This window comes from Diabrotica undecimpunctata, chromosome 2, assembly GCF_040954645.1.
Source record: "Diabrotica undecimpunctata isolate CICGRU chromosome 2, icDiaUnde3, whole genome shotgun sequence".
In the NCBI taxonomy this organism is placed as follows: Eukaryota; Metazoa; Arthropoda; class Insecta; order Coleoptera; family Chrysomelidae; genus Diabrotica; species Diabrotica undecimpunctata.
Window position 1 is genome coordinate 9,331,034 of NC_092804.1, and position 121,896 is coordinate 9,452,929.

At 32.9% G+C, this 121,896-nt stretch overlaps 4 protein-coding genes across 4 annotated transcripts in view; all 4 read right to left on the reverse strand.

Moving 5' to 3' along the window:
• LOC140433174 (uncharacterized) overlaps positions 1-43,757 on the reverse strand; it is a 458,258-nt gene extending 414,501 nt beyond the window's left edge. The window contains exon 1 of the mRNA XM_072521217.1: positions 43,509-43,757. Within this exon, the coding sequence (XP_072377318.1) occupies positions 43,509-43,688 (180 nt within the window). The 5' untranslated portion in view covers positions 43,689-43,757. The remainder of the gene's footprint in view (positions 1-43,508) is intronic.
• An 18,101-nt stretch (positions 43,758-61,858) lies between these two features.
• LOC140434149 (transcription elongation factor 1 homolog) lies at positions 61,859-62,556 on the reverse strand. The gene is made up of 2 exons (XM_072522202.1): positions 62,337-62,556; positions 61,859-62,018 (listed from the first exon to the last, which is right to left on the reverse strand). Exons 1-2 carry the CDS (start codon positions 62,450-62,452, stop codon positions 61,886-61,888), a joined length of 249 nt encoding a protein of 82 aa, XP_072378303.1. The 5' UTR covers positions 62,453-62,556; the 3' UTR covers positions 61,859-61,885.
• Positions 62,557-62,809: 253 nt separating this feature from the next.
• LOC140434148 (uncharacterized) lies at positions 62,810-71,900 on the reverse strand. The gene is made up of 4 exons (XM_072522201.1): positions 71,497-71,900; positions 68,041-68,229; positions 63,389-63,704; positions 62,810-63,042 (listed from the first exon to the last, which is right to left on the reverse strand). Exons 1-4 carry the CDS (start codon positions 71,717-71,719, stop codon positions 62,904-62,906), a joined length of 867 nt encoding a protein of 288 aa, XP_072378302.1. The 5' UTR covers positions 71,720-71,900; the 3' UTR covers positions 62,810-62,903.
• Positions 71,901-79,124: 7,224 nt separating this feature from the next.
• On the reverse strand, positions 79,125-120,212 carry LOC140434150 (rifampicin phosphotransferase-like). Its single transcript, XM_072522203.1, has 20 exons — positions 119,949-120,212; positions 114,277-114,404; positions 113,487-113,622; positions 112,164-112,323; positions 109,819-109,938; positions 105,841-106,059; positions 104,746-105,038; positions 104,188-104,351; positions 100,361-100,500; positions 99,547-99,807; positions 99,223-99,370; positions 92,962-93,219; positions 89,207-89,491; positions 88,759-89,140; positions 88,376-88,620; positions 85,843-85,994; positions 81,481-81,708; positions 81,054-81,265; positions 80,684-80,782; positions 79,125-79,345 (listed from the first exon to the last, which is right to left on the reverse strand). The coding sequence occupies exons 1-20, from the start codon at positions 120,055-120,057 to the stop codon at positions 79,221-79,223; spliced, it is 3,864 nt and encodes a 1,287-aa protein (XP_072378304.1). The 5' UTR covers positions 120,058-120,212; the 3' UTR covers positions 79,125-79,220.
• Between the last annotated feature and the right edge of the window lie 1,684 nt (positions 120,213-121,896).

Consider the following 121,896-nt stretch of genomic DNA (forward strand, 5'->3'; position numbering starts at 1 on the left):
GGGCAGGTCACGTGGCTCGAATGACAGATAATAGATGGACAAAGCGGATACTGGAATGAGGACCAAGAGATGATGCCTACCGAAGCAGAGGTCGTCCACCAACACATTGGACTGACGATCTAAAACGTTGTCATAGGAATTGGATGCAAGAGGCACAAGATCGAAATAGATGGAAAATTATGAGGGAGATCTATGTCCAGCAGTGGACAAGCGAAGATTGAATGATGATGATGATGATGATCACAAAAAGAGCCATTTCGTGCCTATTTGCTCCGCTGCATTGATGATTATAAAAAGAGCAATTTCGTATCTATTTGCTTCGCTGTATCGATGCACTCTATGGTAACATTTTCCATATTGGACTGATCATCACCTTCCTCATTGTTGGGAAATTTCTCATTATGGGAAAAGAGCTCTAGTTTCTGTTAACTACTCACTCATTGTGCTTATTACTTTAAAATAATATTTTTATTGTTATTTACGTTAATCCTGCTCGAGATACGATTAATTCATTTCTTTTCTGAAAACGGTACGGATCTGACATTTTTAAAACAATGACACAACTCCAAAATTCTCACTGATACAGTTTGAAAATATCTAAAATTCACTGCTATAGTGGTAGAACTCAAAACTGTCGGTATTGCATGGAAACAATATTGCAAGAAACAATTTATCTCAACCGACAATGTCATATCGACACCAGTGACGTGTAGCGGACATTTATTCTACTATTATTGTGACAGTGTTGCAGGTCATAAATAAGTCTTTTTCAAACCGTCTGATGATTAACTCAATTTTGTCAATTTTTGAGTTAAGCAACTATTGCATAACATATAGCCGACGATATGTACGTAAATAAGTGCTATATGTCAACTAGCGCTTATGTTAGTGTAAACAAAACTCTTTTTTGTCTCATAAATTCACTCGTTGTTGTCCATAGACTGTTTGAATTACTTACCATTTTATTGGTAATTTGGTAATATAAAAATTAAAGTTAATTTTATCTGTGTCCCAACAATTTTGGAATATATTATGCATTTTAAAGTAGATGACATTAAAATTATATTGTCAATATATTTTAGTGAAGAGTTCCAGGGAAGATTTTATTGGAAGATAGTTTATTCAATTACATGAAATCAACTTTTATTTAATTACGATTACAAAAAGATTCTATAGAGCTTGAAATAGTAATGGAAGCGCTAAAACAAAGCCGAATAGATTACAGATACATGTAACTAATCAAAAACGTTTATAAGAATGTTTCATTAAATAAACAACTACATAAAAATACAGAAAATTAAATTTATGTCGAAAAGTAAGTCTAGAGTCAACATTTAAGAACACTCAATGGCAAGCTATGGGCATCAATATAGATGGAAAAAAAATAAATCGTATTGAGGTTTGCGAACGACATTGTATTAATTGCAGACAATCTAAGAAAACCAATACCCGACATATAAAGGAGTGACCCAAGCAATTAAAAAACTTAAAAATAATAAGACATTAGGTAGCGAGGGTATATCCGCAGAGTATCTAAAACATGGAGGAGAAACAATGTATACACTTCATCATTCAATCTTCGCTTATTCACTGCTGGACATAGATCTCCCTCATAATTTTCCATCTATTTCGATCTTGTGCCTCTTGCATCAAATTCCTATGACAACGTTTTAGATCGTCAGTCCAACGTGTTGGTGGACGACCTCTACTTCGGTAGGCATCATCTCTTGGTCTCCATTCCAGTATCCGCTTTGTCCATCTATTGTCTGTCATTCGAGCCACGTGACCTGCCCAGTTCCATTTTAGTGTTGCTACTCTCTCTACTGCATCAGCCACTCCTGTTCTTTGTCGTAGCTGGCGATTTGGGATCTTGTCTCGTAGTGAAACGCCCAACATAGCACGCTCCATCGCCCTTTGACACACACGGATCTTTTGAACTGTTCTTCTTGTCATGGTCAACGTTTCGGCACCGTAAGTTAACACTGGCAAAACACACTGATTAAACGTTTTTCTTTTAAGGCATATTGATATATCAGACGATTTGAAAATATGGTTCAGCTTCCCGAAGGCTGCCCAAGTCAGTCTTATACGACGGAGAAGCTCAACGGTTTGGTTATATTTTCCTATGCGAATCTCATGACCTACATAGGTATTTATAGGCCATTACCTGGTCTATGGATCTTGTTCCTACGCATATATCTTCGCTGACTACAAGATTTGTCATCATTTGGGTTTTAGATATATTTATTTTCAATCCCCCTTCTAGCGAGGAAAGGTAGAGCTGATTTAAAAGTTCTTTGGCCTCATCTATCCTATCAGCTATTAGTACAATATCATCTGCAAACCTTAGATGGCTAAGCTTTTCTCCGTTTATGTTTATGCCCTTGTCGGTCAGTATGTTTATGCCCTTTTACATATATATTCCAAAAGCGTAGTGAACAGTTTCGGCGATATGGTGTCCCCCTGGCGTACTCCACGTTGTATCGGGAATTTCTGGGTTTGACGATCACCCACTCTAACACTGGCTGTTGCGTTTTGGTATATATGTTTAATTATATTTATATACCGATAGTCAATTCGGCATTCTGTCAAGGCTTCCAACATTTTTTGTTGGTTTACGGTGTCGAATGACTTTTCATAGTCGACAAATATTAAAGCTAGTGGTTTATTATATTCAGTGCATTTTTCTATAAGATTTTTTATTACCAGTAGGTGATCGTTTGTTCCATAGCCTTTTCTAAAACCCGCCTGTTCTATGGGCTGATAAAATTCCAATTTATTTTCTAGTCGTTTCGTAATTATTTTTGTAAATAGTTTATAAATATGTGAAAGTAGACTTATGGGCCTGTAATTCCTGAGGTCGGTAGCATCCCCTTTTTTATGAAGTATGATAATTTCTGCGTTATACCACTGGGTTGGTGTTATTGCTTCCTGCAAACATCTAGTGAATAGTTTGGCAAGGACCTGCCATAATCTTTTTCCAGCCACTTTCAAGGCATCTGCCACTATTTCATCGCCTCCGGGGGACTTATTGTTTTTCATTTCTTGCACTGACCTTCGAACTTCATTGGGTGTTACGTCCGGTAAAATTTCATATCCCTGATTGATTATCTTTGGTAATGATCCACTCCGGTTACATTGCTGTTCTTTGTATAGTTGTCTATAAAAACTCTCTATCGTATTCATAATTTGAATTCTATCCTCAATGATTTGCCCCTGTTTATTTCTTAATTTGTGGACGTTTTTTCTTCCAATGGACATGCTCTGTCTGAGTACTTTCAAGCTTTTGTTTTCTTCTATTACTCTAGTTATTTCCATCGTATTGTATCGTCTCAGATCTTTTCTAACTTCCTTTTTAATTTTCTTATTCAAAATTCTTAGTTCATTTTGGTTATGATCCTGATTTTCCCTAAGTTTTCTTCTTTCCTCTAGAAGATGTTTTGTGTTGTGGCTTAATTTTTTGTTATTATTTTCAGGACCAGCACAGTATTTCTTTTCAGCTTCTTTCAATATTTGGGTAATATTATTGTTCATTTCATTGATGCTGATATTCTCTATGTTGTGTGTATCCAAACTAGTCTTAATATTTTCTTCGTAAAGTGTTATATCTTCTGGGAACAGCCACCTTCCACTTTTCTTTTTGAGGATCATTTTTGTTCTTTCAACTTCAGTGTTAAAAGTGGTTTTTGCTCTAACTAGTCTATGGTCGCTCCCTGTTGAAAATTTATTCAATACTATTACATCCTGAACAATATCTTTCCGATTTGATATAATGAAATCAATCTCATTTTTTGTTCTGTGGTTCGGACTCTTCCATGTCCACTTACGTTGGGGTTTCTTTCCGAAGAATAAGTTCATCACAAAGAGATTTTCCTGATATAAGAAGTCAAGAAGCCTGTTACCTCTCTCATTTCTCTCACCAAATCCAAAGTTTCCCATAGCAGATTCTGCATCATCTTGTTTGAATCCCAATTTGGCGTTAAAATCTCCAATTATCAATGTGTTATGTGTTTTTGAAGTTTGTATAGCTGCTCTGATATCTTCATAAAATTGATCAACTTCCTCATCCGGGTGACTCGTAGTTGGTGCGTAAGCCTGTATAATTTTAAGTTTGTATCTTGGGTTTAATTTAAAAATAAGATAAATGACTCTGGTACAAATACTTTTTATTGTGATTATGTTTGGTTCCCATTTTTTATGGATTAAAAAACCCACTCCTCCAACAGATGAATCTTCGTTTCCTCTGAAATGGAACATATTTCCAGACTTAAGTATTATTTGATCTTCTTTTCGACGCCTAACTTCACTTATACCGATTATATCCCATTTTATGTGTTGTAGTATACACTTATCTATAGACTAATTAAAACCATTTGGAAAGAAGAAGCAAAGACCAATCCACTAAAAAAGGAAACAACAAACAATTTAATACCTACTTATGAATAATGCTGCCAAGTACTGCAAAGTCCTTGCAAACATGGATTGTTTCTAAAAAGTACAGTTTTATTAAAGCATCTGTGGTTTAACATTATTTAAAAAATTAAATAAAAAAGGAAAAATGTATTACAAATATAGTTTACTCAAAAACAAAAAATTTTCAAACTCAACAGACTAAAAACTGCTAGTTATGACAAATGTTTTACAAATGAAATAACTCATAAATCAGAGCTAACGTCACGGCAATGTATGTTGTTCCCATTAGCAATATTTTTAACTTCATGAACTACATGAGAACCATGCTATATACTCTGTATTGTAATGCCTGTACGTTTATTTTTTTAGTTGTTTTCGTATTCGCGTATTTTATCGTTTTGTAAATGAATAATGGAGAACGAGCGAACTAATTCTACTCTTCAAAAAAAGGAGATAAAAAACAGCCAGAAAACTACAGAGGTATAAACTTGTTAAATACTACCCTAAAAGTTACAACTAAAATTTTACAAGTACTAATAAATTAGAGGATAAGTTTAGCCGATGAACAACAGAGTTTTCGTAGTGGAAGATCGTGTACAGATGCAATATTCTTTATGAAATCACTAGAGTATAATAGACTAGCATTTCTGTGTCCGATTGACCTAAAGAAAGCGTTTGAAAGAGTAAGACTCAAAGATGTAATCCATCTTCTGTATAATAAAGAAGTTTCCCTAAATATTATAAAAACTATTCATTGAGCCCCATGCTCTTCAATTTAATCATGGATGAAATCATCAAAAGCGTTAACTGAGGAAGAGGAACCAGAATGGGAAACAAAGAAATAAAAATACTCTGTTAAGCACACAATGCAATATTGATAGCCCAAGATGAAGATAGTCTACAAAGACTGGTCCTCAGATTTAACATAAGATCAAAAAAAAATATTATGACAATCTCATCTCAGAAACAGACACACTGAGATAAAGTCAAGAATTTATAAGGCCAGTATAAGACCATAATCACATATGCTTCAGAAACAAGACCCGACATACCCACAACGCAAAGGCCACTGGAAACGACAGAGATGAGAGTACTGAGAAGAATTACAGGAAATACGCTGAGAGATCGATAGAGAAGTGAAGACGTTAGAAGAAAATGTACCGTACAGTGTATAACTGAATGGACACAAAATAGAAAAAAAAAAGAATGGAATAACCACATAAGCAGAATGGAGGAGACCTGTGTCGTCAAAATAGCAAGAGATAAGTCACCAATTGGCAGAAGTATTGGACGACCGCGCAAAAGATGGAGTGACAACCATCCATAGAGGTATTAATCCGCCAATAAACAAGCAGAATTGCTTATAAAGAGGAAGAAGAAGGAGAAGTAAATGAATAATACGTTAGCGGAATAAAATTTAAAAGTGTTCAAAGATTTTCCTGTTTTTCGCTTTAAATAGAACAGCGATAGAAGACACTGTTGCAAGAAAGAGAAAAAGTTCTTCATTGTAGAAATGTTTTCAGTAAATTTTTTAGTGTAACTGTTCAAAGATTTTATATAAAATGAAGTTAACCTTATTCATCTGTTTAGGCGGAATAAAAATTTGGATTTATCCATTTCATTTTTCATGTATTCATCTACAGTCCATCTAATTTATAAACCGTTGCACGTCATCGGCGTCATAGCCCGTGACGTCACATGACATCAACACGAAATATTTAGGCGGTAGGTGTGTTCTTTTTTAGAATCACTTTGCCGAGTACACTGACATTACAGCCACTAGACATATTTTATTATATACGCGTAGAAATATTATTTAAAGATTTCTATTATTGTTAACTTACAGAAATACACAATAATATGTTTCATTTAATTTGTATAAATGCATTATAAAGCGTTTTTATGAAGAACATTTGTTCGGAACCCACTGTAACTGTAATCGAACGAAGGTGATATTTTGGCATAAATTGGTAACGCTTATTTGACAGTTGCGGTGTTGACACTTTAGTTTTGTTTTTATTATTTAGTATTAGTTAAACTATGTTGTTTTTTAAACAAGCGGCTCAAATTGTTTTAACCAAGATTATTTTTTAACTCTTGTTTTGTTTCTATTTATTTACATTAAATATTAATTTATTTTGTTGTATACTGTTGTTGTACACTTTTGCAATAATTATGTGACCTATTTGATTTAAAATGGATTTAGGAATTTTTTATACTTTGGCAACTATGTCAACTTCGATCTCTGACGTAGATAATGACGTGCAACGGTTTGTAAATTAGATGGACTGTATTGTATGTATTGGGAAATGCAAATCGATTTTCTCATTCTGGATGGTGTCTAAATTATCTGCAAACGCTGGTACTGCTTTTTGTAATGTTACTAAGTATCTGCGTAACTGAGTATCTAAGATATAACTATAAGAAGACGGCGAAAAATAAAATTGGTTGCGATCTGACAAGTTGCATCACCTAACGCATCCCAGAAGTGCTGAGCCGTGCCGTTGTATTGCAACCAAGCTAAGAGATGTGATGTTTTTTGACGCACTGAAACGACCCGGCGAATTTGCTTCACGTTTTTGTTATTTTATAAATTAGAATAAGACTCCAAAAGGCTTCACTAAAAATAAACTTTTAAAGAAAAAATTCTGTCGAATTTTGAGTATCTTCTACTTGGTTTTGAAATAGTCTTTACTGTGGCTATATATTGCCTCTTTAGTTGTTTACATGTTTTTGTCATTTTTCTAAGTCTTCCATGTTTTCACTTTAAGTCCTTTGTAACTCATAATAATTCCTAGGTTATGGAGTAAGGAAGAGCATGTAAAAGATAACTTTTATGAGAAGCTAGAGGAACTAATAAATAATCTACCCAAACAGGACATGCATATTATCTAAGGGATTTGAATGAACAGATTGAGAAGGAAGCAGCGTACAAACCAACAATAGGTAACCATAGTCTTCACGATGTCAGCAACGATAATGGAACAAGTTTAATAGACTTTGCAGCGTCGCACAACCTACTAATAAAATCGACAATGTTCGAACACAAGACAATACACAAACAAAGATGGGTCTCCAACGACGGCGTCACAAGAAATTAGATCGATCATGTTCTAGTAGATGCCAGGAGGGGTAGTAACTGTCTAGACGTAAGAAGCCTAAGAGGATCTGATGGAGACACGGATCATTTTTTGGTTAAAGCGAAGATAAGGACAAGAATAGCGTCCAAAAAAATACAAGAATACACCAACACAATTATGGAATACCGAAGTTCTACGTAATAAGAAGACAGAGCAGAAATTTCAAAAGGCTATAAAAATCGCTCTTACACAGACAAAAGACTATAACAACACAGACTCAGCTTGGAAAAATATCAAATTAGCTCTGACAAGCGTATCAGATGAAATACTAGGATACAAAAAGAAAACAACAAAAAAATGGTTCGATGATGAATGCCTGAACTCCATAACAGCAAGAAATATGGCTAGAAAAAACATGCTACAAAACCCCTCGCACAACAACAATAAAATGTATAGACAAAGAAGAACAGAGACAAAAAAACTAATGAAAATGAAGAAGAGGGAGTAACAGGAACAAATAATCAGAGATATAGAAGAAAAAAGAAAGAACAAGCGATACAGTTCTACAAATGAGTTTCAGATATCAAGACCGGGTACCAAGCAAGAACAGGAATAAAATGACAGTGGGTAGCTTATCACTGATGACAAGAAAGTCCTAAAAACCTGGAAGGAATACTTTTATCAACTATTGAACCACCAATCTAGAAGAAATACATCAAACATAGAGGTACATACAGCTGAAATAGAAGACCAAAGCCGACATACGAAGAAGTAATACAGGCAATTAAAAAATGTAAAGATAATAAGACACCAGGTAGCGATGGTATACCCGCAGAGTGCTTAAAACATGGAGGAGAAGCGTTGTACAGTTCTATATACAAGCTAATTCAAGACATTTGGCGGGAAGAAACAATGCCAGATGAATGAAAAGAAGGGGTTATTGTACCAATACACAAAAAAGGAAACAAAAAGCAATGTCTTAACTACCGGGAAATAACACTCCTAAACACCACCTACAAAATCCTTGCAAACATCCTGCTGGAAAGAACCAAAACATACACAGAAGGAATCGTCGGAGATTATCAATGCGGATTTAGACCGGGCCGCTCTACCATTGACCAGGTATTCCCAATAAAACAGATAATGGAAAAATGCTGGGACTTTGATCGTGAGCTTCATCAGATGTTCATAGATTTTAAACAAGCATTTGATAGAGTATGCAGGGCCAGACTGTGGACAGCGATGCAGGAACTTGGCTTTCCAAAAAAACTAGTCAGGTTGATACGGATGTATATGGAACGGTTACGATGTAAGGTGAGAGGTGGACAACAATACTCGGAGACATTTGAAATAAACAATGGACTAAAATAGGGACATGCACTTTCACCGCAACTCTTCAACTTAGCTCTGGAACACATGATCAGAAGTGCAAGAATCGAAAAACCGAATACAGTATTTCATCGAGAAGGACTAAACTTGCTACTGGCATTTGCACACGATATCGATCTAATAGGAAACACACGATTAAGGATGAAGGAGACTTTCGTGAGGTTCGAGAAGGAAGCAGAGAAGATGGGGCTCCAAATCAACGAAACCAAGACGAAATATATGTATATGAGCGGCAATAACCAAAGCAGAGACAGAATCGGTCAGAACATCAACATCGATGACTTTAACTTTGAGCGCGTTAGAGAATTCAAGTATCTTGGAACAACAATAACTGAAGACAATAACGGATCACAGGAAATAAACAACAGGATCCAGGCCGGCAACAGATGTCTTTTTGCCCTCCAAAACCTTATAAAATCAAAACAACTAACAAGACGTACGAAGATACAGGTCTATAAAACAATCATTATGACCTGTTGTGATGTGTGGAACTGAAACGTGGACGATAACAAAGGCAAACGAAGAGAGACTATGTGTTTGGGAAAGAAAAATCCTAAGGAAAATCCTTGGCCCTGTGCTGGATGAAGCATCACGACAATATAGGATAAGAACTAACAAAGAGCTCGAAGAACTTTACCCGGACGCCAACATCATTAAAGAAATAAAGTCCAGAAGACTCCAATGGGCAGGACACCTCAGAAGACATTCTGACGAACTAACAGTAAGATTGGTGTGGAAGGAAGTCCCAACTGGAAGGAGACTACGCAGACGTCCTCGTCTCCGGTGGTGAGAAAATATAGCAGGAGACCTAAGCACTATGAGCGTGGAGAATTGGATGGAGGTTGCTCAAGACAGGAAACAGTGGAGGCATGTTGTCGAGTCGGCTAAAACCCACGAAGGGTTGTAACGCCACGGAGTAAGTAAGTAATATGGAGTATTGCACAAAACATTAGCATTAATAATAATTTCTTTATTTTTTACACATATTTATTTTTCTGGTCATTGCCAAACTACACGTACTTTTTATTTGTTTTCCAAGAAAGAAAACAGAATCATTCTCTTCGTGTGCATAATTTGAAAACTACTTGATATTTAAATTAACTTGGCGTTTCATGCATCTTTTCCTGTCAAAAGTTTTAATACCATCTATTATTTAAAGTTCTTGCCTAACTTTAAATCCTAATTCACCGTTATAAATAGCCAAAGCTTTGGTAGTTGACGTCGTATTAGCAATATAGTTGATGCAAGAATGAAACGATCCTGACAGTGGACTATTTTTGTTTATATAGGTACATAATTTCAAAGGAAGACTTCATGAATATTAAATGGCTTATTTCTTGACCTCCGCTTCATTTTTCATTTTCATTTAATAATATAGGTTACACAGTGTAGCTACTATACAAACAAATGCAGTTACGCAGAATATGTTAAAAATTGAAAAAGAATCGAGCAAAAATGGTTTAACCCTGGGTTAGGTGCGTGAAGTATGACATGGTTGGGAGTCTGGGGGACAGGTGTCACCCATTGTTAAATTGTTATATTTTTGAAAAAAAGTTGTTATTGAATAAAATAGAATGAATAGTAAGTCCATACTGGTTACATTAACTAATTTTTATTCATATATTTAAAAATAATATACTATTTCTAAAAAAAATCTACGAAAAACGGAAATAAGAAATATTATCAGTCATCCAGGCATTGATTACAAATGTCTTAAATGATAAACGCATGTCCCCTTGCGGCACTTTATATTCATTCCTGGGTTGTACGGTCACGTCACATTCATAATATTTCCCACGTGACGATACCATAGGTGCCTCTTGGTGCTTAGGTTCTTAATAATTTTCCATGTCTATGAATTTCTCTTGAAAGAGCCTGAATTGTAGAATGGTTTCAAATTTATGCTTTTATTAGTAGCCAACTTAACTCTTAAAAAAAACAACCCTCCTTACCTTTTTATTTAACACTGCAGCATGGTACGTATAAATGCTTGAAGAATTAATGGCGGCTATATTCAAAATCCATTGCGTGTTTCACGGGCTTTGTCTTTTGGTCCAGGTAGATGCATAGCGAAATTGCACGCTCTCGATCTAATATTGGATGGTTTCAGCCGATGTTTTTTCCATCTTGTTATACCGTATTTAGCAATAAAGCAAAGTTTATCTACATGGCTCACTTTTATCTCTAGACTGCAAATTGTCAACTTCGTGTCCAGAATTTTTCATACTAATATTTTCTCCGTAGTGGTCGCAACATTGAAATACAAAAATAAAAATATTGTACAACAAAACCTTAAATAAAAAGTATGAATAATATATAAATATTCAACAAAATTAAAAATTATAAAATACGTCTTCTTCTTCTTAACATGCCATACACCAAAGTGCGTAGGCGACTATCTCATTACTAGAATTCTGTTCTTAGCGGCGTGACACAGCTCGCCTGTATTGTGTATTCCTGTCCATTCTTTAATATTCCTTAACCAGGATAATTGTTTGCGGCCGGCTCCTCTCCTACCTTCGATCTTCCCTTGTAGGATTAACTGTGGTATTTCATATTTTGCTCCTCTCAATATGTGCCCAAGGTAACCAATCTTGCGTTTTTTAATGAATTCAAAGAGTTCTCTTTCCACGCCGGCTCTCTTAAGGACGTCATCGTTTCGAACTCTATCCACCCAAGGTATGCGCATCATTCTTCTCAATGACCACATTTCAAATGCTTCAAGTTTGTTGATAGATGTTTTTTTTCAAAGACCACGTTTCCATGCCATAAAGCAAGATGGACCATATGTAGCACTTGACCATTCTGTAGCGTATTTCGAAATTTAGGTTTTGATTACATAGGAGCGGTCTGAATTTCACAAAAGCTTGTCTTGCCATTTGTATTCGGTTTTTTATCTCTTGTTGTGGATCCGATTGGTCATTGATTGTGGTGCCAAGGTATTTAAAAGTTTTCACGCGTTTTATGCGATCGTCACCTATGCATATTATCGGGTTTTCTGGAGGGTTTCTGCTAATGACCATATATTTCGTTTTCAAAATGTTGATTTTGAGGCCATATTTTTTACCTATGCTATTCACCCTATCAAGTAATAACTGCTGATCTTCCAAATTATCAGTTATAATCACTGTGTCGTCCGCATAGCGTAGGTTGCTAATTGGTATGCCGTTCACCTTAATGCCTAATTCCGTGTCTTCTAATGCTTCCGCAAATATATTTTTAACATATAAATTAAAAAGCATCGGAGAGAGTATGCAGCCTTGGCGGACACCTTTCTGGATTTCAAATTCATCCGTATATTGGTCTTGATCAATCCTAACCTTTGCCATTTGGTTCCAGTATAATTCTGATCTCCTTCTGGTCAATGTTGGCCCTATGTAGTAGTTCCATCATGATATCATGTTTAACATTGTCAAATGCCTTCTCGTAGTCGATGAAGGTGAGGTAGACATCCTTTCGTTGATCTAAACAGTTTTGTATTAAGGGGTTCAAACATAAAATTGCCTCTCTTGTTCCTAGTCCTCCCTTAAAACCGAATTGTGTTGACCCGCTGAGTTCTTCTAGTATCTTGTACATTCTTGAGTGTAATATCCTAAGGAAGAGTTTCAGCAAGTGACTTTTGTGTATATTTGATATTTCTTTGATCTTCTTATGTAGTCCAAAACTATCTCCTTTTTCCTGCAATTGTTCTATTTCGTTGCACCTTTCCACCATCCAACGTTCTTTTGCTTTTTTAACCTTCTGGCGAATTTCTTTGTGTATCTGTTTGTATTTGTCTTGATTACGTTGTTGTTTATGTTGTCTTCGCTTTTCCATTAGATCCATAATTTCGTCCGTCATCCATTCGTTATGCTTTCTCTTTCTGATATGTGTTTTAACTTCCTGTTTACTGCCAGAATCGTTCCTTTAATATCATTGACCATCTCTTCGATATCATCATTTTGTTCTTTTATTCGCACTCTTTCATTAATTTGGTTTGCATAACTCTTCTTCAGATTTTCGTCTCTCATCAGTTCTCTTGTATTTATAGGCGTGCTGGTGTTTGTATTTGTTCTCTTAATTTTTGCTAGTTTTAACCTCACATCTGCTATTAGCGGATTATGATCGGATGCAATATCAGCACCTGGATATTCTGCGATTCTTTTGATAGTGTTACGAAATCTTCTGTTTATTAAAACGTAGTCAATTTGGTTTCTAATTATTCGATTTGAACGGTCTCCTGGTGATTTCCAAGTATATAACTTACGAGGTGGGAGCTGAAACCATATGTTCATGACGACAAATCCGTTCTCCTGGCAAAATTCACACAGCATGTAAAATATGTACCTGATCTCAAATAGTAACGTAGTTAGGCGCACGGGTGACGAGCGTCAACCAATAACGTTTACCAGCAACAACAACTAACTTACGGCTAATCTTAAACAACTTAAGCGATGAGTTTACTTATTCAACCTTAATATTAAGGTACTTGCGCAGTGACAAGGCCCAACCATGCCAGTTGAGTACAATGAGCGTAAATATAGGCGTGGTTGACCCCTGTCATTCACGCGACTAATGGAGGTAAAGCGCCTTCGAGCATCCTTTGAGAAAATTGATTTCGACGTTTATGGCTATTTAAAAAGTTATAATAAAAGTAAAATAATTATTTTTTGAAATTATATAGGTATAGGTTATCCAATAGGAAAATTGTTTCATCAAAAGGGATTTTCCCGATCGGACAAATATTGCGGTCTTATTGTGGTGATGTTGCAAAGAAAACATATTCTTGAAGGTTCTTTTGCAGTAAATGTTCGTATGTTATTATAGTGTGTCGTATCCTTAGACGATGTATTATTACCTGGTTGCTACGTCTTAGATAGTTCGTTGAATTCATATGTAATGCTTGACTAATGTTTCTGCTATATTTTTTGTGCGAAGTCATTTGTTAAGTTTATGGTGTCAGATTTTAAACTTTGATAACCCTCAGGTATTTATAATCTGCAAACTTCTTTAACTATGATCGAGTTTTTCGTTAGCAGATATGCCAGTATTGATGGTATCCAGATAATATCCACTGATTTATTTATGTTTTGTATCACCATATCTTAAGATCTTTTATAATCTTTAAATATTAATTTGATAATGTTGATAGATTCTTTGTATGCTGGTAACTGAACTCAAAAAGTCAGTGCAGATTACTGACGTTATCATAATCTTGATTAATGATTTGTTGTTTTAGAAATTGCACAAAGTTTGCCAAACTATATTAATTATTCATTAGGTAATGGAAATTTCTGTGTACTTATCTCTATAATAATCGCGTTAATAGGAAATTAAAAGCAGCTAATTCTTTTACTAAATGATATACGTGGATGATGATTATGATTAAATTCAATATAGAAACGTATAGTAGAGGAATAACAATAGAAAGAACTAGTGGAAATAGCTAAATATTTGTATGCATACTATAGCCTTAAATATAATCAAGAGTGGGAGAATATTAGTTTCGGCATATAAACCTTTAATAGGGTTAGTTCTATAGACTCCCAGAGCTAATCTTAGTGCAGCATTTTACACCATATCCAATTTTTGCCAATTGTTTACTAAATTATAAACAATTAAGCTATAGTCTAGTTTACTTTGAATTAAGAAGTTGTAAATATTTATAGATGTGTCGTGTGTATTAGTATTATCCATGTATGGTTGGATAATACTTCGTTTCTTATTTTCTGTTAACTGTCGTACGAGTATTTAAAGCGTTTTATTTAAAGGAAAGTGAAAAATGTTAATTAAATTAGATGTATACGACTTAAATGAATAGAATACTAGATTAGGACAAGTTTGTCACAAAGCAATGGAAAAAGTAGGTACTTTTATAGATTATTAACTAATGAATTTGACAGAACCAGCTGAGTTAACGCAGACGATAACAGCAATGGTTACCAAAATAATAAACGAGGAAGTTGTTTAAGCACTTTGAAAAATGAAGGAGAGAAAAGCAATTGGACCAGATGATATTCTTGGGGAAGTAGAACCGCTTTGAGAGAAACAGGAACAAATTGGCTAACAAGTTTATTTAATAGAACTATAAAAGTGGGATAGATGTCAGATGAATGGAGAAGCAGTATATTAGTAATTGTTTACAAAACAATGTAGATATACAACAATATACAAACTAGTGGGACATAAAAGTACTTAGTCAAACCATGAATATATAAGAGAGAGAGGGAGAGAAAGAGAGCACGAGAGGAAAAGCAACTGTTAGGTAGATACGCAAAAAAAACCGAAATATCCAATAATCAGATTGGTTTTATGCAAGGCAGATCAAGAAAATATACATTTTTTGTTATAAGGCAGTGAAAACTGTGAGAGACATGTATGAAAGAGTAACAACTATTTTTAAAACGTGTAGGAGAAACTAATAAATTTCATGTGAAAGTAAGATCGCACCAAGGCTCGATACTTAGGACTTATGTATTGTCATTAGTATTGCATTAGATAACAGCGAAACTAAGCGTGCGTTCATAACGAGGCGACGACCCTCGCTCGGGCCATGGGATAGTATCATTTAATCGATTTTCGGTAAAATAAATGCATTACTTTAAATGCGAGCGTTCGCCGTCAGTGCTAAGCTCTAGTCGAGGAGACGGTGCGATGGTCTCCGTTATGAACGCACCTTAAGGAGTAACATTCCTTGGTTCTTAGTGTATGCTGACGATGTAGTGTTATTAGGAAATAGGTACTGAAAGGAATTTGGAATAAAAACTGAAACAGAGTAGCCAAGCTCTTTAGGAAAAAGATTTACAATTTAGTACGACAAAGAGTATTTGGAATATTCATTTAAAGATGAGCACTACAAATAAAATGATAACTTTGAAAGATGAAATTATTGTCAAAAGTAACAGTTTGAAGTACCTAGGATCGGTGTTACAAAGTAATGGAGAATGAATGAAGTGAAAGGAAGTGAGTAATGTGCTGTGTGACAGAAAAATCTCAAGACTGTATAATAAAGATATAGGCTGTAGCAATTTTGTTCTGAGACCTTTTTTATTGACGTGACAACGTCTTAAATTAGGTTGTGGCTCGGAGTCACTCATGAAAAAGTGTAACGCCCGCTCACGTCTGTTACGATGAGTCACCGAACGAGAGAGAGGCCCGCCGGACCGGCGAATGCCTTGCGTCTCTCTCCCACTCAAACATGATCGGTCCGCTGCGCGCGCAGCACTAGAGAATTAGGCGCGTCGAATCGGTGCGTGCTTGTGTCTCTGTCTTTCTCGAGCGTTCTTGGCGTTGGAAAACCGAGAAAGCGTCATAATACAAGTTCACACGTGTGGTTAAAGTATCGTCAGCTGTGTCTGTAGTGAAAATGTGGAGTGCTTAGATTCATCATTTACAACAACTACAACAATAAAGGTAAATAATTGTACACTAATATTTCATTATCGTAAACTATGATTGATTGATTAATTGTTAGATTGACACAAAAGTTGAGAAACTGAGTTTATAGGTTCTGTCATACTATTGACAAATGTTGATAGTGTTAAGTAAATTATTAGTTTAAATCAATCGTAATTCAGTCGATTGAGAAGAAACAGCGCGTATTGCTAGTCAAACATTTAAAATAACAAATTATAACCTCTAACCTGTCAAAACAGGGCGACCAAACAAACGAACTAAACCGACCAATCACCACGCGCGGAGTTAGAATTTAACTGTGTTTAGCAAGAATTTCAAATTCCAATTTTAGTAAATGTTTTAATTTTCAACTTTACCATTTACAATTACAAATTTTAATTAATTTCAAATTTATTTAGCAAAAATTTGAACCTTCGATCTGAATAAGTGTTTTGATTTTCAAATTGATTCTTTAAAATTAAAAATATTAAAATATATATAATCAAAAGTGAACGTTTCTAAGTCAACTACGTTAAAAGGAACAACCATCGACTTGACTTTCGCAAGACACATTACAGCAGAAACACTTCCTTTCATTTCATATTTCTCCTATCATCGTCCTATCCTCAACAAAATCACTCAAATAGAAATTAGTTAAGTTTGTATGTTAACATGTACAATGTTTTAGTAAACAAAATATATTTCTATAGTTAAAATTTGTGCAATTCTTATTTTCATTCAATTCCTTGTTCCTATTGTGCAATTTAATAATATTCATATCAATAAATATTCTGCCGAGAAAAAGACGTTGTCACGTAAAATCTTCGCCCGTAAAACCGACTTTACAGGCAACCGATTTTTTTCAGAAATATTTTGCTTATTTTAACAAAATTGTGTGCTTAGAGTTTGACCTTTAAGTCATGTTTCTAATCCGGTTTTTAGTTATATATTTCGTGTTTAAATATCAAAAGCTGTACTTATTCATAAAAACCAATACCGGGGCATAAATTTAATATGGCATTATTAAGTGCTTTCCGGCTTAAATTTAATTAAATGCTACCATTTATAAAAACGCAGCAGTTTGACGGTTTGTTAATTTTAAATGCAAAAATTTATGGAGTGAGGTGAAGGCCGCTAAATCGGATGCTTTCGTGATTGGATGTTGGCAAAGCTTCCAAAACTACAAAATTATTGCCGCATTTAATTTATAATTTTCGTCATACATGGGAAATATCTTCCGGCCTAGGGAAGTGCTATCGATTTTTACAGCTAAATTTCCAATGACGGAGTCCAAGAGGGTATCGTTTATTTTGTAACGATGTTACGTGAATACTTCTTCGCGTGTTTAAAATCCCTGGAGAGTCTACATTAGCAATGAAGATGATTTTATATTGGTCACTAAAGTAAATATATTTTACTTCGGATATATATTTAAATATTTCCTTTTATTGTTTTATATATTCAGATATTCTGACTGTTTTTTAATGTGTCCCCAGTATATTATAGATTTCGTGCTCGAGATAATAGATCGTCTTTCCAATGAGGAAGTATTTTTCACTTTTTTTATTACTCTGTTCTTATTGCTTATATCTATATGGTGCTTTCAATTCAGTGTTCTTTTTTTTTTTACTCATTTCCTTACAATAGAAAGTTTCTCCGAACACCTTCAAAGTAAAAGTTTTTATGAATGCCTTCAAAATACAATAAAGGAGTTCCCACACAATAAATATGTAATTAGTATGGATCAGCGTTTCCCAAATGGTGGGTCGCGACCCGGTACCGGGCCACGAAAGTAGCATACTGGGTTGCCTCGACCCGCCGTTTTACGTCTTGCTTTTTAGGCCGCATTCTGACTAATGCCACCGCTTTTATTTTACCCTTCCACTACCACATCCACAAAATCACAAAGTTCCGTTCTCTGCACCGCTGCTTCTTTTATTCCATTTAGTCTAAGCTTAGTGTCAAGCCAGAGAGCGCGTATTTTTTCGTGCATATCGAGATATATTACGTTGAATATGACGATGGATAAATTTGTAGTACAAGTTCTAAGACTTGCACAAACAGATCGTCGAGTAATCTGCAGCCGGGTACAAGTTCTAAGAGCTACAATAGTAATAGACAATAAGTAAAGTCCATCCAGAAGCAGGTACGAATGGTAATTACGAACGGGTGTTCGATGCGCAGTCTACAACTATCACAAGAGAAAAAGCGTCCTGGACCCGACAATATTTTGATGATTACTTACAGTTCGGTTTTTTAAACGGTACTTATGACAAACCATTACGTGTTATTTGTTATGCTGCACTTTTAAATGAGTCCAGAAACCTTTAACATTGAAACGACACTTGGAATTGAAGCACCAGGAATACAGTGATAAGCCAATAGATTTTTTTTATAAATAAAAAGAGATAATTAATGGATACCAAAAAGACTGTCGTTGAATTTTTCTCAGAACGCGCAATCTGAAAACTTGTAGTGGCTTCTTATGAAATATCAAAATTAATTGCGGAAACCAGTTATCATCACACATTTGCTGAGAAATAATAGTTCTATCAATTAAAATAGTAGCTTCTTGGATATGTGATAAAAAACAGGAGAAGCTAGTGAATTCGCTGGCTCTACCAAATAACACAGTGAAGCGGAGGATTGTGGAGATGGCAGATAATATTGAAGAAACTATTATGGGTCGCTTAAAGAAGTGTATTCTAATTATTTTTCCTTGCAAGTTGATGAAAGTACATACATATCAGATAATGCTTATCTAATGTGTTTTGTAAGATACGATTTTGAAAATACTATTCACGAAAAATTTCTATTTTGTAAATCACTGTCAACAAGAACAACGGCAGAAAAAATATTTTATCTGAATAACAGCTGCATTAATGATAATGGAATTGAATAGAATAAATGTGTGGGACTAAGTAAGGATGGAATACGGGCAATGCCAGGCGCTCCAGCGCAAAGCCGTAGCACCACAATGTGTGTAGCATCCAGAGAGAGAGAGCCATTAGCTGTCAAAAAAATGCAACTGCTTTTAACCGAATCTATGCAAGAGTGTGTAAAATTTATAAATTTTATAAAATGTCGCCCACTGAACCAAGCAGAGTATCATCTGCTTTGTGCAAATAAATGGAAGTAACATGAACATCTTATTTTACACTGCAAAGTGTGTTGGCTATCAAAAGGAAATGTTTTAAAGATGGAAGATGCAATAAAAAAAACCAATTTGGTGGATAAGTCGCGCGGAAGCAGGAAATTACAAAGCTTTTATAAAGCTAACAGAACTAAAAAAAGAGTATAACGTGAATTCATTGCCGGATGAGATTTCAGCGGCTTTCAAGGAACACCTGCTAGGAATGGAGGCAAAGCTGAAGAAATATTTTCCCCCCTTCCACAGCAACAAAGCATGGATACGCTTTAAATTAAATTTGGCAAACAATACTAACCGTACGACAGTACGACATACGCCACTGACTCTTTAATTTCAGTTAGCAGCCTACAAAGAATCTATCCACATTATCGAATATTCAAAGATTTTAAAAGATCTTAAGATATGGTGATACAAAACATAAACAAATAAGTGGACATTATCTAGGCACCATCTAATACTGGCATATTTGGTAACGAGAAACCTAATTATGATTAAAGAAGTTTGCATACTAGAAATATTTATGGGTTACCAAATTTCAAATCTGACACCATAAACTTGACAAAGAAATTCTCACAAAAAGCATGACATAAACAAAGAAATAATAAACTACAACAAATTAGTCAAGAATCGCATATAAATTCAACTAACTATCTAAGACGTAGGAACCAGGTAATAATACATCGCCCAAGGATACGACACACTAGAATATCATACGAACATCTACTGAAAAATGAACCTTAAAAATATGTTTTGTTTGCGACACCACCACAACTGTCCAACATATTGTTATAGACTGTCCAATGTATTGGGTTGAGAGATAAGGCAGCAATATTAGCCCAATCAGAACATCCCTTTTGATAGAACAATTTCGTTTTTGGAAAACCTTTATCTATATAATTTTGAAACATATTTATTTTTACGAACTTATTAAACAGCCGTAAATGTTGCAAATAATGTTTTCAAAGGCTGCTCAAAGGCGCTCAAATCATTGCTCAGCTAATTTATAAGATATTACTCTTGATAGTTTCATGCAAAACACATTAAGGGATATGCTAGGCATGTAAAAATAAAAAAATGTTGGTTTTGTGCCAAATTATGTAGTTACAAAACTTATGTACCATAAACTTGTCGCGACCGTAGAGGTTCCACCACGAAGCGGAATCACAGCAGACTTAAACGGTGATATCCAATAAACCCCATACGCCGCATACAGCGTTACGTCATACGTCGCATCTGTATGCTTTATTTAATAAATAATGGATGCGGTCTCTTATTGTACGCTGAACGCAGTGTACAACTACTGTACAAGCATACAGACACGACATACGACGTTTATTGTAGACCACTGCCTTACAGTAGTTGTACGCTGCGTTCAGTGTATAATAAGGAACTGTATCCATTATTTATTATATAAACTTTGACAAAGAAAGAGAGATGACAGGTAACGCTCATTTAATAAACTTTCGAAAAGTGAAGCCAGTTTCGACGTGACCGAAACGCTTTGGTGCCTGTACGTTGCCCATTTCTACCTCTCGCAATCTCAGGTAACCAGGTCTACTGATTTTTCAGTAGATCTACTGATTTCAACTTCAACTTACTGATTTACTGCAACACTATATCGATCTACTAAAAAATATGTACCTAATGGTAAAATCATGTTCAAAAAATGATCATTATGTCAGTGTTAAATGATAAATTTTGAAAAAATTTATTTATTGATATATCTATTATTCTCTATCTACTGAAGAAATAAAATATTACCTGACAAATGTACCTATATAAATTCATGATAGAATTATATAAATATAATTTTGATTAGAATGCAAAACATATTAAAAATAATAATAAAAAGTTGTAAATTTTTTATTACAAGTAGAAAAATTGTTCCAAATATTGAATACGAGATAGAATAACAAATAGGTTTGATTAGTATGCAAAACATATTCGAAATAATAATACCCGAAGGGAAAAATATTTAAAATTAAATTGAAAAACGAAAATGATATTTACACAGTGTTTATTTTATTGGAAATAAATAATTACTAAAAAATTAATCTAGTAAAATAATTAAAACGTTTTTAAATTACCATATAAATATTACAGTATGCTATGTAAATAAACTTCGCATATAATTTCATATACACTACTTGATAAAATTTTTGTTAAATTTCTTGAGTTGAAGATGTCATTATATCGAAAAAATGCAAAAAAACATATGGGAGAGTGGTGCAAAATAGTCCCTGTAACTTTTTTTAGACTAAAAATACCAAGAATCGAAATAAGTATAGTTTAATGAAACAATAAAAGGGGTAAAGCAGAGCATTATTCTTTAAAACAATTTTACCTTAGTATGCAGTTAAAATAAAATTAGCATTATATTTGTCAATCTAAAGGGACCGTTTTACACTATGTTTGGGGTAAAATGACCCCACTCACGAGGAAAATAAACCCTATAGTTTGTTTGTACAGAAAAAATAATAAAAGATTTTTGTTGTCCAGTAATAACCGCACATATTAAATGACACCATTTATTGCACAAATTGCACATAATCGAAACCTCCTTCGCCTGCGATTTACTGAATAATTCCGAGAAAAATATACAGGCGGTATTAAATCTCCTATTTTTTGTTTTTTTTTAACCTTTCTGCTTACACTTTTTCTAGCTGCTTGTGAAGATGACTTTATTGTTTTTTGTTTTTCTTTCTCATCAAAAGATAATTTGTTATAGAGGTGAAAACAGTGGATCTTTGCGAAGGTCTCAAAGTCGACATACAAAACATTAATTCACAATAGGCAGCAGCAAGTCACAAAGTGTTACAGTAGATAGCAACAAGTTACTTTTACCGCTTATACCATATCATAAACACAAAATCATGAATGAATGCTACTGGAACTTAGCCAAAGTCTTACATCAAGACATAAAAAGGCTTAATCCGAATATTAGGTCCAATGAACTATATTAGACGACCACAAAAATGTCGACTCACAATAACGAATGCTGCTGGGTCTATTCCAGAGTCTTTCATCAACACAAATATCCCAAGATACAACAATTCAGCTCGCGTGCCTGTACGACCCACGGAACATCTCAAGAAAACAAAAAAAAACACAAAAAATATGTTCCAGTACCAAAAAGGTATATCTACTACAATATCTGACCACACAAAGTCACAAAATTAACAGACAGAAGAAACATAACAATATTCTCGCTCTACATAATCAGCAAATCGGCTTTAACACTAGGGTTAAAAACATCCAAAATTGAACATATACACTCATATCCCTCAAAAAAAAATTTCATGTAATAATTCCCTACAAATTCGGTCAATGGTCTGCCTCAGCTATTTTTTTACAATTCAAACTATGAAGGTCAAGTATGGTCTTAATTAATTTCTCAGATACCAAACGCTAGTCGTTTGTTTGTTTACTAAACAAATCAGAAATATCTTTTGAATTATTTAGTTCATATATTAATCTATTAAACTGTATTAAAAGATCTCTTAACACTTTCAGTGCCAGTGACGCACGCCGTGTGTCATCGGTCGATCTCGCCACAGGCAGACGACACACACTGTGCGTCCAGCGCTTACTTGGTTTTTACTAAGTACTAAGTAGTACGTGCTTGGCTTTTGATAGGAAGAGTTGTGTCTCCGAGATCGTAAAGTATATCTGTGTACCAGTGGTATTGAGTTCTGAGATTTTTTATACAGTTATGGACGCTAACGGCGCAGGGCCCTCTAGTGCGAAACGTAAATGTAAAGAACGGGAATAAACAAACCGCTATCGAATAAAGAGCTTACAGAATTAGCAGAATTGGGAAAATTTTGATGACGATCCATTTATTCCACCAGAAGATTCTTGGTCGGGAGCGGATGACGACTCTGACAGTGAACGAGTCGACGCTGATATTATCAATGATGCTGATAAAGTTCTTAGCCAAAATGATGATATCTCTCAAACAATATTACAACCAGATTGGAGTAGCACATCAGATTTAAAGACAATACCTTTCATTTGAAATCCAGGTTTTCGCTCCTGTTGGCAATAACCCATACGATTTTTTTAATTTACTTTTTATTGATGACTTGCTTATGCACATTGTAGATAAAACGAATATATATGCGGAGGAATTATTCTTAAATCAATTTACTAAAGAAAAATCCAGAATAACAAATTGGAAAACACTCTCCTTAGCAGAGTTAAAGATTTTTTTTTGGCATGTGGTTCCAAATGGGCAATGTACAACTTAGTCGCCTACATGATTATTGGAAGAAAGAGGAGCTTTTTGCAATTCTTAGCTTACAAAAATATATGAGTAGAAATAGGTTTATGATCATTTTAAGATGCCTCCATTTTTCTAAAAATGCAAGTCATAGCGGTGATGTTGGCTACAACGACAGATTACACAAAATTAGATATCTTCAGGAATACTTCAATAATCGAATGGAAGAAATTTATTACCGTGGAAAATCCGTATCCTTAGATGAATCCATTGTGTTATGGTGAGGGAGACTGTCTTTTCGTCAGGCATGAAATTGTATTTATTAGCTGAACCAGATGGCATGATTTTACGTTGTAATGTTTATAGTGGTGCTCAAGGAGAAACGGGTGGTACAGGTCACACTCAAAAAGTTGTAATGTCGCTGATGAATGGGTTCCAAAACACAGGACATTCATTATATAATGGACAATTTTTATAACAGTGTTCCGTTAGATCAGAAACTACTTGAGCAAAATACTTATGTGACCGATACTCTTCGGAAATGACGTAAACAAAATCCGAAAATCGTTGTTGACGCAAAAATTAAGAAGGACGAAATTGTTACAAAATATCTTGGGGGAGTTGCAGTCAATCTCAGTCTTTTGTTTTCTCTCTTATCCAGACTTAATTCCACCAGATAAATACAGTAATCCAATAAAAGCTTTGAATTCGAACATATCCGGCGATTTGGTAAACATTGGTTGAGGAAATTTATAAATTTATAGGTCTTGAAATTTCTATTTTATTGTTACATTGGATATTATTGATGCAATTATATTATGCATCAAAATTCTTGTTCTTCTTCTTTCTTCTTGTATGTAGGCTTCAAAGCCTCTACTACTACTACTACTATCGGTTTACAACGTTCTCCGACGCCTTCCGACTCCTAACCGCCATTCTTCTCTATTGAGCCATAGGCCTGGAGGGATTTTTCTTTCCTTTAGTTCTTTTTTAATTCCCTCTCTCCAGCTTTTTCTCGGCCTTCCTCTTTTCCTTCTCCCTTGTGGTGTCCACGTCAAAATCTGTTTTGGAATCCTGTCATCTGGCATTCTCTGTACATGGCCGTACCATATTAACTGTTTTGTTTTTATGTCATCAACTATTGTATGCTTGACTCCCATCATTTCACGTATTCTCTCATTTTCTCTTCTCCAGAAGTCCATTTCTGTTGCTAGTAACAGTTTCTCTGTTCTTTGTTTCATTTGCCAAACTTCGCTGCCATATGTGATTACACTTTTAAGTATGGTGTTGTATATGAGTTGTTTGTTCGCTTTAGATATTGTTTGGTCCCACAGAATTCCGTTCATCATGGATATGGCTTTTCTACCCTGTATGTTTCTGTCTTTTATAGCAGCATCGAGTGTTCCATCTTGAGTTATCTTCATACCCAGGTACTTGTATTCATCACAGTTTCTAATTTCTACCCCCATCGTCTAATATAATGGACTGTTTTGTCCCTCCAATACACATGGCTTCAGTTTTCTTAATGTTGACTTCGAGACCCCATTTGTTATATTCTTCTATTAGCTTCCGAGTCATGTAACTCAAGTCGTCATGATCCTGAGCAATCAGTATTTGGTCATCAGCGAAACATAAGGTGTACAGTGTAGTCTCGTCATTGAGAGGAATTCCCATGCCATTACATTTTCTTTTCCACAGCTTGAGTGCTTGTTCCAGATAAATCTTGAAAAGGGTAGGCGAAATACAGCAACCCTGCTTTAGTCCTTTCGTGACCTTAAATCCTTCAGATATCCTTGATCCAGTTTTAATTTTTGCAGTCGTTCCATTATACAGACTTTGGACTGCTTTGATAAGACCATGCTTAATGTTGGTTTGCTGTAGGGTTGACCATAGTTTACTTAGGGGTACACTGTCATATGCTTTTTGTAAGTCTACGTACATCAGGTGAACTTCTTTATTGACGACTGTTTTTTTTTTTCAATAACTTGCGTAATAGAGTACAGGTGGTCTACTGTGGATCACCCAGCTCTAAAACCAGCTTGTTCCTCTGCTTCGTAATCTCTATAGTCATTTTCTATTTTGTTCTTAATAAGTTTCCCATACATCCTACTTATTGTGCTGTTTGCCGCAATTCCTCTGTAATTTTCACACTGATCCTTGCTGCCCTTTTTGTGGATAGTTGACATGATAGATAATTTCCACTCTTTTGGTAATTCGGCTCCATTCAAAGCCTCCTTCTTCTTTAATATTAGCCTCCTAAATAGTTTAAATTGTCGCGCCATCTTTTTCTTGGTCTGAAAATACTTCTTCGTCCATTTGGTGACTTATCTCGTGCTATTCGTACTATCTACTGACTTTTAACTGATATTCGTCGAAGTATTTTCATCTCTGTTGTTTCTAGTGGTCGTCTCGTTTTAGATGTTTCATGTCTTGTCTCCGCCGTGTATGTTAATATAGGTCTAATTGCTGCTTTATAGATTCTTGTTTTTGTGTCTTGTCTTAGGTGTCTTCTTCCAGATTGTGTCATTAAGAGATCCAGCCGCTTTAGTTTCTTTTAAGCTTTGTTGTCGTACTTCTTCTTCAACATCTCAGTAACGAGTTATATCTATTTCCAGATATCTAAACCTTGCTTCCTGCTTTATTATTTACCTATCAATTTAAATTTTACATCGTAGTGGGTATGTAGATGTTATCATACATTTTTTTTCTGCTAATATTATCATATTGTATTTCTTGGCTGTTGTAATGAAGATATGTGTAATGATTAACACATATCTTCTGTCGTCTTCTGTCTCGGAGATTAATGCAGCATGGTCTTCATACCATATAATTTGGATTTCTTTGTTCCCCATTCTGTAACCATGACCTTTACGTACTGCTTGTATTATTTCGTCCAATATTATATTAAAGAGAAGTGGGCTTAACGAATCACCCTGTCTGACTCCGCTTTGTACTGGTATACACTGTGTTAATTTTTCATTTATCTTTGCCTGTATTCGATTATGTAAATAGATGGTTTCGATGGATAGATCAATATTTTTTGTCTTATTTTTTGTACCAAGTAATAAAAGAACTATATTATGAGCCCTGTACAAGTTACTATAGCTGCATATAAACATTTTCTTACGAAAATAATATTTATTAGCTGAATACATACAGTCCTCTTCATCATCATTTTTTATCAGTCTATATTCAGCTTCATCTTCTGAATTATCACTTTCCAGCGACGCTGCCGACGAAGTGTCGTGGTCCCTAGGTATAAATTCATGGTATATGCATTACTGTCTATGTCCGATAAAATTCTGGATCTTCTACTATAGCGCGCAATTCATCATTAGTTAATACCTTCGATGAAGCCATCCTAAAATAAATGTCCTAACCTCAAATTCACCATTCAACTTTGATTTGCTTATTCAAAATATTAGTCATAAAATTATATGAAAAAAATAACTAAATTTAAGTTGATAAAAGTACTTACATTAACTGTACACTGGGGTCTTTTGAGATTTTTCTTTACTGTTTCTCTAAATTAGAGTTTATTTTAATACGTGTTGCATATCAAATCATTCTTCTTCTTCCTATGCCGTCCCCATTAACGGAGGTTGGCGACCACATTTTTAAAAGCTTCTCTGTCTTTTGCAACGTGGAATAATTCGTCTACAGTCATGTTTGTCCAGTCTCGAATATTTCGCAGCCATGACTTCCTCTTTCTACCTATTCCCTTTTTGCCATCGACTCTACCCTGCATGATGACCTGCAGAAGACTATATTTATTATTTCTTAGTATGTGTCCAAGGTATGCAGTCTTGCGTACTTTTATCGTTCTCAACAATTTTTTGTCTCGACCCATCCTTCTCAGCACTTCCTCATTGGTGACCCTGGCAGTCCATGGAATTCTCAACATTCTCCGGTATATCCAAAGTTCAAAGGCTTCAATCTTTTTAACTGTTTGCGCTTTTAGTGTCCATGTTTCTACCCCGTACAATAGTTGCGACCAGACGTAACATTCAACAAACCTCAGTCTCAGCGCAGTATTTAGATTTTTGTCACAGAACAATTGTTTGAATTTTAAGAACGCTGCCCTTGCCATTTCTATTCGTACCCGGATCTCTTGGTCTGGATCTAATTCTGTGTTGATGTAAGCTCCCAGATATTTATATTTTGTCACTCTCTCTATTTGCTGTCCACCAAGAGTTAGTTGTTCATTATTTATTGGACTCCTTGATACTATCATAAATTTGGTCTTATCTGTGTTGATGTCAAGTCGCATTTGAATGCATTCACTATTTATTGCATCTAGTAAAGTTTGTAGTTCTTCTATACTCTCAGCCATAATTACCGTGTCATCTGCAAATCTCATGGTGTTTATGATTTCTCCACCAATTCTTATTCCCTCTTTTCTTTCCCATAAGGCTTTTCTGAATATGACCTGTGAGTACACGTTGAAAAGCGTCGGAGACAAGACGCATCCTTGCCTAACCCCTCTCGCAATCGGTATATTATTTGTTTCTATATCGTTCACCTTTACTACTGCTTTCTGGTTCCAGTATATAGCCTTAATAAACTCAATGTCTTTTTTGTCTAAATTGATGTTTTTTAATTCATCTATTAACTTCATATGCTGCACTCGGTCAAAGGCGTTCCTAAAGTCTATGAAGCATACATATGCACTCTTTTTATATTCCCGACATTTCTGCAAGAGTACCGTCAACGCAAATAATGCTTCTCTTGTACCCATGCCTCCTCTGAAGCCAAACTGAGTTTCATCTATCTGCTCCTCACATTTCTTATAAATTCGGTTTTGAACAATTTTCAAGAGAATCTTTAAAGGGTGGCACATTAGGCTTATCAATCTATAATCATTACATGATTTGGGATTGTTGTTTTTTGGTAGAGGTAAAAATATCGATTTAAGCCATTCTTCCGGGATGTTGCCCTCTACATATATGTGGTTGAGAATTCGGGTGAGTCTCTTTATATTACCGTCATCTAAGGCTTTTAACAGTTCAACTGGAATTTGATCAGGACCCGGTGCTTTTCTTTGTTTTGCATTCTGTAGGGCATTCTTTACTTCTGAGGGTAAAATTTGTAGGTATTGTTTTTCTTCATCTATATCTTGTTCATTTTCTCTCTCGTCATGGAACAGATGGATTATATATTGTTCCCATACTTCCTTTATTTTGCTCTCTTCAGTAAGTATTTCTCCATTATTATCTCTTGTTATGAGTGTTCTTCTTTGTCTGGTGTTGCCTGTAAGTTCTTTCATTTTTTTATGTAAGTTTGAGGTGTCATGTTTGTTGCTGAGTTCTTCTAATTCCTGGCATTCTTTGTTCATCCATTCCTCCTTAGCCTTTCTGGTTTCATATTTGATTTTATTCTTGATGGTTTTGTATTTATTTTCATCTTTATTTTTGTATTTTCTTTTTTCATTTATTAGCTCAACTATTTCCGGTGTCATCCAGTCTTTTTTAGTGGTTTTCTCTTCTTCGCCTAGGACCTCCTTTCCCGCTTTTAGTATGGCTTTTTTCATATCTGCTCATTCAACGCTTCCTTCAGTTAATTTATTTATCTCTGCGTTTAGTTGCCGTTGGCAGTTGTCGTCTTTTAGGTTTTTGATGTTAATTTTGGTGGTTTTAACTTTTTTCTCCGGTTTCCTGAGTTTAATGTTGACGTTTGCTAGTAATAGATTATGATCCGTATCTGCATCTGCGCTTGGATAGGTTTTTACACTTTGTACTCCATTACGAAACCTTTAGTTAATCGTTATAAAATCTATTTGGTTTCTGATTATATTGTTGGTGTTATCTTTTGGAGAAGTCCACGTGTATAATCTTCGTAAGGGTAGGTCGTAGTATGTATTTGTTATGACTAATTCTTTCTCCTGGCAGTACTGGACTAGTCTGTCTCCTCTTTCGTTTCTTTTACCTAACCCAAAATTTCCTACTATATTTCCAGTTTTTCCTCGACCGACTTTAGCATTAAAGTCGCCCATAATTATTTTTACCTCCTGCTTCTTTATGTTTTTTGTTAACAGTTCTAAGTCCGCGTAGAATTTTTCGACCTCAGCATCATTGCTATCAGATGTTGGAGCATACACTTGGAGTAGATTTATGTTGAGAGGTTTGGCTTTGGCTTTCAGCTGAAGTAGCAGCATACGTTCGTTAAAGGGAATGAAATTTGTCACAAACTCTTTTAAGTTATTGTTGATAATAATACCAACACCATGGCTGTGTTCTCCAGTGTTTTTGCCTGAGTAGAAAATAGTATTATTATCCTTGGTGTAGTTTCCAGACTTCAAATCATAGAAATACTAATAATGGAAGATTACATAAAGTCACACTGCCATCTATTAATTAGTAGCAAAATTACAACGCATATTGTTTGCTCTGGGGTCCACTGGGCTTCCACAATACCACTTAAGAGTTAATTTACATAAATCTTGTTATAGGAAGTAAAAGATAACATACTCCCGGCAGCATAATACTATTTTACACATATTCATTTTATTATATAATAAAGCTTACAATGTAACCTTGTTTGTAGAATGCAGCATAAACTTAATGCGAATCGTGTAATAGATAAAATTATTATCTGCAGTATTCTTTAAAACAAAGGCAATTTTCAAACGAATTTCCCACGGGCTTTGTGGTAAAAATCTAATACGGATTTTTCTACGGTATAGCATCAATATGCTGCAAACATATATAGTATTTTTACTTGATTAAAAATGAACATAAGGAACTAATGTAGTTGGTAGATGAAATTATTTCACAAAAAGGTGGTTTTAAAGTGTTTGTTGCCTCCGGAGAAAAGCACAGTCACAATTGCAATAAAAGAAAATTTAGCAGATGGATTTCGTTAAAATAAACATTGTAAGTTTCTTTGGAAACTTTTTTTTTAGCAAAAACTAATTTTTGCATTACGCAGTATTAATATTAAAAATATTTTAACTGGGTGTTTTAATTTCTGTTTTCTTTTCATCATCACTAAAACCGATTCCTAGGACCTTGACTTATTTCAAGATTTGCCGCTATTTTAATTTGTTTTTACTTTATTTTTTCAGTTGGTATTTTCTTAAACTTGCAGTTCTTGTTCTTTGGTATTATCTTCTTTTTTTTTTCTTCTTATGTGCCTCCAGTAAGTTGTTCCATCGTTTTCGTGGTCTTCCTACTGATCGTCTTCCTGTTGGGGAACCGTCTCTTGCCGTCTTTACTACTCTATTTGTTGTCATTCAGCTTGTGTGATCGTTCTATTCTACTCTGTTATTTCCTACCGAGCCTTGATGTTCTCCATCTTGCATCTGCGTCGTATATCTGTACTTGTAGCTCTCTCCCATAGTGTTTTGCTCTCAATTTGCTCTTTAAGTCTTTTCATCTCTGCTGTTTCTAACATCCTTTTTGTCCTCTCTGTGTCAGATCGTGTTTCTGCCGCGTATGATATTATTGGTCTGATAACTGTTTTGTAAATTCTGCCTTTCATTGGAATCGCTTATTTATGAAAGGATATGTCACAAGAATGCAAGTTTTGAGAAAATTAAAAAAAAAGTGTTTATATTTGAAACAAATAAAAAATTTGTGATTTTTCCTGGAAAATTAATTATGTTATTATAAGTTTGATAATAATATTATATGTATTTTGATTTTAGTTAATTAATAGATATTTTATTTGTTATTCTATTCGTCTGACTTATATCTTTTCACGAATTAATTAACATAAAAATGTCTATACAATGAATTATTTTTTGCCGTATTTGTTCAAATTAACAAAAAAGAAACGTTTATTGACAAACTTTATTGCCAGTCATTAACAGTAATAAAATATTTTAACCTAAAAAAACAAACATTAAGCAGTTTTTTACAAGATACAAGATACTCATAGGTCAGTACTTTCCACTTCAGTGGTTGGTCAACCAATTATTTCCTTATAAAATTCTTGATAATTTGCAGGAAGATACCTAGTTATCTTTTGAATATCATTGATTCTTTTAATGTTAATTGGAATTTTTTCCGTAGGATAAGCTCTTTCCTGCTCTAAGCGATAGAGCACTAACAAAGGAACTGGTTAGTGCTCTATTGATAAACCCCAATGCTTCAATAAGCCCTTTTTTGTATGATTGTAGACCATAAAACTGGAAACTCCGAATGAATCCTTTTGTGAACGTTAAATAGCTTTAGCGAAAGTTTCAACAGAAAGGCACGTCTTATTGTAATATTTGGACCACCAATTTTTAAAATCCAAAAAGGCGTTAGTTCTGACCATTTGTACAGTAAATTTGTGTCTCTTGGCAGAACTACAGATTGCTTTACAAACTTTCATTGGTGTATACAGTCTATCCATGCGATTGAGTTTGTGTTTTACCAAGCCAAAGCCCGATCGCATGGCAAGAAAGAGTGGCCACGAATTGGAAATTTGTTGACAATTTTTGACAAGCTCAAGGCAAAATCGGATCATAACATATTTTTGTCACCACAGCCGTCACTGTAGAGATGAAGTTCTTTGACTGTGGTTCATTCGGACCTTTTTCAACCACGCCTTCATGATAAAGAAAAAACTGGGCACTGTTGTCTTTTAAGTTATGAATACTGAATGGAAATACTGATGTAATAGCTGACGTAAATAAAAAATATCTTGAACTGGTATCGACGGTAGTGAAATGTTTTGCATATAATCGAAGCAAAGTCCAATAACGCTGTCATTTTCTTTGCACATTTTTTCCGTGTTTTTGAATGCTATGATAAAAATTTTTAGAGCATCTTTTATGCACCGTAAGTTCAGCTGAGGCAGTTCTTTTAGCTGTTTTATTCAAAGAAGAACTTGTAAATTTAATATTAAGTTCTTCACATTGGCAGCATGAATCGACTTGCTGTCGCCCCAAATTTATAGTCAAAATGCTGTTTAAAAATAATATAATATGTTGAATATTTGACATTAAATCCGTTAAATAGTTTCGAAACACAATTCAGATTTCGGCCTTAATCTGAGCCTTCTAAAAATTGCAAGGCAAAACAGACGTTGATAAAGATGTTAATAGAGACATGGGGAATCTAAAATTTGCATTCCACGACATGTCTCCTCAACTAAGCAGAAATCCTTAGCGAATTGGTTTCTTGTACTCATACAGAGTAGATCCGAATAAAATGAAAAAGGCATCTTTTGAAGGCATCTTCTGATGAGCCCTATTAGGGCGAGATACGTATAAACAGATACATAGACACTTTGTACGTGAAATCAAATCTTGACTGTCTTTTTCATTTGACATTAACTTCAGCATGTATCGCTTTGAATAAGGAATGCATAATTCTTACATTAAGCTTTGTGTCTATGTATTGATATTCTTTGGATGAGTAATAACTTTGTTTGACAGGAAATGAAGAAATGTGCTCACATACAATGTGCATAATATTTTTTCTATTATTCTGTAGACTCCTCAAATCTTTACGAGATTTTCCGAGATGCAAAAGAGCTTGTAGGCGTTGTAGTGCTTTTTAGAACTTATGCCGTATAAACTTAAAAATCCATGTTTACAAACTCTGCGCCGATGTGTGTTAATCAACACAAAATAGTCAAAGGATAAAGTTTTTTGTGATGTTTGTTCTTTACGAGGCCGTCTCTTCTTAATAACTTTCGACTCTATTAAACCTTGCAGATAAATTTCTTTGCAGCCTTGCAGTCTTGTTCATTTTTTGTTGAAAAAGAATTTTTTCATTATTTCAATTTTGTCTGCTGCGCTTATCTTCTCAAAACATTTTGACTTGCACCTTGAAAAATGTTCAATAAACTACAAAAATAATAAAACCATTTGCAGCTTACGTTCAATGGTCTTTCCTGGAACCATACTCGATGCCTGGAACCATGTGTGCTTGGTAATTTGTATATGGTTGTCCCAACAACCGATTTCTTTTAATTTTAAAAGCTTTATACTAATTTGGATTTTTAACCCCCTTGTTTCTCTTTTTTGTAATCTCAGAATCACTCATATTAAATTAAATATGCAGTATTTTACACAACAATCGCCGAAATATCAAATGATTTGTCTATGAACAACAATAAAACAACCTGCTTGTCATTTATCACCAAGCAAAATCGCTGTGTTCATGACACTAGTAGCGTCAGTTAAAGATCAGCGGCAAATTTATGACATGATATACGTCAATGACATGATATCAATAATGAGTTTATTAACACAAACCAGATCATTATTGTTTAATAAAAGTTTTAACTGCACGTTTCCATTCTTTTTTTGCATATAAATCTTTTACTAACACTAACAGCTAAACTAAAATCCTTTGAGTATTCGGCAAAGAGTTGCCAAAAGGCAAAGCGGAATACTGGTTGCACTGATAGCGAGTTATACTGATAAAATTTCAAAATGTCTGAAATGTCGGAAATCGCAGCAGTGTGGAATAATGCTGTTTGCCATGTCACGTACGAAAAATGTTTCATTCAGTGGCGCTGCCAAATTATACGGATTAGAGGATAAAAAAGTAAAGAGCTGACGGTCGAGGTCGGCAATAACGTATAAATTATAACAGAGTATATGAAGGGAAAAATTGTCGGCAATAATAAATAAAACAATTACTGAAAAAAGGTAACTGACACTTTTTGTTTGGCCTCCGTGGGCAACGACGGGGACGTTGTGAGATAATTCTGAAGATATCCTATAGCAATTTTTGTTTCGTATGTTTCTTTGTTCAGATCCTATTATAAAAATGTTGGCCTATATTTTTGCAACAAATAGATTTTTCCTTTTCTCTTCCCCCTTTTCGTCAAATCTTATTCTGAATTTTTTGTATTTGATTGACATTTGATATTTTAGTTTTTATTAGATAACTACTAGAAAAACATATAGTACAACACAGCAGGTCTTAGAGTTCCCAGACATCATTGTTTTTCTTTAATCAAAATTAAGATTACTTGTGGGCAGTCACTTTGTTATTTTAAATTGAACACTTTCTATATTATTACATTTTTATATTTCGCGTAAGATTCTAGATAAGATTTGTATACAGTATATTCAACCAACTTATACTTCTAAACGATTAACGGAATTCGCACAGAAAACCTTTCGTCGTAGTTAAAGGCACGGTAAACTGTACTGGTGTTCTCCATAATGTTGAACACTTCGTTAAATTTTAGGTATAAAATAATTATATGTGTCATTAACCCGTTGTTCATAGTTTTGCATATTTTGTTATTTTTTTTTAATAAATAGTATGTATAATGGTGGATAATAGTAGTATAATGTTGGATATTAATGAATTAATTGCAAATGTGCATAAATACTTTACCATGGAAAGAGATAATGGTGGACCTTTAAAGTCATTATTATTTATTAATCAACGCGTTTGTGACATACTCGGGATAAGTGAAAGTAAGCTAAAAACTGTAATGAAGACTGTCAGAGATTTTCAAAGAAAATCCTACTGTGACTGAATATCGCGAAGACAAGAAAACAACTCGTAAACATTATAACAGCATTGACTTACCTGATGGAGAAAAAATTGAAATTCGCAATATTTTGTATCGAATGCGTGAAAACAATCAACATGTCAGTTTAGATACTTTACTGGCCAAAATAAGAGAAAGACAAGTTTCTAAAATTAAGAGGACGAGCCTTTGGAAAGTGTTGAGAGATTTAGGATTTAAATTCAAAAAAGAAAATAATATGTTACTTTTATGCGAAAGGAGTAGTGTAGTTCACAAAAGAATTGAATTTTTGAGAAAATATACTAGACTTAAATCTGAAAATGAAACATTCGTATACTTAGATGAGACATGGATATTTGCAAATGGTGGAATTAAAAGAATTTGGTAAGATGACAGCATAAAATCAATAAAACACACAGATAGCGAAGGCAAAAGGTACATGATTCTTTATGCAGGAGGAAAAGAAGACTTTAAAGAAAACGCAGATTTGATTTTTTCTTCAAAATCAAAATCTGCTGATAACCATGAAAACATGAATGCAGATATGTTTGTTAAATGGTTAGAGGAGAAACTGTTACCCACTCTGAGTGAACCATTAGTTATAGTTTTAGATTAATTATTTCTTCGTTGTACTTTTGTTTTATACCTGGTATGACATCGTTTCCGATCTGTGCATTAAGATCCCCGAATACGATAATTTTGTGTTTGGCATTTATGTTATCTACGGTGTTTTGTAGTTGCTGATAGAAATTTTCAGTTTCTGCTGTGAGCTTAGATATGTCTGGGGCATATGTGCTTATCAGGTGTGTTGTGCTGTTACACATTTTTATAGAGATTATTAATAACCTATCATTGATGTATTCGATATCTTCGATGCTATGTGTGTATTTATCGTGCAGCAAAATTCCGACTCTTGAATGTGCTCTTTCTTGTATAGCTTTTCCGCTGTATATAAGTGTAAACTCTCCGTATTTTGATGTTCCTTGGCCTTTTTTCTTTGTTTCGGAGATTGCGCAGATGTCAATATTGTGTTTCTTCATTTCTATTATGATCTCCTGGTCTCTTCCGTTCCACGACGTTATATTCCAGCACGCGATTCGTGTGATGGAATGTTTAGGTTTTCGTTTACCAATTCGTTTTTCCGTTGTCATAGAGCGTGTCGTCATCTCATAGTTCCTTCCGGTATCCGAGGCTGTATCTTCAGTTCTGTGTACCAGTAAAGATTCTTTACCCCAGGTAGGTGGCTAACCTCACCTTAGGGACCCTCCTCCTTTATCCGAGCTTGGGACCGGCGGTGTCATCCAATGAGCTACTCAATCCACCCATCAGACAACTCAGACGAAGTTATATAATTAGTAAGTACACTATAATAATGGTATTTACAAAACAATTGTACAGCAGGTTAACCATTATATTTATACATTTATTATTAGCCAAATAAACAATCATATTTAAAATTCCATTTGAATTTTTGCTCCTCATTTTATACAAATTAACCAAGCAAAAATACTTTAAACCAAGTAAGTGATTACAAAGATTATGGAGAAGTGCAGTTCTCTAGTGCAGTTTACCGTGCTTTTTACTACAACAAAAGGATTTCTGCGAATTCCGTTAATGGTTTAGAGGTGTAAATTTTTTGAATGTACTGTACTAATGTGTTCGATTTAAAATATCAAAGTTGCTGCTCACTTCCAGTATAACCAGATGTGGCATGTCTGTAAAAATCTTTACGTTCGTCACTTTTAATCCCCATTGACCAATTTTCATAATTACTACTTTTAATGAGAATAAGCCACAATTTAAATTTAAAAAAAATACGTATATGTTATTTAAATTTTTTTAAACAACATACATATAAAATAAGAGTTTGGTGTTTATTGAGAGTAAAGATGACCAAGACCAAATACTTACCATGTCGGGATAGTATTATGAGGTTTTTCTTCTGGATTTTTCTTCCTGATTTACTATGGAATAACTAACAGGAGAATTGTATTGTCATTTATGTATGTGGTAGTCTTTTTAAAGACAAATCACATGCTATGATTTTTTCTGATGGATATTCTCAAATTAAAGTTGATTTCATGTAATCAAATGCACATCTTACAATAAAGTCGTCCCAGGAACGCTACTCAGCAATATTGGCAATATCATTTTAAAGTCGTCTACTTTAAAATGTATAATATATGTCTGAATTGTTAATATGAATGAGTCAGGTAAAATTAAAATATTAGAAGAATTTTTCACCAAGTAACACAAAACAAAATTTGTTAATTTATTAATGTTTTGAATTTTGAGAACAATTTCTGAAGTGCAAATTGAAATGTCAAAAACATACTTATTTTAAACTTAAATTGTGGCTTATTCCCATTCAAAGTAGTAATTGCGTAGATCCACAAGAAAATAGCTTCAGAACAATATATAGTGTAAGCTCGTCGCGAAACACCCTGTATATTCGAAGTGGCCAACCAAAACTTACCATAAAGCATAGCTGTCGCTGTCGTGCTGTCGTAAAATACCTTGCCGCAAAAAATATGCAATGAGTCGAGTTTTTTTTTTGAGGAAAACAATTTTTTACGTAGACTTATAACCTAAACGAAACCGTGTTGAAAAGGGTTTTTGATCCTTTATACGCTGTTTTTTTTTTTTCAATCCACCCCTTTAGAAGATATGGTGTCTAGAAATGTCACTAATGTATTTCCAGGAAACTACAAAAACTTAACCCACTGCATTTAAAAACTCGTTTTAAAACGTATCTCTGAAATGAATATTTGAAGTGATTTCGTATATATACGTATATACAGTCTGTCCCAAACCCTTCTTTCAGTGCGTCACTAATTCTGACATAATATAGGATTTTAAGAATGTCGAGAATTATTGCATGTCATTTTAGTTCAATTTGACAGTTGCAGGATCGGAATCCCTCTTTTTCTAATTGAAAATAATTTAATAATTTTAATATTAGTCTTTGTTCGTTCTCGATATATTTCGGCATATTTAAAATATTTTTATGACAGTAAATACAAAATTAAATTTTCACTGTAAAATGTCTGATATACTCGGTTCGCTATTCCCAGTCTGAACTGTCTAGTGAATTTAGTAATTTTTTTTGCGAAGTTAGTTACTTTTTGACAGACTAAATGTGGCTGGAAATTACTATACAACCAAGCACACGTACTCATATCCGATATTAATAGTAAACTAACTAAATAGTAAATAAAATAGAACTTTGCGAATTACCGACAATAAATATTTGTTTATCTGCACCATATAATAAATATTTATGTTAAATTATAACAACTAAAATATATTTTTTAAATATATACTACCCAAAATTTGATGTGTTAAGTATACACTTCCACTATTTAGAATAATTCTTCTTTTTTTAAACAAAGTAGTATGCAATAGTAGGATACTTTAGCTATTAATACTGAGAAGTAGGAATTGTGGGTTGTAGGTTTCCGACAATGAATCTGTCAAAATATGCCCGAGCTAAGCCAATGGAGTTTAATACTAACCTGGAATGACAATTATTTTATCAGTTGACGTTGTGAAAGTACTGTCAAGATCGAGACCTTCTGCGTCAAATTATATTTATGCGCATCATTGATTGGATATCTATTTAGCGTATTCTAAACTCCAACCAATTATACATCCGTAAGTAGAATTAGCTTTACGATAAATAATTTTCTAAGTTCTATGTATAATAATCACAGACTCACGTTTTTTTCTGTCACTTCTAGCTTAATGTGTTAGAGAGAATTCGATCAACTATGACGCACTGAAAGAAGGGTTTGGGACGAACTATACTACTGAATTTAGTAATTATTTTTTTGCGAAGTTAGTTACTTTTTGACAGACAAGAGAGTGGCTGGTAATTACTATACAACCAAACACATGTACTCATATCCAATATTAATAGTAAACAAACTAAATAGTAAATAAAATGAAACTACGAATTACCGACAATCAATGTTTATTTATTTGCACCATATAATAAATATTTATGTTAAATTATAACAACTGAAATATGTTTTTTAAATATATACTACCCAAAATTTGATGGGTTTTGTATACACTTCCACTATTTAGAATAATTCTTCTTTTTTCAATGAAAGAAGTCTGTAATAAAAGTTTTAGGAACTTTTGTGTTGTAGGTTTCCAGCTATGAATCTGTCAAAATATGCCCGGGTTGAGCGAATGGCCAATCGGCATTTTTAAACTTAAAATAATTATCGCAATATTTCGGCTTGTTGGTGGATTTTTTTAAACAAATGTTTTTTGTACTTTGGTGAAAAAGTCTGCTAGTTAGTTACACTTAATTTTTGCTACATTCTGCTTCGTTTCAAAAGCTTGCATCAATAAATAAATTAAATAATTTTTTGTATTGGCACATACAGTTTAAATTTTTTTATTTAAGCAGCTGATATTTTAATGCGAATTAAAAAAAATAAGTTGCTCTATGACCCATTGGAACAAAGGTGCCCTTTTCTTTCAAAAATTCTATATATTGTTCTGAAGCTATTTTCTTGTGGCATTTTAAAGTAATTACTATTTAAATGGAAATAAGCCACAATTAAAGGTTAAAGTACGTTTATTGACGTTTCAATTTCCACTTCGGAAATCGTTCTCAAAATACAAACATTAGTAAATTAAACAAATTTTGTTTTTTTGTTACTTAGTGAAAAATTCTTCTAATAATTTAATTTTATCTGACTCATCTATATTGAGAATTCAGACATACATTATACATTTTAAAGTAGACGACTTTAAAGATTATTGTTCAGTGCTTGATAGACCTCATGTATTACAGAAAACATAGCATACTGGTACATTTATTAGATAAAAAGCAGGACTGACTTTATAATTTTGGATAAGACCAGTAGTAAGGGAATAAGTCTGTAGTTGCGACATTTGATTTTTCACCACTCTTATAAAGAGGAATAATAACGGCTGTCTTAAGGCACTCTTGAAATTTACCTTTTTTAAAGGAATCATTAATCAGTGAAACAAGGACTTCCAACACATTTTTTTTGAGATTAAGGAAAATTTTTATGGATAGTTCATCAGTACTACACGAAGATTTGCTTTTGATACCACTGATTGTTTATCAGTGGGATCAGTTCAGATTATTTATCAACTGGTCTTATACAAAAATTAATTCAAGACCTTTTTGGAATTTGGGAAATAGGATCTTGTTGTGGCAAAATAGTTGATGTTATATTTTTACTCACATTGACGATTTATTTAGATTTTCAGGGTTTGGAAGAGAAAATGTTTATTAACCCATATTTAATCGTAACTCTAATAGTAAGAAAATTATTTTCAAAAACGTATTTTTTGGTAATAAGTCAGTGTAATTAAAACAAAAACGAAAAAAATTGGAAATAGTTTATTTTTTTATATAGAAAAACGACTGGTGCGTTTATGCACCACTGGTAAATACCATTAATTTCTATTGAAGCGAAAATTCTATACTGGCGTTATATAAGTTTTTTCTCTATAGTAAAATGCTAAGGCGATCGTCACGGAACTATCACCACAAGATGGTGTCGTCACGGGTAAGGTCATAGAATAGCAGTTCTTGATATTGATTCATTATTTTCGATCAATTCGTTTTTTAATCATCATATATTTACTCTAAGCAGGTTTAAATTAAAAACTGTATGAAAAATAAGTAACAAAATATGGACATTAAATGAAAAGTAAAAAATTAAAAAATAGGTATCTGTCATTAAAAGATTCGATTTGTAACGATTGTCAAAATTTAATAAAAATCATAAATGTCATCCGATTAATAACAACAATATGTTTAAATGTTTATAATAATTCCCGTTTTAAAATAATTTCATATAAATAAAATTATTATTTTTAAACATATTATTTAGTTTATATAATTAAATTTACTATCAAATGATATTTATTTATATTTTATTATTAATATTTGGTCTGAATTTGACGGGTTTAATAATTTATTGAATTTGTTTAAAAATATTTTGTAAAACATTTTAAATAATTTGTATTTGAATTTGTTTTTTATTTAAATTATTTTTACTTCATTTAATTTGAAATATATTTTTTAAATTTTAAAAATACAGAAAACACACAGTTACAGTACCGCCTACTGTTCAACTTGTTTGTTTATTTTAATCATTTATATATTCACCACGTGTTTATTAAAATTACACGTGTGTTTAAAATAATAAATAAATAATAAAATTACTTCAAAACTCAATTTTAAAAATATTATTTAAAATCTAAAAATACAGAAAACATTTTGCTACACATTTCAATAGAATGACTTAGTGTAGCACTTCTACACTATTTTAGAAATAGTGCTACCCCAGGAAACAAAGGAACAAACCTATTATGTTTTTATCGAATTAAGCCACAATTATTGGTTATGATTGTGATGATAATCATATTTTTAAATAACTAATGTTTGGCGATTCGATTTTCACTTGATCCATGGATATTGTTCTCCAAAAGATTTTTATACAAATTCTAAAAAATATATAACCAAAGTTTTTTTTATTGGTTATGTCATTTCTAAATTGACATACTTGACCTAGATCTTGTAGGTAAACAGCACAAATATTATAGTGGCTGTAACAAATTTCGAGGGTGTTGTTGTTACCCTATGAAAATTAAATTCTGTGTATATTTGTATAAAAGAAATTGTATCCTAGTTGTGGTTGAGTAACATAAATTGAGAAAAATATATTTGTTGTTTTGTGTGTTGCATAATTGTTGTGTGTAAGATTGTAGATGATGTTTTTTCGACCTCCTATTACTCCGATACTGTTGATATATTCTTTTCCATGACTTCTTCTTTGAGTTTTGGCAAAGAAAGCTGGCTACATCTGCTGATTACATTACTCAACCTAAACTAGAATGCAAGTTCTTTCACAAAAACATTTAATACAGAATACACAGAATATACAGAATGAACAGTAAGAATTTGATATTATAAGAGTAAAAACACCACCCTCGAAATTTGTTACAGCCACTATGTGCTGTTTGCCTACAAGATCTAGGTCAAGCATATCATTTTTGAAATGACATAAGTAATAACAAAATTTTAGAATTTATATAAAAACCTTTTTGAGAACGATATTCGGAGTGAAAATCGAAACGTCAAACATTAGTTATTTAAAAATGTGATAATCATCACAATCACAACTAACAATTGTGGCTTAATGCCATAAAAACATAATATTTAATATTTTTAATATTTAATTTTATTGATTTTTCTGCTGGTACGGAAATGCAGCACTGGCAAAGTACATAATTTTAAATGACTACATTTCATGAAATTGTTTGAAGCAAGATAGGTACATGTAGATGAACATTGCATTTAATACACATGTCAATTGTATATTTGTGGAAAATCTATTCAAACTAGAGAGTCTATGATAGGAATATACAGCAATATGACCTTTTATAAAGTAGTAATTCTATACAAGTGTTCTTTTTGATATCGAAAATGTAACTACTGCTAACCGTCATGACACTAAGAACAAAGAGCAAGATATCTAGAGTGTTCCTGATATATATGTGGTTAAAATCTGATGTATACTTAAAATTTTTAAAATATTTTTAACATATTACCAGTTTTTTATCTTTATCCCAAAAAAGTTTTAGGATAAAATTTATAATATTTATTTTAAATAAATATCAGAAATATTTTATGAATTTTCCTATTATTTTTGAACACATTATCATATTTAAAATTTAATTTAATAAAATTAAGCTATTTTTTTTTAATTTAAATTAATAAAAACTAAGTTTTAAATTTGCAATTTTCATTGTCAGCGAAACAAAAAATGTTAACGGTTATTTTCATTACTACTAAATCATTTATTAAAATTGAATAAGGGAAAAAGTATAAAATAGTACCTCGAGGTACACCGTTCTCAATACTCTTTTCTACTCTTCTTTGTTATTAATTTTAACAGTTTGCTGTCTATTTTGAAACTAACTTCGAAATAGTAAGTACGGTACGTCTCTGATTCCAAGATTATCAAACGCACACAACAGCTTCAAATATCTTTGCTAAATCCAGGAAAATCGCTAAATAAGAGAGATATATCCTGTATCGTATAGAAATATTCAGTATCAAAGGTTGCAGCACCTAAAGTACAGTATCTTAAAATCTTCTTGGAAAGGTATTTTAACCAAAGGTGTTTTACCAAAGCTTTTTTAAATATTTCTGCCAATCTGTTAGTAAGTACGATAATTTTCCAGTTATTGTTTTTTTTTCTTTTTTATATATAGGTAAAACTATTGTTTTTTTTTATTTAGTAATATAATAAAATACAAATATCTAATTCAATCAGTAAGATACTTTAAAGGTTAGAAAAATAGAGTTTGCAATAACTAGTGAGATATTATTGTATGAAAAATGTTTTAATTCTTGAAAAAAAGAACATGCAAAAGTTCATTGAAAACTTACAATGCAGAACTTATGGTCCTTTTTGGGACACTCGATCAGCTTCATGAGCGACTCGTTCAAACAAGGTGTAATAGACCCAACCCCATCATTGTACATCCCACATTGGAAGCACTGCAAAGCAAAAGCTCCAACCACGCAACTGACCAAAATCCCGGCGATAAATACAAACTTGCCGCTCATCGTGAGATTTTCGCAAAAAAATTATTTGGAAAACTTTTTCAAAATTTCGAAAATGTTCAGTTAGTTTCGAACTCTGTAACGACGGTGAATCGTTGCGCACTGGATACGGTCCTGTCTAGGAGGTGTTTCCAGAGCGCGAGTCAAAGTTGAACTGAACTCCTGAAATGGCAAGAACTTGGGAGTTTTGGGAGTTGCGTCGGTTATAATCCGGTGGCATGCTGTACCTTCGCAAAAAATTTATAATGTAGGTACGCAAAATTCGAAAGATATATGTCCCACTAAAAGAATACTTGCGAAAAGAGCTGTCGTTGATTTTAGACTATAAATTTGGAAGAGAATTGGGGAATGGACTAAAGTTTTTAATCCATTGTCACAAAATTGTTTCTACATTTTTCTAATAAGTCTTAAATCTAAAAATATTTGTACAAATGTTTATTCTAATTATTTGTAGAAAATTCTTTATACAAACGATAAAGTTTATACAAATTTAAATAGTGTGGATCATGATAAAAAGAATAACAGTTATTCTTTGTATCATGGGTGTTCATTATATAGGGCTTTCTTTATACCCGTGTCCTATCACATTGATACATATTCACTAATACCAAGTCTTCTTTTTCCTTCTCTATGGATAGGTTTATATTTGGTCTATTGCTATTTTTAGGCAGGATTATTTTCTCTAGTCTACATATCGCTCATATTTCCTTATTTCTTACTCTACCTCTTAACGTTTGGTTTCTTATTTATTGTAAGAATTTAATTCCTGCTGTCTCCAATAATCTTTGTTTTAGCGGTATCCCCTCTTGTTTCCACCGTGTACGTCATTATTGATCTTTTTGTTGGTATATATATCCTAGTTTTCGTCTCCATTGTTTTATATATGTTTCGCAATACTTTGTTCGTCTCATTCACTAATTTTTGTACTTCTTTCACTTTTCCGTAGCTCGACAATTTAATTCCCAAATATTCCATGTCCATCACTTGTTCTATTACTTTGTTGTGTACAACCAGTTTACATCTTCTGTAGCAGCATTAATTTACCAGTTGGAGCACTTACAATTTTTCATGTTTTTGCTCAAAAGTGTTGATCGTAGCTTGGCACACTGAAGAAAAAAAGGTATACGAGGGATAGCTAGTGACAAATCTTTGAAGATGTACAGCTGAGCTCGCTTTTTTTGCTTATAAAACGTTTCTTATACATTTCAAAGAAAAGTGGTTTTTTTTTATTGATTTGCTTCAACCACGCAGGATTATTAGCATTGAACTGTATTTACATGAAATGTGAAAGATGAACAATAAGTTAATATTTATATTAAATTTGGTTACTCAGTTCTATGGCACGTAAAAAATTAAGAATTTTAGATTTTAGAATTTAGTATTATTTTCACTTAAACATTCCTTAAAAGCGTTAGGTAACTGTTGTTGTTATCATTCTAGTACATAAAGAGCTAGTTCGAGGTTCCTCCATTAATATAAAATCATGAGTTAACTTTGTATGTCGAAGTCGCAATCTGGATCAATTTATTATATAAATTCTAGATCAATCGCTTGGTCTCTCTTAATACAAAGTTTCCACGGCAGCACACTTTGTTTAATAGTTCTTAAGGTAGAATTTAAATTATTTCAATTTATTTGCCACATTTTCATAATTTTGTTCTTAAAATATTGCTTTAAATCACTATGAACACAGGTAGTTATGATGTCTGTTAACAGATTGTCACATGCATTTTTTGTCAATATTTCATCTTTATCATTTCCACTTATCTCGCAATGTGAAGGTACCCAGAGGAACTGAACTAATCTTTGATTTCGGTAGCAGAGTTCCGCCTTAATTAAACGCAGAGCGGGATGTTTGGGGTACAATTGCTTTAGAGCTGTTAATGCGCTCAGAGAATAGCTAATGATTAGAGGGTATCTGATGTCATGTGTATTGACAAACGTTAATGTCTGGAGGATAGAAAAGAGTTAAGCGGAGAATGTGAAGGTTTGAGAAAGGAGCTGATAGGAACTGTTATGGTTATCTGTTGTGAAAGCCGGTTTTTCTTCGTTTGCAGATCTTAATACGTCGGTGAAAATAAGGATGTAGTCATTAAAACCATTTAATATCTCTAATGCTTTCTGTTTGTTGAAAATTTTGGCTGGTGTGTCACATTTATTGAATGCAGAAAGCTTTGTATTACAATCAGGGAGGGCCATGGTCCATGATAACATATGTTGACTGACTTCTGCAGCACCATAATCTAATTTTGAACGAATTAAGGTTTTTTACACAGTCATAAGAGTTTGGAAGTCGGCACCCCATATATTATAAAACCTTATTTTTGCAGTACTTTGTAAATGTTAATAAATTTGTTTTTTAAATAATTACATGTAATATAACTACTTGAAATTATGGCAATTAATAAGTTGTCAAAGAGTGCTCAATATCAATTGAATCCACCAAATAGTTTAAAAATTATTTAATTGTTTATCCCAGAAAGTGATTATATAAACAACTGTTTTTGTCCAATCAGTGACTCTATGGGTATTTAGCAGGTCACAATCGATTCTCGGAGGCTTCACTTTTAAGACACACTGAACAAATTGAACAAAATTGTTTTTTTTTATGTCGCGCGCTTGTTAGGCTCACTATAAAGTGAAAAATCACAATCTTTAAATAAAAACTTTCTATAACCAATAGTAACCAAGATGGCAATTTTTTTTCTTAGAATTATATTTTAATTGCAAATTAACATTAAGAGCATCATCTCTTCTTGATGTACGTAATAAAAGAGGAGCAGACATCGCAAGTGACCATCAACTTGCAATTGGTACCATTAAAATCAAGATGGCAAAAAACAAAACCACGCGAAACACCAAGAGACCAACATACAATCTAGATAAACTAAAAACGGTCCCAGGAAGACATATGTTTAGAGAGGAACTTCAACTCAAAACAAGAGAACGTGAAATAAATAGCTGGGAAGATTTCGCAGATGTTTTGACAGAAATAGCTGAAGACAAACTGGGTAAAAAAGAGAAAGATAGAAAGGAATGGATATCAGATGAAACATGGAATCTTATCGAGGAAAGAAAACAACGAAAAAAAGATATCCTGCAAGCAAGAACTATAGAAAGAAGAGCACACCGACAACAGGAATATCAAACAATAAATAAATCAGTTAAAAGAAAAGCAAGAAGAGACAAAAGAAGGTGGGCTAAAGAACTTGCAAAACAAGCAGAAACAGCTGCACAACACAACAGAACTAGGGAGCTTTACCAAATTACTAGACGACTAACACAAAAAGGGTTTAACTGTTCGAACATTGTAAGATCCAAAACAGACGAATTGCTTACTACAACAGATGACCAAGTAGAGAGATGAAAAGAGCATTTTCAGGAGATGCTAGGTATTCCCAGAGATAACGCAGACGAAATAGTCGAAAACCCGCAGAATATAGACTTGCATATTTCTTGCGAGGCCCCTTCCAAAACGGAGATAATAGCAGCTATCAAATCTCTGAGAAACAACAAGTCACCGGGAATCGATAACATTGCTGCTGAAATGCTTAAAGCTGATCCGCATCTAACTGCTGAACTTTTGCTCCCCATAATCCGAGAGGTGTGGGAAACAAACCACATTCCAGCAGGCTGGAAAAAAGGTAACATTATCAAGCTTCCAAAAAAAGGCAACCTCACACTGTGCAAAAATTGGAGAGGAATAACCTTGCTTACTGTCATAAATAAAATTTTTGCGACCATCATACTGAAAAGAATAACAAACAAGGTTGAGTTTCGAGCTAATCAAGCAGGCTTTAGGCCAGAATCCTCCTGCATAGAACCACATTAATACTGTGAGGGTAATAATGGAACAATCGGTTGAATGGAACACACCCCTATACATGGTTTTTGTTGATTTTGAACGTGCCTTTGATAGCTTGTCTCATGCTGCTCTATGGAAAATTTTAGAGCTAAGAAACATCCCGCAAAAAATAATTTCTATTATAAAGTCACTATATACTGATGCGAAATGCAGCGTGACACACAATGGGATCAACAGTGACGAATTCAACGTACTTACTGGAGTTAGACAGGGATGCGTGCTTTCTCCGTTTCTTTTTAACATAGCTATAGACTATGTTCTCTCCAAACTAGACTCCGACACAAGAGGGATACAATGGACGTTAACCACACGCCTAAGCGATCTAGAATACGCGGACGATATCTGTCTATTAGGTCAAAGGTTCCAAGATCTGGCTTACCAATTGGAAACACTTTCCACTGAAGCCAATAAAATAGGTTTGAAAATCAATATTAGTAAAACCAAGTCCATGAAAATAAATGCAAGGAACAACACGCTATTTACTATCGACAATATGCAGATTGAAAATGTGGAAAACTTTACGTATCTTGGAAGTGTCATAACAGAAAACGGAGGTACAGAAGACGATATTCGTATGAGGATACGAAAAGCTCAACAAGCTTTCAGCACGCTCAACCCTGTTTGGAGATCTGGCGAGTATACTACAAGGACAAAGATCCGAATATTCCAATCAAATGTCATGTCTGTACTACTCTACGGATGTGAAACCTGGAAAGTGACAAACACCCTCACAGACAAACTGCAGGTCTTTGTTAACAAAAGTCTACGAAGAATTGTTCGTATATTCTGGCCTAACACCATCAGAAACGACGATCTGCTACACCTGACCAAACAAAAGAGGGTACAAAATGAAATTAAGTCCAGAAAGTGGGGTTGGATCGGTCACACACTCCGAAAAAATAGTTGCAGTATCGCAAATACTGCCCTAGAGTGGAATCCCCAAGGGAAAAGAAAAAGAGGTCCCCCAGTACAAACTTGGAGAAGATCCATCATGGACGAGATAAGAGGCCAAGGAAAGTCTTGGAATGAGGTGAAGGCCTTAGCGCAAAATAGAACCCGATGGCGCGTTTTCACTGAAGCTCTATGCTCCACTTAGGAATTCAAGAACCTTATATATATATATATATATATATATATATATATATATATATATATATATATATATATATATATATATATATTATATATATATATATATATTATATATATATATATATATATATTATATATATATATATATTATATATATATATATATATATATATTATATATATATATATATATATATATATATATATATACATATATAACATTAAGAGCCAAAACTTAAAAAGATTATAAAATACGATCTAAATTTTATGATCTATTTTATAGTTGGCATATAACGAAAAGAAGTAAAAAGGTACAACCCGTTAAAGTGATGATACTCGTAAAATATCGCCTGTCCAAACTTCGATGTTTTCTATGAGTGTGACGACTTTAAATCTCGGTTTTTATGAGTGTAAAGACTTCTAAGAAAATAAGCAGTTTTATATTTTAATTTAAATAAATACATGTAGAGTATTAATTTATATTTATATTATATATTTGTATAAATAATGGTAACCTTTTTGTGGAAAAACCTATTTATTTATTTTTCCACGATTTTCCTATTTTTTGGGTAATGAAAGAAGACTAGTTCTTATATAAAAATAAAAGGCGAGATATTGCAAATTTTGAGGAGCTCGCCTCCCCTCCACTTTAACGTGGCGGTATTTTACGAGTACGATCACTTTAACGGGTTATAACTATTTACACCTTCTCTGTATATGCCATTTATAAATTGGAGCATAAAATCTAGATCTTCACTTATAATCTGTTTAATTTTCAATTAAATGCATGTTTTTAAGAGGTCATTGAAAGAGTTGCTTATATTATGAAGCATTTTTACACAATTATCTTGAAATGCAATTCGTACTCTCATATGATCCCTTGTTATTGAAGGTGTTTTATACGCTTCATTCTTAAAAAAAAAAACACAGAAATAAGTTTATTTTAAAATCTGGTAGCCTGGGTGGTTGCTTTACCATCCCTTCCGTCAAATCTTTCACCAAGTTAATCATTAAGTTCACCACCTACTAATTCGTTATGTGGTAATAATTCGTTGTGGTACATGATTCGCAATAAAACGTAAGTACATCTCATCATTTAAGTTATATTCCAAAAATATGGTGCATATTTAGCGACCATCTTAATTGACCATGTGTAAATATGTAGTATAAATTACTCGTTAAACAGTAGTGATAAAAATTATGTCTGTTAATAGAACCATTTCGATGGAGTTTACCGTCATCATCGATAGAGAGAATTTTTTGAAGAGTATAGTAAGGTTATGTTCTTCTTCTTTAAAAATACTCGTTATACTTTTGTGTGGGTTTTCGGTAACTGCCATCAAGTCTGTCAGACTAGTTTCTGTTCGTTCACGTTTTTCTTAGTCACTGAACCACTGCGGTTAAATCGATCTTTTAATTGTCCAAAGGTCAGATAGCCAAGTGACCTAGGTGGCCGATTCTCATTCGCTTGACTGTCGAATGGTTCATTGGATATGGGTTCGAGCCCCAGCTCGGTGTACAGAAAAATGAAAAAGGCTAACGCAGCAGTTTAAAATTCTAGATGAATCTGCGGCTTAGACTAGAATACGCTGGTGTCTGATGGTGGACCAGTACGGCAAGAGATAAGGGCTTGCGTCTCGGTGATACTCCTCCATAGATCCCTACCGGAAGGGCGTGGCGCCTAAATACCGGTGTATATATAGGAATATTGCCAAGATTGCTGCCTGTCAGAAAACCATTTCTTATCCATTCTAGCCGAAAATAATGCATTTTTATTGTATTCCCTCAAGATCCAGATCATATATACCATTTTATCAGTAATAAACACTCCCATGTGCCCATATCGAAAATGCCCATATTAAAACAAAAGGAAATGTATAAATATGGGACATTTTCATGTCACTAGTCTTGCTCCGGCTCCCATACAGGTTCTCCTACATCCTGGGAGTCCTTTGCCGAGGCTCTGCTCCTCTTCAACGAAACCTCGACCCTTAGCTGGACTCTTTTTACCTTTAAAAATGTGTTTTTATTTCAGTACCGGTGTAAGAATTAATGATAATCCACCAAATTTGGAATCTATGCAGAGAGCACTTCAAATTGGTTGATCGAAATCCCTCTGTAAGGCACCGTGGGAATGGATAAGTGACCGTAGTATTCCAGGCTCTTCCTACCCTCTTGGTGATATTATCACCATTAGTGCGTAGATTTCACTTGCTGATTTGACTGAATTGTATTGATTTCACCATTAATTGAATGTGTAATTTATTCCTAATTTTACCTTTAAATTTTATTTATTGGAGGGGAAGGTCTTCTTCTTCTTCCTACTTTATAAATAGGCAAAATGCCTGTTTTAATTCGGTTTTTAGCCTTAATTGACGTTGTCTGACCATCTTTTCCTCGGTCGTCCCATTGATCTTCTTCCATTTGGCGATTTGTCTCTTGCTATTCGTACTATTCTATTTTCTGTCGTTCTTTCGATGTGTTGATTCAATTCCACTTTTCTTCTTTTGGTGCACGCGTTTATTTCCTCTATACCACATCTCGCTCGTATTTCCTCACTTCTTACTCTATCTCTTAGAGTTTGGTTTGTTATTTTTTGTAAGACTTTCATTTCTGTTGTTTCCAGTAGTCTTTGTGTTTTCGCCGTATCTGCTCTTGTTTCCGCTGTGTACGTCATTATCGGTCTTATTGTTGAGTTATATATCCTGGTTTTCGTTTCCGTTGTGATGTATTTATTTCTCCAGATTGTGTTGTTGAGACATCCTGCTGCTCTGTTTGCCATGTTCACTTGTTTTTGTACTTCTTCCTCCACTTTTCCGTAGCTTGACAGTTTTATTCCCAAGTATTCAGCTTCCATCACTTGTTCTATTATTTTGTTATTTACGACTAGTTTACATCTTCTAGGTTCCGCTGATATCACTATCGCTTTAGTTTTCTCTATTAAGATCTCCATGTTGTATATGAGCGCCGTATCTTCGAATTCTTTAATTAATCTTTGTAGGTCATCTTAATTTTCGGCTGTTATTATGGCGTCGTCGGCGTAGCATATTATCCTTATTTCCTTTTCTCCCATTCCATTTCCCCTTCTTTTTTTAACTTTCTTTATGATTTCATCCATTATCAGATTAAATATTGATGGGCTCAGCGAATCTCCTTGTCTAATGCCAGTTTCATATTTGATAGGTTGCGATAGAATTTCCTTTACATCTTACCATAGCATATCTTTATATATATATATATATATATATATATATATATATATATATATATATATATATATATATATATATATATATATATATATATTTATATATATATATTCTCAATTGTTTTTACTAAATCCAGTGATATTCCCTTTTCGTATAATAAATGTATCGCGTCCCGAATTCTCACTCTATCAAACGCTTTCTTCAAATCTATCAGACACATATATGCTGGTTTTTTGTCTTGTCTTGGCTTGGTTTTGTCTCATGATCTTCCTGTCCGAAATCCTTACTGTTCCTCTTGCAGAGATATTCGTTCGTTTATTTTTATCGCTATTATTCTTGTTGTCAATTTGAGTGTTGTATTTAATAGATTTATTGCTCTATAATTATTGGGATCTTTCTTATCTCCTTTTTTGAAGAACATCACCATGATCGCTCTCCTCCATTCATCTTCCGTAGGGAAATTAAAAAAAAAAAGCTCAAAGAACCAGTGACGAGCCTCGGACTAGGATAGAAAATATGGTAACGACAAAGGCGAGAAAAAGGACGACAAATTGGAGGAGAAGGTAAAGGAAGAATTAAAGAAATTAAAAAATAGAAAATCACCAGGAGAGGAGAAAATACCGAACGAGCTCCTAAAGTTTAAAAGACCAGATCTGACCAAACAACTGTTAAAACTAATCCAAAAAATAATAGAACAAAACAGAATTTCTCAAGAATGGAGATCAAGCAACAGATCGAACACAACACTAAATTTAACAACCAAAGTGATAACAAATAAACTGAATGAAATTATAACACTAGAAGGTTTTAGGTCAGGAAGATGTTGTGTGTGTTGAACTTGTTATGATTTTCATTAAAAATTGGAAGAATGTTTAGTGAAGAGACTATTCAAAACAAAAATACAGTCGAACAAATTTGGGTTTTTGACAAGTACTTTTCAATCGACTGCTATATACACGTACCATTTATTTTTAGTAAAAGTAAACATCCCGATATATATATTTCCGGATTAGAACGTTTTTTAAACTAAATACATTCATCTTTTTTTCAAATTTCCTGCTTTATATATCAGTCATCTCACTTGTGGCCGTAAAATTTGGCCAAAAAAACGGAAGTTAGCCCGAAACATTTGTAAAAACGTCTGAAAAGAAGCGATCCGGTCGTTTTACGGTTTATAGGTTCAGCTTATGATTACATCCGGAGCGGCTGAATTTTACTAGACCAAATTCGTGTGATAAAACTTTTTCGTTCGGGAAAAAGTTGAATCCGCTTTAAATTTTATACTTTTATCTCAACGAAAAATCGTTTCACATCATAGAAATTAATGCACCAATAGCTAAAATAAATGAAAAGCAAAATAATTTTTGAAGCAAAGCTTCTATACTGGTCTTGTATTACTTTTTCTGTTTAGTAAAATTCTGAACTAGCGCCACAAGATGGCGTCGTCACGAGTATTGGCATAAAATAGTGGGTCTTCACATCGATTCACTATTCTCGATCAATTCGTTTGTCATCATATGTTTGTTATAAGCAGGTTTAAATCTGTATATCGGAAGCAAACTGTCCTAAGTCCAATTTATCGATTTTACAGGAGAACGAATTTAACGGTTTTCGGTGAATATTAGGAATTATTACAGATATAAATAAATAATGAATAACCAGTTTTTTCTAAGCAATAAATAGTACAGGTAGAGTATTATAATCCACCAATTTCAAATTTTTGCAATATTCTAATTTTACAAAAAAATGGACTTAGGACAGTATGCTTCTAAGTTGTATTTTTTTTCCCGAAAACATTTTTATAATAGGTCACCTGTCCTTATTGACAATAAGTAAAACAAATATAGATATACTAATTTCAATTTATTAAGATTAAACAAAGTTAAAACAGAAAGTAAAATAAACATGAACTAAAAATTTTAAAGTACGTATTAGCTTAAATAAATTTTATTGATCAGCATCTCCTTCTGGATAATCGTTCCGATTTAGAGCATGTGGTAAGCTTCGATAGTATTCGTGAAACTCCGATGGTACAAAAGGCAATAAATCCATGAGGTCATTATATTTTGCTGTTGAAATAGGCACTAGCCTTTGATTTATTTGCTCCAGATCCATCGGTAAGGTAAGTTCGGTTTTATAAAAAGTAAGCGAATTGATCAACAACGGTGTAGGTAAACATTTTTGAATATTTGCTGTGAGTACCTTATGTTTGCAATTTTCTTTAGTTTCATTTGTGTCTGAGGATTTGAGATTATACCTACGTTCTGCATCTTTCAGATGTAAATTTCTTTCATTGTTTATACGTTCTGCATCAGTGTCGTGTACTGCTGTTTTTAACTGTGCTAAAAATAAATCACACTTATCACAAGTGTCCACTTCTGGTGGTTTAAAAGTGAGATTAAATTTTTTATTAAAAATATCCCTATACAACCATAGTTTTGCTACATCGTCTAAATGAACGTGTTGTTCAAAGCAATATTCTTTATAGAGCGTATTATATTTGCTGCACTGACAACTGAGGACCTAAATATGCTGTCTTTGATCTTTCTCGATTGTAGTAGCTTTCATATTTAGGAAATGAGGAAATATGTGATACAACGGAATCGATTACATGCTGCTGAGTTGTATTACTAGGTGTATGCTTACCTCTCTTGTCAGCCATAACTATGCCTCCTTCTTGGCGCTTTGCTAAAGCGGTCTTCACTACTGACTGCGATATGCCTAATGTATTCACAAACATGCACTTACTACAATTTTTACACCATCTACTGTTAAAGTATATACCAAGGTGTTTTTTCTTGCTTTTGATTCGTCTCCTAATCGCAATCTTTGTCTATCTGTAGGCTTTGTTTCTATACAGGATAAAATGAACTGTCTTTTTACATTATAATCTTTTTCGTCATTCCAATAATAATTAAAAATCTCATCTCTCTTTTCTTCAGATATTTTGGAATAACATTTCATACGACACGAACAAGCAGCTTTTTTCTTTCTTTCAGGCATCTCTTTTCCGCTTTTACTGAGATAGGATCTACCGGCAGCATACTCCCGTTTTCGCTTATTTACAATCCACTCGGAAACATGCCTTAAATGTTTCTTTCCAACTTGTTTTGTAACAGATTTTCTGGAAACTTTTCTTTTATTAACTTGCTTATTTTCTACAAGAACGTCTGGTTGTTCAACGTTATCTTCTGAATCATAATCAACATCATTAATAGGATTATAATCTTTATCTGCTATAGAATCATCAGAGTCGCTCAATAAAAGGTCATTTTCTAAGAGAGAAAACTGTTTTTCATAGGTCTTCATTTTGGATGACATAGTATCTACATCTTGACCGATCTTAGTTACTTGCGAGGTACTAGGTTGGTTTTCTTTTGACGTATCTGAAAAAAAAAATATATTAACCATAAAAATATATTTCTAAATCAATTTTATATGAAGAAAATTTTTTTTAATTCCTTATTTTATCCTAAGAACTATAATATTAGTAAACAAATTACTTGCCATCCATTATGAAGTCAAGCGCTAAAGATAATAAACGATGTCCTCGGCCACTCATATTTACAAATTATAAAAACTATTCATGAAATTGTAAAACCTATTCTCGTCAATAACTACAAATTTTCAGAGTTTTTAAGATATAACCAAAAACAATAACCACGTGTTTTTCACTCAAAGCGCAACGAAACAATGAACGGAATTTAATGTTTGATTATGAGAGTGACGTTAATGTTCGGGGCTGTTCGTTTTACACGGACTTAAACTACTACTGTGGGTTTACATAGATAGATGAATACTGTCCTAAGTTCAACTTAGGATTATATGCCTCTAAGGAGGTACGGACTAAGACGATGTTATTTTAACTATTTTCTTTTTATATTTAAAATGGACTTAGTATTATATACCACTAAATAGATTGTAAAAATGTAAACAAACCTACATAAATAAGTCCAATAAGTAAAAATTGGACTTAGGACAGTATGCTTCCGATATACAGAAATAAAAACTACATGAAAAATAAATGCAGACATTAAATGAAAAATAAAAAAATTAAAAGTATATCTGTCAGTAAAAGATAGTAAAACAAACAGAAAAATAAAAGATCGATACTAAAATTTGATTTGTAACGATTCTCGAACGTTAAAATTGATCATAAGTGTCAAAAGTCATAATTGTCGTTCCATTCATTTATTAACAATGTTAAAGTGACTGTATAATAACGACCGATGTCATAATAAATTTAAAGTGAGCATTAAATAAATTAAAAGTCTACTTTAAATGTAAATTTCAGTTTCCTAATACCTACTACGATCCAACTTTAACTTAAATGGTAGAAATGTGTTAACTCCAACCCCAAAATTATGATAATCTTCTCTGTTTTAAGTTTGTTTCAAATGTTATTTTTTTTCAAATTTAAAATGAGGCTGATAATTTAACCTAAATGACCAATGGGAAGGTCACGTGATCGATAAACCCAGCCCATTAGAAACAGATGCGGGGAGTGCTTTACGTCAGTTTTCTCTGTCGCACTGGGGGAACGCGACTGTATGGCAGCGTGCAGTCTGTATGTCTATGTCTTTAAATAGAAGATATTTATACACTCTTAAATCGTTCATTTGAAGGTTCTGTTCCATTTTCTGTATATTATCATTTTCGAATTGTCTAAAAAGTTGTTTTTCTTCTTTCTGTAGTTCTCTTGTACATATTTTTTAATAACATACTTTTCTGTTAAAAAAATTATTTTTAATCATAAGATATCCAACATTTTCAACCTAAAAATAATTACAATCAATATAACCGTTGATGACGGTTAAGACGAATTAAGACAAAATCATCTAGTGACGGTCCTGTATAAGAGACGTATATAAGTTGGTGGTGAACAATAGAAGATAAAAGCTGACACCAAAAAGAGAAAAAAAACAACAAAAAATGAACACTTTCACAAAATAAAAGGAGTTAACTGGTATTGATAAAGTAATTTTTCAACATAAAAGTCTTTTGCTGAACACGATTTAATTTCTGAGATAGAATCACTTTTTGTCACACGTGTTTCGTATTATGTTATGGAGGTTTTTGTGTTTTTCTACTTTTGTTTGATGAGTTATACTTAGTATCAGATCTAACGTGATTAGTAATAAATGTTTTAACTTTTATTGTTTTAACAATCGGTCTTTTAAATAGATAATATATTATAATGTATGTTAAATTGTATTTGAGCCCAAAGCTCGAGGAAGTGTTGTTAGTATATTATTTTTAACATGATTGATGTTAACATTCCTCCAGGATATACATAAGTACTTAACTGTTGACGTTACATTACAAGTTTCACATCGCGTTTTTTCGCCCTTTTATATTAATCTTCCACGGCTGGCACGCGGACAAAATCTCCAAGCCGATTTAAACTTCTTAATTTTTTAAAAACTATACCCACCTTTTTTTCTGGTTCGCCCATGTATATATATATATATATATATATATATATATATATATATATATATATATATATATATATATATATATATATATATATAAGCGGGGATCCTACAGCTTCTGCCGCTTCCCGCATTTCGATCGTCATCTTTTTCTATTACTCCAGGTGTCTTCATCAATGGCTCTGTCTTTCATGGTTTCCATAACACCTTGTATCCAAGACTTGGCTGGTCTTCCTCGTTTCCTTCTATTACTTGGATTGTATTCTATAGCTCTTTTTGGCCATCTGTTGTCGTCCATCCTCTGTACGTGTCCATACCATATTAACTGTCTAGTTTCTATTCTTTCAGAAGTTTTATGTACTCTATCTGTTTTTCTTCTAATTTCAGAATTAGGTATACGTTTTACTCTTGATATACGGCAAGCTCTTCTCAGGTAGTCCATTTCAACCGTGTCAACGTTTTTCTTTTCTTTTACTGTCATTTGCCAACATTCTGCTCCATATGTAAGAATGGGCTCTACAATTACTTTGTAGATAGTCATTTTAGTTCTCATAGTTGCTTTGTTGGACCAAAGTATCGAATTCAGAATTTGAACACTCTTCCTGCCGTGTTGCACTCTATAGTCTATATCTCGTTCCGTTGTTCCTTTACTGCAGATAATACTTCCCAAATATTTGTATTCGTAGCACCTTTTCATTTGTCTAATTTCCAAATCCGGGTCTTCGTCTTCACTTCGCATATATTCTGTTTTAGACATATTCATACTCATCCCCCATTTTTCGTATTCATCTTTGAGCTTTCTAAGCATATAATCTGCATCTTCTTCACATCTTGCAATTAGTTTTTGCACAATTTAGCATTCGCTCTGATTCAACCGCAGCTTAACGTTCAAGCTTGTCAAGCCAATATACCACGTATCATGTCAATAAAAGAAATCACTAAGGTAGATTCTGTAAATCACCCTCCACATATTTTAGAAGGTAGTAGAGGCAGATGTGACTTTTGCGACAGAATGAAAAACAGACCTACCAGTCGCAAATGCGAACAATGTAGAAAATTTATGTGAGGTGAACACACTGTCTATACTTGCCCAGATGGTTTTGAGGGTAATTTTTTGAATATATTTAAAACATATATATGTATTTTCTTAACATTAAAACTTTTATATTCTAATCAGTTGTTTTGATTTTTAATAATTTGCTTTCAGAATGTATTCCCGATATTACATATTTTGAAATTTTATAACATTTTACTCAGAATAAATGCTCAAGCTGTATTTTATCATTTTCAAATAGTTGATTAACATCTACTTAAATCGTTTCCGAAGATAGTAGAATAAATTTCAGCCAAAAGGTTTGACAAAAATATATGCGGACAAATACTCTTCGCGCCAGCCGCAGTGTCCAGATTATAAGCGCCAGCCGTGGAAGGTTAAGATATTTTATAACTGATGTGTTAACGTTCTGGTGCCATGATGTATGCTCTTTTCTTGTTTTCTCTAGGTAGGCAACACATTCTACGGCATTATGGAGAATTTTTGCTTTGCTTAATTGAGTTTGGTTCTTTTTCCTTTCATCCCATATATATCCTGATGTTTATATTTTCAGGAGTAAGCTATCCCATGTTTAGCACTATGGTCTACTTTTTAATTGCCTTCTTTTTGCACTAAAAGTGCTGCAAGGGACTCCAGATAATCCTAACTTCGTTCCTATTTACAGTCGCCACCAAATTATTGTAGAATTTATTATCTGCATGTCATTATGAAGTTGTTTCTATTTGATGGGATTACTAACAAAAGCAAGTAGTAGCAGATATAACCAAGGCACTTTATTTAAAAATATTGTGTTTTTTATAGCTTCTGCTATAGATAATTTCGAATAAAGTCTATTATACACATTTGTAACTATCTGTTTTGCTTTTGGTGGTAACATCATTTTACTTGTACTGGTCTTATTTTGATCGGCATATTCTTCTTGCTCAGAAATTTCTTTTTCATTATCTACTATCCAAGGACACAACATTTTTACCCTTTAACGATTAACAATTTTAGACATGGGAACAACAAACTACAAGGATAATAAATAAGTATTACAGAAACAATGTTTCGAAATTTCCACTAAAATATTACACATATATACACTGGTACAACAGAATATAATTTATTTGGTCAATATACAAAAATAGTTTTGTTTTTGATGAGTCAAAGGAATAGTGACAATTATTATTTCATACATTCATCATAAAATTTTTGCGAATTTAAATATTACATACAGATATTTATTACTAACAATTTAAGAAATAGCAAACAAACTAATTAAAAATATAAAAACATGAAATATTATCATAATAGGTAAATACCCTGACCAAACTAGTACTATTGTGTAAAATCTGTACTTAGGTACTCCGTTTTTGAAAAGAAACAATGTTTTAAAAAGTGTGATTTGATTTTAAGCTTAAACGATAATAACTGAAGACTTTTTACTTCATCTGGCAAAAAGTTATACAAACCAACATCAGTCGAATTTTTTATGCTGTTTGTCAACCTAAAACGTTGTGCTCTAATAGTATCTCTAGATCTTGTATCGTGATCATGGAAGTTGGAGTTTATGTTAAACTTACCTTTATTGGCATGAATTTCAATCAGCGTCTCATATATATCTGCATGACCAGAATTACCCCGTTAACAGTTATTTCGTACTGTAAATGGCTATGGAATAGTAGCACACAATAGGAATCATATAAACTAAGTTGCATATTAAAAAGGTGAAGGAGTAACAACTAGTATTAGGACAGGTATTGGAGAGACTGATAAATTTTATGTGTTGGATCAGATAACAGTGAAACTGCGGGGTAACATTCTCTAGTGTTAAATGTATGCTGATGATACAGCGTTAGTGGGAAATACTTAAAGGAACAAAAATTGCAACGGTGAAGATAAGCTCGTGAGGAAAGGTTTAAAATGAAATAGGAGAAAAACAGAATATTTGAGATATTCTGTTAATAAAGATTGAGTTACTACAAATAAAATGATAACTTAGGATGGTGAAAAGTAATAGTTTTAAGTACATGGGATCAGTACTACAGAGTAATTGGGAAATAGATGGAGATGCAGTAAGTAGAACTAGGGTATTATAGATTAAATGGAAGAGGGTAGTGTGTTTTGTGACAGAATTATTCTTCTGAAACTGAATGGCAAATTCTATAAAACTGATGTAAGACCAGCTGTGATATACACAATTGATTACTGGGCAGTTCAAAAGAAAGAGGAAAAAGAAAATTCTTAGATGGATGAATAGTCACCAAAAAAGGTAAAATTAAGAATGAATATACTGGAGGAAATCTACTAGTGGCACCAATTGATGCCAAAATGAGAGAGCATAGGTGAAGATGGTTTGGACATGTTCAACATTAACTATAATGACAATATGAAGAATTACTGATATGCAAGTTACCTCTAGGAGGAGTAGAAGAGGAAAATCGAAGAAGGCCTGGAAGAGACACAGGTAGGACATTAGCCAGTAAAAGGGATTGATATGGCTATGGATAAAAATTTAATCACAGGAATAAAGGTACAGAGAATGATGATGCATCATGTAGAGGCAGGAAATGTATCTAGTTGATCAAATAGTCAATAAAAACTACAGTTCTAAATTATTACTAATATATTTTATAAAAACATAATACACCTTGTGATTATTTTTTACTATAGTATTCTCTAGTGCATAATAACTAAATAAAATTCTTGTTTATTTCATACAAGAATGGGATCAAAGGAGTATATTGCAGATGTTTCTGAAAATTCTGATTGGATCTAATGTAATAACAGATAGTAAATCCAACTAGAAGCTAATATACAGCATTTTAACAAAATATCTTCAAGAGAAATATAAATTTTTCTATGAAATCTGAAAATTCCAATCTTTGCTTTGTGTGAGGGGTTATTGCTTATTGTCCAAGACATGTCATATATTTTCTCAGAGAAATGTGAACTTTTAAGACAGTGAGTTGTAGTTTTACAATCTGTTATATAAAAAATATTGCAGAACTGCAGAACATAAAATGTTTATTGAAATTTTGGTTTTGCGACAAAAAGTTGCCGAAATAGAAAGACTATTGGAAAAACACCATTTTAAAGTCTTATATACCTACTATAAAACCTGTATAAAAATGACCAGTTTGTAAATATATGGAATGCAAGTTGGATCAAAATCAGATGATACCAATTAGAAAGTCAAGATATGTGTGAAATCCTATTATCTTCAAATACTTTTTGACAACTGTGTATGTATTTTATTAGCTACATTGTGCTAAAAGTGCTGTATATAACCTTTATACTATACTACATATTTCATTTTGTGTTTGTGTGTTGTTTACAATAATTGTTTAAAAAAAAAGTCTGTGTCAATACTTAAAATATAAAGATCCAGAAAATACAATAAACAAAAGTACTAAAACCATATTTTTTATACATAAAGTCCCACAGAAATAAAAATTAAACCTCATGCTTTAATCTTTAATGCAGAGTTGATCTTGACTAATAGAAAATGTTAATCACTAACACACACTTATCTGGCTAATTCTTATGTACTATAATTTATATTTAATTTGCAGTTTCACAAGCATCAATCCAATCATTGTAGACATCAACTGGCTCGGATAGAAAGTTTATAGTTGTTTGGAAATCTTCTAAACAAACCCGACATGTTATCCGAGCTGTACTCCTCCCTTTATCCCTAAAATGTAACAATGCATTTTACTTAAAATATATTCTAAACAGTGGTCCCAAAGCTTAGTTAGGTAAACATTATAGTTATTGCTTGTTATGTTATTTCTTTTTGTATTAGTAGTAGTATCAGTAGTCTGGCCGACTCCTCATAAGGACAAAGGCAAAGAGAAAGATGATAAATGAGTAAAATGAGTTACACTAGTATAAAGAAGTCAACAATCAATATAGTATGCAATATGTACGCTTCAATAAATAGAAAAATAGCATTAGTGTTTCTGTTACAAGTGTTTAACTTAGAATTAATAATAGTTAATGAAGAACTTACATTTTAACATCACAGGATTTCTCGTGATTGCAAAATGGGCAGTTAAATAGTATGTCCAAGGGTTCTATAGCTTTTCTTTTTGGTGGAGGCTTTCTTTTTGACTTGCGACGACCCATTTTTTAACTGTAGTGGAAAATGGAAAAGTTTAAAATTTGTGTTTATAAAATATTTACCTCAAAAATCTGATGCTTACTTATCGTACTAAAAAAATGTCAAACGTCACCTGCTGTCAATGTCATTCTTCTGTTTTTGTCTATTATAGTATGGATGATTATCATCCCAGTACTATTATAGTATGAATGATTATCACCCAAGTGTTTTTTCAAAGATGAGTTCACAAAAAAATATGGACCACTACTGAGTATGACTGTATATTTAAAATATTAAATGTTCTTATGTAAGAATGACAAAAATAGTTTAAACATTACGTCGGGATCAGTGGAGGAAGAGTTTGGTTTAATAATACACTCAGATATTATATATCTATAATAATCTCCTTTCGAGATTTTACTTTACTTTCTCATAGATCTTACATACAATATAAATAAAAAAAATAGGTATTTTAATTTAATAAAGGTATATTACAGGATCACCAGCTTCTTCCCTTTGTACAATTTTTTGTTTGGGGTCGTGTGAAACCATGTATTCTCGTACTGCTAGCAACGTTATACTTATTATGTATAATACTATAGGGATAATATTTATCCTAAAACAAATAAAGAAGTTATACTATTGTTGGTTGTATTCAGTTACATCACAATCACAGTCTGTCTTTTTGACAAATTTTTTATATAAAAATAACATTATCAATTTAAGTTACCTACAATTTCAAAAATTTGACGAATGATTTTATTTTTATGTTAGCACGTGCTATCTTTATGCAATTTTTATTAAATATCTTTCTATATATCTACAAACCACTCAATTTATGTTCACTATTGTAACGAATCGAAAGAAAATATCCCTCATGCATGGGACGTATTCTTTCTGTATTAATTACTTTTTTTGTTTTTGTTTTCTATTGCTAGAACATATCATGGAATACAACCTACCAGTAAGAGTATCCTAAAACTGCCGTCTTATCTGAGTTCATAGCTCCAGTTAATGTATAATAAATACCTATATCATGGAAAATGCTTATTTGGAAGAAAATTCCCCATACTGCTACTGCGATAATAACGGTGCCTAACGCAATCCCGTTATATACAAATAATCCGTATATACTGAGATATATTTGTATAGGATTGGACACAGTATTGTACAATGATAGACCAGCTGCTAGTAAACCAAATAATATGGATACTGATAAGAAAAATATTGTTGATATCCATACTCCGAAATTGATAAATTTTCTGTCCTTACTGGAACCTAAAAACATAAAAAAATATATTCATTATCTGTGATTGAAAAACAATAAAAAAACAACGAGAAATATTTATAATATATTTGGTAGCTAAAGCTAAAGGAATAGCAAATAACCACTGGGCTACTTTATGTACGATTCGCGATAACAATATGACGAGTTTTTAATGCTTAGAGTCTCATTTTTCATTTTTAATTCGGTAGTTATTATAGTTAAGATTGGAATTTGATATCAATCCGAGGTTACAATATCTCTCAGAATGTTTAGCTCCAAAAGTGTAAACATGGCTTTTGCCTATAAGACCGAGACCTAGTCGGTCTTATAGGCATTGTCAATAATTGTCAAATTTGTATTCTCTGAACAAAACAAAGATGTTTTTTTTACATGGGCTTTAACAAGAATTAATTATATTGAAAATTACAAATAATTTATTTACTAAATGCTGCTTATCTATTTGGCTATTATAGTAACATAACATGTCTAGTATGCTACCTCTATATGAAGCCACAAAAAGTCAGGAGACTTGTCTTCGATGGCGAATTAGATAAACTGCTATTCCAAGCTTGCTGAACGCTATTGGACGATGTTAGGAATAACCTTTTATACAACCGACAATACATGTGCAGTTTACCCTGCAAAACACCAACACGTAAAGAGTGTAGAAGATATTACTTTTTGTAAAAAAGTTTTTCTTGGACAAATTGTTGGTGCAGCCTCCTTACATATTCAATCTTCATTTCTGCCCACGATTGTCTAAAATTTGTTTGTCTGTGCCATATTGTACCGACTTGTCCCCTTATGTCATAGTCCCATCTTAAATTTGGACGTATTCTTGGTCTCTTGACGCTTCTTGGATACCACAGTTTAATTATTACATTAGTAACTTTTCTGTCTGATCCATTGTATTCTTTTTCGACCTCTTTTTGTTAGACCTAGCATGCATCGCTCCATTGACCTTTGAGTAACTTTGAGTTTCAATATTATATCTTTCTTTGATTTGAATATAACTGCATTTCTACCAAAAGATGCCCAAGCCAGTTTCATTCTTCTATTGATTTTTGGAAGTAAGTAGCCAGATTTATGTATTAATTATCTTAGGTATAAATATTTGTCTACTGTCTTAAGTGCAGTATTGTTTATTATTACATCTTGGACATCCACATAGCTCGTTGTACATGGTTTTTGTTTTTGTCAAGTTCATTTTTAGGCCAACTTTATTACTAGCCGCATTTAAGTCGCTTATAAGTTATTGAAGTTCTGCAGGATTATTAGTAATTAAAACGATGTCGTCTGCAAATCTTAGATGGCTGAGGTATTCTCCATCAATGGATATTCCTTTGTTCTGCCATTTCATTTTGCTGAATATATTTTCTAGAGTTCTAGAATATTATATATATATATATATATATATATATATATATATATATATATATATATATATATATATATATATATATATATATATGTCTAACTCAAGTTCCCAACTGAATTTATATCGAGCCACTTCTTAACGTAATTCCCAATAAAAATTAAGTAATAGTGTTAAGTAAATAAAGAAATACTTAATTAAAACACAATGAATATAATTTTAGAAGAAGCAAAAACAAAGAGATCACCACAGAAAAATGAAGAAGATGAAGACAAAGATACAAATGCAGTTATCATTAGAATGATAAAAAAAACTGATGAGAAAAATGAAGAAATGATGAACGAAATAAAGCAAGTGCGGAAGGAACAAGTCGAAAACAATAAAAAATTAATGAAAATAAACCAAGAGAATCAGAACTTAAAAAAAGAAGTCAAGCAACTACAGGAAAAAATCGGACAGATAGAGAAATGCAGTAAGAAGAAAAACATGATATCAGGATTAAAAATGGAAACATTAGAGAAGGAATGGAGCATTTAATAGCCAGAGAACTACGAGTAAAAGGATCTTATAACGTTATTTCAACATAAACCTTCATCGCCAGAGATCCGGATAGATACAAACACACTGCTTAAAAAGCTCAAGAGACAGATAACTATTTTATTTTATTAAATCGTGTTCTTTTATGACCATCAAAGTAGATGGCACTTCTTTAGCTATCTACTTTAAATGAGAAATAAGCAGGGACATCTGCTGGCTGTTCTGAGTGTGAATTTTTATCTACCCGGATCTGTGTCGATGTCGGGTTGTGCAGAGCTAACGTTATAAGATCCTATTTATACCGATTTGTACACAGAACATTTGACGAATTGTGTTCTTGCGCCATATATATGCTTCTTTAATTCATATATACAGCTTCTCAGCAGTAATCAGCTGCCAATGAAACGCCATGCTGCCGCCATCTGTGAGCGACGGCTGAAAGTCATGTGGGAACGGACCTGATTAGTGCAATGCATCGAATAAGTCTAGCAATTAGGCAACCGTGTAGGGCGCTTACTGTATAACATTATTAAATTTCGAAACATATATGCTCCCTATTAGGCGGTTTACCCCTATAAGCAGAGCATCAACCGACTAAAATTCTTTTTGCATTTCTAATGCACCAAACCTTTTTTATTCGATTCTATATATTTTTCCAAGATGAAATGTATTTTTTTTTTAATTTTTACAAGTGGGCCGGCAATTTTTATTAACAAATAACTTATACAAAAAAGCAATTTCACCAAATTGTTTCGGAATCAATTTTTTTAGGTGTATCTCATCAAAATAAACACTTTTTCTCTCTTTATAATTTTTCGAGAAATGCTTCCTTTTCGAGTTATTTGCATTTTTTTGTTGAAAAAATGCCGTAATTAGTGATTTTTGCGATTTTTTTTCTAAAAAACTACTAAATGAATTGCAATTTTACAAATAGCTTTATAATCTTTAAACCGTCGAGTACAAGTTAGAATATTTTGACAAGGATAAATTGTTTCTATCTCGCTAAAAACGTGGACCCAAATATTTCGAATATGCCTTTCGGGAGTATCCCGCTAAGCGTGTACAGCGGTTGAGGTGCTGTAGGCGCTAAAAAAATGCATCTAATGAAAAATTACCACCTTCGAAACCAGCATTATAACAACATTACTTAAGAGCAAAGTGGCAAATAAATGAATGGATTCAAGCAAAAAACAATATTACTTCATCTCTTGATCCATTAACCCATGGTTGGACAATGGAAAATAATTGTTTCGATTTTAATTATTTTGAAGGCGAAACTAATTTAGATATGTTACAAAAGTATTTCTGCTCATGTACCGGAAAATGTTCTACGAAAAACTGTAATAATTGTATTTCCTATAATTTAGAATGCTGCGCAGTATGTGCATGTACACCAGAGAATTGTAAAAATATTAAAGACGACTTTATTGAAGACAATGAAATCAGCTTATTAGATGGAAATCCTGTTGCTGTTGACGAAAATTTTCAAATTATTGACAATGAAAACGATGTATAATTAATATTATATTTTAATTTTATTATATTTTTCAATGAAAATTAATTATATCTTGCTTAATGTATTTCACTGTAATAAAACATTCAATAATATAGTCACCACGTATATTAAAAGAAAAATTACATTATTATAGCATTGTAAAAAATTAATTTTAATTGTTTTAATTATAATATGTCTATATAAAAATAATTAGAAATATCTAATTATCGTACAATTTTTAATAAATTGTACATAATATTTGTATTGAATTAATTTTTTAAATTTAAACAAATATTTCTACGTGCCGCACGCCTGTATCGCCGTAACCGCTGTACACACTTAGCGGTAGACTGCTCGAAAGGCATATTCGAAATATTTGGGTCCACGTTTTTAGCAAGATAGAAAAAAATTATCCTTGTCAAAATATTCTAACTTGTACTCGACGGTTTAAAGATTATAAAGCTATTTGTAGAATTGCAATTCATTTAGTAGTTTTTTAGAAAAAAAATCCCAAAAATCACTAATTAAGGCATTTTTTTCAACAAAAAAATGCAAATAACTCGAAAATGAAGCATTTTTCGAAAAATTATCAAAAGAGAAAAAGTGTTTATTTTGATGAGATACACCTAAAAAATTAATTTCGAAGCAATTCGGTGAAATTGCTTTTTTGTATTAGTTATTTGTTAATAACAATTGCCGGCCCACTTGTAAAAATTAAAAAAAAATACATTTCATCTTGGAAAAATATATAAAATCGAATGAAAAACGTTTGGTGCATTAGAAATGCAAAAAGAATTTTAGTCGGTATATTCTGTTTCTAAGCGTCTTTTGAGGGGTAAACCGCTCGCCTATATGGAACTGCAGAATAGATTTTTTATGAGAAAATGAAAAACAATTTAAGCCAAAAAAAAAGTTAGCCAAAAAACATTTAAAAACTTACTTGCTTGTGTGGATCGCAATACTGAAAAATCATTATGTAATTTGGTACTACTTGAAACGCTCGGACATTCATTGTCGTTCTGTGGATGGTCTCCGTTATTATCGTAAAGGTCCTGTAAAATTTGAACTCTCCCTTCGCTATTCTTTGCACATAACATAGCACAAATGTTATCTTTTGCCAAACATGTCACTGAAATAAATACAGTATTATATAAGTACTAACTAGTAGACCTAAAAATTAATGTAAGTGCTAGTGGAACTGTTAAGTTTAATTTACTACACCACGAAAAATGTTACTGTCAGGATTCAAATGTACACCGAAAAAGTAAATCAAAGGAATGCAGCGACCACAAAACAATTTACCTCATGTCACACTCTCTGAAAAATCTCTTCAAAATAATTCATAACGAATACCTAAGCGAAATTGAAAGACGATATCAGTGACATACCATTTGGCTTTCGTAGTACTGTTTTTATATATAATCTTTATTTGTGGCCAACGTACTTAAGGTACGAAAGATATTCGGATCAAAACTCAAAATCAAGACGTTTATTTTTAGCTTTATAGATCTTGACAAAGCTTTTGATAAAGTTCGAGTCGATCATCTCATGGAAATCCTTATAAATAAAAATTTTGACCACCTAGGTAAAAAAACAATATTTATTTTATACTATAATTAAGAAGCAAAATAAAAAAATTTAAATAAAACATCCCAGGAAGTTGAAATAAAAAGCGGAATAACGCAAGGAAGTATATTATCGCTCCTAGTTTTTAATGTATACTCTGAAAAAATTATAAAATCAGCTTTGAAAAATTAAGCAACTGGCATAAAAGTCAACGATGTTTGTACAGAAATATTTGTTGCACCAAAAGGATAACAACCCTAAATGCTATAGATCAATATCTCTGTTTTATCACTTATACAAAATAATGAAACTAATAACCTTTGACCGGATTATTAACACCGTGGAATCCCTTCTGATCCCACAAGCTGATTTTAGACCGTCGACTGGGAAAAATCTGTACCAGCCAGGCTCTTCATCTTACACAGCATATCGAAGACGGCTTTGAAACGAAAATGATAACAGGTGTCGCCTTTGTTGACTTGACAGCTGCATATGGCATTGTAAATCACCAACTCCCAAAAAAATGTATACCATTACACAAGACTTCTTCCTCACACAAATAATATCAACTTCTCCTCAGAACCGCATGTATTTTGTGTATTTTCAGGACCAATGCAGCCGTTAGCGAATCCAAAAACTGTTTGCCAAAGGGGAGTGCTAACTGATACATTAGCTGACTTTGGAATATATTATAAACGTAATAAACTAAAATAAAACCCTAATAAAATGCAGGTAAGTGCATTACACCTAAAAAATTAGCAAGTTTTGAGAAGCCATGGAGAGATTGGAGAGATCTACAATTAAATCACTGAATTATATGAACTGATCTCCAACATTTAAGAAGCACTGTCAAAACCAAAATAAAAGTAGCTTCAAGAAACAACATTATAAGAAAGTTAATCGGAACTTCCTGAAGTTGTAAGGATTTAATGGAAAAGATCAATTTACGAAGAATCTGTACTCCGCAGTACAAACTGCTTCAAACAAAAAATGTGGCTGAGATAATTTTGTACAAAAACGTTTATTAGCACTTTTTATGTATAATAAACCAATCTCTCAGAAACAACGCTTGCAGCGACCGGCGATTTTGAATGTAAGCTACGCGCATGAGATCAATTTTTTAAATAAAATTTGTATCAACTCGGCGATAATAATTTGGATTCTTTTGGTCAGAGTATCCTATCTAGGGGAGCAAAAAACCTGCCGCTTATAACTTCAAACCGGTTTTTTTCTCCACAATAATTGGTTTTTACGTTTTTTTTGTCCCGGTTAAACCGTTTTTTTTAAGTAATAACTGATGAAAACCAGAGAACCGATCCCCAATAAAATAACAGTCTTGAGACAATGATGTTGGGATTCGACGCTTTCGGGAAAGTAATACGGGGGATTATATCTGCCAAACCATAAAGAGGCTCCTTGAAGAATTCGGCATCCCTATGGCTAGAGTAGTTGGTGCCTACACAGATGGTGGAGCGAACATGGTAGTTGCAGTAACGAAGTAGCTCGGAGATGACAAAAACATTTTATTGCCTTTCGCTGAGGCTACAAATAAGATCTTGAATTACCAGTACATTACTGGTAACGTTGTAATCTCCCTTGTATCCATCATCAAAAAGTCGTTAAAAAACCTCTCCTCAAAACATAGCGTAGCCTAAAGTCTACGCCAAAAACTTAACTAGCCTTTAAGAAAGAGGCACCAAGCTTTTACAAAACCCTCTGCTGTGCCATGCTACACTCACGGACCCACGGTTCAAAAAATTATATATCAATGCATTGACAACGGACAAAACTACATCCATTTTATACTTAGAAGTCAGGAAGTACCTTGCCGACTTTCTCTTTCCTGCTCTTTTCAGACTAAAGAGACCAAAGTCGGTTCAGAATCAAACCCTCTTTGGTCTTCACAGGATCTGAAGTTGATGAACAGTGGTTCCAATCCAGGTTCCCTGGAAACACAGATTCAAAGTTATTTTTCAAATGAACTCACTCTTTAGCTGCAGCAATCTTTGCTGTCAAGATTGAGTAAACCATTTGCATTCTGATAGCAGAGCAGAACGAGTTTTTCCCAATACGCTGCATGAAAAATACTAGCCAACATAATGCTAAATCCATTTATTTTTTAGACAGTTTCAATATCGATAATCTTGGTATTGGCTATTAATTAAAAAAAACTGAATATCGGCTTTGTAATAACCGGTAAAAAACCGGTATAACCGAAAACCGATGTTTTGTCAACAGCCGACAGCCCTTAACCTATCGACAAAAATCAAATGCATTTTAAAGTAGAAGGGAGCAGCGTTCGTATGCAATTTTTGCATTTTGCAGTAAATGTACGATTTTTGCCATTTTTTACGATTCTTCGTAATTACGTAAGAATTATTTGGAATAATTTAAACAGCTTTTTGGTTGTAGTCTTGTGTAATTGTCTAAATCGTATAAATATGACCTTACAGTATCAACAAAATACCACATCAACTGCTAAAACACATGCTGCAATCACTATTTTATCAAAATCAACTACAGAAGTTAATTAACAGCAAAAACAAACATCTCAAACACCAATGGCAATTGATATCGCAAGTACCAAACGAAACTTTTTTAGTTACAGTTACACCCATCGCTGAGGAAGTATTCGTCTTATTGTCCTAGAAACGAAATTCACAAAAGAAGTCAAAAACCTGTGAAGAGGTAAAAAATTCAGGACAAAACACTAAAATTATTTTTCGAAAATACGTATGAGAAGATTGAGCGAAGAAAGGCATTGAAAACTATAATATCCTTAAATATGTTATGAAAATTGTTAATTCTATCTTGTGTTTATTTTACTTACTTGATATTTGGACCGTTACGGAAGTAACGCCCGTTCTGAGCGTCCCTTGAAATAAGCCATACTTGATCTTGCTGTAATAAGAATCTGATGCATTTTTGACGATCAGCTGCGCTTGATCCGAATAAACCCATTGTTCAGTTGCCACCGAAATAATCGTAAATAAAACACCAATCCCCGACACAACAGAAGCACCAAAAACAAATCCACGTTTTATCCTTGCCATTATGATATTTACAGTATGTCTCACTAAGTATACAATATTTTAAGATGAAAATATTTGAACAATTTAATTTCACTTTTACATTGCTGTGAGATATTCTGTTGATTTTTACTTAGAATGCTGATTTGGCCAACATAAAAATTTTATCTTATCTATCTTTTGTAGTATCAATTGTTTGTTCCATATGATATCATGTTAGAGATTTGGATATAGTCACACATTTTATTTAGTGATAAGGCCTGCAATGATCTTTTTTTTAAATTAAGCTTTGTGATTACCGGTTATCAGATTAGAAACAGTACGATTTCGTGTACAGGTGACGATTGATAAATTTATTTCTTAATTATTAACAAGATCGTTATTATTATTGTCCAGCCGTATGAATTAGTCGTCCTTGGCGACTTTGTCAACCATTAAATATATATATATATATATATATATATATATATATATATATATATATATATATATATATATATATATATATATATTGTTATGATTGTTTATTTTGACTTTGATTTTAATTTATTGAGCCAATAAAAAAATTATAATTTAATTGTTATCAAATGTAAAATAAGACTCCTCATTTTACCTGTGTTCGATGGATTCAAAGATTTTCTAGTTGTCCTTTATCGAGATAGAGAAGAAGGATAATAATAAAAGAAAATAGTATATTACAAAAATTAAGTATTCTTTATTTTATATAAAAAAGGAATAAAACAATTTTCAACTTCTGCCGTTACCTAATCAATCAGCATACAAGAAAGTAAATGAAATTTTTATAATAATAAGATTTTAAATCTACATAAATTTATAATAAGTGAAAACCATTTTTACTTAAACTTTCCTTTATTTGAAACAAAAAAACAACAAAACTGTAACTTTTGATTAGTCAAACAAAACTCAATTCTTTAAATTTGAATGATAATGACCATGATGTCAACACAGATACCAATTTCAATTGTACAAAACACTTACAGCTTTTTTTTCTTATTGAATTGTATGTTGGCACATACCCAGAAAAGTCCAGTCTCCTCAACGATGTGATCTCTCCTCTATGGCACCTCGGCTCCTTCCTAACGTCTCTGCAAACCTCCTGCAGACTACACAAAAACACCTGATTCACTTCTCCAAAAACTCTGCTACTTAGTTATGACACAAGGACCTCCTTTTGTCAACTTGATGCCGTAAAACTACTTTCACATATACTTCACAAAATGCCCACGGTAGATACAAGGACCTCTTTTAATCTACTTGTTATCTCCTTCTGCAAAACTATTCACTTCTTTTTACAATTCCGGTATCTAAACTCATGAACCACACCCTATCTTCTAAGCAAACGACTGTTTCCTTCGATGGCAAAATTACAACTGCCTCTCCCCGTCTCCTAATCAGGCTAACCCCATTACCATTCAAAAACGTCTATCCAATCAAAAGCTCAAATCTTGTTTACTACTGTTAATGTTTGTTCTAAAAATTCTGTGTATCATTTGGGAAGACCAAATTACTGTTTCAGAGAAAGAATAAATAAAAATTGATTTTTCTATCCTCAGTCTGTTAATACACAATCTATACCTGTTTCCAAAGATTAGAATATGGTCATTTAATACACAAACAATGACAAGATTAACTTACAGGTAAAATGTCTTCTAATTCTACACAAAGGGGTTTTTTGATAATTTTGTTGGAAACGGAAAAGGTCGTTTTTAAAAATTTCTATTCTTATCTACCTTAAATCTTATTTTAAATTACTATATACAATTTGTTTATAATGATATCTTAAAATTTTATTCCGATGGATCTTTTTATTTATTCTTCTTTGGTTGGGAAAGAAGAAAATATGACAATATATATATATATATATATATATATATATATATATATATATATATATATATATATATATATATATATATATATATATAGATCCTACAGACATTGATGCGTCCTTACATTTATGTTTTTGCATGTAATGCTGCATCCACCGCATTGTTGCGTCAATATACGGACGCAGGATTACAATCGCTTATATTTCAAAAATGGTCGTTACCAATTTCTCCTAACTGACATCAGGGGACACTCGTAATCCAAACAACGGATGTGGCGAATTTGCATATAGTTCTGAGTTATAGCAACAAATTTATTAAGGATTTTAAGTGACGCAACAATGGTGTTAGCATGAAATTTTTGTGTATATATTAGTTCATGGTATCTCCTGCAGGAGGCGTATGAAACAATGGAGTATACTTCATTGGTGTATATTATTTTCATTCTCTCGATTATTCTGCTTCATTTCAATTTGGCAACATTGCTAACCGTCTGAAATACCATTAAATATATAGATGTTTTGCAGTAACATGTAGGTAATAGAGTTTAAGTTGTAAATATGTATATTATTTTTACAATATTACTTTGATGACATTTCATATTTAAGCTTTTTACTAAAATCGCATCCTTTGAAAATGTTTACAGCAACCTTCATCTAGAAGCTGTGGTACTTTACTCTTGTACTTTTGTTTTTTGTGATTTTTTAAGAATGTATATTTCCGATATATGCAAAGCTGGTCTTGCGAACAACTTTTATTTGAAAAGCCTTTCGATATTGTAAAAGAACAAATTCAGATTCCGGGTGGTTAATTAGTGATAAATTTAAATACAGGGACAGACTTTGAGACGTTTTTCAAAAACTAGATAAAATATATTTTTGTGCATGATAAACCTGATAACGAAAGTCGCATAACCCACCCACCTTGAAACGATGACAGGTACGTGACGGGTCAACATCAGATTTTTTAACATTTTAATAGATAGGTGTTAGAAGTTAGCCTTTATTTTATGAGTAGAAAATTGAAAAAGGTACGATAGTTAAACAATCCCTTCGGAACAAAATTAAATACTTCCAAAATGTGTATTTTTATACAATTAGTTATATTTAATTTAAACACGAATGCACAAGTTTAAATGGATGTACTTACGTTACTTAATTTAACACAAAGATTGTTTTATTGAATTTGCTTTATACAGTATCAATTAATCTATAGGCTAAAAACTGAACCTGTCAAGAAGTCAGAGAATTTTCAATCTGCTAAAAGATGAATGGTCCATACCAAATCATGAAATCACTAAAGGGACATATCTGAAGAACAAAATGTTAGATTGGTGTAAACTCAGGATTACTACTGATGCAGTAATAATAGCACAGCCACACAAAATAAAAAGAAAAGTGTCTACTACGCACTACGCTAGTGTAGGTATTCCGATGTATTTTTGTGCATATTTGTTAAATATTTACGAGTAGATCCTCAGTTACGGAAAGTTTCTTTAGTGGCAAAGAAAGATTTATTGATTTGTAGCAACTGATCTAAAAATTTTCAAAAATTATTTATTGAAGAAAGCAGATGAATCTATTCAACATTTAAAGAATAATAAAAATAGTAAAATAAGCTACAAGTTAATTATATAATACATAAAATTAATGGAAATAATTTTCTGCCGTTTGATTTTATTGAATCGTGAAAGAGTTGGCGAAACGGAGCGCATGCCAATTCACGTTTATTCTGAAACAAGTACTCATCAAACATGAAGAGTTTTGAGAAGCCATAACACCTACTGAAAAAATATTGCTATAATATAATATAATATTATATATATATATATATATATATATATATATATATATATATATATATATAATATTAACTAAATTCAAAAGAGTTGTAATTCGTGACAAAGGAAGGGGTATTCCGGTGCTCTTCAGCATTGACCTACAAGAACACACAGGTGTTTTGACAAATTGAAGAAAAAACTTTGTTGAGGATTCAAATATATATTTGTTCCCGAAAATCGGTACAAATAATCCGACGACCGGTTATAAAGTTAAGGAAAAACATGTCAAAATGAGTGGAGTAAAAAATCCTGGTGCCATTACATCAACGAGATTATGCAAATATTTAGCCAGCCAAATCTTCAACATGTAGCCGAATGATATCGAACAACTAACAACTTTTATGGGTCACATTAATGACGTACATAAACAGGTGTATAGATTGCCTGATGACTTATGATACATGTGATGTAGTATAAGCAAATGATGCAGAATTAGATGGTAGTGAGTTAGTTTGTCGAACCTGAAAATGTCCCTACTATCAACAAAAAAAGTCATACTCTGGTGCCATGTACTTTAGACCAAAAATAAATTGCAAAAAAATTCTTTACAGATCACATAAGAAACAAGACACCACCGAAAAAAGGAGAGTGTAAAGAACTTAAATCCAGCAATACAAATATTTTTGGCAATAAAACATAGCTCCAAATTAAGGTTTTTATACGAAATATTTACCGATTGAGTTAATTTGTGATGCAATTTGACACTGGGCTGACAATCACGAGATACATTAATGCCTGCCGCTAGTTGATGGTTTATTCTTACTTCTGTGCTTATAGCACATTCGAAGTAATTTTTTGAGTTCAGTGTATTTTATTCAATAGAATGTAGTATTTTGTATTAGTTTACTATAGTTTTAAATTTCTACTCAAGTTCTTTATTAAAACGAAAATGATTATTGATTTGTGTTATTTTAAATGTTTCACTTCATTCCTATAGTCAACTTTGTATCTCTTTGGAGATAATACTCTTTTTAATCTAAGAGGGGATGAGAAAAGAGAAAATTTTCACGTTTATTGAAAGTTTTTGAACAAAAATTGTTAACCATCTTTAGTTTCAGAGCTTACTCTTTTATTAATAATATGTAGTCTTTAGTTTAGTTTAGCTTTTTAAATTTTTGGTCTTATCAAAAATTGTTAAAAAAAAATAATCAACACAGTTACAACTGTTTGTTACTTATAATATTTTTTGAGATATTCACCTACTTTGAAGTAATCCTTAAAACGAAAAAACTTTCAACTGCATTTTTCTCAAAAATTATCTTGTGTGATTTATATTTAATATTAGTCTGGGTATATAAATAATACGCTTTTTCGAATTTTGTTACAAAAAATGGAATTTGTTGATGTCGATACCGTTATAAGCACCATTTTCTATCATCCAAAAAAAGGAAATTAAGTGTTTTTTCGTATTATACGATTTTTTAATATCTAAAAAATTTCAAATGTAATAAATATTTATATATAATAAAAGTTATAACATTAATTATGCCTGATACATTATATTTAAGATATTTTTTAAAGTTACAAATAGTTAAAAAATATGTTTTTGAAACAGTACGATTACTTCAAAACTAATTAATATTAAAAAAAAAATGTGATTTATAAACAATTCAGTTCTGAATGTAGCTCATAACTTTTGTCCGCAACTTTTCTCGGTAAACACGAACGTTTCTATTCTCTCACTTTTTATTTTTGATACTTTACTGGTATTTCAAAAGTGTTTGAAATACCAGTAAAGTATCAAAAGTGTTCAAAAACACTGATAATTGTTAATAACTTTTATTAAAAAGGTTTTCCGATGCAACATAATTTACATTATATCTTTTTTGAGAAATATGAGTATTTTGGAATTTCTATAATAAAGTTATTAGTTTTGACATTATTATTAAAATATTCGTATATCATGTAATACTGAAATGTGCTTAGAAAATTATGAACATTCTGTATAGTGCCTTAGTATTTGCGGCATATTTTGATTAACTTTTTGACTTTTTCTTTTTCTTTAATTCTTACTTTAATATCTTTAATTCTCATTTTATATTAGTGATATTCCTGTGAGTCAATAATTTTCATTAATAACACTATATCAGTTTTTCCTGATTTACAATTTCTTTTCGTTTTGTCGTTATGGCTTCATTTATAAAATGATGCTACTCATTATCTAGCAGACAACTTTGAGAATATAAGATGGCATTTTCTACGCAGACATATTTTCTAACCGAGTACAGATAGTATTTAGGATGACATCAAAATGAATGATAAACTGAACCGAGGTATTTGATAATGGCAACGTTGCGGATGCAGAAACAGCTTTAGTATGAACAAAAATACCCGTTGCGGACACAGAAATGTCGGCTTGCTGTAATATGGTATATTGGGACGTTCCAACGATGGCAAAATATGTGGATGCAAAATTGCTATCGTAGTGAAAGTAAAAATCATCTTCTTTATTCTTAAAGTATATAGAAAACTGAGTTGACACTGAAGTAGCCATGGTTGCGGGATAGTCAACAACAGTCTAAAATTTAGATATATTCCAATTTTTCGAGTGGACGCACAAACATACCTATAATAAAATGATGCAGCAATGATGGTAAGATTTATATATATATATATATATATATATATTTATATATATAATCATGATTATATCATGATAAAATCAATATTTTACTGTATATTTTGATAAGTAGTTGTACAGTGTAATTGAGTGATTATTCATTCGAAAAAAAAAGGACAATGTAGTGCAAATTAATAAAACTTTCTCTGTGCGGGTTTTAGGAAGATTAACATTCTTATTTTTTGTCTACGTTTTGGTTAGATAAGACAATGTTTTTGACTAAAAATAGATTAGGATTAAATTGGGTTAAGTTTAATTTTATAATTTAAACGGAAATTTTGTAGATGACAGTGTTAGGAAGAGAGGGTCCTGTCTTTTTCGATTTTGGTAGGATAGAAAAAGTTTGGAGGGGGGTGGGGAGAAAATTGAAGACGCGGGTGGGCTAGGAATTATTTTAGGAGGTCAGAAAATGAAGAATAGAAAGGAGGGCATCTTTTTTAAAGGGTATAGTTGTCAAAGTTAAAAAGCAATGGATTTTTACCAAACTTAATTCAATAGATTAAAAAGAAAAAGTTTGTGGGTGTAAGTGTTTGTTCTACGTGTCCTGGATACAATTACAGATAGCTAAATTTGTAAGTTACTTGCTTTCCTTATTTGATGTGGTTCGAGAATTGTATGATTCTGATTTTGGGCCGAAGGAGACGAATTATTGCGGATTTCATTCTGATACATTTTGGACAAATTTTGGAAGAAAAATTGTTTTCGATCAGAGGCCAGAAATTGACTGTTTTTCATCGGGAAGTTGGTTTTTATTTTATGTACAAAAGAACTTTTCACATAAAAGTACTGGAGTCTTCTATTCGGTTACAAAGTCATTTTTTCCGTGTAAAGTATATTTTTTTTAAACAAGGAAACCATTACCAATAATTGTTTATTGCGGATATTTTCAAAATCATTTTTTAATAATATTTAAAGGATATTAAACAATACGATCATTAAGTAGGTTCATAGATCTGATCAGAAAATTATTAAGAATACATATTCTTTTTGCATTTATAAGGAATTACTATAATTTGGGTAATTTTTGCTTCGGTATATTCCATATTTCTGTTTTTTTATATGCCATCAAATTGTGTTTTTTGTAAATTTTATTTAAATTAAATTTTTAAACAAAAACCAAAGTAACTCTACTTCTGTATTATTTACAAAAAATTTCTTTAAACAAAAAAAAATTAGTTTTTAATATTACAGTAGGTATAATAAATATTTTAGCATTAATTAAAGTTTTCCTAGTTCACCAGTGTTGCCGTTCAAATAGATTTTGTCGCCAGTTTTAAAGTATTTTAGCACATTTTTGACGCCGACTACGCAGGGCAAACCATACTCTCTTGCTACAACAGCGCCTGGAAATATTATACAAAATGCCATAATATGAAAAACATGTATATATATATATATATATATATATATATATATATATATGTGTGTGTGTGTGTGTGTGTGTGTGTGTGTGTGTGTGTATGTGTAAAACTTTGTTAAGTTAAATGGCCAAATGTATGGCCTGGGAGGATAAATTCGTTAAACTTCCCGTGCTCGAATCGGTATCAATAGAGTGTTATGACTCATTTCGGCAACCTGCTTCACCAGACACTCGGGCTGATACAAATTTAAACTCGGAAAGTCCAACGAATGTCTCCTAAAACTTGACCACTGTATTTATTTATCGATCTGATCACTAGTTGGTTAGATCAAAACTTATTTGATTCGGAATACCGCCACCAAAACTATAGAACAGAATACCTAACGCTTTTGTAGATATTGAAAGAAATATAAATGTAAGACATATATAAACTATTTCTCCTAAAACAAGACACCATCATCACAAGACCCAAAAGAATCGAAGTCGAATACAAAAAACATAACTAAAAGTATGGAGAAATTATGTAAATTTGGAGAACGAATATCATAATTAAAAGAGAGTTTAAATACGTCAAAGCATATGTTGATAAGAAAGAATGGGAAAAATCTTAAGAGGTCTGAATACTTTTTGTTGGGATAAAACTATGTCGAATAAAAATAAGAAAAGGGTGGGTAGAGCCATGGTAGAATCAGTTTTAAGCTATAGGTAGACTCTTAATGCTGATCTAAAAAAGTCTCTTGACGGTAGAAATGATATAAGATTATATAAGATTCCGGATTATACGAATTATATAAGAAGAGCCAAAGAAATTATATACGAAAACAGAAAAAGCAGTAATAGTCTGAATAGGAAAACGGCCCTTAACGTGTTTTGGGCATCTATTAAAAAAGTTGGTAATTTAATTTTCCTTAGTAAGGGTAGCGAGGTGTTTAAGGTTTTGACACATTTCTTGAAAAACTTTCTTAGACGAATTTTTTCCCTACGTTGGATCTTAATACCAGAAAAGTCAACTTTGGGATTTTTAATAACAACATATTGGGTTAAGGCACAAGAGTACTTAGATGTGTTAAATCTCAATTTTATGATAAGATAGATGACCTTTTAAAGGATCGACCAGTTTGACCAATGTAACAAGCATTGCAATTAGCATAAGATAAAAAAAAACCATCTTAATTTGTTCTTGTTTTTAGTTGATCACCCTGCTAGTTCTTTTTTAGATTACTGGTATTTTTTAACGAAAACAACTTCTGTGACTATTAACTAATTTCACTGTAGTGTTTTTTTATTTAAACATCAAAAACGTAGTTTAATAAATAATTACCATGTGAAACAAGTCCACCAAGTTCGGTCACCACTCCAGATAGCATTGGAAAGTATGGGGACCATCCAATATCAGTACTATAGGTGATAAGAACGTCACCTAAAATTGAAACAAAAAAAATTAGTGAATAGGAACAATTAATATATTTTATTAAATCTAAACTGCAAGAAGGAAACGGCCACTCTGTCATTGAATCTCATACTCGTTAGCGAAAAAACATGTAGCTGGAAAAGAGTGGAACCATAATAATTCCTGCTTTTTGGTGACAAGCTTTATCGTATAGTGTTATTATGTTAATTTTAAGTCACGCAGGACTTTATTTGTAGCAATGAAGAACATTACGATGAATATGATGGTTTATATAACTCACCTTTTTGTAACTGAGAAATCTCATCTAAATTTCTAATAACGCAAGCTCGTGCTTGAACAATTCCTCGACAGACTGCAGTTCCCTTGCACATATCTTTTAAATCTGATATCTCAGTATCGTCTTCGTCTTTTTCTGGTTCTGGAAGACCAAACATTACCTCAGCGAATCTCATAGCTTTCCATTTACTGTATAGTTTCTGGCGCAGCATTGCCCTAAAAACACAGACTGCGATATAAATTTAGGCATTACAAGTGTATTATTTTCCTCTAGTATAGACCATCTGCTATATAGAGAGTGAAGAGCAGGGGAACTAGAATCGATTCTTATAGTAGACCATTTTTCAGTTTTATTTGAAAGTGTGCACAGTGTGGAAAGTTATTCCAAAATAAACAATCTATAGTCTACAATCTACCCTTGAAGAACTTACTTTGAAATAAGCAGAGGATTTCTACTTTTAATTAACAATTTAACCTCTTCGTGAGTTAGATGATAAATCAGGTCCTTATGCGGTAATATGCCATTTAGAACCATCTGGCTGCTTAAGTTTCTATAAGCCCTTCTTAATTTATCTACGGCTAGCACCAATACTGATTTGGTTTGTTCCCTGATCCCCACTGCAACGCGAATTTTTTTCATGAGAAACTTAACAATCAATCTGAAAGAATAGAAAAAGATGTATTAGTGTATTAAGTACATATAAAAAAACAAACTTATTTTTTGGGGAACAAATATTTATTTGAGAAACTGGAAACAATTCGAGTGATATCATTATAATAACCAGAACAGGAATTGTAGATACTGTAAAAAAAATTGTATGTATCTAGAACTGAGGCACGTGGCGAGAATGAATGACTCTAAATGAATTTTACCAAGAGTATTAATTTTGGGACCCTACTACTTTTACTCCAGGGCCTTCTAGGGGTAAAAACGCAAAAAATTCGATTTACCAAGAATCAGTACGACGTACAACAAAATGTTTTAAATAAAAAATGTAGGTGAGATAATTTAAAAAAAAATGTTTATTAGCTTTTTTTGTGAAGAATGAATCGTTCTCTCACAAATAACGATTGAAGCTACCGTAGATTTTGAATATCAGCGCTCGCGAAATCAATGTTCAATAAAATTTGTATCAGGTTGACATTAAAAATTTAATATCCAGTGATTAAAGTGTTCTATCGACAAAAACCAACATGCTTTTTAAATGTAGAGTTCGTCTTTCATATGCAATTTTTGTATTTTGCCCCACATAAACTCAGATTTTATAAAGGTGCTAAATAATTAAACGTGGCGCGATTTTTGTCATTTTTTAATGATTCTCATGAGATCAGTACAATTTATCTCTGACTGGCTGTAATTTATTCAATGACTGGCCATTATAAAGTACGTTTTTCAAAAGAACCAGACTTCTGCTATAAACTATACCCAAAACAGTCTTCTTGGATGCATTTCCCGTGACGTGCGATCGTTTATAATGTAAAACATTCAATTCGTTTTTTTTTATTCATATTTTAAATGCCTCATATTTGTTGCTACAACTCAAAATTGAAATTTCACGTCATATGTTTTATAGATTAACTTCTAGAAATGTAAATTTTACTACGACTGTCAATAAAAGTGATCAATTTTATTGATCTCACGAGTATCTGAAAAAATGGTAAAAATTGCGACACGTTTATTTTTTTCAACACCTTTTTAAAAATTGAGTTTATTCTCGGCAAAATACAAAAACTGTATACAAAAGCTGCTCTCTTTACCTTTAAAACGCATCTTGAATTTTGTCGATAGGACATTTAAAATCGATGGTCGCTTCAAGCGTTGTTTGTGAGAGAACGGTTCACTCTACACAAAAAGTGATATTAAACATTGTTGTTTAAAATTATCTCAGCTACACTTTTTATTTGAAACATTTTTTTCTACGGTGTACAGATTCTTAGTAAGTCGATTTTTTTTTTCGTTTTTACCCCCTTACGAGGAGAGTTTTAAGAGGAAGCCCGGGGGTAAAAAAGGTAATCTTTTTTGCAACTTTTTTGGAGGCAAAATTCAGCTTGTTCGTATGATTTTTATTGGTCAACTCTCTGACGACTGGACTAATAATAAAGTTATCATCATCATCATTTGGCTCTACAACTCTATGTGAATCTTGGCCGCGTTTACTATTTGCCTCCATTGTTGTCGGTCTATTTCTCAGCAGCAGCTATTTCTCATTGCTGTATTCTCATTTTGCGTAGATCACTGACTACTGCGTCCTTCCATCTTTTTCTTGGGCGACCAACTGACCTTCTGCTATCGGGCCTCTCCCAGAATGTGGCGTTCAGGAGTCTTTCATCACTAGATCTTAGTAAGTGGCTCGCCCATCTTATTCGGTTTACTTTAATGTAGCGTACTATGTTTTCATCTCCATATACTGTCTGGAGTTCATCATTGTGTCTTCTTCTCCATTCTCCTGTTGTCTCTTCTCTGCATGCCCCATAGATAGTCCGCAGTATCTTTCTTTTCCGTCCCAGTAATTTTGTCGTTTCCCGCTGGTTCAGAGTACATGTCTCGCTTCTATACGTTATTGTGGGACGAATTATTGTCTTGTACACTCTTATTTTTGCTGGTATTGAGAGTATTTTTGATTTAAGTACGGTCATTAATGAGTAATATGCCCTGTTTCCTGCAATGATCATGGCTGCCACGTCATTTTCATATTTATTTTCAGATGTTATGATCGCTCCCAGGTACTTGAATTCTTTGACGACTTCAAAGTTGTATTCATTGCTTGTTACGTTTTGTCTAACCCTTGGTCTTGGGTTCGAACACCATGTAATTGGTCTTGTCTTCGTTGATCTTCAGACCAACTTCCTCTACTCCGTTTTCGAATAGGGCGAAAACTTCTTTTGCATCTCTGGTGGATTGTGCAATTGTGTCCACGTCATCCGCAAACGCCAATGGTATTCTTGATCCTTGGGCGTTAAATCCGTTTGTCAGTTGTGGTTGAGCTTTCCTTACCGCATGTTCAAGTGCAAAATTAAATAGCAGGGGGGCAAGAGGATCTCCTTGTCTAAGCCCGGTGTCAATGAGGAATTCCTCCGAAGTAGTTCTGCCAATTCTGATCACCTGTGCTAATCGTAGTACCAGCTTTCTAGGTACTCCCATTTCTACCATGGTCTCCCACAATGCTTCTCTGCTAACAGAATCGTAAGCTTGTTTAAAGTCCACGAAGATTAATATACGATACATTACAATAAACTAAATTTACACAGCACAAGATCGATAACAAAAAAGACAACTGAGGCAGATATATGTCCACTAGTGGATGCTACAGGCTGTGTGATGATAATAATATTTAATAATGTAACAAACAGTACAATGTACTATTAATTAATCGTAGCTAAATGAATCAAGCAATCTTCTTTATTTTTAATATGTTAAATACTGGTATTGTCTATCCTACTACAGGAAGGGGACTGGCTAAACAGAAAAAATTGGAGAAAACGGTTGAGGGAAGGAATACAGTGAAAACTGTGGAAATCCTTGTATATATATATATATATATATATATATATATTGTGTGGTACTGGTTGTGAGGTATAAAATACCTCACAACGGAAACGAAATCCAGGATATATAAATCAACAATAAGACCGATAATGACGTACACAGCGGAAACAAGAGCAGATACGGCGAAAACACAAGGACTACTGGAAATAACAGAAATAAAAGTCTTACGAAAAATAACAAACCAAACTCTAAAAGAGTAAGAAGTGAGGAAATACGAGCGAGATGTGGTATAGAGGAAATAAACGCGTGGACCAAAAGAAGAAAAGTGGAAGTGGAAAGAAGATCATTGGGACGACCGAGGAAAAGATGGTCAGACAACGTCAATTGAGTCTAAAAACCGAAGCAGAACAGGCAATAAGCCTATTTATACAGTAGGAAGAAGAATAACAAGAAATACTGAAAAAATGGTGATCAAAGAAAGAGGAGAGCATACAACATCGTATCGATAGATCTTCGAAAAGCTTTCGATACGGTCTGCCAGCCATCAATTGAACGAGCAATGAATCGCCTTCAAATAGATGCAACATTTAAGCGGTACGTGACAGACTCGCACATGAACTGAGGTACGAACGCTACCGTCGACAGTAGTACGCCTAAAGGTGGGTACACATATGCGAGCCGAACTGTTTGCGAACTGCTCGTGAGCTGTTCGCGAAGAGTTCGTTGAAAATATGTTTATGTTCAGACTATCAAATACCCTAAGTTTCTAATAACAAACCGAGAATTAATTTACTTCGTTATTCTAAACATTTCGGTATTTTGTTTACATTATCTGTTATTAATTTCTCTCGTTACTTTTGAATAAGCCGCGCTCGTTCAGCAATTTTGTTTAACCGAATGATCTCATCGCACACTTAGCAGAAACAATTTAATAGTCTCGAACACCGTCCAAATTTAACTGCGAACATTCTTTGTGTTCGTCCCAAAAACCGACAGGCCGCGGTTCCTGACGAGCAACGAACGAACAGCTCGAAAGCGGTTCGTCCCGTCGTACAAATTAACGAATATAGCGTTCACAAATGGTTCGCGAACAGTTCTGCTCGCATATGTGTACCCGCCTTAAGAAAATTGAAATGCCGATTAGTTACAGTAATTAAGTAGTTAAAAAATTATAATTTAAAATATTTTATGCTTTTTTTTTATATTTAGATATTTACTGCTTGCGTTAGATGTTGAAATTTTTATTATATTACGTTAATTTTTATACAAATCATATATGCTTATAAATACAATTAAACAAATTTACCTTGTTATAGAACTTTTTGGAGATTTCAAATTCTTGATAATTTCATCAATGCCCATTCTATCCTTTTCTTTTCTCTCCACTCCTAAATTTGCTTGAATCATTGCAATTACTTGAGAGGGATTGTCGTTCCATGTTTCTTCCATTATTTCAAACTGTAAAAAAAATTTTAGTTGAGTATTGATTTTAAAATTAAACTGCTCAATTTGTGGCTTTTTTCAATCTGTTTGAAAATGTTTTGAGCTACAATCATTTAAAACATGGTATAATTTGATAATTATTTGTTATTTTATATCTTATTTGATTAAGGTTAACAGCAATGTGATTTTTAATAACATCAATTACAATGCTTTATGGATGCAATGTGGATCGCTAAGAGAGTTGACAAACTACGATCCAAACATAAGGAGAGTACATAGACGGGCTGGATACAGGGGCAACCCTGATTGAACCTAAAGAAAGGATATTCACGTAAAGTGCCCAAATCTACAGCTTAACAACAAAACCACAAAAAATATAAAAAAAAACATAAAGACGAGCTTGGCTCACCAAAAAAAACCCCCAAACTTCCAACCCACTCCTGCTCTATTTTATTATTATTTCAGTTATGCTTTATTTTATTAACCAGTTAAAACAAAACAAAAAACCCAAAAACATATACACGGGATGTGTGAGAGCGCTATACACTTGGAAATGCACATTCCACCCATTAAAAACCCCCTCCCGCTATTATTTTCACCCAAAACCCCGAATAACAAACAATCTGTAAAAGCTGGTAAAGCCAAATCAAATCAGCAGGACATAGATCCTACTCACAAAGCCGTCAGGCATACTCCCCTCAGGCAAAAAGACCCTTCAGGACTAAGTTGCCTTAGGCAACTCGCGAAAACTGAGCATCGTTTGTTTGTTTTGTTTTTCCAAATTGACGACTGTATGACTGAGCATACAACTTCCGAACAGGGGGCCGACAGTTTGTTGTCGACCCCCTGATCGGACACACATTTTCTTTTAGGGACACAGAGCCCTAAGTCAAGTCACAACTAAATTTAATAAAGTGAATAGGGAGAAAAGCTACATTAAGCTACCTCTAGAGTCAGGTAGCCTAACCACAAGTCATGGAAAACGGAGGGTGTTTCTTTTCCCAAATCGCCCGACGTAACAGTTCATAACCTCCTCTGCGTATGTCAGACGTAGAGGAGGGGTGGGGAAAAACCTGGGGGTCAGATAGGCACCGAGCCAAAATAACTTGCTCTTTTGGAACGAGACCGGTCTCATCTTCGGACATGGGGGTCCCACTAACTAGCAGTGGTACACTCATGTTCCTAGGGGTTGGGATGAACTCTTGTGTGTGTGTGTGTGGTAGACAGTTTATAGATTCGACATGTAACGTTTAGTTTAAAAGGGTTGTGTACAAAAAGGCTGTATATATGTGAAATTATGAGTATAATTGTATCAGTGTATGAGGACTGTATTACATAGGGCTGGTTTAAATAAATTAGGATATGTGGTAAAACGTTATACAGATTATGGCAAATTAAGTTTATACAATCATCATCATCATTGGTGCAACAGCCCTATAAAAGAGCCTCGACCTTCCCAAGTCTATTACGCCAGTCAGTTCTATCCATTGCCAACTGTTGCCAGTTTGCTGCGCCTATTTGTCTCTAATAATGGCCCTCCGAAAAGGGGGTTTGGCGTTGGGTTAACTACCCAACCCGGTAAAACCCTATAGTTACGAAATCGAAAGTTTATACAAAGTCTTACCAATTCTTCTGCTGCACACACTATCGCGGTATTTACAGGCTTTCACTCACGGTTGTTCTTCATACGGGGAATCTGTCCGGGTACCGGTTTCTGAAAACGTATCTCGCGGTACTAACACTAAGATCACGAGATATAGCACATTTGCGTCTGTACACGATTTAAAACAGTATTTGCGGTATTTTTCGCGTAACTATAAGCGGGAGAGAGAGAATTAGAGTAGAGAGAACACCCCTGTTACCAACTACAGTCAACAGGGAAAAAGAGCGTCTGTTCTCAGCGATAGACAACAGGCAAGAGAGCGTCTTCTTGTTTTCTATTTTGAAACTGTCTGTATTTCTAAAGGAGGGGAGGTTGAAATCAGGGAAGGGTTATCAAGGATTGGACTAAGGTAATGATTGTAAAATTGTGGTAGAAGGATAGTTAGTAATACAGCGAAAAAATGACATGATTTTTTGCATGTGAAAAAATTGAACAGGTTGTATAATTTACTTTCACATTTAAAATATAAGGACAAATATAACAGGTTTGTTTTTAATTTGTATTTTTTTATATTTAAACGATAATTTAAAAATAACGAAATAATAATTTTTGTTTTTTTGTTTACCGTTAGAAGCCAGACTCCAGACCATTTGACCTTACAGATGAATGTACTGAGATTTACCTAGATCGTATAAATAATATACGAAATATATTAAAAATAAATTTAGTAATTGATTTCACTTATTTTAAATAAAAAATTATAATATATAAGTGTTATTTTATTCACTATTACCTCTCCTCTACTACGATGGCCATGTTTTTTCATAAATTCCGTATACAATTCATAAGCTACAGGACAGTTATCCTTTAACCACGTTACACCTTCTGTCGCATCGACATTTTTAAATCTTTCTTTATTTTCTGTGTCTTTTAGGGTAGACGCTATTTGTTCCAGATATTTTGGAACTTCCGCAGAAATTACGTCCTCACAAGACGAAAGGATTAAAGCAAAATCAGATATGTGGTCATCAGTGATATCTAAAACAAATTTTCTAATAAATATAATGTAATCTAAACGATAATTTTATATTAAGGTCTATTAATTGACAAAAGTCTGATAAACAATGGTAGTTTAACAAAATATAAAATTTTTGTTTTGTATCAAACCTCAATTACCTTGTTTTCCCTCGAGAAGAATATTCATCGTGAGCATTTGGTAAAAAACAGATGTTCCGGTTGTATGTGAATGGCAAATAGCAATTTCTTCTACGTTAGTTGCTAAAGCTGTATCAATTTTGTCATATATCTCCTGTAGTGATGATCCTTTTAAGTCCAACGTCCTCACCAGGTTTTGGGCTCTTTTATTAACATCATGATTTTGCCAAGCGCATTTTATGGACCAAAGTAGGGTACTAAAGGTATCATAACCCGTTGAGGGTTCTCTAATTTTGTTACATATATCATTTAAGTTCTTGTCTATCACTCGATGACCGAATATAGCTAAATCTACAGTTATAGAAGATGCTTCTATTTCTTGTTTAGTGTTCATATGTATACCCTGCAAAGTAAAAATATTGAGATTGCTTTTAAATCAATAACCAGTACATTATAAGACAGAACTTACTTTTATAACATCCAAGAATACATTATGTTGATACGTAATTAAAGCTTTCATACTGGCTGGATCAAAATTACAAGTTACCAGTTTTTGTATAGCCCAATCCAAACATCGCAGCGAGCTAGTCCGTGACAACACTGTACTAGCTTTCGGAACAACTTCTCTGATATTTGCTGTTGTACAAGCGCTCAATTTAGTCAATTGTGGAAAGTCTAGTTCGTGGCTGAGCTCGTAGTCTGTCCACGTTGTTAGAGTTGTAATGGGACGAGATTGGAATAGAAATAGCTGTCCCTAAAATTTAAGGTACATGATACAGTGAGAGGATAATCAGTAAGAGGTATTTTCAATGAACTCTCATCAAATGATAGCTACAGTCTGAATTTGTTAAGTAGCAAAGAGGGTGATGTAATGTGCTACCTCATTTGAAAGGTTATCATAAACTGGTTCCAAAAATAATCAATTAAATTATTAATTTTTGATTATTTGTGTCACACATTTTTTGAAAATTGATATTTGTTATTTGAAAAAATTGTAGGTGTAGCTTTCACATGATGGGGGTTAATCGAAATATCTAAACTTTGATACAGTTCAATATTAGAGCTGATTAAGTTTAAAAATAGACGTGTAGAAGCTTATCATCATTATCATCCAGCCCCTTGTATCCACTGCTAGACATAGGCCTCCCTCATTTTTGTCCATTTTGCTCTATCTTGAGCACTTTTCATCCAATTTCTTGATATTTTCTTAAGATCGTCTTCTTCGTCTTAAGTCTTCATTTCTAACTCAGTTACGAAGCGATACACTCAGCATTGATATTTCCATTTTCTTCCGAGCTATTTGCAGCGTTTAAGAAGTTGTAGCTGTCAATGCCAAAGTTTCGCCACCATAGGTCATCACAGGCAACACACATTGGTCAAATGAGTACGTCTTTTAAAGACGTCTTTGAGTTTTCCATAGGCATGTCCAGGTTTATTCTTCTTCGTAGTTCGCATGTTTGGTTGTCTCTTGTGATCTTTATTTCGTGTCCAAGGTATATGTATTTTTTCACCAGTTCTACTTCTTTGTCTCCAATATTGATATTTCCGCATTTCCGCTAGGTACTAGGTTTGTCATGAATTTTGTTTTGGAGATGTTTATTTTAAGACCCACACTGGCACACACAAACTGAAACTGTCGGACTTCTCTGCCAATTGAGATATGATCCGTGTTTTTATATAGTTTCACCGACATAGTTTCGTTCTTGTATGTATTGTAAATAAACCTTGTATATCTGTAGTCAAACCGGCATGCTTGTAGTGCTTCTAGGATTTTGTCAAATTCTACCGTGTCAAAGGCTTTATGGAAATCTACAAAAGTCAGAACGAGTGGTCGATTGTATTCGATAGTCTTTTTTATTGTCGTTTTAATACACTGTAGGTGATTTGTTCCAAATCCGGTACGAAATCCCGCTTGCACTATTGGCTGGTAGAAATCAAGTTTTTTCTCAAGAAGATTCGTTACTATTTTAATATTTATATATTTAGTATATTACTGTTCAAAAGGCACATGTTAAAAAGGTTTTTTATCTTTCTCTCTAAATGAAACTCGGTTTAGGAGGTGGGCAAAGCCCAGCCACAGAGTCTAAAGTGTTCGTAGAACTGGAGCAGCGTCCCGACATCGGACTCCCAGGGTGCAGAGACCCTATTTGGGAGCCGAGACTAGACTGATCCGAGAGCTGAAAAATGTACTAATGTCTAGAGCCTGACCCACTACTCTGAGCCGCGTAATGTGGGTTGCCTATTATGAATTAAAATCGGGAAAATTACTGACTTACGCATGCATCACGACTATGACGTCCGACATCGGATAATCATTTTTTACTCAAATAGATGTTATAATAATTATTTCTCTTCTAAAAACGGATTGTCATTAGAACAGGCAATTTTAGTTCTATCATATAATGATTTAATGACTCCCTTTTTAACATTTATGTTGGGATTTGATTTATAATTTAGATATACCTATGTTCATATACGCAACAAAAAATATTAAAAGTAAGAGCTTTTCGAGGAACTAACCATCATTTAATAAATAATTTTTATATAACTGTGCTGAATAATGTATTTCGAAACGGAGAAATTATTCATTTATTGATATTACAAAGAAAAGGTCTCTAAAACGTTTTTAAGCAAGCCAAAAAAAGCACATTACAAGGCATGAATGAATCAAATATGTAGCACCTTTTTTGTAGATGTATTATTCAAAAACAAACTGAAGTTATTACTATAAAAAAGGATCTGTATAGCTGGGGCTATGCTTAACTTAAATAAAACAACGATTAGATAGAAAAAAAATCACAAATTTCATTAAAATTATTTTTATTTTTTAAATGTTAATAATTTGGTACATTGATTTGTATAATATGTAATATTTTCTAAGTAAGTTTTTATATAAATAAATAGTCTATATTTAATGTACCATTAGATGAAACTTTGAAAACAATTTAGGACCAAATTACAAAATGATAGATTAACAACTAGAACCAAATTAAATGTGTCAGCTATAACGGAACTGTTGACATTATCTACTGACAACACTTATTTTCATCTAAACGCTTTAAATCCATTATTAGCTAATATATTGACGGAAGATTTCAAAACAAATATTCCTAATCAAAATTTAAAGCCCACAATACGTTGGAAATATGTAGATGATCTGTTGGACACACTTCTGATTAATATAAATAAAAGATAAAAAAGAGGAGTCAATAAAACTTACAATGGAAAAGAAATAAAATAAATCGTTGCCTTTTCTGGATGTTTTAATCTCAAAGGAAAATAGTGGATATGGGACTCATGTATACAAAAACCAACACATATGAACATATATCTAAATTATAAATCAAATCACAACATAAATGTTTAAAAGGGAGTCATTAAATCATTATATGATAGAACTAAAATTGCTTGTTGTAATGACAATTCGTTTTGAAAGAAAAATAATGATTAACATCTATTTTAGTCAAAAATGATTATCCGATGTCGGACGTCATGCGTAAGTCTGTCAGTAATTTCCCCGATTCAAATTCATAATAGGCAACCTACATTACGCGGCTCAGAGTAGTGGGTCAGGCTCTAGACATTAGTGAAAAATGTCGCATATTTATAAGTATATTAATATTTATATGGCATTTTCAGATCTCTCGGCCAATAGAAAAATATAAAGATGTTCAAAGGCGGGGCGATGCGCATCCGGGTGCGTATTAGTCCACGACTAAGGCACCAGGATGACAGCGACAGGGTGGGTTTCCGGATTTCTTCCTACCTTTTTACCTATTATTTGGGAGAAGATAAATAACAATAATCTATTGTGTATGGACTATACCTGGATTCTACTTGTTCTCCTGCTTTCTTTTCAAGAAACTCCGCATTTATATGTTTATTTAGAAACTTTTCATCTCTTGAAATTGTACCAGGGACTGCAATTCCCGAATAATTTTCCCAGTTCCCTTTATTTCCCTTCTAATGAATTCTACTTACGTAGAAAGCCACTTGACGAGAATTATCATGTCATTTATAAACTTTTGAAAAATATCCGTTAAATGTTTAAGCTTTTAGAGCTTGCTTGTCTAAAATTTTTAAAATTTGACTTCACTTTTCGCAGTCTACCCACGATATTTTATGATACTACACGTGAACAAGGGAACTGAAAAAAGGCTAATAAAAATAAAATGTTATAATGCATCAATATAGATGAAACTGGGAGCAAAACTTAATACTTACATTATAAAATCCCCATTCAATATCTCTGGGATTTCCAAACGCTTTTTCTAGAAGCCATCCAACTTTTCCTAATCGAATCGCCTGTTCATCGCTTAAACTGAAAATATCTTCCTTTGCAGCTGTTTCCTGTAATCCTTCTTTAGTTAAAGTTAATATTTTATTTTTAGTACCTAACTCTTTGCTTTCGACTTGAATAATACTGTTGCTTCTTTTGTTTAAAATGTATGTGTCAGGATCTGAATCACCAGATACAACAGTCTAAAAAGAAAAAATAACAATACGGAAATTTAAACCATACTGAATTGGTCTACATGAATTTGATTATGTTTAGTGAATTCATCCCAATTTAGATCAGAAATGCTTGAGATCTGACTTGAAGACCGAAGCCAGGGAATAAGATTATGTGAGTCGTGACGTAGCCAAGATGTCTAATAAGAACATAATTTAGATTGAACAAAATTGTATTCTGTATCAGCTACAATATGCAGGTTAATAAATATCCCGTGTTATGAAAGCTACAAAGAAAAAAGCCCAATGCTCACGATGATCTCGCAAACGAAAGGACAATGGATATAGAAAAAAACAGTTAGGGAAACTCCGTCAGAGGAAGTACTAATAAAATACCTATACAGACGCATACGGCGATATCTGAGAATAAAACAAAAAATAGAAATCAGAAGATTTCTAGGGGTTCGAAACAAAAATTCAGATTTTTGCCTTAATCTGCATTTCACCACATTTCGATTCATCTAGGCAAGAACCTTTCGTGAACTGGTTTCTTATACTTAAAATACAAGTAAATAAAGATATAGAAAAGACAGTTAAGATTTGATTTTAAGTATGGTGTAGCATATTAAAATTTCTTGGTATATATTGAGATCCCCTCGTATAAGTTAAAATACCGAAAAATATTCTTTTAATTCCTCTTTCCGTCGCCGAGTCGCCGCTGTTAAAGGCGTGTTTAGTTTTATTGGAGTCCAAATTTCTTTTCAAATTCGTAATCTGTTCGTTTTCCTTTTTTTGTCATGGAAATATAGTATAAAGTGAGAGTAGCAGTTGAATGTGTGGTATTAAGCAGTTAATAGTTACAGTTTAAGTGAGGTTTGAAATGTTGGCCATTGTTAGCAGATGTGGTTAATTTAGTCGAAAAAAAAACGGCTAATTTGTTGAAAAAATGTGATTTATACTCAAAGTAATGTGTTTTACACATTTACATAATTTAGTCATAGATTTATACTCAAAGTAATTTGTCAGTTAAAGTAAGAGTAATCACTGGTTTTTGTTGTATACCGTCTCTCATTGTGAGATATTTGTAAAACGGCTTTCCCAACAAATTTGGAAAATATCCACATGTTCCAGTTTTTTTAGGAATTGAAGCTTCAAATTGTACGTCCAGTGTGACAACTTTCAACCTCAAATTTTGCTCTGTCCTAATTAAGAAGCCATTTCAACACAATTCGCAGTGTGATATGCTTTTTTTGTTCGTGTGGCAGAGATTCTAAGTCCAGTTTCTACCCCTAGAAAGTTTAGTAAGTCTAGTTTCCACCCCCAGAAGTTTTAGTGCAATCCAGGTAACTTTTGTGTTTGATTCTTAAATTAAAAAGAAACAATTTTTAATAATAGTTGCCTTCATAACAATTTAAATTGTAATAATTAAGGTTATATCGATGGCGTCACGACAAAAGGCATAAGCGCCAAAATTTATGTTTTGGTATCAAAATAAAATACATTTTACGTCCTATCAACTATGAAAATGACGTAGCTGTAAAAAATTCCAACTCGACTAAAACAAGCTTTGAATTTTCTAACCGCCAAACGAGTTTCTTAAAAGATGAGACACCGAAATCAGTAAGCGACAAGATCCGTAGTGGAAGGTGGTGCTTACGTCTTGGGTCTGAAAACGTGGTTATATCAATAAGGTAAACAATAATTTGAAATATTAATATTTAATGTTTTGTTAAGCGTTTAGTTAGATTATTTATCTTGAGAAATCATAATATACCATAAGAATGTACAATTTTACCGACTGTCGGTTAGGCCTTTTCAGAAAAAAATTTTTCCTTTATCTAACCGCCATTTGGCCATTTAAAAATACACTATGACTTAGATTTGCCATAGAAAAGTTACTACTTAACCGGCTTAAATAAGGTTTGAACCTAAATAAAACATATATTGACTTTGTTGTATAGTTTTCTTTTTTTTTATTTTAAAGTTATATTTTGGTAGTAATATTATTTTAAAAAACTAACATTTGAATGGCGCTTACTTCTTTTTTTTAATGGTTTTTAGAATGGTTTCTCGGGGGCATAAAATAATGAATCTTGGGAATCCATTGCCGAAGAAGAGACTGATTTATTAACCTGTGATAAAAAGCTTGTACCTTACTCAGATAGTGATGATACTGATGATAGTAGTAATAATGCCGCAATAGTATTTAGATCATTAGTTAATGATAAGATAGGCTGTAATGATTTTATACAACAAAATGATTCTTTAAGCTCCGAATCAGATTCATCATCCTTGACAGTATTTTTTAAAAATGAGACTGAAATTGACAGCATTAGTTCTAGCTCACTACGTTCTAGCTCATCAACTGGTTCAATTTTCTGTTATATCGGTTCTTCGTTTCTATTAGTTTGTTTTGTTATTGATAAATGTTATTTTCTGTTACCAAATTTTGATTTGCATTTTATTTCTATTAGTTTTATAATACAACTTACTTAGTTATCAATGTAGAAAAATGGTACGTTTTAATAGTTTTTGTTGTTTTTTACTTAATATAACGTGATAATTATATTAACTGTTATTTTTGTATTTTTTTACACCAATATAACTCTAAGAAACTCATAAATATATTATTGTGTATTGTTTAATTTATATTATTTTTACTTAATTGTTATGCTTTAAAATGAAAAGATTTATTCTCCATTTTTGTTATAATTCCGTAAAATTAAAAGGCGTACAAGTTCCTAAGCGACATTTTTTGATCAAAATACTTTTTTCGAAATATGGTAACCGCCTTTCAAAAAGGCTTAAACACCACAGAACCTAACATTAAAGGCGTAAGCACCAAAATGTTAAATATCTCATGTTTATAATAATTGTTTTATAAATAACATATGGTAAGTCAGAATGCCTCAGTTCGATAATAATAAAATGCCAAAAAAATGTAAAAAAAGAAATATTAAGCGATATTAAACGTTTTTTGTGTCTCCTAAAAAAAACTGTCAATGGCGCTTATGCCTTTCTGTCGTGACACCGTCGATATGTCTTAGGGCGTGGCTTAGCTGTCATTTTAATTGTTCTCAGTTTTAAGCTTTGGTTTTGACATATGACATCTAGCTTTATTATTTTTGATATCTGGTAAATATCTAATCATATTTGAGATTTTGTTTTTTTTTTAGAAAAGGTTTAACCTCTATGCACAGTTTCACTTGAAAAGATAATTTTTTATTTGTAATGATTTATTTCTGCTACAAATTATAGCCCAGTAACATTTGTAAGTTTTGTAGTATATCCAACTTGTAAACGGATGTTGTAAACAAATAGGGTTAGGTAAGTGTTTCTCTTGGTTGTTTTTGTATTTACCTTTATGACTATTAATATAGTATTTTTGTACTATTTACTTTGTAACTGTTTGTGGTGAGACAGTAATAAATGTTTAATTTTTTTAATAATTTATTTAAAAAAAATTCCTAACCTCCCTTTTGTGTTTTTTAACGGAAGAAACTTTTCTTTCATCCAGCAGGAAGTTTCCTCGAAGCGGCGTCCATTTTAAATAGCTAGAGGTCCTTCTCGTTGTTTTGTTTGTCCATTTGTCCAGGAGATTCATGTAAGTACCCCTTTGTTTCATTTTTGTAGTTGCCCAATCCAATCCCATTGCTTCATTCACTTATCTACGACCCAGTTTCTCCAAATAAACCCTGAGCGCCGTTCGCAACAGTTTCGTTTATTTTTCTTGTCCTATCTCTAGCCCCGTAACTTCTGTCCCCAATTTTCAACCCCCATAATAATACCCTATGTGGTAGGCAAAATAAGTCGTTACAATAGTGCCTCTACAATTCGCTTATACGTATTTCGTCCGAGCATGACTTATTATTGCGTGCAATGATTTGCATCGTCTCGGTACCGACAACGCTTCGTACATACGCATCCCCACCAGAAGTTTCTCCTCCATCGATGTGCGCTAGAGGAGATGGAAGGCCTTCGATCGTATAAAATAGCAACCGCCTCAAGAGAAATGAGAGTTCCGTCGGAGTATTGATCTGACAACAACTTCACTGGCCCTAGGGTATTTACTGAAGGCCTACCGCTTCTGCTAGAGTAATGATCTAGTGGCAGTTCCTAACCCGGTCTTGGAGTATTAATTTGAGGCATATCTATTCTCTCCTGTGTGCAAGTACTGATTGGACACCGTCCGTTCCTCGTCGGGCCGAGTGTTGATTGGCCCGTTCCATCTCTATTCCTTGGATGTGTTCCTACCGTCTGTGTGTATTAATGCACACCGTAATTGCCGTTTAGATTTTATGTCATTAAAAAGGTAAAAGAAATAATAAATTAGACTTACTCACAATCAATTTAATTTGACATTTGTCAAATTTACCTCTAGAATCTAATAGATAACATAAAAACTCATTGTCTCCAAGTAAGAGATGTAGTGCATTCAAGTCCTTCCCTTTTTTTAAATTTATTGTTTGTTTCGTCCCCCTTTTAAGTGTTTTCTGTGTGTCTTAAATTGTCCTTAATTTTTAACTTTAAATACTTGACTTTGCAATCATTTGCCATGTATTTTAATAGAACTTTATCAAAGAAATTTGATAATTACAAGTTAAAAGAATTGCACACCCACACAATGTGTACATCTAATCTCATTCATTGTCTTACAACTGTCACCTTCATAAAATAAAATCTCAATAAATAACACACATTTCATAAATATATCTCTAGAATAAATATAAATAACTTTTAAATAACTCAGTGGTATGGAACATTACTTTCATCTAACAAACAATCACATTACACCTATCTCTACTTCATTGGATAAAATCTGTCTCCTCAAGAACTTCCCCGTTTACTGTCAAACAATTACAATAGCAGACTTAAGTTCTCCATTCAACAATACAGGATAGTTTGAACCATGTTCTTTCAACCATCAATTAATAGAGTACCGGCATGTAAGTAATGTTTTATTTATTTGTTCATTTATTAATTTATTACAATTTAATAGACTATTTTACCAATTTGTGGGTCTTACCTTGTCTGCTTAAACATTTTATTCATTTTGAAAAACCACATACATGTAATATTGGCATAATTACTGTAATTTATATCATCTATCTCTGTTTATCTTTATTAGACAACACCCTAATATGGGTTTATTATTTCAGCATTTATTTAACTTTGTATCGAGACCTGAAGATGCTTTGCATATTGTAGAAAGCGAAACCGGTCGTCTGGATAGTTAAATTAAATTGATTGTGAGTAAGTCTAATTTATTATTTCTTTTACCTTTTGAAATGGACTCACACAAGCAACACATTCATGATTTATGTCATTAATTTTATTTTATTTTTCGCATTTCGCAAGATTACCGATTTAATTTTTATTGTATATATTACCTAAGATATAATTTTATATTGTTATTTATTTATTTCGAATATATTTTTATTTTATTTAAACCTGTGTTTTACTGAGTCCGCTGTCTAAAAGAGCCACCCGTCACTCATCATTAAGGTCAATAATTTAAAAACTTGCATGTGGAATATAAAAAGTCATTATCAACCTGAAGCTACAGATCAACTCATACAAGAAATGCATAGTCAAAGTAGACATCATTGCTTTACAGGAGATGAGATGGACTGGCTCAGGTATCCTGGAAAAAAATTACTATAGTATCTATTACAGCGGACACCCTACTCTTCACGAATTTGGTACTAGATTTATTGTGAGCAGCAGAATTAAACATAGCGTAATTGATTTTAAGGCTATCGATAAGAGAATAAGTCCAATAATACCTAAAGGAAGCGTTGCTAATGTTAGCATTATAAGTACTCACGCACCAACCAAAGTGAAAGAAGACGATGAAAAAGACATAATCTATGGGATCTGGACCAGAATGAACCTCCCTCTCAGAAGGTGGAGGAAAGTTGCTAGGAATCGATGGGAGTTGCGACTTTTCTGCTAGCAGGCCAAGATTCACAAAGGATTATTAAGCCAAATACGATGAAGATGATCAGTTACGATTTAAGAAAGATATCTTACCTCTCCTAGTCCAAAGTTTGAAGTAATAACCATCTGAGATGGATTACAAGTAGAAGGATGGCATGTAAAAAGTACTCCTGCACTATCAGCTTTTACCATTTTTTGCACCACAACTGCCATGCTTGTAACAACGGGAATACCGTGTTGCCTAAAACCGTTTTTCAATCAATAATTTCAATCACTGAAGCTGCCTTAACCAACAAATAAATGCAAATACAAATACAATATCTTTTGTATATAAAAAATATATTGTGTATTCTAATGAATCATTAATTCCGCTGAATTGATTATAAAGTAAAAACGCGACATCTAAAATATACTTACCATCTGTAGTGCACACTTTGATATGTATATAAAGATGCCCAACAAGCCTGGATAGCTTCTAAGATCTGTTCGTATGAGTGGCAACCTAAAAAAGTTTCATTCTGTCCAGCTGATGACAATTCTTCCGAATCTTCACCAATAGCAGAAGATCTTACTGCCCAACTTAGCCGATCGTTTTCCTTTGGGTACTTTTGTAGCTGCAAAATAATTCGTTCTTTGAGATTCTCTGGAAATTTTTGGTTTTTGAAGCATTTGACGGTCCTTAAAAATTATATGTATACTTTAGTTTCTCTAAGTATAGTATTTCGAATAGTTTTGAAGTGAGCAAGCAAAAAGGAAAAAGTGAATGTTGGAATAACAATGAGTGGTATGTAGGGGGGCTAATAATTTTCGTAAGAAAGTAGAAAAAGTAAAGAAGGAATATAGTAGTATGGCAGAAAATAGAACAGGGATGTACTTTTTAAAACTAATTTTTAATGAACAAAGTAACCAAAAAGAATAAATTATAAAGCCTATATAATAGGGAGAGTAAGGCGAGTTGATGTCAAAATGAGATGAATGAGATGAAATGAGAAAAGATAAGAAAAATACTAAGGATCCAGATCCTGTAAGGAGTAGACAAAAGTAGACCTGGCAAAATATATAACACGTCTTTGATGAAGGGAATATTGTTAACACACAAGACAAAATCGTTTACAGAAATATATTTAGTAAAGTCATTTTCACATTCTGATAAATACAAATGAAGAATGTTGATGAATAAGTAACTAAGTTATAATATTGCATAGGGCTTATACATGATATATTAATATACCTGTTACATGCTTCTTCAAGCTTTCCTCCTTTTTTTCCACAACAAATATCACTGAGGGAATTTATTTCTCGTACTAGTTCGCCGTTAATATAAAGGTCATAAGCATTTACTGTTATGATAAAGCCGTCTGGAATCTTAAACTACAACATAAAAAAAATTTTAAACTAAAATTTTTGAACGAAACTATAATTTATCCATATCCAATTAAAAAACGCACCATACAATTTAGCTGGATTTATAGTTTGACGGACTGTAAACGTAGACGCACTGGAAAAAGATCAAGATAGAATTTTGTGTACTCTTATTTATAAATGAACGTAAACGCATGACCGAACGTAAGTGAAACGGAATGGAACAGAAGAGTTGGCCAACTTTTAAGCAAGCAAGCAAGCAATTTAATTAAACCCAGCCTGTGAGCCATGTTTACCCCTAAGAATTACGTTCGGGTGTAACAATTCGTTGGAGCGAGGTGTATTAACTCGAGTTAAAAACAGGAGTCACTCCACCGCGCTCCAATGCTCCAGATCATCTATTTTCCTCTATAGCACTCTGATGCGCGATAGGGGCACAACTATCAGCCAAATGCTCTTAGCAACAACACGCAAGACGGAAAAATATTATAATAAACAATAGTATAAATAAACACAGTTTGTTTATGAATCGTATATAAGAAGAAGAATTAATAGGTTATGTTAATGTCGGTTAATGTCACTCATATATGGTCACCAACTCTATCCACTGTTTCTATTCATGTGCAAAAATTCTACGTTCTAAGTCTACGTTTACAGTCCGTCAAGTTATAAATCCACAGACCCTTTGGCCTCTTCCTTTTACTTCTCTATAGCTATTTTAGAATCTTTCACCAAATGAATATTATCTTTGTAAATATAAAGAAGAATCGATAATTTAACATTTCGTATCTAACACGCAAGTACTCCAAACTTTAGACAAAAAATGCGAAATTCTAAATGAGATAAAAACTAGAAAGATGGAATACTTGGGGCACATTGTGAGAGGTGAAAAGTACGAACTTTTAAGAAATATCATGCAGGGCAAAATTAAGGGCAAAAGAAGTATGGGAAGAAGAAAAATATCGTGGCTTCGTAATCTACGTGAATGGTTCGGGTGTAGTTCGATTGAACTTTTTATGCGCGCTGCTAACAAAGTCGCAGTGGCCATGATGATATCCAATCTCCGCTAGGAGTGGCACGAGAAGAAGAATTTAACATTGGACTAATTTTCACAGTAGCTAAATAAAATAACTGATAAATGTTGATAGTAGACTACTAGACAATTTATTAAACAAATAGAAAACACTCGCTAAGATGTTTTTTTTTTATAAAAACCGCGCGTCATATGAAAAAATGGTAAAAAAGATTTATTATCACAAATTGAACGAGAAATTTAAAATGATTTTTAATTTGAAATATCTCAGTGACATACATCTTGTTCTCTTTAAAAAAAATTGACACCACTGAGGTATGGGTACTTTCATCATCATCATCATCCAGCTTCAAGAGTCAACTGCTGAACATAGACCTCTTCCTCATGTTTCCAACCCTGTCTATCTTGCGCCGCTCTTATCCAGTTTTTATTGAGTCTTCTTAAATCGTCAGTCCATCTTGTAGGTGGTCGACCGACGCTTCTCTTGTCTTCCCTTGGCCTCCATTCCAATAACCTCTTTGTCCATCGCCCATCTGTCATTCTGGCTATGTGTCCTGCCCATCTGCATTTTAGTCTGGTTATCTTCTCGATGATGTCAGTCACTCGGGTTCTTCTCCTGATGTCTTCATGCTCCATTCTTCTCTGCGTGACTCTCAGTTTGGTAGCTGTTGCTTTTGTTAAGGTAAGTGTTTCCGCTCCGTACGTCAAGACTGGGAGGACTCACTGATCAAATACCTTTCTCTTTGGGCATGTGGGCAGCTCACTTTTAAAAGTTTCTCTCAGTTTTCCAAATGCTGCCCACCCAAGGCTGATTCTTCTCTTCAGTTCATGAGTCTGGTTATCCCTGCCAATCATAATTTCATGTCCCAGGTATTTATATCTATCTACGAGTTCTATTTCTTTCCCACCAATACTGATATTCTGGTTGGGTACCAAATTAGTCATGATTTTTGTTTTCGAGATATTTATATTTAAACCTACATTTTCTGTAGCCACAACGAGTTCCTGTACCATCTCTCTTGCCATACCTAGATCTTTAGCTATTACAAGTATATCATCGGCGAAACGTAAGTTGTTTAGATATTCTCCATCTATTTTTATTCCCTTTGTCATCCAATCCAAATTCTTAAAAGTATGTTCTAGCACCGTATTAAAAAGTTTAGGTGACATTGGGTCTCCTTGTCTAACCCCCCGTTCTATTTTTATGCGATTACTGTTAGTATGTAATCTGACAGTGGTTGTTGCCTATAGGTATATTTTGTATAATAATTTAGTATATCTATAATCTAGCCTGCATTCTTTAAGCGCCTGTAATATTTTGCTTAGGTCAACTGTGTCAAAGGCTTTGTGAAAATCGATAAATATTAGAACTAGAGGTTTATTGTATTCCACTGCTTTCTCTATTAGGGTTTTTATACTTTGTAGATGGTCATTTGTTCCGTAACTTTTTCGGAATCCTGCCTGTTCCCTTGGTTGATAAGTCTCTAATTTTCTTTCCATTCTCTTAACTAGTATTCGCGTAAACAACTTATATATATATATATATATATATATATATATATATATATATATATATATATATATATATATATATATATATATATATATATATATATATATATATATATATATATATATATGGCTGAGGAGGCTAATCGGTCTGTAATTCTCTAAATTAGCTGTGTTTCCTGCTTTGTGTAATAGAATCATAGTAGCGTTGTTCCAGTCTGGGTATGTGTACTTTAGAAAGTTGTTAAATGAAGAACACCAAAGGAGAGACAGAGGATGCAGGATCCCAACTGAGAATATAATATCGGTGATAGCATGATAGCGAGAGGTAAAAAATTGTTAGGGATATTGGAAGAAATCGCAATCCTCAGTAATGGGAAAACCACAAGAGAGGGAGGAGATGAAGGTGTTGATACTTTGTGGCAAATAATGAGTACGATATGAGAAAGAAAGGATGCTCAATTCAAAGAGGGAGAGAGAGAGTGTTAAGGACATACAGGAGTGTAAGAACTATAGAGGAATAAAATAAATGTCACACACAATGAAAATTTGGGAGAGAACTGTAAAGCGAGGTTTAAAGAGAGAAAAATCGATAGAAGAACAGTTTGGATTTATGCCAGGAAGAAAAGCAAGGGATACCTTCTTTGTTTTGAGACAGTTGATGTATGAGAGAGGAAAAACCGAAGAGAAGAGAACTGTGTGGCAGAGGACTTGAGGAAGAAAGGTGTACGTGAAGAAGATCCGACAAACAGAAATGAGTGGCGACGAAGAGTAAGGAACACCGACTTCTGAAAAGGGAAAAGCTGAGGAAAAGGAAGAAGAAAAACAAGACAAATTTTAACACCGCGTATCTCGGAAAACCAAGCATTTGCGTCAATGTATTTTATATATAATTTTATAGTATAATACTTAAAGTTGCTGGAAAATATCAAAAATACATACAATGGATTTTAAAATAATTATCAAATTTAATTTTTATCTATTTAAATATAACCTGTATCTTAAAATAAGAATATTTGGTCGGGTGATTTTGTCAAATCTTCATTAATTTACATAACAATTATGCTATTAAAACATTTACAAATGAAATAAGTTGTATGAAGTAAATAGAGTAAGTCAATTGAAAATGAACAGTTCTATTATAAAAATGTTACCTCAGATGAGTGTAGAGATGTTAGCAATGCTAGCGAACAACCTTTTCCTCCAGTTAGATCAACAATTTGAGACCTTTCATCTTTTATATCACATAATAATATATTTGGTAGCGAATCGACTATTTTTTCCGTTAGTCTTTTTTCAGGAACAAAGTTATTTGGACCTGAAACATCAATAAATTAATTGACAAATTGTTTCCACATCTTGTGCTGTCTAAATATTTCAGAAGTGAGTCTATCCGCCTTTGGTGGTCCTTCGAAGCTAATGAAAAACAACTCTAAAAGTATAACTTCGTTAACGGTGGTGGTCTGGTCAATGTCGTTCTGCATAATATATAAAATATTCGGCAACGTACTTTTTGAGAGACTTAAATATGCAGTTGAAGCAATACCAGCTTCAAAAGCTGTAATATCTACCATATTTGTGAACAATAAAGCACGAGTTCATATGTACCTATATTATTTGATTAATAATTTATTTTTGTTGGAAAATGCACTTAAATACAACATAATGTGCGCTACGCCCTCTAGTATATTGAATAACTACTAAGAACTTACCTTCGAATGGATACCTAGCTTCAACACATGCTCTGCCTTCGTTTTCGTTGATATTGCAACCACAAGCTGCAGTATATATAGCATATCCTTTTATATAACTAGTTTTTGTTGCTTGAATTTCAGTCTTATGTATCAATATATTTATTTTAAAAGTTTTGTTATTTGCTCTAGCTGTAGCGATGATATATTCTGGCAATATATTTCCTTTTACTGATAAAAACTCCTCAATATGTATGCTGGTGATTGGATATCTTTGGTCTCTTGCGGTTAAGTATGAAAAGCCATAAACTAATCTAAAATATAGAAATATATATAGTCCAGTAAAAAACGGTATATCAGAGTGACGGTATAAAAGAAGTAGAAAAAAATGAAATTTTAAGGATGCAAAATTTTATTACAGCATTATTTATTATTAAAGCTGCATTTAGGATAAAAAATTATGAAATAATCATGTATATGAAACTTATATTTTTATGGGAGAGTTCTCTAATTCTGAAAAAAGTCAGGTATTTTCTTCTGCACAACCCTTTCCGAAAAATAAAGTTTTTCTGTAGTCCACAAGGAATCTACGTGCCTGTAGTTGGCTGTATACCATATATTAAAAAATTAATTAAAATCCTGTGTAAAAGGTATATATTTAAAAACCCAAACGGACTGTGTTAGACAAAACGTTTTCGGAATCCATTATTCCATCATCAGTGTCTAGGAATACATGAATGTAGCCACTAAATATATGGGTAAAAACCCGTTAACAAATAATTAGTTACATTTGTTTGACAGTATTTCTTATAAATTATTAGGATGTTAAAGTTACCGTTGGATTAGGTAACATGGCGACATATGACTCCACGTTAAAGTTGCTAGTCCTGAGACGGTGTGTCTACGAGGACTTTATGGAAGCAACTCAGAGTTGCTAATTTTCCTAGAACTTAGTAGATAAATATTTAACCCGCATAACCATGGGAGCGAACTAGTATACGGTCTTTTACGGTATTATTCAGGCGAACTATATATAGTATATAATTAAAAGGATTGTTTTACCTTGGAAACGAACGAGTATGCACCGATAAATAATAATAAACGAGTATTTTTTACCTGGAAGATCCATTTTTAAAATGTTTTATTCCAATATGAAAGCTATTTCCACATTCGTCAATAGCATTTATGTAAAACACTTTACTGTATACATATTTACTTTCTATTCCTTTATACCTCGTTCTACAGGTAGGCAAATGTAGCACAATTTCTTCTGATGAGTTTTTTCTTAATAACCCTTTTAAAACGCCAAATTGAATAAGTTCAATTTGGTCATTCCTGTAAATAATATGTTGTTAATAAAAAGTGAATAGCGACTCATAAAAATTACCACTATGAAACCGAATGAATGCGTATATATGAATAATAAAAGCTATAGCTATGGAAAGCCGCTATCTACTGTCATACTCTTAAATGAAAACAATTTATTAATTGTTGTTTCATGTCTTTTGTCGTAATTCTGTGAAAAATTAATATTTCAAAAGATTAAGTTAGAAAATGGATACACACTGTAACAAAAATTAGAAACTACAGACCTATCATCTTTTTATCTCATTTATATAAGCTTTTTATGAGAATAATGAAAAACGGACTGGGACTTAAGCTTTTCACCAACCACTAGAGCACGGCGAATTTAGTGGCTTTGGAACGAATAACCACCTACAATTAATACAGTGTTTGATAGGAAAAGGTATAGAATACAATAAGCCTTTAATATTATTTGTAGACTTTGAGAAAGCATTTGACTCAGTACAACATGGTTCTATCTTAAGAGCTCTTTTAGGGTGCAGTGGTGATCAACTCTTCTTCAGAATATAATATATAATAGCACAACGGCTGCAGTCAGAATGTACTATGGACTATGGCAACACACATACATTTCTCTTGTAGAAGCAGATCAAGCAAGGAGACACCATCTCTACTAAACTATTCACCGTTTTATTACAGAGTATTGTGAGAAACAGTAATTGGGAAAATATTGGAGTTAAAATAAATGGGGACTTTCTTGAAGATCGTAGCCGACATAGTTATTATTGCAGACCGGGTAGATCATACCTGCCAACGTCTTCAAGACATTCAGAGCTATTGTAAACAAGTTGGCCTTACAATAAACTTTATCTAAACACAGTACATGACCAACCTTGTTCTGGCCAAAAATATTGCAACTAATGGAACGCAAATTGAACAAGTATCTGGGCTACAAGATTAAATTAGGAAGAGACAATCAAGCAACAGAGTTAAACATGAGCATAGGACTAAAATGGGCAACTTACGAAAAACTGAGCAAAGTTTCTACATCAGATATTCCCATGTGCTTTAAAACGAAGGTCTTTGATCAGTCTGTAGTCTTAGTTCTAACGTATGAAGCAGAAACATTATCCTTACCAGAAAAGCAACTAATAGAATACAAGTGATACTCATAGACGGAGTTTTAAAACTGGTGTTACGATCGCAGTAACTGGGTAGGGCATGTTGCCAGAGTCAGAGATGACTACCAAGTAAATTTTTGAATGGAGACCTAGACAGCTTATAGTAATAGAGGACGTCCTCCTCAAAGTGGTCGGATGATATTAAGCGCATCCATTACAACTGGATTTAAGGTGCTCAAGATCTTATGCAATGGAATTATTTATGAGGGATCTATGTTCAGCAGTGGACTAAAAATTGCTAATGACAATGATGATGGGTGATAAACTTGAAATGGCGATAATATGCCGGTACTTACAATTTTACAAAGATTGGTAGTGTTGTGAACGCGAAGCATACTAATTTGTTTTCTTAGTTAATCTAGCCGTTTCTTCTTAGTCTTAGTAAACTAAGAAGACAAACGAAAGCTGGGAAAGAAACTGCTTCAGAATAAACACCTATTTGGTAGGTAGCAGAAGCACCGAAAGCTGGAAAATACTTCGATCTCTTCGACAAGATAAGACTAAAGACATCATCTAACTGACCAGCCTAGATAAATGGGACGAATACTTCGAAAATCTACTGGCGAAAGAAAGGACAGAATATTTGCAAACACCTCAAACATAATTAGAGGTGCAAGTACATAGCTTATAGCTTCCTCAATTAGGATGGACCACAAAGTCAAAGTAGCACGAGTATGCCAAGCATTAAAGAATAGAAAATCACCAGGCCCTGGAAATATCCCACCTGAGCTACTCAAGTACGGTACAAGCAAATTATATAAGCTAGCCAACCTTTATATAGAACAACAAAAGTGAATTTTGATAGATTAAAACCCTATCATGAGTAATTTTCTTTCAGATTCCTCGGACTGATTCCAGTCATTTACTCCCAGTAAACGTTAACTCCAATCAACAATACCATTGGAATCTTTTTCATTAAGAAACCAATCTCAAAATTTAAGAGACGTTATCGACAAAAACGACAAAATCTTAGAAAATTTATTGGATACCATTGAAGAAGATGTACCTCGAATTCTGGCATTCAAATCCAAAGTCCAAACTCAGATAAGTCTTCTTAAACAAATCTCTAGTTCTGTTAATCTCACATATACAGAAATAATGGCTGATACGAAACAATACACATTCCGAGAGAAACGAGGGCTTATTAACGGAATAGGTTCGATATGGAAATCAATTACCGGAAACTTAGATTCGTCAGATGGCGAATATTTCAATGAATGTATAAATAAAATAACCCGCGATGAGTATCAAATTGAAAACCTATTAAAAAACCAAATATCGGTTACCACTTCTGTTATTAAGAACTTTAACGCCACAATCCGGAAATTACAAATAGATGAGGAAACATTCAACAATAATATTAAAGAAATTCGAGCGTCAATAATGGATATCTCTGACCAATTAAAATTCTATCAATCTCAAATCGATATACTAAACTTTTGTGAATTACTAATGGAAAGCTATTCATTTATGGAAAATTCTTTAAATGATATAGTAAATGCCATAACCTTTGCTCGATTAAAAATATTACATAGCTCAATCATCACCCCATTTGATTTAATTGAATCGCTTAGGCATATATCACAATCGTTACAAAAAAATAATCTTCCATTATCAATCTATACTTCGAATCTAGCTCAATATCTAGATATTATCGAATTACAAGCCTATCAACTAGACACAAGAAATTGTATTCGTCTTAAATATTCTTTTAACTGATGCAGAACAATATACTTTATATCGTCTCTATCCAATACCAATACTGGATAATCGAACAGGTCTTCATTCAATATTAACAACAACACATAAATACATTGCGCGAAACGATGATTCATTATTATACCTTACAATAAATAGTCTCGAGTCATGCAAAACTTTGCGAGCTCGAACCAAGATCTGTTACAACACACATCCATACTGTAATGCAGCGAGAAATAAATCACTGTCCAAAATACAAATATTTAGGCATGCAAATAACCAACGATAGCAAAATAAACGAAGAAATTAAACATAGAAATAACCAGAGAAGACAAACCATTGGGCACTTAAACAGTGTACTTTGGGACAAAGCAATCTCCAAAGAAAACAAAGACAAAATCTATAACAGCATTATAAAAAGCATTGTTACATATGGAAATGAGATATGGCCACTGAAAGGAAAAAAACTTAAAAGCATTAGAAGCAACATAAATGGACTTCTGGAGAAGAACGGCTGGAAAATCAAGAGTAGAAACGAAAGAAATTATGGGTGTTAAGCACAATATAACAGAGGACATAAGAATAAATCAACTAAGATGGTATGGACACGTCTAAAGAATGAATGAACAAAATATTGAACTGGACACCGCATGAAATAAGAAAGCAAGGTAGACCGAGATTAAGTTGGAGAGAAGGAATCAATAAAGACTTAAGGCAGAGGGTTAAAGAATACCTTTGGAACGACTGAGATAAATGGAGACTGGAAATCAGAAGACGGCGTAGAACGTTATAAACTAATTGATTGATTGGTTGATTTTTTTTCGAAGTTTGAGTTTTTTCTCGCCTTCAAACCATACCGATCTATACATCGAATAAATCAAATACATTATAATACATACTTAATACTTACAATAGTGGTTGACAGGAAGAGCCGAAGATACTTTTGACTTTTTCAAATAAGAGAAATTTTCGAAATATTGTATCATCAATATCACTGGGGAAATAAAATGATGAACATGAGGCATTGAAACTAAAACATAATAAAATATTACATTAAAATAAATCTCTTTTAAGTACATCAATGACTAAAATAATTTGTAGTATGAGAACAACCGTTTTATCCTTTATTATAAAAATAATTGTATGATTTTATTGAGAAAATTGTTTAGCTACTGACCTTATAGCATCTCAGTTTAATAAAAATTTGAAATTATCAGCAAGCCCTACTGTAATGTATGACACTGAATGCTAGAATACGAGTGAAGTGACTCTAGATGGCAATTGATTGAATCTCCCGTCGTATTGTGACGATCAAAATTACTAGTATAGTTAGACAAACAGACCCTGATCAGCAATAAACGCTAAAAGATTCAAAATCTTTTAGCTCTACTTTTAAATCAGAAGTTCCTGGCCATTTTTTTTACAGACATCATTACGTTGTAACGAAATATTTTGCCTACCACATGGGGTATTATTATAAGGAGTAGAAAATTGGGGACAGAAACTATGGGGGTGGAGATAGGGCAAGCAAAATAAACGCTACTTGTGCGAACGGCACTCAGAGTTTGTTAGGAGAGCTGGGGTCGTGGATAAGTAAATTACAAGGGGTCAGATTGGGACAACTACAAAAATATGAAACAAAAGGTCATGAATCTCCTGGGACAAACAAAACAAAAAGAAACAGGAAACACCTCTAGTAATTTAGAAAGGGCGTCACTTCGAGGTGCCTAAGTATAACTATTACAACAACTAGTTGTAGGGAAATAACTATTAGAAATGCAGAACATATATTTTTCAAATAAAACTCAAAAAGGGTTAGTTAAAAAAAATAAACAAAATGTTAAGAAACAAAATTTAACATTTATTGTTGTGTCACCACAAACAGTTATAAAAATAATACAATACAAAAATACTATATGAATAGTTACAATTCAAAAAATACAGAAAAAACTTACATGGCATCCGTTTACAAACTCCAGGAGTTGGAGATACTACATAAACTTACAAAATTGCATGGAGGTTAAAAACAAAACAAATCAATATCAAAAATACTAAAACGAGCTGTCATAAATTAACATTAAATTTAAAACAAGAATTTAAATGACAGCTAAAGGTAAAACCTAAAATTTACACTTTGAAAATTAAACAAACACTAAAAAGTTACCTGAGTTTCACAAAAATTACACTTGAGCTGTAAACTGGACTTCTTAAAAACTCAACAATGGCTGGGAATCTCTGACACACAAACAAAAAGGAAATTGGGTCACTGGAACACAAACCTTGGAAACTAAACTGGACTTGCCTTCTTAAAAACAGGAATAGGTATAACTGAATACAATGGCAACATTTCAAAACTCACTTAAAACTGTAACTGAACTTTAAAAAAAAAGACGAACAACGAGGAATATTTCAAATTTGACGTAAAATTTGGACATAACGCTGAAGACCACCGCTCTTCACCGCGGCTCCAACGAAAGTGATGAAATTATCTTTAAAATTCATTCGCACAATCTTGGTGTAAACAAAACGTATACACTGGAATTAAGACGCAAATTATTAATTTGAAAACGGAGTATCGGGCGGTTTGAACAAAGAAATATCGAGGAACTACGCAGCTGCGAAATAAATAAACAACTCTAAGATGGTTTATATTAACTCGAGCCGACCTAAGAAGGAATTGAAATATATTTCGGGTATTTTAACTTAAAAGATACGAACTAAGAAACATGAAAAAAATTCTTCGTTATTATAATGCATATATGAGGGGATTTCAATTAATACATATACGAGGGGATTTCAAAAAATTTACAATGAAACAACATCATGAAACAGTTTTGTACCAACATGATCTGGAACCATATATGGTTTTGAAACAGATTATTCGTTTAAGATTTTTGATTCATTATCCTTTTGTTTTTTTTTTTTTGGTGAATCTATCGCTTTTTGTGACTTTTTCCTGAATGATTAGTCGTAATAGTCTAAGTATTTTCTTGTTATAACCAAAATAATCTGGTTCTTTTAACAATATTTATCAGTTCCTTCCCTGCATTCATCATTGTAAGCTTATCTTCCTGTGTCATCCAAGAGACCTTTAAAATTTAACAGCAACACTAATTTTTTACAACTAATTTTCTTTTAGTATGTTTATAGTTGCTGCCTATAAAGGAAAATTTACCAAATCTAGCAGAAAAAAATTTTATGAAATACCTAAAGTAATATATGTATAATATAAAATATTTAAGGAGCATAACTTACATAAAATTAAACTGAATATGATCGGTGGTATCTCTATCAGTTTTTAGTATTCCATTAAAGCAGATCCTTAACCTTTTGAAAGGCTCCACGACCTCGAGATTCAAACCATCAATTTTCCAACGGTTTTTCGGAACATTAGTCTCCAAAATCCCATTTTCAACTAAAGAAATTATTGTTTAAAATTATTTGAATGTAAAGTAGAGACGTTACTTAAAAAATACAATTTGAGATCGCACAATGTAGTAATTATAAACTGTTCAGTAGCTAATATTTTTCTTCTTTTATTGACAAGGTCATGCATTTCATTCCATGATCACTAAAGATCAACTTTTGAAACATTTTTTTTTCATGCTTGAAAGAAATTTATCTTATTTTAAAGTTTTTATCGACACATTCTAATAAAGGTGGAAAGCATAAAGTTCTGGGTTTGCATTCTCTTAAATTGTGTAATTAGTTATTTATATATTATATATTTAGGGATTCTACAGTATTCACTGCCTTCCTTCGCTCAACCGTTTCCATCTCTCTCTGTTGTTTCATTCTCCATCGTTTAGGCCTCTCTTACTCATGGCGTCGTCTACTTCGTTCCTCCAGGATTTTCGGGGTCGTCCTCTTTTCCTCCTTCCTATGGCGCTCCATTTGGTTATTCTCTTTATCCATCTGCTGTCGCTAGTTCTTCTTACATGTCCATACCACTTTAGTCTTTTTTGTTCTATATATGTTAGTATGTCTGTTTCTATTGATGTTCTTTGCTTTATTTCGTCATCACTTCTCCTATCCATTTTTGTTACTCTGCAACTTTCTGTTACTGCTGTGTTTCTTGTTTATGATCCAATTTTTAGCCCCATATGTCATAATACTTCGCACTAATGTTTTATAAATATGTGTTTTTGTCTTCATATTTAGGTGTCTATCCCACCATACTGAGTTAAGTTGTCGGATTGCTGTTCTTGTTTGTCCTAATCTTCGTGTAATTTCTTCCTCTGTTGTTGCCTTTTTCATGATTATAAACCCCAAGTATTTGAATTTATCCTTGCCTTTGATTGTTACGTTGTTATCAATCTGTAGATCTTCTATGTCTTCTTCACGTGTAGATAGGTACTCTGTTTTCGCGAGGTTAATATCTAGGCCAGCCTTGGTATATTCTTCTTGTAGTTTCTTCATCATGTAGCTGAGGTCGTCTTGGTCTTGTGCAATCACTACTTGATCGTCTGCAAAGCTTAACGTATATAGGTATTCGTTCCGTACCGGTACTCCCATGCCTTCGCATTTTCTTTTCCATGCAATTAGTTATTTAAACTCTTTTTAATTTTTAATACATACCTGGTAGGGTGTAGGTATTATTTTGAACTTGTAAATGCAGATAGACAGTAGTTATTGTGTTTTTTGTTAGGGTAATTCTTAACAACAAGCTGTTTCCTTCCTGATTTGTACCATAAAAACCTTGTTCTTCAGAATGCTAAAAACGTATAATTAATAAGATTATTTTTATTCTATGACAACACACAAACTTAACTACATGAAGCAAGTCATTGTAGAGATTCTAAAACTCTTGCGGCGATCAGGTAAGCTTACAGATTTCAGGAATAAAAGCAGAACAATTAATAAGAGAATAATGTTAAAAAATTAGGTTGTATTTATGTGCAAATTAAAGCATCCCCTTTATTTTTAATCACATCCACAATTCTTCGAGACCTAGTTTTTACCAAGTTCTGACAAAATGCTAGTGTAAACGAATCCTATACTTTTTGCAATTTTTCCTTCAATTAGTTGACGGACCTGACAGAATATTTTCTCAAAGCATTTTTCATTTCGCGCCACAAAGTCTCCATTCGCCACACAATGTCCACACAATTTTTGAGGTATGACAACCTGCGCCGTCCTTTTGGAAGATAAAATCTTCCGCTGATGTTAAAAAATGTTCCATAATCGGTAAAAGAGATTCTTCTACAATATTCAAATATTTGTCCGTGTTTACAATCCCATCGATAAAATGTAACTTTTCCACACCTTTAGACGACATGCTGTCCCAGATCATGATATATACAGGAAATTTGACTTTTCTCTTCAGACATTTTTTACCAGATTTAATGCTCTAAATAAAAATACTCACTTTTAACGTAGGAATAATAATTTCGCTTTGGACGTCTTCTTTTAAGCTGCTAATTCTCTGAGCATATTTTTCTTTATACTTTTTATTTATACTTTTACTTAAGAAGCTGAATATTCTCCATAATAAACCTTAAATATAAATATTTAGTTAAAATTGATAACATAGTTTGATGTTTTATGATAGTTTTATTTATTAAGAAACTTTATTTAACAAGATTAAACAACAATCTCAAAAAGTGGGTGAAGTCAATGGGATTTGACTGGTCATATGGATCTGTACTTTCCGGATGACATATGTCTTTTAGCGCAAAGATTTATCAACATGCAACTTAAACTAAATGCACTAAAGTGGGACGTTAAATCTCCAGATTTAAGCATTAATACTACGAAGACCAAGGTTAAAAGATTGAGTGCAGAAAATATAGACCAGCCTTTGGATGTTATAGATAAGACGGTAAAAGCAGATTCCTTTGTGTTGGATATCTATAAAGTGCTATAACAGCGGATGGAGGGGTGCTAGATGGTGTTAAAAGATATTTTTCTGAAAATTTTCGCTGTTTTTTTTTAATTTTAAGACACTTCGTTGACTTAGGTTATGTATTTTTTGTCGACTCCTTATTATTCATTAATTAAAGAAGTATATTTGCTATAAATTATTTGTCGCACATAATAAAAAAAAATGCCGAAATGTTAACATTTTACCAATTTAGATTAAATAATGTTAATAATTGAAATTAAGTCGCATTCATTTGTTTTTTTACTTCGAGTTCCTGCAATTCCCATAATTTGAGAATTCAAATTAATTAAAAATTTCACCAGTAAAAAATATTTTGTCGAAAATTCAAAGTATATATAGTGTTTGGGTCGGAGTATTTTTCAAATATTTTTATTACGGACCTGAATTTCTTATAATTGTAAATAAACTAATCGATCGGACACTTTAAAGAATATTCGCGTGCCAAATATAAAAAAATATACAGTGCGGTTAAAAAATGATGAACTAAGTAAGAAGTCAACAAAATAAACCAAACACTGTCGTCTCCGGTGTAATTAATAAACGTATGAAAATGTGTTAGCAACTTGGTGCAAGTTTCCATGTTTATTAATTTGTCCAACTATTGCGCAATATGGTGTAATATTGCGTAGTTGGCCGGTACGCTCTTATTGTGGCATTATCTTGAAGAGACAATGCTATTATGGTTTTATTAGAGGTGGAAATAAAACACATTCTTCCTAAGAAGAAAAAAACTCAGCTTCAGAGTCTTAGAAAGATTCAGAGCCCTTCGAGCAAAGTGCTCTAGAGAGCTACCTTACACGGGTAAAACCATGTGTTGACACTGACTATACTTGACTGACCTGAGATCCGAAAATGTCCCATATTTAAAGATAAATTAACTTTTATATGAAACTTTTTCATTTCTCAACCAATTAAATTTAATTATATGTTCCAGAAGGAAGGGCGATGCACATCAAGGTGCGTGATTGGTGGCACCTGATGACATCCCCCCTGCTTTGGAGACTCTGAGGCTGATAAAAAAAGCTGATTTTATTAAAAAAACTTAAGAAAAACAATTTTTTTACAATTCAAATATAGAAAAGAAAAAATGCATAAAATATATCAAAAGTGTATATGTCCATATTGTCAAATCTACTTACAGTCCTCTAAAACACACTACACTCGCGTACACGCACTTACACTCGCGTAGCGCGCATTTGCACTGCATAAAAACACTCACAGGCGGTGGTCGGTGTTGTTGACAGCATCTGCAGGTCCATCCTCGACGACGTGCTCGTTCTACGGCGGCTTCGTCCTCTCTAGCTGTACATTTCCCATCTGCATGTCGCCGGTGAGTTTGCCTGAGCCTCCGTGGTGCTCTGGACCACATAATGGTAGGGCAGGCAGCCACTGGCTACTGCGGAGACATCCATTGCATCAGGTACTTAGCATCAAGTAGGCTGGCTCGTCGGAGATGTGGCACATCGACGGTTTCAGGGCTGCAGAAGCTGGATATCGGCATGTTAGTTTGGTGTACTAACATCCGATGCTTCTCCCCGCTGTTTTCTTGAGTGGTTTTGATGCAGGCATCGTGTTGGAACTTTTTGCGATTTTCGATCGCGGAGCATGAGAACTCTGACGTCTCGGAGTCGTGGTAGAGTTCGTTAAAAGGTTGGGCGCCATGTCGTCTCCGGTGTAATTAATAAACGTATGGTGAATGTGTTAGCAACTTGGTGCAAGTTTCCATGTTTATTAATTTGTCCAGCTATTGCGCAATATGGTGTAATATTGCGTAGTTGGCCGGTACGCTCTTATTGTGGCATTATCTTGAAGAGACAATGCCATTATGGTTTTATTAGAGGTGGAAATAAAACACATTCTTTCTAAGAAGAAAAAAACTCAGCTTCAGAGTCTTAGAAAGATTCAGAGCCCTTCGAGCAAAGTGCTCTAGGGAGCTACCCTACACGGGTAAAACTATGTGTTGACACTGACTATACTTGACTGACCTGAGATCCGAAAATATCCCATATTTAAAAATAAATTAACTTTTATATGAAACTTTTTCATTTCTCAACCAATTAAATTATATGTTCCAGAAGGAAGGGCAATGCACATCGAGGTGCGTGATTGGTGGCACCTGATGACAACACCTAGTGTGGGGTTTTTAATATCGCCTAAGTGCCCTCTTTTTTTAATTATTATTACGTATGTTACTTTCCCAAAGAAACACCCTGTATATGAAAGATTGGTGTAGTAATAATTCTTTGTGCGTAAATACGAACAAAACTGGTTTTTTATTATTTAAATTATTAGGGAATGCTAATAAGCTACCACTTGTAAAATTTCAACATCAATCAATACCGGTAATCGAATCTTTTAAATTTCAGATAAATTGACTAATATCTAAACCAGAGTAGAATAATCGTATCAATATATTAATATATTGCTAGAGAATTCTTTTAGCATTGTTTAGCATTAAACTGTGATATTGTCTTGCATTTACATCTACTTGTAGTTTATTAAGATAGCTAAAAGAACATGTATCTGTAAGTTCCTTAATAACATAGGTAATATTTAGCACAAATGCAGTCTATCATTATAGTTTATTTTTATGAACGAGAGAGTAATTAGCATAATTTTAACTGGTAGCTCCGACCACTCCATGGGCGTGCTCAAGATTAATTGAAAAATTACTTTGAATAATTGTAAAAAATAAATGAATTATTTCAGTGTTATAAAGTGTTATGTGTATGTAAACAAAAGTGACCTCTTTTATCACACACTATATTAGAACTGACTGGCCTACATTAAAAAGGGTTTTAAAAAATTCACATTTTTTTTAGTTTTTAAAAATTACAAAAGAGAAAAAGAGTTTTTAAAACCGTCTAAGGTATGTTAAATAGATGAATAAAAATATTAATATAAAACTTACAGCTACTTGTTACAAATCCAAATCAGATTCAGAAGATGAACTTTCAGAACCAAGATTTATAATAACTGGCTCGATCATTTTATCAGTAATATTGTCCAGCTTCCACATTTTTTCCTCTTCTTTAATAGTGTGATTTACTGCCTTTTCCCAGTTTTCAGGTTTTACATTATTTACGGCCTCCAAAAACAACTGTTTAACATCATGAATTTTAAAAGTGGTATTTTTTCTTGAAACTTCACTCTTTATCTGTGCCCATACAAGTTTAATCGGGTTTAATTCACAATGATATGGTGGGGATCTAAGTACTGTCATTCCACGATTTTTGGCAATTTCATCAATTTCGTATTTTTTTAATTTTTCTTTATGAAGGGCACACAACGAATAAAGTTCCTTTCTTATAGATCCGGGATGGTACGTAATATTTTTTGAACTCAGCCAATTCTGCAAGTTTTTTTTTAACCACTTGGTTGTGGGCAGTCCTTCTATAAGTCTGGAGTGATAACTTGCATTATCCATTACTATTACACAGTTCTTAGGAAGAAGATCTATCATTTGTTCGAACCATTCTTGAAAGACATCAGCGTTTATGTCTTCATGGTAGTCACCGGTACGAGTTGATTCAAAAGTTAATAAACCACCTTCAACAAAACCGTCTGAACTGCCAATGTGTACTATTATCAGCCTGCGTTCCTGATGGTGGGTTTAAACCAGTAGATAAGTTATTTACAAAAGCGTGCCTTTGACTTGTAACAGTTTCATCCTGCCAAAATTTATTTGGTGTATGACCCTAGTTGATCCATGTTTCATCAAGATAAAATATTTTTCTTTTTTGGTTTCTCATTTCCTTTATGGTTCTTAGAAAATGTCTTCTCCATATGACAATATCGCTTCTTTCTAATAAAATAGCCTACTTCTTTTAAAAGTTTCCATAACGTACTTCGATTCATTTCTGGGTAATCCTTATCATCTCGAACTGAGACAAGAACTTTATCCAATGTTGGAAATTCTTGTCTAAAGAAGAATTCATGCACTTTCCGTCGAAGTCCTTCTTTAAAATGATATTCTATTTGAAATTTTGGTTTCCCTGGAGCATTACGTGGCATTTGAAAACTACCACATTTCTCTTCTTTAATAACTCTGTAAATCGTAGATTTCCCAACACCAAGTGTACTGCTAACTAACTCAACGGTCTCATCAACACTTTCACATAAACGTTTGTCTGTAAATGATTTAAAACAATTAAATATTAATGTTTTTTCATTAACTGTTAGAGGACCAATTTTTCGGCGTTTACACGGCACTTCCAAATTTTCCATAACACTAGTATACACAATAAACTGCACCTTGCAACTGAAGTACCTACTTTTAGTGAACTGTTAAGAATTTTGAATACACCACTTGGACCTTCCTATATACAAAATGGAAAAACCCACTATCACATTTTCTGTGGAATAAGTTTAGAAGGTAATTATCTAGTCAATTACTGTCGTAGATTCCTGGAATTAAATAATTAAATGTTTGATTGTTGAAACCCTTACTTCGTGGAATGCACTCATTTCAGATAAAATAAAACGTTTTATTTTATCTAAAGAATTAAACTTTATTTTGCAAATAGGCAAAGAATTAAACTTTATTTTGCAAATAGATAAAATAAAACGTTTTATTTTATCTAAAGAATTAAACTTTATTTTGGAAATAGGTAGGTACTTATTAAACTTTTATTGGTTATATATAACCAATAAAATAAACATCTTACATTTCTTGCAAATTCATTAGTACCTGTTAACCTCCATCACTCCGACACTGGCAACCTTATTTAGGGATTAGTAAGCCTCACAACTATTGTATTCTATTCTGCTCCAACCTTTATACCTGGTGGTCATACTCAATTTAAAATTGTTTTCCTATATACTTCTGTAAACTTGTTGACAAATATCTGTTTTTCATTGAGTCACCCGTATCAACAGTTTAGGGATTTGCATACATAATTTATTGTTTTATTACTCTCTCATACATAAAAATACACTATAGGTATGCTATAATTTTTTGTGGTTCAAGTCCAAACACAAACAGAATTTCAAATGATACACCTTACACACATTATACAACTCAAGATAGTGCCTCAAAAACGTACAAAATACTACCACGTATAATAAAAAATATAAATGAGCAAAAAAAATATTTTATTATTATTGAAAATTTATTATTGAAATTTATTATCATTATAATCTTATTAAATACAGACCTTCTAAAGTAAAGAAGTTAATATATGATGTCCTTGGCCCAATTATACTAACGACAATCGGAAACACAATAACGAAACTAAAACATATTAATAAATTTATCACATCCATTGTTTATTCTCACTACAATTTTTGCATTCGCTTGCAGATATTAAATAATATTTGTAGTTAATTTCACTAGAGTTGATCTTCAACTACGATGACATTGAACAAAGTTCATCTAGAAGTGCTTCAATAGAAATAGTAGCAAATCCTAGAATAAATGTGAAGATAATTTTAATCGGATCTTTGTCAGTTTTATCACTTACTATTTATATAAAAAGTAAAGTGCAACTTGGCGAGTCAACATAAAAATATTGTATGTCGAAATTATTGCACATTATTGATAACAGTGAGATACACAGTCTCAAGTAGTTGAAAACAAAATGCGGATGGTACAAATAGAAGAATTTATAATTATTATAATAACAGTTAACCACAAGAAGTATTGTAATGGTAAAGCAGTATTAGTCGACAAACGCGGTAAAAATTACTTTAACGTTTGGTTAGGAATAAAACCTACACTTTTATTAATAAATGAAAACATATTTGGACAGTATTTAGTAAAGAAATGTATTGTCTTTAATAATGTATTTTAATTATATTAAAAAACTAAACAAAAGCTAAATAAGAAATTCCTTTGTATTGTCGTTGCGAATGGCAATATTAGGATCACAGATCTCCTATTATTGCCGCCCATATCAACATTAGGTACTGCAACTACAGTGAAAAGTACCTTACACATTTTTCTGAAAAAATAAAGGCAATTAAGTATTGCAAACGTAACAAACATTTCTGAAAAATATACTGTAAGCACATTGAGGGTATCTGTGGTGGAGGACAGAGGACAAGTACTTTCCTTTGTTATCTTACAGCACACTCCCACCACAGTATATTGCTACTTTAGCAATATACTGTGCTCCCACCACCATCACAGGTTTAATTTAATTTATCTGTGGTCATCTTTATCTTTAGTCAGTTCTACACAGGCCTCGTAAACATATCGATAGCACACTATACACAAGCGCATATCTTCTTTACTGCAGAGGTTACAAAGGAAACAATATAACTATTCTTTCGTTGTTTTTTAACAATTTTGATTGGATTATTCAATTTGGGTGTTGATACGAACATATCTTTGGTAACTTGCTGTTTAAAGCTGACTTCCTCTTCACGGTGGGTAATTTAATTTCTGGTACAATAAGCAATCCTGCATCTTTAAACTTAGAGTCAGAAGTTGTTACTTGATTAAACCCCTGATTACATTCCCCCCTCCCTGTAAATCTGTGAATTCTTTGGACAAGATCATTTTTTTGTACTGCAGACAACACCGGTGACCTTCCAAGCTTTCTTACGGAATTTTGTGTTCTGTGTTCAAGACCTAGCGTTGAGCAAGGAATGTTGTAACGCTTGGCAGCACCTTTGATGGATAATCCGTTGGCTATGCCAACGTTTTACCTGACAAGCCAAAAGCTCGTCAGGCATTTAGAGAAGGTTTGTCTATGGGCTTAAAATTTCCAAATGGTAAAGGTCGCCGTTTAGTTATCACTCGTATTGGAGGAGATAAAGGATTTGTTGATAGAGGCTTGCTAGAGTTTATTTTAAATTCTACGAACGACTACCATGAAGAAACGACTGCTGATGTTTTTGAGGAATATTTCAGTCAAATGATAGATTTATTACCAACCAATTCTGTAATAGTCATGGACAATGCCAGGGACCGTTACCTAACGCCAACTGGAGAAAGCAAGAACTCTTGGATTGGCTAATAACCAAAGAAATAATAGTGCCAGCAGAAGGTTTACTCAAAAAAAGTTATTGTAGAAATGCAAACAGTATTCACCAAAATTTAAGAAATATAGTGTAGATGAAATAGCAAAAGAACATTGAGTTAAAGTGTTTGATTACCAC

What these genes read in the sequence shown, in the direction of transcription:
- LOC140434150 (XM_072522203.1), bottom strand. Translation starts at nt 120,057, where the DNA reads ATGGATGTGATAAATTTATTAATATGTTTTAGTTTCGTTATTGTGTTT. An exon ending in TTTAAAAATGGATCTTCCAG is followed by an intron (nt 105,039 to 105,840) that starts GTAAAAAATACT and finishes TCTATATTTTAG; the next exon opens with ATTAGTTTATGGCTTTTCAT. An exon ending in CATCTCTACACTCATCTGAG is followed by an intron (nt 100,501 to 104,187) that starts GTAACATTTTTA and finishes TTTATGTTGTAG; the next exon opens with TTTAAGATTCCAGACGGCTT.
- LOC140434148 (XM_072522201.1), bottom strand. Translation starts at nt 71,719, where the DNA reads ATGGCAAGGATAAAACGTGGATTTGTTTTTGGTGCTTCTGTTGTGTCG. An exon ending in CGTAACGGTCCAAATATCAA is followed by an intron (nt 68,230 to 71,496) that starts GTAAGTAAAATA and finishes TATTTATTTCAG; the next exon opens with TGACATGTTTGGCAAAAGAT. An exon ending in GTTTTAGGATACTCTTACTG is followed by an intron (nt 63,043 to 63,388) that starts GTAGGTTGTATT and finishes TATTTGTTTTAG; the next exon opens with GATAAATATTATCCCTATAG.
- LOC140434149 (XM_072522202.1), bottom strand. Translation starts at nt 62,452, where the DNA reads ATGGGTCGTCGCAAGTCAAAAAGAAAGCCTCCACCAAAAAGAAAAGCT. An exon ending in AAATCCTGTGATGTTAAAAT is followed by an intron (nt 62,019 to 62,336) that starts GTAAGTTCTTCA and finishes GTTACATTTTAG; the next exon opens with GGATAAAGGGAGGAGTACAG.